This window comes from Akebia trifoliata, chromosome 8, assembly GCF_017979445.1.
Source record: "Akebia trifoliata isolate Shusen 1 chromosome 8, ASM1797944v1, whole genome shotgun sequence".
In the NCBI taxonomy this organism is placed as follows: domain Eukaryota; kingdom Viridiplantae; phylum Streptophyta; class Magnoliopsida; order Ranunculales; family Lardizabalaceae; genus Akebia; species Akebia trifoliata.
The window spans coordinates 2,394,318-2,512,780 of record NC_141382.1 but is presented as its reverse complement, the minus strand read 5'-3'; the positions used below and the strand labels follow the sequence as shown (position 1 = coordinate 2,512,780).

The 118,463-nt window shown below is 34.2% G+C and overlaps 10 protein-coding genes and 1 pseudogene across 18 annotated transcripts; 4 read left to right on the top strand and 7 right to left on the bottom strand.

The window, feature by feature from the left end:
• Positions 1–8,778: 8,778 nt before the first annotated feature.
• On the bottom strand, positions 8,779–16,665 carry LOC147395420 (Sulfite exporter TauE/SafE family protein). Its single transcript, XM_086450509.1, has 12 exons — positions 16,419–16,665; positions 16,160–16,319; positions 15,511–15,711; positions 15,303–15,364; positions 15,156–15,204; positions 14,986–15,041; positions 13,694–13,780; positions 13,542–13,592; positions 13,204–13,443; positions 11,833–11,926; positions 9,934–10,074; positions 8,779–9,083 (listed from the first exon to the last, which is right to left on the bottom strand). Exons 1-12 carry the CDS (start codon positions 16,566–16,568, stop codon positions 9,004–9,006), a joined length of 1,371 nt encoding a protein of 456 aa, XP_086306635.1. The 5' UTR covers positions 16,569–16,665; the 3' UTR covers positions 8,779–9,003.
• Positions 16,666–26,673: 10,008 nt separating this feature from the next.
• LOC147395419 (GDSL esterase/lipase At5g22810-like) lies at positions 26,674–32,418 on the bottom strand. Its single transcript, XM_086451560.1, has 5 exons — positions 32,102–32,418; positions 31,861–31,991; positions 28,516–28,749; positions 27,572–27,827; positions 26,674–27,093 (listed from the first exon to the last, which is right to left on the bottom strand). The coding sequence occupies exons 1-5, from the start codon at positions 32,343–32,345 to the stop codon at positions 26,900–26,902; spliced, it is 1,059 nt and encodes a 352-aa protein (XP_086307686.1). The 5' UTR covers positions 32,346–32,418; the 3' UTR covers positions 26,674–26,899.
• A 4,450-nt stretch (positions 32,419–36,868) lies between these two features.
• Positions 36,869–37,743, top strand: LOC147395418 (CHUP1-like protein). The gene has a single exon (XM_086452484.1). It carries the CDS (start codon positions 36,955–36,957, stop codon positions 37,741–37,743), a length of 789 nt encoding a protein of 262 aa, XP_086308610.1. The 5' UTR covers positions 36,869–36,954.
• Positions 37,744–40,411: 2,668 nt separating this feature from the next.
• On the top strand, positions 40,412–45,607 carry LOC147395417 (FKBP-like peptidyl-prolyl cis-trans isomerase family protein). The gene is made up of 10 exons (XM_086451681.1): positions 40,412–40,656; positions 40,759–40,890; positions 41,720–41,775; positions 41,881–41,936; positions 42,134–42,191; positions 42,810–42,884; positions 43,782–43,871; positions 44,592–44,669; positions 45,201–45,241; positions 45,353–45,607. Exons 1-10 carry the CDS (start codon positions 40,569–40,571, stop codon positions 45,378–45,380), a joined length of 702 nt encoding a protein of 233 aa, XP_086307807.1. The 5' UTR covers positions 40,412–40,568; the 3' UTR covers positions 45,381–45,607.
• An 18,884-nt stretch (positions 45,608–64,491) lies between these two features.
• On the top strand, positions 64,492–72,383 carry LOC147395416 (protein argonaute MEL1-like). Its single transcript, XM_086452031.1, has 22 exons — positions 64,492–65,237; positions 66,776–66,984; positions 67,098–67,247; positions 67,345–67,478; positions 67,655–67,764; positions 67,882–67,982; positions 68,257–68,395; positions 68,481–68,597; positions 68,737–68,847; positions 68,955–69,026; positions 69,428–69,547; positions 69,637–69,808; positions 69,885–70,006; positions 70,111–70,248; positions 70,327–70,469; positions 70,575–70,637; positions 70,743–70,806; positions 70,929–71,064; positions 71,311–71,384; positions 71,483–71,577; positions 71,671–71,702; positions 71,993–72,383. The coding sequence occupies exons 1-22, from the start codon at positions 64,830–64,832 to the stop codon at positions 72,172–72,174; spliced, it is 2,892 nt and encodes a 963-aa protein (XP_086308157.1). The 5' UTR covers positions 64,492–64,829; the 3' UTR covers positions 72,175–72,383.
• A 237-nt stretch (positions 72,384–72,620) lies between these two features.
• Positions 72,621–78,682, bottom strand: LOC147395415 (serine carboxypeptidase-like 51). The gene is made up of 13 exons (XM_086452036.1): positions 78,523–78,682; positions 78,307–78,401; positions 76,592–76,699; positions 76,248–76,488; positions 75,358–75,401; positions 75,193–75,260; positions 75,000–75,105; positions 74,717–74,910; positions 74,515–74,584; positions 74,209–74,259; positions 73,829–73,881; positions 73,577–73,709; positions 72,621–72,861 (listed from the first exon to the last, which is right to left on the bottom strand). Exons 1-13 carry the CDS (start codon positions 78,644–78,646, stop codon positions 72,790–72,792), a joined length of 1,359 nt encoding a protein of 452 aa, XP_086308162.1. The 5' UTR covers positions 78,647–78,682; the 3' UTR covers positions 72,621–72,789.
• A 345-nt stretch (positions 78,683–79,027) lies between these two features.
• Positions 79,028–88,828, top strand: RH1 (RNA helicase 1). Of its 4 annotated transcripts, XM_086452033.1 has the most exons (12): positions 79,029–79,258; positions 79,477–79,610; positions 81,986–82,220; positions 83,254–83,508; positions 83,734–83,888; positions 84,040–84,217; positions 84,554–84,741; positions 85,882–86,086; positions 87,034–87,139; positions 87,434–87,608; positions 87,731–87,923; positions 88,437–88,828. In XM_086452033.1, exons 2-10 carry the CDS (start codon positions 79,498–79,500, stop codon positions 87,544–87,546), a joined length of 1,548 nt encoding a protein of 515 aa, XP_086308159.1. In that variant the 5' UTR covers positions 79,029–79,258; positions 79,477–79,497; the 3' UTR covers positions 87,547–87,608; positions 87,731–87,923; positions 88,437–88,828. The 4 variants fall into 4 exon arrangements, with proteins under 4 accessions (XP_086308161.1, XP_086308159.1, XP_086308160.1 ...); XM_086452035.1 differs by lacking the exons at positions 87,731–87,923; positions 88,437–88,828 and having other exon boundaries at positions 79,028–79,258; positions 85,882–85,918; positions 86,028–86,086; positions 87,434–87,595; XM_086452034.1 differs by lacking the exon at positions 87,731–87,923 and having other exon boundaries at positions 79,486–79,610.
• A 4,868-nt stretch (positions 88,829–93,696) lies between these two features.
• On the bottom strand, positions 93,697–100,970 carry LOC147395413 (origin of replication complex subunit 3-like). Of its 6 annotated transcripts, none has more exons than XM_086450586.1 (4): positions 100,752–100,970; positions 100,444–100,624; positions 97,819–99,530; positions 93,697–96,242 (listed from the first exon to the last, which is right to left on the bottom strand). In XM_086450586.1, the coding sequence occupies exon 4, from the start codon at positions 96,185–96,187 to the stop codon at positions 93,989–93,991; it is 2,199 nt and encodes a 732-aa protein (XP_086306712.1). In that variant the 5' UTR covers positions 96,188–96,242; positions 97,819–99,530; positions 100,444–100,624; positions 100,752–100,970; the 3' UTR covers positions 93,697–93,988. The 6 variants fall into 6 exon arrangements, with proteins under 6 accessions (XP_086306712.1, XP_086306713.1, XP_086306711.1 ...); XM_086450587.1 differs by having other exon boundaries at positions 99,345–99,584; positions 100,752–100,969; XM_086450585.1 differs by having other exon boundaries at positions 99,345–99,530; positions 100,752–100,969.
• A 2,673-nt stretch (positions 100,971–103,643) lies between these two features.
• On the bottom strand, positions 103,644–105,969 carry LOC147395412 (zinc finger protein CO3-like). Its single transcript, XM_086451189.1, has 3 exons — positions 105,604–105,969; positions 104,539–104,712; positions 103,644–104,457 (listed from the first exon to the last, which is right to left on the bottom strand). The coding sequence occupies exons 1-3, from the start codon at positions 105,913–105,915 to the stop codon at positions 104,263–104,265; spliced, it is 681 nt and encodes a 226-aa protein (XP_086307315.1). The 5' UTR covers positions 105,916–105,969; the 3' UTR covers positions 103,644–104,262.
• A 5,336-nt stretch (positions 105,970–111,305) lies between these two features.
• LOC147395411 (chitinase 2-like) lies at positions 111,306–112,489 on the bottom strand. The gene has a single exon (XM_086450959.1). It carries the CDS (start codon positions 112,373–112,375, stop codon positions 111,461–111,463), a length of 915 nt encoding a protein of 304 aa, XP_086307085.1. The 5' UTR covers positions 112,376–112,489; the 3' UTR covers positions 111,306–111,460.
• A 2,026-nt stretch (positions 112,490–114,515) lies between these two features.
• On the bottom strand, positions 114,516–117,808 carry LOC147395410 (chitinase 2 pseudogene; annotated as a pseudogene).
• Positions 117,809–118,463: the final 655 nt, after the last annotated feature.

The window sequence follows — 118,463 nt, the reverse complement described above, 5'->3', positions numbered from 1 at the left end:
GAGGCAAGCCATAAAAAGAACGAAACCTTAGAGGGAACCAGAGTGGACCAAATAACATAAGGAAAAAACTCAACCTCACACAATGGAAGCAAACAATGATAAAATGACTTAACAGAAAACTTCTTGTCCTTAGCCTTGAACCATTCCCTTCTGTCGAGTTCGTTCTCTCTGACTTGGGTCAAATTAAGGAGATCTAGAAGAGATGCAACCTCCGTCAATTCCCAATCATTGAAATTCCTCATAAAACCCAAATCCCAAGAATCTGTGTTCCCGTCCCGGATCAGACATTGCCTTACCGAATTTTTTTTTTTCAAAGAGCAAGCGTACAATGATGGAAATTGGGTAGACAGAGATGAATTCCCGCACCAAATATCCTCCCAAAATCTAACCTTGTCCCCCAAACCAATTTTGAATCTAACCCCCTGATCAAACTTATCTACTCCCTTCATGATACCTCTCCACACGCTGCACCCGTAAGTTCCTCTAGCCTCACCACTATACCAACCAAACCCCTTCTCTCCATATTTTTCCTGGATCACTCTCCTCCACAAATTGTCTCTTTCTTCCCCGAATCTCCAAAGCCACTTACCCAACAAGGCTTTATTCGTTAGTCTTAACCCTCTAATCCCCAGTCCTCCATTCTTCTTTGGAGTGCAAACTAACTTCCAATTCACCAAATGATACTTTCTACCACCAGTGTTACCATTCCACAGAAAATTCTTCATAAGCCTTTCAATCTTAACTTCTACCGATTTAGGTAGAGAGAACAAGGATAAAAAGTAAATTGGGATACTCGTTAACGTGTTTTTGATCAATGTAACCTTACCACCTTTAGAGAGATATTTTGCCTTCCACGTGCTCAATTTCTTCTCCATTTTCTCGATAACCCCCTCCCAAATATTCTTACTACAGTACGGAGCCCCTAAAGGTAACCCTAAGTAGGATGAAGGAAGCGTATCGCTACGGCATCCCAAAATAGCTGCTAAAACTAGAAGGTTCGGCACCTCACAAATCCCAAACAACTTGCTTTTTTGCAGATTGACATGTAAACCTGAAATTGCTTCGAAGCACCCCAACAAAACCCGAAGACTTCTCACTTGATCTCTAATAGGATCTAAGAATACTAAGGTGTTATCTGCGAATTGCAAGTGCGAGATAAGAGGACCCTCATTATTCACTCTAAACCCAGATAACCTTCCCATCTCAACTCCCCTACTAAATAGTTTCCCCAAGGCCTCTGTTACTATAAGGAATAAAAATGGGGATAACGGATCTCCCTGTCTTAACCCCCTAGAGCTCCTAAAATAACCTGCCGGACTGCCATTGACTAAGATAGAAAAGGAAACCGAAGTGACACACTTCATAACCCACCCAATCCACTTAGAACCAAAACCCATTCTGCCCAACATATACTTCAAAAAATCCCAGCTCACATGGTCATAAGCCTTCTGCATATCAATTTTTCCTATTAACCCCGCATTCTTATCTTTCATCCTGGAATCTAAGCATTCATTAGCCATTAACACACCATCCAGAATTTGTCTTCCCTTGAGGAAAACACCTTGTTCTAAGCCAATTAACTTCTTCATCACTACTTTCAATCTGTTTGCCAACACCTTAGAAATTATCTTATAAACCGACCCCACTAAGCTGATAGGCCTGAACTCACTCAACTCTTCTGCCCCTACTCTCTTGGGAATCAAAGCCACAAAGGTACTATTAAGACCATAATCCAAGCAATCTTTATCCTGCAGTTCCCACACCACCTTCATGAAATCTTCGGCTATGATATCCCAACAATGCTTGAAAAACTCCATTGTAAAACCATCTGGCCCCGGAGCTTTGTTCCCACCCATGGATGCAATCACTAATCTCACTTCATCCTCCCCAATCTTCCTTTCCAACCACTCTCTCTCTTCATGGGTTACCGAATTGAACTCGATATTGTCAGGGCGAGGTCTTGTATCCTCTCTTTCCCTATAAAGCTCTTTGTAGTAGCCCACAACACCCTCTCTAATACTCTCTTCTCCTTCCACCATTCTACCATTGATCATCAAGTTGGACATTTGGTTATTCCTTCTTTGGTAATTAGCCACCTTATGAAAAAACTTAGTATTATTATCACCCTCTTTAAGCCACTGAATCCTTGATTTTTGCCGCCAACTTATCTCCTCCATCAAGACCACTCTTTGGAATTCTAACTTAAGCTCCGTTCTCTTTATTCTTTCATCTATCTCAAGCTCCCCCACTTCCTCCTTGAGGTCGAAAATTTCTATTTCCTTGAGTAACACCCCTTTTTTCACTTCTATCCTCCCCACTTCTTCCTTGTTCCACGTCTTCAATTTCTCTTTAAGAAATTTGAGCTTATTCTTGAAGGCAACTCCTGGGTGCCCCAGCCTAGGGCAAACACTCCACCATTCTTTAACTAGATCTGCAAAATTTGGGTGGATAAGCCACATATTCTCAAAACGGAAAGGAATTAGACTAGTACGGCATTGCCCCATCTCAATAACAATAGGAGTATGATCCGAAATGGGGCTAGGAGCTGCCGTTTGAACCACATTACGAAACTTCTCCTCCCAATCCCCGCTCACCAAAAATCTATCCAATCTGGACAACCTAGGGTTAGCTTGATTATTTGACCAAGTAAATCTCCTACCGCGCAGAGGTAAGTCCATTAAAGCAAATCTGTTAATGAAAGCATTGAAGTCCCTCATCCCCTTTGTGCTGCTTTGCCCCCCATTCTTTTCATTGATGAATCTGATAACATTGAAATCTCCACCCAAGACCCAAGGTTTATCCCAATAACCCTCGATGTCTTCCAGTTCTTCCCAAAATTGTTGTCGCTCCCTACTATTAGTTGGACCATAAATCCCTGAAAAAACCCATTGGAACTCCTCATTCACACAGTTACAGATGATGGAGATAGAAAAAGCCCCAATCAGGGTGTCCTGAACATGAATCAGATCCTTATTCCACATCAAAATAATACCACCTGCACTCCCAAGAGCTGGAAGAGCCATCCAACCAATATTTCCTATCCAAAGATCCTTAATCATCTTCTCATCACACACTGAAAGCTTTGACTCTTGAAGAGTGACTAAGCTAGGTCTTTTTGTTTTGATAAACGCTTTTACTGCCGCCCTCTTCATACCATCTCCCAAACCTCTCACATTCCAAGACAAAATTTTGATCGACATAGAAACCTAACTAAGAGCCCCGACCTAAGCCAAGAATCACCTCTACCATTATGCCACCTCACTGGCCAACTTTGGCCTAGAGATCCTCTTCACTGTCTCTATCGACGTCACCACTACCACCTCATTCGATTGACCATCCCTAAAAGTTTGAATTTCCTGACCATCTAAATTTACTATCTCCAATTCCTCTGCCCCTACACCACTTTCCTTGCTAACCTCTTGCATCTCCTCCTCAAGCAATGCCCTATCCTTCAAATCTCCTATAACTACTCTTAGGATAAGCGAGCAATCCTTATCTTCTGTTTCAGGAATTATTCCAAATTCCTCCGCCATATTCAATGCTTGACTCACCAACCATTCAACTGTTTCCATCTCTGTTTGTACTATCAATTTCTCCACCTGAATCGAGTTTGGGTCCTCCAAATCTCTATCAGCCCAATGTCCATCGAAATACCCTCCTGTCTGTACCAAATCAGTAACCTCTTCCTGAACCTGAGTTAAGGGAACCGCCGACGAAGAATGACAGAGGGCATCTGTCCTAGTCTCTCTATCAAAAACCTCATTCTGAGACAACTCACTGATCTTGGGGGAATGGATCAAGCTTAACGGATTTTGAAACCTGTTAACCGAAACAGAAAAACTACAAGAAAACAAAACAGAGCCCAGACCGACAGCTAACACAGAATTGTTCAGAAAAGGGAGAACAACAAAATCGGAGGGAATCAGGGAGTAGTTTGGAATACCTTCTCTCGAAAAAAATCCTCGACTAACCTGCCACCAACCGAAGCTGCTTGAGTGCCCTGAATCAAACGACAACCCCTGAGAATCCCCAGAAATATTGCGCCATTTACCCGAGTTCTTAACGGCTGGGTTACCGGATCCTATCAGTTTTATCAATTCCAAGTCATCGTCTTCTGCTAAAAACCTCTCCTCTGAATTGTCTTCCGATTCTGTTCGAGATTTCAATGTCTTCCAACATCCACTTGGACTGCCTCCCTGCGACTCCCCTCTTTCTCCCCCCATTCTTTCGACGAAGCTACCTCTGATCCGTATTTTACTCAAACGAGCTGCAACTTCGCTCACCCTTCCTCCTGGGACAATGGATTCACTTGCTTCAATCTCACTCCCATCTACTTCTTTCTGATATGTCGCCCCACCTGCTCCCTCAAGCCCCTTCAATTTCTCCATCTCCCTCCTTTTGTTCCCAATATCTGTAGCTTCCTTTTGAACCTCGCTTACTATAGTCAGAAGCTGAGAGAAGCTCGATTTCATCTCCTCTATGGACTGTTTTATACTGGACAGTGCGTTTGGATAACAACACCTCATATACCTCCCACGGGCCTGTTTAAACTTCAGCCCAATTTTCTTCCGGATCTCCATTGGGCCTACTCGATTCTTGACATTTCTAATCTTCGACTTGGGCTTTCTACCTGGGTCTGAAAGCTGCCTCGAGCCCGTCTTTTTCTCATCTCTAAATTGGGCCGGTTCCTGCTGGGCTTCTCGAACCTCCGATCTTTTAGGCCCTCCACCAAGACTATGGGCCCCTGAAGCACATAAGCCCGGCCCGATTAAATTTGGCCCGCTTCTCTCTACCATCCCGTTCTGCCGCAGCCACCTAGTATACTCTAGGTTGGTAGCTGCTTTAGCTAACAGCTTCCCCGTACACTTGTTATTAAAAGCCCCTCCATGTGGCTTAGTTTTGAGTTTGCATTTGACACGAATTTTGCTTCTGACATTAATTTTAAATTTACGCCGGTTTGATTGCTTGTCATACACGTCTCTTCCCTTCAAGTGTGATAAATCCCGATCTAAATCGATATCACCAGGCATCTTCTTCTCCAATTGAATTTCCCCTCCCTCTGTCTGTAGACCAGCCTCCTCCATTGTAGAGTCTCTCACTGTACTGATTATTTCTGCAGCTCCTTTCCCCAGATCCTCTACAGAGTTCCTCCTTACTATTTCATCCCCTACCACCTCGATTCGTACCATATACCGAAACCCATCCACCCAAATAAACAATCTTCGAGGCGTCTTCCACTGAGACCAACCCACCCTAAGCCTTGCTCTATCCAACTTCGCACAATGAAGGGTAATCGGATCCACCTCCCTGAGACCACCCAGCTGAGCTCCAATCTTTCTAAACACCTGATTCTTCCATAAATGGAAAGGTAACCCACTGACACTAACCCAGCACCCTTCCTCCCTCCGTTCTGATTTGATAATGTTGCAATCTGCGAACCATGGACGAAGAGTGTACATATTCTTCCCTACTACAACTGATCTATTTTTATTCACCCTCAGGAAAGCTTCTCTACTACCCAACATCAGAATCTTAGAGGTTGGCATCCAATCTAGCAATTTGAATCCCATGCATACTGAATAGGATAGCTTCATTTCTTCCAAGAACCCCTCCCAGTCCGCCTCAATTACTTTTGTACTACAAATAAACGACCATCTCCACTTCCCAAACAATAGGCCATTATTATGAGCTTGTTGAACTTGTTTGGTCACCTGAGTGTAACTCATCTTTTCACCTGATATTTCTGGAACCTCTGCTGCTGGTTTCACGGTAGACGGTTTATCTACTATCTCCGCCCACGACAAAGCCTTCCTTCCTTCCTCTAACCGTACCTTCATCTTCTCGTCCGGACTCATTATTGTTTTGAATGCGACGCTGACTACCCCCCAGCCATTCCCTCCTATACCTGCTGGGAACACCACCCCTCGTGACCGGAATCTCACCGAAAACTGTTGTAGCTTCAGAAATCTACCAAACGAATTATGCTCTTCCTGAATCAGAAATATTCGTCCCTCCTTCGAAAACTTGGCTCTAAAGATTGTCGCTGAAGTTCTCGCTTTGTCAAGTTGATTAGCTACCCATTCCGCTTCCTCACCTAAAAGTTGAAGGCTCGATTCGAACCTACTGTCCTTCTCCTTTACCTCAACACCTCTTTTTCGATGTATCCAAGCTTCTTTTATCTCGAATAGTTTCCGTTCAACCTGTACCACTTGGGTTACCATTGTAACAAAGATGCACGAAACAGAATTACAATCCACTTCATTTCATTCTGTAAGGACCCTTTCTCTTTTCTTTGAATGCTATGAGAATTAGAGTAATTGGTTGTTAATATGATATCAGAATGGTAGGTTTGTATATGTCATGAGTTCAAATCTTTCCACCCTTACGGGTGAGGGAGGAGCGTTGTGAGTATATATTTTCCTTCACTCTTGGATGTAACATACCCTAATTTAACAATAAATGATGACTTGGTTGTTTGGTGATTCCCGAGTTGAAGTGAGTCTTGAAGATTCTCATTTTGTAGTTGATTATAAAATATAATAATTTCAATTTCTATTAAAAATAATTTAAAATGGTAGATAGTCTAATATTTTATATTTATAGAATAAAACACAACTATAGGACCTATTTTATTGCTTCCTTTCACCCCCTCTAACTTCATTATATTTTTCTCTTTTATTCCTCAAACCCACTTTATTGATTTTCGTCTTTTATGCTTTAATTTGAAAAATGTTAATAATACTTTCAACTTCAATTTTTCTTATTTTTACTCCGTTAATCTTAAAGAAGACACTTGTGCCATAGGTACAGACAAACTCTTGTTTTCGTATAAGTCACAATCCAGAACAATGTCCCATTTCTAAATCAAAAAATAGTGTTTAAGTAAAACTTTTTGATTGAAGATTAAATACATTGGATTGCGAACAACATAGAAAACAATTTGTTGAGGTGTCTGATGTGTTTTAAATTCCAATCAAAACGTGCCACGTAGACACCGTTCCTATTTTATAGGAATAAGACACCATTCTAGATCCTAATCTTTTTCCTATATGTTCAAATATATAAAACATCCATACCTACCTCAAATGTACGATAACCCAATGTTTTATATCGTTCATTTAGTTCGATTTCATTAAATAGTGCAAGGATATCACTCTGCACCATTTCAATTGGTCTCTCAGCAAAAATAAATTATTTTAAAGAAAAGAAAAGAAAAGAAAAGAAGTAAAAGACATCATTTCAAGACAACTACACTAATGTCCCGATCTCTCATTTCTTTGTCCTTGCTTCTTGGATGGATCATTTGATCTCGAACAATACAACCCCACATTGGGATAAGGGGTAATAAAAATACAAATAAAACCACTTTTCTCAATAAAAGCAATAATTTTTTATTTTATTTTATGTTCTTAATCTTTTAAGCTTCCACTCACATCAAGAAACAATGTTTGATGATAAATATAGATGGAGTAGAGGACCAACCAATCCTATCTAATGTTGGCAATCTTGTCATCAACCCCATGGACCATTGTCCCAGATGTGATGGTCATTGTCTGATCCTCCATTGTCGTAGATCACGAAAAATAAAAATAATCATTGAGACCGACAATATCATACTACGATTTTTCAATGTATTATACACATTTGAGAATAATTTCCAGCCCCATCTTCATAATTTTTTCATTGTAGCAATCTCAAGTCCACATACCATTAACCGAAAACTATCAGGAAAATATTGTATGTTTTATTTGAGGCATTTTATCAAAGCTTCAACATTCGTTCCAAAAATTCACATTTTTTAAGGTATTTAATCTTAAGAAAGATGAATTATATTAATATTTCCATTTCATACATTATTGGAGCAAAATATTACTTTAAAGGTATTTTTATCTCTTTTTACAAGAGAGAGTGAAACCCTTATTTAAAATAGATGACCCAATATGCTGATTAATCATTTTGAGAAGGAAAAAAAACTTAAAAACCCAAGTTCTCTCATAGTAATTACATATAATAAGGGAGTTGTAATTATCTGACGCCCCCTTCACAGAATCGTAGATCCTTTGCTTCGAGATACACTAGTAAAAAGATTTATGGTTCTGTAAACTACCATGTTAGGAAGCATATAAAAAAGAGCGTCAGATTATCATAAGTCCTAATTATTTATTAACAAAAACAATTGAAATCCATTTCAATTAAAACTTAAGGAATATTAGGACTTGAATTCCACGTCTACGAAAATATGAAAAAGTGAATTAGCTTTTAGCATAGTTTTAAAACTTGTTGAGTCAACTCAGACATAAAATTCTATGGAACCAGCTAGTCCAATCAACTTAGCAAATCATCAAGTCAACTCGGTTGTCTCAGCACAAAAATGCACCTCATCAAGACAGAGAACTCAATCGGCCGAGTTATTTGGCTATACATATTATTTTTATGAAGAACTAAAATTAAATATTTATTTATTTTAAAATATCTAAATTATTTTTTAAATATTTATAAATTTAACATATTTTCGTTTCACTCGATAAGGATAATTAGTTAGGACATGGTTCTCAAGACCCGAAGAACATGAATGAAGATAGTAAAAGCAAATATTTCAATAATAGAGGAAGAAGATTCATTTAGCTTACCCAAATCTTTGGGATAAGGCTTTGAAGGCGATGGTTAAACTATCACACATTGCTAGTCCATGGACCTAAACCCAATCCCAAGCATGCATTGGGCTTAGCCCATGCTGATATCAAAATGGGCCTAATTACACCCCCGAGATTGCCAAAAAAAAAACAAAATGTTGTAGGTAAGTGTTAACAAGTAATTAACAAAAACCCACACATTAATAATTCACCAATAATGAAGAATTTCCAAGACATTTATTTATTTTTTAATTTATAGCAATATAGGTTGGGTTGGTCAATTAGTTATTGACCATTCCATCCTTCTCTTTACAGCTTTTTCCACAAATTGACCTCTTTCTCACAAACTTTGTTGCATCTGTTTTTCTCTTCAGCTACTGCAGATGTTTAGAAACCCCATGTTCTCATTTTTACGTATCATGTCCATGCTCGTTTCGATCCCAACGACACCTTAAAAGGAAATTTAAATTTATATCCATTAGTCTAATTTGAAAATACAAACAACGATAGAGTTGAATGAAGAAATATGTTTCATGCTGTCTGTCTTAATATTTGAGACAAGAGTACAAGACCTAAATAATTATCATAATAATTTTAGGTTAAATTTGAGATATTCCTCAAGATATAACCCACTTGACTTCGGTATTGAATGCAGGATTAACAAGAATGACTGAATCGCCCATTTAGAACTAGACAAGGCTTTTTTTTTTTTTTTTGGGGGGGGGGGGGGGGGGGTGAGCGAAGGTTGGCATGTAATTATGCCAACTTATAGGGGGGTTTAAAGTGCAATTTACCCTTTTTTTCCTTTTGGGGTGGAGGGATCGGGGATTTTTTGGCAAGAAGTGGAAAATGGAGGGCATTGCGGTCATTTTAAGTATTCTCTTGTGGAAAACTGAAGCCAAAGGTATGCTATCAGTTTGAAAATATGGGTGTGGTGAGGGGGTATCTTATTTTCACCAAAACATATAGGCTATTTTTACCTCAAAATTAGGCATAAAATTTTAGTGGAATAATCAAATCCATGCAAATTAGTTAGAGATGTGATAATGTGACTACCCCATGTGGCACACTCAATCGACTCTCTTGACGTAATAAGTATGGGAACTGTAGATATGTATGTCTCGGGAGACACTTTTTTTTTGGGGAAGTGCAGTTTTGTATCCCAAGGCATACAGATCTACGGTTCCTAAACTAAACTTTTCATGTCAGGAGAGTCGATTGAGTGTGCCATGTAGGGTAGTCAGATTATCATGATTCAATTAGGTAGATTTGAATTTGTTTAGAGAATGAGCATATTTACCCATTGTTAAGGCGCTAGCGAAGATGACTGCAGAGAGGATGAAGATGATGATGGAAGCTCTCTTTAACACTGCAACCAATTTCCTTATGAAGAATTGTCCCCAGAATCCAGCCATTATTGACACTGCTATAAGATACAAAGCTGAAAAAAAAAAAAAAAAACAAGAAACAACATATTAGTTTAAGTTTAATCTAACTTTGAATATGTATTTGGCCTAACTCGATCCAATCACGTATTTTATTTAAGTTTTAATTATGATTTTAGATTTTGAGATCAGGATCAATACACATTGATCAGGATTACCCACTCAAACTGATTGACCATTATTCATAATAAATCTATTTATATATTTTGAAGGAAATAATTGGTTCACCTTGATATAATCAGATTATAGAATATGAACAAACATTTAATATCTAAAATATTAAAATATATTAAAATGTCATTATCTTTTTCACCAAAAGAAAAAGAAAAAAGTAAGGATATTATTAACAATAAAAAAATATTAGAGGATGTTAATGTCCCAATAAAACATTATATATATGTATGGGGAGCGGTTCGGCAGCCCCTTATGGTGCCACACATGGTGCCAAGCATTTTTTGTAAATTACTTTTGATGGGGTTACAAGTTTTGGAATAGGCTGATTTTTTGAAACTTCTAACCCAAGTTTACAAGTTGAAGAATCGTGAACCATCCAATTTTTATAAATCACTTTTGATGAGATTAGAATTTTTAGAGTAGGCTGATTTTTGGTGAGGATGATCTCCTCATCATAAAGATCATCCTCACAAAAAATCAGCTCATTCCAAAGCTTGTAACCCATGTTTTGAAAAATGTGTGGCACCATAATGGGGCTGCTGAACCACTCCCATATATATATATATATATATATGTATATATTGATTTGGGGTCAAATAGAAATCTAAATGCTATAAATCTATTCTACTAAATAAGAAATTAGAATCAAACCAATATGCCTATAGAATCAAACCAACCCAAATTGAACTAAAGTAAGTTTGATTCGATTTCATGAGTTGTCAATAGTCTATAAACCTTCTTAGAAGTAAAATAATTTTAATTAAACATATATAATGGGTGGTGTTCGGAGACCTTAAAGAGAGTCAAATATTATGTCAAACAATTTTCAATGTATGAGTTAGAGGTTTTAGAATAAACTGATTTTTTGTGAGGATGATCCCTATGATAAAAACATGATCCTCACCAAAAATCAGTTCATTCCAAAACTTCTAACCTTAATTTACAGGTAAAAGAATCGTGAACCTTTCGATTTTTATAAACCACTTTCGATAAGGTTAGAAATTTCAAAAATGACTGATTTTTAATGAGGATGATCCCTTTATCATAAGGATTACCCTCACAAAAATTCAGACCATTTTAAAACTTCTAACCCATATTTTGAAAAATGTTTGACTCTTTTTAGGGCCTCCAAACGCCACCCATTTATAATAAATCATCAAATTATATATAACAAAAATCATTATCTATGTCCTAACTCTTAAAATAATTTATTATAAATTAATATTTAAAATAATTCTCGGATAGAACTGAATCAAGTTGCACACTTAATTGACAGCCCATACTATCTATGAGTATGAATTAGTTTCTGACGAAGTTAAAGGAGCACGTGAAATTTAAGCCCTTAAACCATATAGGCACGTGACACTCTGAATCAAATCTAAAATCAGAATTCTTAAAAGATCAGACGACAAGAGTTGTTCTGAGTCCAGGGAAAAAGACAAAAAAAAAAAAAAACAGTCGATAGAACGTGTGGATCGGACCTCCATGACAATAATTGATGGATCAAATAGTATTATATGATTTTGGATGATTAAATAAATAAAATTAAGAAAAAATAGAGGTGGAGAAGTGGGACCTACCATAGGGTATGGGGAACCTCTTGAGGAAGTAGAACTCCACCACAGACAGGGATGATGAAAACATCATCACAAACGTTGCTGTAGCACTTGCAACCTATCATCACGTAAACACCAAAACCATAACGTTTCATCAATTATTAATATTCAATAACTAAAATCAACTCCATTTTTTATATTTCATAATGGAGGATGTCAACCTTATTATGGACCATCATTTTGGACATCGTTGGAGTTGTTTGCACTCCAATCACGTATGTATTTTAAAATGGAGATTCATATATTTTATTTTATTTTATTTTAAATTCAAACCAAATTAAATATCCTACCCAACTATCTGAAATTTTTGGAGCCATCATCCAATTTGGAGTTTGAATACTTGAAATTCATCTAAACAAATATTAAGCCATTATCAAAAGATTAAAAATATACTTATAAAAATAGTTTGAAAGTTACCATTTCATTAATAATATGTATCAAGTTTGTCATTTGGATCAATTAGTCCAAATGACACCTCACTTGTCTTGGCTCTCCATCAAAGGTTGGGATTCCAAGGAAAAATGCATACTAATCTCTAGAAGATCAATATTAATATCTAAGAAATTTATATTTTTTTTATTTTCCTAATCATCTATTTGAAGGAGAACATCAAAATATCCTTAAATTTGTGTTCTATATGATTATATCCTAAAATTTGTGTGGGAATTCGGGGGGTGTGTGATCCCAAGGGCTAGTCTCGTTCCAAAAGGGCATAGTGAAAGAATCGTGATTTTCTAATGCCCCCATACACTCATAGGTGTGGCATGGGCTAGAATCTCAGATATTTTTATGTGGTATACACAATTGTACATCTTCATAAATATGTGCAATTGTGTATCTCGAAACGAAAGATTTATGATTCTGACACATGCCACATCAGCACATCAGAGAGTGTATGGTAACTTATGTCAGAGAGGGGCCTTAAAAAATGATTATTCAAAAAATAATATCTTTATGTGAGCTGATATCACATGGCCAATGATCCATATAGTGGTCCTTCGGTCACTGCAATCCGATCTCATCCATGTGAAGACATGAGAGCACGTGGCAAGCATAAAACACAATCAACCCACGTGCCAGCATGTATTCTGTGGGTCCATACTGAAAACATAAATACGTGAAAATTTTCTATATTTGTGTGAGACAGCAAATAGAGAAGAATCCAGTGCTCCCAAATTTGCATTGGGATTCACGGGAACATAATTTTCTGTTATTTTAAGTGGGCCCAATACCATATGCTTACGTGGGACAACTGCGTCCTCACTAGACTCTATTCCGTGCGATGACGTTGGACACCGATTGTTCAATGGATGTAAATTTTCTCGAATATCATACCTGTGGGATAACTCCAAGCTCGAGTAGAAGTGGGCCCAAAATGAATCCACCACCAGAGCCCAATAGGCCCCCAACTGTACCTCCTAATACGCCACAGAGAGCACAGAAAGTAATGTGGAGTACGGTCCACTCGATTGTCGCCTCACACACTGATTCAGTGTTCCCACACGTCCTCCTCCTCTTGCTCTCCCTAAACAGCTTCACAGCTTCGTATCCAAACACAGCAAACGCGATTGGGAACTAAAACAAAAAAACAAAGATCTGTGTGATTATGACGTGGACCCCATAAATCAAAATCAAAATCAATCTGGAACGTTCATCAACAAATCCCACTCTACCTGTAAGATGTTGAGTACCCAATACCATTCACTGCAAAGCTCTGTATCATTCTGCAAAAGAAAAACAAAATCTAAAAAGGTAAGATGAAGTCGGACAGATTTTCTTCTTGGTTAAAAGAAAGAAAGAGGAGATTTGACTTGAGTTGACTTGCCTTGACTATCTGAAGTAGTAGAAAAGAAACCCATACGATCATTAGCACCAAAATTCTTTTCCATCTCAGGTTGAAACGTAATATTTGCTGAAAATAAAGTGTAAATAAAGTTAAAAAATTGGGGTCGGGATTAAATTTCTCAAACTATATAAATAAAGACATTTTTGTACACAAAGCCAATTAGTCAAGAGTGTAAGACCTTTTACTTTGGGCATTTAGTGAAAGTCCCTTGACTATTGACTCTGAATTTGATGCCAGTGAGCTACATTAAACAACCACCAATTCTTCATAAAAATAGTACAAGCAGAAAAAAAATCTGGTCTCACCTCACAACGATATCGAGTTGACTCATTTGAGTCATCCTATTTTAACCTTCGAGATCGATGACTTGATTGAGTCATTTATGCAACCTTATACCATTAATTCGAGCTTTTAACCTAATTTTTTCTCAATGTTACAACATTAGGCCACCCCCATCAACTTTATACATTAGAGGAGACATCAATCACAGATGATTGTATAATCTTGTTCATGAACAATATTGAGATGACTAATCCAAGTAGTCTTATTGTCTTAGATGAAGCGAGTCGTCTCGTTAAAATCATGCTCATCAACTCATGAGTTAATACACATTGATATTTTGTTACCTCGTCGGACAAGGTGTCTTTTCAAGGGGTCCTGTATTAGAATAGTTTAGAACAATTTATTGTGTTTTTTTATTTTTTATAGAACAAGTTGTTGGTTGGTGTGGTCATTGGTGGCGGCAAAGTACAAATGTCTAATTCAACCATAGGCAAGTGTTGCAAGAAATTACTTGTAGAGTAAAGTATATTGTAGAAAAATATTAAATCAATTATAATTTCTAAAGAATAATGATGAATGCACACGATAAATCATATGTGGCTCAAGTAATAAGGGCACAAAATCGTAAATCTTTTCCTTGTGTATCTCAACAAAAAAAAAAATTCTATGATTCTATGCCCTTGTCACGTACAAACCATCCACGTGCATTCTTCACAACTCATTTTAAATTTTTTATGGTCATATACCCAAGTACCCAAATTCATAATTTTTTATTTATTTATGAAAATGGTTATTTGATGTAATGGGGCACAAAATAACCATTTTTGTAAAATAAATAATTGGGAATATTACAATTTACATAAATATTAAAAGAATATGACTGATTAATTAATTTTTGCAAGCCGTTTTAGTAAAACATCCTAATATTAAAATCTCCAAAATTAATAGTCAAATAAAAATAAGATTAAGAAGAAGGTGGGGTTACTTACTAATCTGGATTTCTCTTCTCTAGATACCAATGGTTCATACTCCGAATCGATAAGAACTGCAAACATAGAGCAAATCAAATCTCTTTATAAACCCAGAGATAAAAAATTCAATTTTTTATTTTATTTTATGAATCATGGATTTTTTTTTTTTTTTTTTTTCAGGATCTTACGTTCACCATGAGAGTTCAATGGAGCTTGTTTTTGTGCTTCTGCCTCTATCTGCAAAATTGATTCAAGAAACAATAAAAAGAGCTAGTTTAGATTAGAGTGTTTAATACTTTAATGTAATCTAACAATTTTTTCTTTGTGGAACATACATTGAAAATGGTCTCCTGCTTCCACATCTCAATCCCCTTGAAGAATGATCTCGATGAGGTCCCTGATTAGATTTTAAAAAAATGGGTCTTAATGTCTAATTAAAATCTTGAGAAATTATTCCAATCAGGATAAAAATTGATCAAAACTAAACGAAACGAAATTTTGAACCATGAGAAATAGTATTAAAAAGAATAGTAATAAACTAACCCAAGAAAAGAATTATAATGAGAACAGTGATGAGCCAGTAAGGGAAGACAACACTAAGTGTGACACCAATTGTGATCCCAAGCATTAGCATGGGTTGGAAGAGAAGGGCGAGATCGTAATCGATGATGGGTACATCTTTTGTTGGATGGGTTACCCTTAGATTATACCAAACCGACGACGCTGATGCACCCATAATCATACCTGCAATATCACCACCACAACACATTCCCATCTTAATTAGTAATTGGTCCAATTTCCAATTTAGTCTCTCTTTTTTTCCCTTTAAAACTTCCCTATTATGAACATGGGTTTCTTTTTTTAACTATAAATTAAAGTGGTCATTAGGTTTATTAATAAAAAAAGAGAATAAATGAATTGGATTCATAGTGTTTCTTATTGTATAAGTAAGACTTACGGAATCTAAAAAGGCACAAAGATGATTTGAAATAATTAGAAAAAATAGCCTTTTAGAGAAGATATGCCTTTATATAAAAAATAAAGTTGAAAAACTAAAACGTGATAGATATTGACCATCTTAATTTTAAAAAATCAATTTGAATAAATGGGTATCTTGTGATTTTATAATTTTGGATCTCACAATAACATCTAGACTTAATCATTAAAAATAAAAGAAGAACAGTTGGATTACATTTAGAGAGAGCAGCAGCAGACTTGGTATCAAAGCCAACAATCAAATTCAACATGGGAACAAAAATCCCTCCACCACCAACACCACCAACTGTCCCAAAAGCAGAACCCAGAAATCCAATCAAAGTTGCTAAAACACTCCTCCAATTAAACTCCAATTCCTGAACCCAAAAAAAAAAAATCAATATTTAATTATCTCCTTATTCATTAAAGTAAAAATAAAAAATAAAAAAGATTTATATAGAGAAACTAAGACATACCGGCCAAACTCTAACACTACCATGAAAGTTATTGATGTGGGCAAGCCTAGATCCATGTGGAGATTCTTTTGAGTTTGTGAGGAAGAAAGTTGATAGAACAGCAAAAGAGAAACCTGAAAGCAAATACAGAACCAACCCTTTTGTTCCCATGCCTTCTTCTGCTAAACCCAATGCCCAACTTAGTTGAACCACAAAATCCAATCTCTCTCTGTGAAACTCTCTTGTAGATTAAATAGGGAGAGAGAGAGATGGGAAGATTCAGAGAAGGTGAAGCGTTGATTGTCGTTTATTAAACAATGATTGAGACGGAACATGTGTTTGAGAGAGAAATCAGAGAGACAATCCAATTTGAGAAGGTTTGTGACACGTGTCAACATCTGCTAGAGATTAGGCAAATTAATAGCCGACTTTGATTCGTGAGTCACCTAAATTATCCAACTCCAAGGAGTACCACTGAACCTTCTTTCTTGCCAATTTCCATTCATAACTATTTAAACTAACGGTTTAGATGAGAGGAAAAATAAAGACTAATCATTTTAAGAGAATCTCTATGAATATTATTTAATCTCAACCGTTCGTTCTTTGGATGGAGAACCAAACATGTTTTTCTTGCCATAATTATTGCTTGGCTGTTATAGAAAGTAAAAAATTTCCTATTAGAGACAAAAAGGTGGGGCCCATTAGCCAGGTAGTCCATTGTACACTGATGTAGTAGGCGGCATGTATCGTCCTTGTATTCTGACCATAGGTTTGTTCCATGATTGAGAGTCAAATATGTTCTAACCTAATTCAAAGAGAGCTGATAGTACCACACCTACTTTTATTAAATCAAACCAATCAATGAAGTTAAATAGGGTGTTTAGTAATGTGTGGAAAACTAATATTTTTAACTGTCATGGTGCCGGAGTAACATTTAAATTGACATCGTTTGGGACATTGGTGTGCACAGGTACAATAGAAGCTTCTCCACAACCTAAAAAATGTCCATATTCGATGGTCCAAGACCATCGAATTTCATAAAATTTGATAGACTAAGGAGTCAAATTGATGCCAAATTTTTCATTGTCAATTTTTTTTTTTTTTTATAGGATAAAACCGTCAAATTAATAGAGGATAAGAGAAATTTGATGACTCTAAGTTGTCGAACCTGAGGAACATCAATAATTTTGATGGTCTAAGGTTGTTAAAATTCGATTTTTTAAATTTGTAGCCTTGGCCTGTTGAATTTTCTTCCCGAATTTTTCAATTTTCATGTAGTACTCATTCGTATCTTGAGAAAAAGAATCTATAGTTCTATAGACACATCCACGTCAACAATGTCTTAAATGATGTCAATTTCAATGTTACTTCAGTATTTTCTTATTTTTAAATCATATATTCATTTTGCGTTGTTATTGTCGTCGTCGTCGTTGTTGTTTTTCTTCTTCTACTACTATTCTAAAGTCTTTAGAGAAGGAATTAGTCTACAAGTGGAATTAATGAAGCATAATATTCATTATATCACATGGTTATTGGCTTGTCAATCATCAATCGTTGGACTTGGGTGGACAATCCTTTCTTGACTTCAACTTAATTAATCTCTCGGACTAATTTCTTCAAAGTTCAATCATCAATAACCAATTTCTCTCGATAATAATGGGAGGATTTGTGTATGAAAATGTTTATGTGAACTAGACAAATAATATCTTTGTACAAGTATTTTATTCAATTATATATAGTGATTTTATTTATTCAAATAAGAAAATCGATGTTCCTTAAAAACGTGTATTTTGTTCTTCAGGGAAATATTATTCAAAAACTAAAGATAAACATTTCTTCTTTTTTTAAATTATAAATGGAGTGTATGCATACATGGTTTGGTGTGTTATTCATAATCCCTTATAGTGTCATAAACAAAAGTTGGTGCGCTAATATAAATTCCAACCCCCCCAACACAACAAACATTCCATGGAGGCGTTCGTAATAGCTAACATTTTTCACCAAACAAAATGATTGTATCTTTGAATAGGGCTATCCTGACTAATATGACAAGGCTGTCGGTTCTGAGAATGCCACGTGTGAGGAAAATTGGCTATAGGCGGCTGCCCAACGTGCTGTTATCGCCTATAGTTCATGATTTTACCTTCACGGGTGTACTCAAAAGCCTTAGCAAGGTTTTGGACCTTAGTGATATGGTCAAGTTAGATTATTTCTAAATAGAAAAGAAAGTTTGGAATCAAGTTATATTGACAAGGATGGATAACTATGAGATGGAACTGTGAACGCCAATACAGATGGCTTTAACTTAAAAACAACACATAACTATGAGATGGAACTGTGAACGCCAATACAGATGGCTTTAACTTAAAAACAACACAACTTGATCTTTGAAGGAAACCAATGGGAGAACTAATTAATTATTTTAAATGAAAACTTTATTTGTACTTTAATTTATGCCTTTGATTAAAGGAAAAAAAAAAAAAAACATACAAATTGTAAACACTTTTCTTTCTAAACAAAAAGGGTGTGATCGAACCGCCAATTATTTGACTAACACAATTTGTCTCATATGAGTTGGAAATTTTGAAATGGGCTAATTTTTTATTTTCCTGTAAGGGAGATCTCTATGATGAAAAGATAAATCTCACAAAAATTTAATTCATTCTGAAACTTTTAATCTCGTAAAAAATGATTTATAAATAAATGGATGATTCCACGATTCTTAAACTTGTAAATTAGGATTAGAAGTCTCAGAATAACTGATTTTTTATGCGGATGATCTCCTCACTATAAAGATCATTCTCACAAAAAGTTATGCCATCTCGAAACTTCTAACCCATATAAGACAAAACACGTTTGACAAATAATTGACGATCAAACATGACCCTTCTAAAAATTAAAAATACTTGTTTAAAATTTAGTCCAACCTAGGTTCATTTATCAATTTGTTTGCTTTAGTTTAAATGGTATACATTTATTATCATCATCCAAGAATTTTTCTAATCTCAAATAAGGTTTGTTTAATGCAAATAATTATGAAAGAAATGGGAGGAGGAATGTGCGATTCGATTTATTATCATCGTAAAAGGATCTTTCTAACCTCAAATAAGGTTTGTTTAGTGCAAACAATTATGAAAGAAATGGGAGGAAAAAATATATATATTTATATTTGTCTTGCTCATTTTCTTCTTGACATATATACATAATGTTCAAGACTCTTATAAGATGTAAATGATAATGACGTAAGGGCCTAACGTCCGTGTGCTATATAATTTCCAACTTATCCTTTTGGGCTAATTATTTATCTTAAAATATACTCTTTGGCTTATCCTAACTCCTACTAAATTAAAAGTCTAGAAATCCCAATCAAAATATTTTCTTATATCCAAAACTCAACTTTAATGTTAAATTTCTCGTCGCTTAGTGTGACTATTAGTTGGGATAGATATTCCCCAACAGAAGTATCCTTGGACTGGGGAGTGGGGACCAACCATTGGCATGGGTTCCTTTAAAATTAAAATGTACTGTTCATCATGTTGTTTGGTCATATATGGCTAAGTAAATTATTGGTGTTATCTTTGTTCATCTGATCTCCAAATATTGCTTCAAAAGAAGAGAAGAGTAAGGGTGCCATATAAACGGACGTGCACTTCACGTGATTGATATGACAAGTGCACAGAATCATAGATATTTCCTTCAAGATACAAGGAAAAAAATCTACGACTCTGTGCACTTAGCATGTCAACCTCATCAGTGTTAACGCGTCACTTTATAAATAGTTTATTGTGAAATCTTTTGAAAATTTTAAAAAATGAGAAGATATTTCGTTAACGCCTCACTTTATAATTAGTCTATTGTGAAATCTTTTGAAAATTTTAAAGAGTGAGAAGACATTTCATTTAGGATTTTTTTGATAATTGGGGAATTGCCCAACAAGAATTTCTGAAACTTGAAGGAACTACTTGAAAAATAAAAAAATAAAAATTTAAGATATTTAAAGACTTTAAACTTTGAAGGAATTATTTATAAATTAAAATTTTATAGATCTTTACTGAACTTTGCCCGCACAAAATTTTGTAAACTTTGAAGGACTAATAGTATCTGAATAGGTTTGATAAGGAATTATCGAATGAATACATTTCTTTAAGGGGATGAGTGCTTTTTGAGAAGCGAGTGTGAGTCTACTTGTTATATTTTTGCTCACCTCTCTTTGTGCAACAATTTGCCTTGAATGAAGTAACATGTCAAGGTACGTAATATTTTCAAAAGAATGAGGATCAAGTAAGGTGTTTTGTTCCTTTAGAATAAGAACGATATCTACATGGCACATTTTGATTGGATTTTAAAACACATTAGTCTACTAATTAATCAAGTTGTTTATTATGCATAAAGCATGCAACCCCATGTGTTTAGTCTCAAATTAAAACATGGCATGTGGGCACCTTATGTTGCTGTAGGAACGTGACAGCATTCTAGATCAGGATTCTTTTCAAAAGGCCCTAGGTGTGGGTTATATTTTTAAACTTGATTAAAATTAACCCATTTTAGGCTTCCATCGATACCCCTACTCATGCTTGAACATGAGTGGCAATCTTTATTGAAACTTAATAGATTTTGATTTTGTTTGAAGGATTCTCCAAGTAAAATTTGCTAACTTGTCTTTTTTATCAGTTCTATTGAGGTCTTATTCCACAAGTAGACTTATGATAATCCTCGAAACCAACTGTCTAATTAAATTTATTAGGTCTACGTGTATCCAATCTTAATGACAACAAATAAATTAAACCAACCAACTTGTCGAGGTTGTTTTAATAAAGAGGCCTGCTATTTGCACCTCATTTTTTACTTATTACAATTCAATTAAAATAAACAAAACATAAGTCAATGGATGAAAAAAAGCAAAAATTGGGGTGCCAGTAGAAGAGCTTTGATTTTTTATGCTAAACTTTTATTGTTTGGGTTTATGATTTTATATTAGACTAATCATAATTGTTAAACAATTGAAATTGTTTCAATGAGTGTTCTACTGTTTTGTAATGTCAAGATTATAATTTGAGCCAAACCTTTGTAATGTTTGAACTTGAAGAGTGTGTTTTAATCTTTAATTGGAGTGTAACAAATAATTTTTTAAATCGGGTGTAATAAGTAAAATTTGGGGTGTCAATAGTAGCTCTCTTAATAAAATAAGGTACCCCGATATTATTTATTTAAAAGGTCCAATCTGAATGACAAATTGACAATATAAATAAACAAATAGATAAATTAATTGTGAGGGTTTAAGGTTGTTTTAATAAAATAGAGGAAACTGTTGTTATTTTACTAAAAAGGTCCTATCAGAATTTATAACTAAATCATGAAGGTGGTCCTTATCCCTTCCATCTAATGAACTCAGGCACGCGTACGTACCAATAAGTCTTCTGTTTGTCGTCCACGCGCGCGATACGTCCTTTTACTGATCTTCTTCTTTACGATAAGTGTTTGTCTGACCCCCTAAAGTTTGGAAAACTAAGAATGCCCTCACATTTCTAATTAACATTTACAATTGTCGATTCAGAGTACTCCACGGGGCACACTCAACCGACTCTCCTGACGTGACAAGTTCAGAACCGTGGGTATATATGCCTTGGGATACAAAACTTCACTTCCCCATAAAAATTTGTCTCCAGAGGGAGTTGTGTATCTCGGGCATATAGATCCATGATTTTCGAACTTATCGTATTAAGAAAGTCATTTGAGTGTGCCATGTGGGGTACTCAAATTATCTAAACTCCAACATTTTTTTTTTAAATTAAAGTCATTTTGGCTTAAACAAAAAAAATGAGTAATGATAAAAGGACTCTCCCCACATGGCATATTAAGAGAGTCATTTGAGTGTGTCATGTGGGGTACTCAAATTATCTCAACTCTAACAATTTTTTTTTTTTATTAAAGTCATTTTGGCTTAAAGAAAAAAAATCAGTAATGATAAAATGACTCTCCTCGCATGGCATACTCAATTGACTCCTCCCCCCCCCCGCCCCAAACTTTTGTTATATGCGTGAGACTTATAAATTTGCACTCCTCGTAATACACAATTGCACATCCTCATAAAAAGTGCACTTGTGTTTTTCAAGGAGTATAGATCTACGATTCTAGCACATGTCACGTCAGAGGGGGTTAATTGAGTATGTCACGTGGGGAGTCATTTTATCACGATTCAAAAAAAAATTACAATCCGACACCCTTACAACTAGTTGTCGAGGTTAGTTTTTTTTTTTTCGGGTGTGTGTCACGAAATTATATAAACTAATAGGTGTCATGTACAAAGGCACTTGCGTTAATTGTTTTCAGGGTTTTTGCATGATTAAATTTTTCATAAATTCTTTAAGAAATTATCTCAAACAAATAAACAATTTTATAATATGTTTTATCATTAAACATATTTTATTTTAAAAATAACATATTAAAAGGATTTTTTTAATTTTAGAAAATAACTAACTCGGGTGATTTTGACATACCCCCCTACCTTTTGATGAATATTAGGGATACCCCACCCCCACTCCCCCACATATTTATTTTGAAATTAACATATTAAAAGGATTTTTTAGTTTTAAAAAATAATTAACTAAGGGTGATTTTGACATACCCCTACATTTTAATGAATATTAGGGATACCCCCCACCCCACCCCCACATATTTTATTTTGAAAATAACATATTAAAAGGATTTTTTTTTTAATTTTAGAAAATAATTTAACTCATGGGTGATTTTGACATACCCCCCCTACCTTTTGATGAATTTTAGGGATATCCCCCCCATATGTTAATTTGAAAATAACATATTAAAAGGATTTTTTTTAATTTTAGAAAATAATTAACTCGGGGGTGATTTTGGCATACCCGCTTACCTTCTGATGAATATTAGGGATACCCTCCCCCCTCTCCCTTACACACACATTTTCAAATTAATGACTTAGATCCCTTGACTGTTGTCCTTAACGAGAAACCAATAAGGAATTGTCAAAAGACTAAAATACCATTGCAATTAAAATTCAATAAAACAATCAAAATCTCTAATATCAAAATTAGTATGGGACGTCAGATTTAGAGTGTAAGATTGAAAGTCTTGAGTTTTCTATTTCAAAAAGCCTCTTATCATTTTCAACCTCTCATTTTGATAAATACTAAAATCCTAGAGAAAATCGATCATAATTCATTTATTCTTTTCATGAATCACACAATATAGAAGAAGTAGCAAAGGTAATTTCAAAATCATGGTTGTAAATCTCAAGTTTTTGCATATTTTTTTATAAAATAAAAAAATATTACTTTACACCTGAGATTTTAATTTAAGATTTGAAAGTTAATTACCCATTCCTTTTTTAGGACTTTTTAAAATTATTTATTAAATCTGATACAACTATGAAATTGTAGCCTGCAAAGGACGTTAACCAAAGAAAAGTTTGGAGAAGATAAATATGTTATGAAAAACACTTTCCTTACTGAGTTAGTAAGGAAATTTCCTAACCCCATCGTCTTGTGATAACCAAAAACATGAGTCGATGCCACATGGTTGCACATAACAAAATTCTAAGATATTTGAAAAGTAATTTTTTTTTTTTTTTTAAGAGCTTATTTTTCACTATAAATTTTAATTTTAAATTTGGAAGGTCGGTAGCAATGTATTTTCAACACCATTGATCAATTCAAAAAGATCGATTTTTTACTTAGTTTTTTTTAATCAAAGTTTTTCCATGAAATCTAGAGTGTTGTGGTGTTGGAATTAGGGCTGTCAACGGATAGGTATCCGATCGGATATTGCTATATCCGAATTCGAATCCGAAAAAAAAGAATGATATCCGAATTCGAATTCGAATCCGATCGGATAGCACTAACAAATATTTGAATCCGAACTTGAAAATTATATCGGATATCCGATAATATCCGATCCGACAAAAATCCTACAAATGGGATTTTCTTCTTTGTGTGAGAGTAAAATAGGGTTTTACTGTGTTTGAGAGAGAGAGAGAGAGAGATAGAGGAAATACCCTTGGATGCTAGTCGGTCGGAGAAGACGACGGTAATGGAGCTCGCACAAGTCGAGAAGATGGGTTTTACCGAGAGAGAGAGAGAGAGAGAGAGAGAGAGAGAGAGAGAGTATGTACCTGGATGACGCCGGCCGGAGAAGACGGTGGGTTATGGAGCTCGCAGCCTCGCACAGGCCATACCCTCCATTACCGACTGATTCTGCATTTCAGATGGAGGTTGGGGAGAAGATGACTTTATAAGTTAAGTTTTGTTATGAAACAGAAATACAAATCACCATGTATATATGTGTTAAAGTTTTGTTGTAAAACATAAACACACGATATACATATTCTTATCGGAGCGGATATTATCGAATCGGATATCGCAATATCCGAATTCGTATCCGAAACTCATTCGAATGTTAAATTGACATCCGAATCCGAATTCGATATCCGAAATTTTCGGATAATATCCGATTTTTCGAATTCGAATTCGAATTTGGATTCGGATTTCGACTATCCATTGACACCCCTAGTTGGAATGCCAATGTGGTGATTCACATGGACCCAACAACCTTTGATAAGATTTGAAATCTTACTAGGTAGTCACATTAACCTACACTATCATCTTTATATTTTAATTGTATTTCTATTCAAACAAAAACTTAGTTTCTGTTTAAAAAAATTGCTACTGTGGTAGCCTGGCATAGGATGGTTGTATGCCGATTAGCTCAGTTGAAAGGGTAATTATAAAAGCAACCCCCAAATTAATAAGGACCCCACACCATAGTTAAATTGTTTTATCTTATATGGATTAAAAATTTTGGAATGAACTGATTTTTGGTTTTCAAGAAGTATAAAAGATATTTGACTTGGGATACCCATTTCTCACTTTTATTTTATTTTTTTACACCACAGATTTATTATTTGATTTGGGATATTGGCGCCTATAAGTATAAAAAAAAAAAAAAAAAAAAAAAAATTGGTGTGGCAATATAAATTATTGATTCAAACTTTAGTTGTTTTTTAGTCCAATGATTTATTTTGATAGTCCAACCATCTTGTCCTTGTTGTACAACGTTTTCTTTTAGTTTTGGATGGCTAATGATGATTTATCAATATAATATAAGGTAAAAGTCAGATTAGAAGTCTTGTTTATATTAAAATTATTGTAAGAAACGTTTTCATTGTGCTTCATTTTCTTCTTAATCTGCTAATAAAATTTTATTAATTTTCTTATAGAATTATTTCAAGAACATGTTTTTAGGTTGGAGATAGCTGTCTTCTTCTCCATTATTTGTGGCTAATAATTTCCTAGGGTTCAACACAAGATTTTAGATAATCAAACATGTCTTTTTCTTTAGGGGAATCCTTAGATATCAATGTCATTTGGAAATCTTAGGGAATATCCTCCTACAATTTGCCCCAAAAAAAAAAAAAAAAAAAATTTTGATAAATGCCCATAATAATTATGATGAAAAGGAAATCTTTAAATAATATATTTAATTTGGAATCACAAATCTGAATCAAAGAACTGGCCCAGATGCAGATGGGGAACACATCAGTACTATAAGAAGTATTTATTGAATTTTGTAGATAAAGTACCCATGATGTTGGCTTGGTTTTAATGAATCTTCCTCCATTATTGGAAAACTCCAAGGCTTTCCACATAAACACAGTTACATCCACCACCCAAAACGTCCCCACAACAAACAGATTGTTATCATACTTGTGATCGGTTTTGGATTAATCTAATAAGAATTGAATCAGATTTTCGCTGGATCAATTATTATTTTTTGGATAAGAATATTGGGGATTTGATAACGATTGGATCAGGAACTAATAAGATCAAATCCAATTTATTGATATATAAAGAACAATGTTTTGATATATAACGTTTGTCCTATATGACTTAAAAGTGCCAGATTGGAATGATTTTCATGAGGAGGATCTCCTCACCATAAAGATCACCCTCACGAAATTTTGTCTCCCGACATTTACCTAACTTTGTCAATCGAACCGGACCTATATATAACATATAGATAAATTTCAAATATTTAAATATAATAAATATGTAATATAATAATTGAAACATGATTGATTGAAAAGAACTCTTTTCGGATTGAAATGGATCGATTCCAAATGGTAATCAAGTCCAAGAAGGATTTTTTTTACTCTTAAAATTTTGAAATCTTTTGATTTTATTGATAAGAAATTTGAAAAATTGGTGTGACAATAATATATTTATATTTAATTTCTTGAAAGTGATAATGACATTGAGATCTTAGTAGTTCTTATTCATAAAAGTACCAAAGTATATTAAAGTCTACAAAATAGAAAGTCGCTAAAGCCTAAGCGACCCTCAAACATTATTACATGATGAAGCAACCTAATTAGCTCTCAACCACCAAAACCTTTCTATATATTTCTGCTCTATCTATATTAGATAAAACAATAGTGGGAGGTAGAGAGATGATCTAGTGTGATAGGGTGTTGCTTAAGAGATGAGTGAGATGCCCTGGATAAGAAGATCATCAGATAAGACCTTGTTTGTGGCCTCGGTTGGATGGAATCCGTCCCAAAACACGTACTCTGTAGCATTGTTGCATGTCCCTACTGACCTGGAATTGCAAAGTATCGATGTCTCGAGTATCCCTATACCACAACATGCCCTCCTTGACTCGAAAAACCCTATATCACATTATCAATTCTCCAAAATAAATATCATCATTTGCCTTAAACTTGTAAAAGATCATCATTTGATCATTCAAATGATGAAGAAGTATACACTAATAAGTTTCGTCTCGTTCATGGATGAGACAACTTGTCTTGGAGGAAATAAACCATTTAACTCGTTATACAATTATTTATTTATATATTTTATAAAAATAATTATAATTAATTTTTTTATAAAATAAAGTAGGCTAGAAGATGTTTAATCATAAAATCGTATTTTATTTGTATAATATATATTTAAATTTAAAAAAAAAATTATTTTAATTAAAATATAAAAAATCTTAGTTGATTTGGATGAATTTTACTGACTCGTCCAAGATTTTCAAAATATTGTCCAAGTCCTCTTGTTTGTCTAATAAGATTTTGCACATGTGACATGCCTTGTTTATCTGTCTCGTTCATGGACGATACCAAGATTTAAAACCATGCTTACCACTATCTGAAGGCTTGGTGATGAGGTCATAAAGAGGCTGGTAGATGTCGAAGACAACCAATTTAAGGTCAGGACGTTCACTTTGCAAGCTTTGAGCTGTGTCATTTAGTTTGTTGTTGAATGACACGGTGTCTTGGTTTAATCTTCCCACACATTGGTTGCTTCCGGCACCAAACAGGGTGATGGCAGCCGGCAAGCATCCAAGTGGTGGCAACGACGTCACCCCGATCCTCCTCGCTCCCAACCCATATAGATTCTGTCGATCAAAAATTTTTGTCTCAAGGTTAATCATATGAGAAACTAGTACTTAGGCCACTTCATACCAAGACATTCTGATTTTGTCTGGAATCGCAATAAAAAGAATTAAAAGTCCAGCTAACTTGATTAACTTAGTCAAGTTTCAAGGTTCTGTTTGGATACAAAGTAGAAAGTAGAAAGTAGAAAGCAACTGTCAAAGAAAGAAATTTTTTAGGAAGTATAAAGTTTTTAATTTTTATTTTTTAAATTAAGATTTTTTTTAAAATCTTTTTTAAAGTAAGAAACTTTATAAAATTCCCATGTAAGTGCACTTCTTTCGAATTCTGAAAATGGTAAAATACATAGGATTGTCAACTTTGCCCCAGTGTGGCAAGGCCATTATGGCCTGTAGGGACATGAATCGGTTTTGGATTGGCGAGTTGGACCCCTTGGGTGCCAAAAATTTTGGTAAATCAGCCCATTTTTGTTTTTGATTGGTGAACCTGTTTTCGATGAGTTCATCAACTCGGTGTTGACAAGTTTTGAACCAGGTCTGTGATCACCCAAAGACTTTACCAACTAAGCTAGTTGGAGCCTGACGTTTTTTTTTTTCTACTTTCTTCTTTTTTTTACTATTATTATTGTAGTATAAAGTAACAATACAGTCTACAAAGAGTATTAATGGTGTAGTAGAGGAGAGAGGAGACCTGGATTAAATCAGAGAAGGATTGCATGAGAACGTCTGAGAACCTATCAGGTGTATAGGCTCTGTTGAGAATAGGATTGATGTAATAGTTCTGAATAAAGTCACTGCTCCCAGCACCAACTAAGTAAATTGAACCTGATATTATTGATGAAGCATTGGTTTGCCCTGCAATATTGTTCAACTTTGTTTGGTACTCCTTGAAGTACTGTAGCTGTCGTTTCAATGAAATAGCACCCTATACGTATAACCAACATCATAAAATCCAATCAAATTAAATTTTCATAATCTATAATGAAATTCTTCCAATAATAAGATGACAAATTAAGTAAATTTATTATAATCAGAAAATAACGACGTATCTTGGTATGAAGTATTTTAATATCTTACGAGACATAATAACTTTGTGATAAATTATCAGAATGAACATTATGATATTTCTTTTGAAAGTTAAGACTAAATTATTAATTTCAATAAGCATCTCGAAAATAGGTAGTCTTCGGGGGGGTCAATTTCAATCCAAACATGAAATTTACTATTTTATAATATTAAATTCGACAGATCTTAGTGTCAAATTTACCTATTTTATCACATAGAATTTGTAATTTTTATTCTACTATTTTAACCGATTTCTAGGATTTTGAAAGTGGGAGTGGATCTCCTTTTGCGTGTTTTCCCTATAGTAGCTTGTAGCACATTTTCCATAGCCGATAGATCGCCACGTTAAAATAAAATAACAACTCAATCCTCTGAACAACATGGCCAAGTTCAAATCCACAATAAATAAATAATTCAAAAAACAAAATTTGTTTTTGTATGATGAAAGCTTTGAAAATGGACAACCACTTAACTCTGAAATTTAAACAATTGAATTTTGTTGTCTCATCGATTTGGCAAGCCATCAACCGTCGTAAAAGGCTATAGGAAGCCACAAGAAAAAGCTCTCGAAAGGATCATTCCCTCCCAAAGTCTGATTCAGATAGGAATATCTTATTTAATTTACATTTTTTTAACTCTTGAGTCAAGATAATATGACTCGTCAGGTGGCATACTCAAATGACTATGACGTGATAAGTTTGTAGGGGCGGAGTCAGGATTTTCTTATAGTGGGGGCAAATTATAGTTAATTGTATAGTGAAGATAAATGGTTTTAGGGAGAAATTAAGAGGTTTTTAGTTAGAAATTGAAGAAAATGATATTTAGGTCATTTCCAATTAACATTTGAGGTCCTAGTCAAGAAGCAATGTCATCAACAAAAAATTGAAGAGGTGAGGGAGTGGGGACAAATGGGACATGTAATTTGTTGAAAATATAAGGGTGTCTCAAAGTTCTATGGGGACAAATGAGGCATGTTATTTATATTTTCAAATAAAAGTTTAGCCTCACATTGAGGCTCCCATCAAACAGACGGTTAAGATGATATAGGTTTTCAAGAAAAATGTACCCCTAGAAAAAAAAAATTTGTATTGGTTCCTAGGCGATTAGTATTGATTTTTAAGAAATATTCGTTATTCATCTTATCTCAATTGTTTGTTTGAGGGAGGAGTTGGAATTTAGCATTTTGAAAAATAATAAAATGAAAAATGAAAGTGATGTAATTGTCCATAGGTGGATTTGTGGCTTATAATCCAAGACATTAAATGTATTTTTGAATGTGTGGTTCAATTCGAATTATCCAACTAATTAAAAAAGTATTCTGGTGAAGTTTATAAAACATTAATAAGATAAAGAAAGTGGTAGAGCCACGATTTTCCTATAGTGGGGGCAAATTATGGTTAGTTGTATGATGAAGATGGATGATTTTAGGGAGAAATTAAGAGGTTTTTAGTTAGAAGTTGAAGAAAATAATATTTGGATCATTTCCAATTAATATTTGACAAGTTTCTGTCAAGAAACAATGTCATCAACAAAAAATTGAAGAGGTGCGGGAGTGGAGACAAATGGAGCATGTAATTAGTTGAAATTATAAGGGTGTCTCAAAATTCTGTGGGGGCAAATGGGGAGAGAGGTGAGGGAGTGGGACAAATGGGGCATGTAATTAGTTGAAAATATTGGGGTGTCTCAAAGTTCTATGGGGGTAATTGCCCCCACCAGCTCCTTACTAGCTTCGCCCCTATAAGTTCAGGTACCGTAGATCTAAACACCTTGGGATACACAATTGTACTTCCCCATAAAAAAGTGTATCCCTAAACACACATATCTACAGTTTGTCCACATCATGGAGTCATTTGAGTATGCTCCCCGGATTTGTCCACATCATGGAATCATTTGAGTATGCCACCTTGCAACTCATTTTATCAGGACTCTTAACACTTTGGTAAGTTCTAAAACTCAACTTCAATGTCCATAAAGTCAATGACATATAAACATGAGTCAAATAAAAATATATTAAATTTATAAATATTTAACATATGGTTTCATCATTATAAATAATGAGAAATTATCAAAAAAGACCAAATTTATATTAATTATCTAAAAATATATATTGAATTTTTAAAGAATTTACTAAAACCTTAGACAGTCTAGCGTTTAAGTAACTTACTAGACAGACCATCATTTTAATTACATTGCATTTTACATGAAAACACCAAAAAAAATGTCCCCTCTACCTATTAAGTCTGTTAGGCATTTTCTTCATTCAAATTCATAAAATAACATAAAATGTTGAATTGTCGAGTTTGAGTCAGGGTTGCAACCTGGGCGGGTTGGAATGTATATCCCCAGCTTTGAGCCCAAGTTCATTAGCCTAAGTTCAACCTAAGCTTGAGTTTCTAAACTTGGGTTAGCTTGAGTTTTATTATTTTGGACGGCTTGGGCAGGTTGAGTTCGTTGAATAAATCTAATTTTATTTTGATTAGCAAATATACAATTGATATAAAGAAAAAATTTATATCTTAAATAAGAAATAATTAACAAAATTCTTAAAAAAATAACAACAACAAAAATATATAATTCGTATAAAATATTTATATGTTATTATATTGCCTCGGATTCGGGTTGAGCTCAACCCGAATTAAGGTCGAGTTATTCTAACTCTGGCTCAACTCATGTTCTACATAACTCGACCTAGGCTTGCCCGTTAATCAGGTTGAGTCCGAGTCTATCTCGGGCCAGCCCACCCAAGTTGCAGACCTCAGTTGGACTGTCTAACGAGTTACATAAACGCTGGACAGTCCACTGTCCACCAATTTAAGTTGTTTTGTCGCATGAATTCAAAGTTGTATCATAAGGAATAAGAAAGTGATCTCCTTCATTTATCCAGGCTTAAATTGCATCAAAATCTATAATAAATTTCTGCGTGTGTGTGTGTGTGTGTGTGAGAGAGAGAGAGAGAGAGAGTTTTACTTACATATAGTTGTGCAGTTCTTTCGTAATAACCAGAACCAGCTGAGGCAAAGTTGGCACCAATCAAGAGATTATCCCCTTTGGCTTCATCACCAAGATAAGCAGGTGGGTATGAGCTGAACCCAAGGTTCTCAGCTGTTCTCCATTAAACAACACAAACCCATTAATTAGAGAACACATGTATGCATGGAGATGTAACCAAATAGAAGGAAAAAAAATGAGTTTTTTTTAAAAGATTTTAGTACCAGTGAAGTCTGCAGCTATCTTTCCATTGCAGAATCTCCCTGTTGGAGTATGTGTAACAAAATCTCTCCCATAAGGAGGGAAGTTCGCCTTGACAGTAGTAATGAGTTTGTTGTTGTTGCCAACGTCAAGAACTGAGTCTCCAAAGATGATAAGTCCAGGTACAAGAGGCTGCCCATTTGCCACATAGAAGAAGATTATAACAAGAAGAAGAAAAGTACCCAAGAGAGCTCTTGAAAAACCCATTGTGTGTTTGTGTGTTTTTTATCGCAAGTCACTTGGCTTTGTTTGGGTTGAGGCTAAGAGGGGTATTTAAGGAGACCAACAGTGTAAATGTCATTTATAGTTTATGAAAATTAATAGAAGGTAATTTAGGTAAAAAAACACACATATTTTTAAAGTTTTTTATTGTATCAAATCCAATTTGACAAATCTTATCTGATGGTTAGGTTCTTGAAACAATAAAGGTGGCTAGCATTGCAAGCTAATTTCAGCTAAGAAAACATGTTTGGCACATCTTTAAGTAACTGATTTCTCACCTTTAGTTTAACAGAAAGTGTTGTTACATTTGTCTCAGTTTGAGAGTTTTGTTTTGTTTTTCCGTTTTTTTGGGTCGTGATGATCAGGGTTTTAGTTCATGTAAGACACTCTAAAGAGGGAGAGAAAAGGTGGTGGTTTTAACTTTTTAATAGCAACTCACGTTTTATTTAATGTGACCCTTCTAAGATACTCTCCTTATCTAAACTGAATCTGAGGTCAACTTAAATGATGGTCTATATTAGAAAAGCTCAGGTACATTCACAAATACAGGAAAAATCAACCTGTCTCATACAGGCCCACCTCAAATTCCCTTATGAGAAAATCGATCGATATCATGATCATATATAATTTTCTTCTTTTAGAAGTTTTTAATTGATTTCCAAAAAATTGGGATCGTTCAAACAGCTTTGAATTACCCAATTGGGATAGATTATAGGTGATATCATGGTTTTAAAATTTGTTTTGACATCTCGTCTCATCTGTGAACAAGACCAAATCGTCTAGGACAAGTTTTCCAATACGTTTGAGACATCTCGTTATTGTCCATACGTCTTGTTGTTGGGCGATATTGAGACGACTCAGGCGATACGTCTCGGTCTCAAACAAGTTTTGAAACCATGGGTGATATGGCAAATTAAGGGCTCCTTCCCAGAGTCACTAGTGAGAAAAACAAGTCTGGCAATTGTAAGCATGAGGTATATCTTCATTAGCCTTTCAATTAATTATTGTGGTGGGGAGAAATGGAAAACTATCCGGGATATCGATGGTGATAAGGCCATTTACCCATAACTAAGCCTTTTTCATTTTTTATTTTTCTTTTCAAAACATGTTATTGGGAGATTATTGAGGATGATTTTGTATTGTTGGTAAAAGATTTTTAAGAGAAAGATTATCTGGAAAACTGTTTGAATACTGCCTTGAGGAAGGGGGAGGGGTGGTTTATAAGGTCTTATATGAAATGTTAGCTTCAAGAATTAAATTGATATGGTTATTCCTACTGCGATTGGTCATGAGCATAGGATTTTTGCCAAAAATAGAGACCTGAAGGGAGTTTTGATAGCTAATGAATACATTACTTCTAAGGTCTATTTAGATATATTACATGTAGTTTTGTAAACTAGATTTGAAAAAAGACGATTTTTTAATTTATATCTAGCATTGAACAAATCTTTGCAGTGCTCTGACCGATAAGCAATTGATGCCCGTAGGTCATGAGTTCGATACCCAGTATGAGCATTAATTCCCGAGGGATCACCCACGAGGGTGCACCCTCACTTACCTGGTGCATGTGATATGCGGGTGTTACATGTGCCCTGGGATTAGTCCTTGGACAAGATCAAGGTCTATTGACTGGGCAAAGCACAGATACAGGCCCGGTCCACTGTCTACAGGAATACCCGTTTATCAAAATAAAAAAATAGATCAGAAGACCAATAAAGTTTTCCAGTAGTTCTAGAGAATTAAGATAAGGTGATCCCCTATTCTCCTTCCTTTTTTACATAATAATTGAATCCCAAAAAAACCCGACTCAAGGGCAAAAGAGAAGGAGTGATTTGTCAAGTTTTGTTGTCAGGTGCTCAATGATATTTGGTCTCCAATTTGGTGACCATACCTTGTGTTACGGAAGCATATTCTCACATTCATATATTAGTTTCCTTGGGTGCCTCCTTAGTCTGTTATATGTAGTCTGTAGCCTTGCCATGAACCTCACTAAAAATAAGGTTTATGGGCTGGTTCCATATCGAATAATGAATTTATTTTTATGGGTAAAGGACTTGAACCCATGACCTCAAAGTTGCTTCGCAATGTGCCAAACCAACTGAGCTATGGGTCTAAGCCCCCCAATAATGAATCCATTGTCTGCGCATGCTTTGGGTCGTGAGGTGGGACAATTTACTTCAAGCTATCTCCGGTTAACTCTAGATATTAAGTATCAAAATAAAGCCATTTGGGATTTCTAATAAAAACATTTAGTAGTTATTTAGGATCGTGGAAGTTCGTATTCTTATTCTTATTTTTAGAATCAAATTAACTTTGATTAAAAGTATTCTATCGATTCAAAATATTTTCTTTGTTTATTTTCTATTCAGGAGTATATATCAAAAATAAATTGACAAATTAATCTATGACTTCCTATGGAACAACAAGGACATATTAAGGTACATTTGATAGGCTGGAAGATTGTTTGATCCTCTTAAGGCCCTAAAAAGAATAATGGATTGGGTATATTCATTACTTTCATATATGAATATTTTGTTCAATAAATGGTTATGGAGAGATTTTGGTTAATTTCGGACGTTATAACCTGTGGAGTATGATTCAGGCTAAATAAGATAGTGGAACTTTAGTTTGGGAGAGTGGATTTGTAAGATCATTTCATGGATGTAGTGCTTAGAAGATCGTATAGTTTGAGTTTTCTAAACGGAAAACGAGAGGGAAGATAAAGGTAATAAGATTCGATTTTGGCAAGGTTCTTGTCATGGTGATTTCCCTACCCTCCATCTGCTACAATTTTATGGACCGATTCGTGTTGACGATCAGGTGCATGGGTGGATTTATAGTGGGGGCACTTGCCCCCACAATTTGTTTTAAAAATTACATTGTCCTCTTGATAATTTGATATATTTTGAGTTTGCCCCCTTGTTGCCCTTTTGAAATTTTTGGCAGTTGCCTTCACCCCAACTGATGACAATGTACCTTGACTTAGGTCTTCTCTATAGAATAGTGAGAAAAAACCTTAAATGTCCTTTTCTTCAACCTCTAACAAAAATCCTTGAATTTTCCCATAAAATCCAGTCATCTTCATGTTCTTCAACCTTATGGGGCCTCTTTTGACAGGGGAATCCTAGTTCCACCCTTAAATAGGTGGTCCATTGTATTATCTCTGTCTTAAGCTGGCTCATGTGGTCTCGTTTTTTCCTTTTTGTTTTCTTTACCTTTTCGAGTTTTTTTTTTTTTTTCTTTAAATTTGAATTTGCTTTATTGTCTTTCTATATAAAAGAAGACTACATTAGTCTTCCGTCGAACGGATTTATCTAAATTTTTCGTGGTGCACACATTTTGAAAAGAAGATGATTTAAAAAAGGATCAAGATCCAAAATGATGTCTATGTGGCACATTTTGATTAGACGATAAAACATACCGGGCACCTAAACATGTCATTTTCTACATAGCACCTAGAACAATGTATTTTTTTCTCGAACCAAAAAGTGCCATGTAGACACCATTTATTGCTTAGGAACAAGACACCGTTTTGGATCATGACTCATTAAAAAAAATGGATTCTTGAACATTGGATCAGGATAAAAGATCTTTTATGAGCTATAATATTCAATCCTCAACAATGAATTAATTTGATAGATTCAATATTGTTATTCATGATATTTATCATATATCATCATATGATATTAAGAAAACATTGCAATTGAAACAAGATAATAAATCGAAAAACAAACACTAGATGCAATCACACAAAGACTTTACGTGATTCCCTCAAGATTGACGTACCTCCACGGATCACACCGATTCTATTGTGAAGAGAAAACTCGCAGTTACAGATTACTTCCTTTCACCAAAAACGAGAGATACAAATACCCCAATAAACCTAACTATGGTTATACATAATATTTGTGATTACAAAAATACCTTTGGGAATTCATTCGGTGCGAAGGTGTGGCTTGACTTACTGTACGTCCTTGTTGACCAGTACTATCAGGCTCCACAAACCACAACAATCATACAATGCAGTTCATCCCATTGAAATTACAGGAAAAAATTATTTATCATCTTTATGGGATTAAACCTGCACCTCAAATACTATTTGAAATAATAACTTGAGGCTTTACTGACCTAACCAATTTATAGTTTCTTAATTCATTTTTCCATAACCCATACATGTAGATTTTAAATTCGCAACAGCCCATTTTTGTTTTACTAATTTGGATAGAAAACTTGAGCTTCAGGCCTTCAGCCCAACTTTCCATGAGGCTTTACTCACTTAAAACTAATATTTATATTAAATTTCCAAAACAGTCTTATTTAAAATTATTAGTTATTTTAAGGAGAAGGGAAAACTTGAGACTTCACCTCAACACCTCACGTGTGGGATTTGAAAAGTTGTTACAAGAACAACAAAGAATCAGATTCCCAACGTTATGAGGAGAATGAAAAGAACTATAAGTCATCAAAAAGCAAAATACCACTTTTTCTAGGCAAAGGAAATCCAAAGAAAGAGACAATCAAAGATCTTAAATTCATCTCAACTGTATATTGATGAGTTATTGATCATCAAAATCAATATAAAAAAATTCAAAATATGGAAGGTAGTGGGAAAAAATCAGAAATGGTGAAGCCCATCCTTCTAAAAGCTGGTATCCCTTTAGCTATTTCTTTAGCTGGTTTCATATACTCTATGATCATAAGTAGAAGAAAATTAGATATCAATAGTTCATCACATGAAACTTATTCTCAAGAAGAATCTAGAGATCAAGAGGGCCTTCATGGCCCCGATTCAAATACCCATGTCATGGATTCCTTAGTTAGCTTGAAAAATCGAGATAAATTTGAATTGGAAGAAGAGATTTTAGGCCTAAAGTGCATGATCAGTGCTCTTCAAGATAGGGAGCAGGAGTTCAAGACGAGATTTCTTCGATTTCGTGACTTGAAAGCGCGGGAGTTGGTTCTCATGGAGTATCAGAATATGTTGGTATTGGAAATTGCTCATGTCGAATTCTTGGGTACGATGGTTGAGTCCATGGAAGAGGACAAGAGGAGGTTTGAGGGTATGGTAGTCAAATTCTTGAGAGTTGTTGAACAACTTAAGTTTACGAGATCAGAGAATGGAGTACTTCAAGTGAAGGTAAAGAAGCTTTTGAGAACGACAAGAGAGCGTTCTCATGTTGTTCATCGATGGGCTTTGATGCTGCGAGCTAGAGAAGATGAGATTTTGAGAAGTAAGGAAGAGTTGGAAGAGAAGGAACAAGTGATTAAGGAATTAGAAGATGAGATTATGGAGCTAAAGAGAATTATTGATCAATTGCAAGAAGAGAAGAATGAATTGGTAGAGAAACTAGAGATGGGATTCAAAATTAAAGTTCAACAATAACAATCAAGTTCATAACTTACAAAAAAACAAAAAAAATACAAATCGAGTTCATCCACTGGGGACAAGAGCTAATGAGGGAAGGCAAGGAAGAGCAAACAGAATATGACTTAGATGGTTTGTCAAGGGTCACCGAGAATGGTGTACCTTCTATGACCATAACGACGATGAGCCATAAAAAGGTAAAATTATTTCACAAGCTGAGAAGATGGGTGAAGGGGAATAAGGATCAGCTTTCGGATGGAGCAGTGGAACATATCGATGCAAGGAAGTCGTGTTTCAGTGCATAAGTATAAATGGTACATTGAACTAAATTAAGATTAAATCCCATATGTAATTCCTTTTTCAACAAATAAATAAATAAAAACAATTGGAATTTTACGAAAGATTCAAGTAAAATAGATAAAATTGTTCAGTTTTATATGAATTTGATATGTTTGGGCGTCGATGAAGATTTTATAATCAATATTATAATTTCATGAGATATGCCCCATAGTCCCAAATCACACAAATTCACCAGTAATAAACAAGAGCAGAAGTATCTCAATAGTACTCTCAAGGAGGCAAAGTAAAAGAACTTGGTATGAAGAAAATTTACTGACAAGAAAGAACAAATTAGACCCTTATTAAGGGTTAAGGATAGCTTCCAATATTTGGAAGAGATTGTTAGAATCAGCAAGATTGCTATCTTGGTTTCTTTACTCTATGACATTTCTTTTTTCTATACTTCTAAAGGACAAGTTTTCTTTCGATGATCCGAGTACCCATTTGAACTATATGGTTCAATATATGAATTTCATTAGCCAAGATATTTCAATGCTTTAATTCTGTTTAGTTTATTCATGAAATCAAGTGTCTAAACCCACCTTTTTGATCTTCTTCCGTCACTTTTCTTCTTGTGTCATATTCATTTTGGGTGTGTTGCTTCACCAATTTACATAATTTAAATTCAAATTCAGATGAAATAACAAACAAGGGGGAAGAAAAAAATACATCGGTTATAATATTTTTGTCACGGCCTCGTCGGTGCTTCATTGTCTTGACGTGAAAAGGATTGTGAAGACCAAGAGGTCAAAGTGGAGCCGTTGCTTGGCAAGGTGAAATGACAAGGAGGAGTGTGATTAGTCTCACATCAAACAAGAGAACGTTTAGATCCTAGTCTATAGAAACAAATCAAAATCTACATAATACATGTTTTAAAGTCGTGCAGACTTCAGCCCAAAGCAGATAATATTACATTATTGTAAGCTTGGGATGTTATAATTTTAATACACACGAGTGAAAAATGAAAAATGTAAATCACATACAACATAACATTAGAAGCCCCAATGAATCTAATAGATTTGATATAGTCCATTCAATGAAATTACATAAATTCAGGAATGTGTCTTAGTTAAGATTAACTAATGAGGGAAGTGTTCAAAACCTAAAATATGGATTTAAATTTTCCCATTGAGTTCATGCAAATAGTTATGATCCATCATAAATTGGATGGTTGATAGTGATCCCATGTCTTTGATCTCTTACCCAAAGCAGCCTTTTTAACATCTTTTGGTGGGCTTGACTTGTCTCTATGTATGTGTGCTAATATTTTTTGAGATATTATATTACCAATCCATACTTCAAAAGACCGGTCTATTGGAGAGAGGGAGAATTATAAATGTAAGAGGGTCATGGGATTTAATTGGGATATGACACAGTCAAGAGTGGCAGAAAATATACACTCAAAACTCTCTCTCATCCATAAGGGTGGAAAGAATCGAACCCATGACCTACACAAACCTAGTGCTTTGATACCTTGTTAGTCGACCAACTACTCGAAAAGATCGATATGTTGAAGATAGGAAAAACTATGAATATAAGCGGGTCACAAGACTTACTAGGGTATGACACACCCAAGAGTGGAGGAAAATATATGCCACTCTAAAAGAGCTCACCTTATTCTATCTGAGAGATTCTACTTGCACACGAATTTGTAATTACAACACACTAATCCTTCTAACATTATATATGGTTTGATGTGTTTATAAGTAAAAGTTGGAGCGTTAATCGGAGCTCTCTTCTTTTTTGTCTTTTGCAGAGTGGGAAAATTTTAAAACAAAGTAATGGAACGGAGACCTTCTGAAATAGGGTAATTTGGAGGTATCCTCTTCCTTCTTTTTTTTTTTTTTTTTTTTTTTTTTGAAAATATACTTCTTGAGTTTCAAATTGATGCATGCCCCCTTGATTTCCGTCTTGCACGAGAGACTAATGTAAGTGACCAAAACACCCACATCTTCAACCTCATGATAAAAATCCTTGATTTTTTTCTTTTAATTTCCAAAATCCATTGCGTTTGACAACTACGATAAATTTTGTTGAAAACCTCTTCAAGCTTCTTTTCATCATCTTGGCACAAAAAAAAATGTGATTTTTTCTAACAAAATTTTATCTTGTTCTTGATGTTTTTAATAGTTCAAAGAGAAGGAGATAGAAGACAAAGCCATTCAGTAACTTTGTGTTTACCGCTCGATAAAGATCAATGTCAAGGTATGTCATCATTCTATTAAAATAGGGAGGTATTTCTAATTTTCACAAAAATCTAGAGGGATTCTTCAAATATTCAAAATTATCTGACCTTTTAAATGATAAATATTGTCAAGCTGTAGAACCTTTAAAACTAAAAATCGCAGTTGAAGTTTGGAACTTTGGAAATGTGGATGAGATAGGAAATGTTATCCATTTGTTTCTCAAGTCTCTAACCAACTAAACTAACAAAACCATTTCTCTTTCCCCACCTTCTTCTTCTTCTTCTTCTTCTTGTAACTGTCACTCCAACTGACAAATCCATGGAACTCTCTCTCCTCCCTTACCAGCAACAACACCAACTCTCCTCATCCTTCCATGAGTCTCTCTGCGTCTTCACTCCAACCATAAGTACACACACTCACCATCCAAATCCTTCTCTGCTTCTCATTTTCTTCTTTCTTTCTTTTGGGTTTTCTTTGATCCAATCTATAAACTTATTTGAATCCACAGGAAAGAGACCCACCAATCGAAACTCATTAATGGTGCCCTGTAGATGCTCCTCTAATGTTCCACCAACAACCCCTGCTCCACCTCTGCATTCTCAAGGAAGGAGGGCATTCATGGGTTTTTGTCTTACAGCAGGTCAAACTCTTTGATCCGTTTTATCTCTTTTGATAGATACCCATTTAATCTGAATGACTTAATTAGGTTTGGGTTTGATTATATCTTGCAAATCTCTAAAAATTACATTTTGGGTTAAATTTGAGGTTTACTCCACTTGACCCAATTTGATTAGTTATTCGGATTAGTCCATCTTCCTCGATAGATTCCAATTTCCATCTCTGGAAGATTGATGGGGTTTTGGCAATAGTGGGGTTTATATTCATTGTAGTGGTGTTTAACAGAGAAGCTTCAGAAGTATTGGTAGTTTTAATGTTTTATTTAGTTCCCAAAATATGGGGTTAGAATCAATTAGTGTAGTTATCAAGGCTGAATTCAAGGATTTGGGTAGCCTAATTCCTCAGTTAAATCAAATCAAATTTGATCTAGCAGGTTTTTGGAGTGAGACTATATCTAGTGGTGGATGGTGGGTTCCCTTCATGTGTGTCATGTTCATTCCATGGTGCCCAGTATAGGCGTTTATTATCTAACTGATTTGTAGATCAGTATAGTTTTGCATGTTGTTTTAATTACTCTGATCCATGGTTTTAAAACTTGTTTTGACGTCTTGTGTCGTCCAAGAACGACACCAAGTTGACTTGGACAAGTTTTTCGATACGTTTGAGTCATCTCGTTCAACAATGAGAAGAATGAACCATGGTTTTAAATCTCGTTTGATTCGTTTGACTTGTCTATCTCTCTCGTTGGTGGATGATACTGATATGTATCGGACAAGTCATCTTGATCTCGGATGAGATTTAAAACCATGCTCTGATCTTCTGCTGACATTTTAAATTTTACTGCAAATCAGCCGCTGGTGTTTACATTTGCGACGTAGCTGGGGCTGTAAGCACAAGTCGAAGAGCTGTAAGATTTTTTTTATTTTTCAATGAATTTTCTTTACTTCATCGTTGGCATTTCAATTCAATAATTTCCTCTTTATTTTATGACATTTTTTTTAATAATTTGCAGCTTAGATCGGCAAAGATACCTGAGAGTGAATTCACAACCCTTCCTAATGGTTTGAAGTTAGTAAAACACCATAACTCGCTATATACTGTCTAGGGTATCGATGTGTATGCGAACATGACTACTCTTATTGCTTATAACCATCCTTTTAACATATTGCTTAGTTTACTATTCTCTCTATAAGTATGGAAGCATTCTTAAACAGCGAGCCTTCTAAAGGATATCTTTGTTCTGATGGTGGTATCATCTAAATCAGGTATTATGATTTGAAGGTTGGAGGTGGCCTCAAAGCTGTGAAAGGATCACGTGTTGCAGTACGGTTGTGGCCCAGTTAAATTTCAACTGTATCGTTCTAAATTATCATTGATAATATTGGTGCTTAAGATTTATGATTTATGACATAGGGTGCAGTACAACTTTTTTTTTTTTTTTTTGCTTATCGTGGGTATCCTCACACTTCGGGTGAGACTAATCCCACGGTCACACACACCGACCCCTCGGAAAGTCCTACATGCAACTGGTTGAGTCGAGGGTCAACCAGACCCTGGAGGGTGGCCCCAAGGAAGTCATTGCTTTGTGGGATTTTGAACACTTGACCTACCCTTCCTGAGGAGGCAGTACAACTTATATGACTTAAAACCACGATGCTTCTGTCCTGTCAATAGTAGTCTACACTTGTGTTTGCTTCTGTTTAAATTGTATCATGCATGTTCCATGAAATCTCTGGTCACCACTAGAGTGGTAATGCGGGATGAGAGTTGATGTGATTTTGAATAGAGAAACTTTTTCTTCTTGGACATAGAAGTGTTAATTCCAGTGTAAATGCATCTTGAATGTGTTTTTCATGAAGAAAACATTGTTTGAAAATCCAGAAAAAACATTATTTCTCTCTTAGAGTTAACGGATATGTAACGTTATTTGCATTGTTGTAGGTTCATTATGTTGCCAAGTGGAAGGGGGTAACTTTTATGACCAGTAGACAAGGACTTGGAGTCAGTGGTGGAACGGTAAGTCCGAATCAAGGCACTTTCATGCATCCTAGGTTCTTTACATTCTGCTGTGTCTAGAGCCACGTCTTCCGTTTACATTCTATTGAGTCTTCCTCTCGCTATTTTAAAACCTTCAACTTGAATATTTGTTCTAATTGGGGCTGTTATCAGCCTTTGTTGAACATGTCCAAACCCATCTCAGTTGATTCTCTTAGTTTATCTTGTACTGGAGCTACTCCTACATTTTCCTGAATGTGTTCAATTCTAATTTTAGCTTTCCTAGTCTTCTCAATATCCTCATCTCTGCTACACTCAACTAATTAACATGATGCTTCTTGACTTCCCGCCTATTCTGCAATACACCATATTATTCTCATTAAGATTAGGATGACAACCTTCAACTTGTAGTGAGATACATCAACTATAATAACATGTATCTCATGCATCTTAATACTATTCATCGTATTCTCTAACAAGGATATGGAACTATTCTGCAGCCTCACACATGGTCTCACAAGCATGATCTCGTTGTGTTGTATCTTCCTTGAGTGCCATGTATGTGAAGCTGATTTTTGTCTGTTCTCTTGTTTTCTCTGTGCATATAGTCACCCTTATTTGTGTGGTTGCGATCCTTGAATTCAATCCTGATGAGCTGGTTAATTGTTGAAATTATTTTCCAATACAATCAGAGTTAAACCACACAAACATGGACCCCTTACCCATTACCATGTCTTTTTTGGACTTTAGAAGTATCTTGGTTGATTTTGAATAATCCAAGTATCATAGGTGCAATGTGCTTTAGTGCTGTAGGATCTTTGACGTTGTTGTGGTTTTGATTTTGTAGATAAAATATTTTTTTGCCAAGAAGATCCTCTTCTTTTTTTACGTTTATGTGATTGGTCTGTTCCTCTGCAGCCTTATGGATTTGATGTGGGTCAATCTGAGAAAGGTTCCGTGCTTAAAGGATTAGATCTGGGTGTTCAAGGAATGCGGGTGGGAGGCCAGGTGAGACTGCTATCTAGCATGAAATTTCACTATTTCATGAGTATCTAATAAACATTATTAGCATTGATTATGGGTTTAATCTTTTGCAAATTAAATAAGACCAAGGTCCTACATTTACCCTTTAAACCTTGGTACATATATTCTCATTCCAATATCCAATCTCAAGTTATTTGCTCTCCCAAAACTTAATAACTGTAAAAGAAAAGAAATTTTGCAAGTCCTAAAGGTCTCAAGTCATTGTATATAACCATATCATGTGCAAGACATCATCCAGTAAAACCTTTATGTGTCTGTTTGCTTTTACACTTTTATTTGATTGTTCCAAGTTAGCAGAGACTACTAAGACGGTTTAAAGTTTCGAACATTTACAAATGTTTCATATGAAACATTTTAGTTTAGGCTTAAAATCAGAACGAGATATTGACCACAAAACATTCAATGTTTCGGATTGTCTCAGAATGTTTTGGTCAAGATTGTCTTGGTTTTACTCCCAACTGAAGCATTGCCTTGAGATGAGATTTTAAACCTTTGATTAAGACCATAGGTGGTTTGAAAACATGTCTACTACATTGAGCTAACTTTGATGGCTTCTATAAGATCAATTGATTTCTTTCAATCCATGAAGAGGTCTTATAATATGTAAAGTGGGAGCTTGCATGGATAGTTGTCAAGTAACTTGTTGGTACACTTTATCTAGTCTGTAATATGATACTTCCACAGAGATTGCTGATAGTTCCTCCTGAGCTAGCTTATGGAAGTAAAGGAGTCCAGGAGATTCCTCCAAATGCAACAATTGAGGTAACATGTTTATTTACTCAATTTTATTGGAGATTTTCTTGTTGAAGTTGCCAAGTTCATTTATAATTTATGGTTTGAGATTGTGACTGTAATCCTTGTGTCTAAATTACATCCAAGAGAAGAGCTAAAAACCGATGAAAAGATAATATGATGGGTATAGAAGAAAATAAGGGACTTTTTAAGGAAGAACTTAGTCAATGAAGAGAGTAAAACGGGTTTCCTGGAATTCTTAATATTTGAAAAATGCCTCCACCCCATCCAAGAAGATCTAGAAAGGTTAAGCAGAAACTGATACAATCTGATTTTTGGTTTCTTGGATAATTGATGAGTCAATAACCAAATTAACAACATTGTCAAAAATTCTCTCCTTTTAGTATACAATGGCTGAATTGATCATTGTCTCAACCAGATTTTCCAAACTAAATAAAGCTCACATTTACTATCAGATTTTCAGTTATATTCCTTTTTTCCGGGTTTTTTCTTTTGTTTTTTATTTATTTATTTTAAACTTGATTTTCCATGGATGTGCAGTTGGATGTAGAACTACTGGCTATCAAGCAGAGCCCATTTGGGTATGTATGAATGTTGTGCAGTAAATTCAGTTATTAACGGCCTTTGTTTCTAATAGCATCTTCATGTATATCTTTAGGAGTTAATGAGATTTCAATTGTTACTTTGTTCAGGACTTCTGTAAAGCTTGTCGAAGGATGATGGGGTTATCTTTTCTTTCTGCTCCTCAACCACTGTAGGATGCGCATTTTATGTGTCTTGGTTTGTTAATGTGGACAAGGTATGGCTCGTGGCCTATGTAGATTTACTTTTGTTGCGGACCCTCATCTGTTCTACATTTAAGTTGTAAACTCGGATGAGAGTTTTCAAAATTAAAGGATAACATTTATCATAGTAATTAGTGGTAAGTTCCACTATTTTTTAGCTTATATTGCTCCTAGATCTCTCTCATTTCATATTTGCTTCACTACATATTTATGGAAATGTGGTTTGAATTTAGAGCTTAAATGTCGCAGAGATGGGGATGTTGAGATGGATGAGTGGAAAAACTAATTCAAAATTAGAAATGAGCACGTTCGTTAAAATGTAGGGGTAGCCCTAGTAGATGTTTTGTAAGTTAAATATTATAGAAGTGCAAGAGGAAAAAAAGAAAGAAAGAAACGTGTCGACACAAGATGTCCCTTGATAGAATTGAATGGAGGAACAAGATTCGTTTCGTTTGATGTTATTTATGCATATATAGGAACAATTTGGTGCAAGTGAATTTTGCAGTAGTACTTCTGAACAACAGAAATTCGTTTTGAAATGTCAATTCACGAAAGTGCTTAACATAAAATGGTGCATCGGGCTGAAACATCAATTAGAAATAATGTTTTATGAGATTAACCACTTATAACTGTATTTTATTGAGTAAAGACATAGAGTATTTGATGCAAGACCGTCTAGGAAAATTGGTTAACTTGATTTATGTTGCAAAAAAATGCTACCAAACAATATGAAACTTGTAGAGAAAGGGAAAAGAGCGAGAAAACCCCTAAAAACATTATAAGATTCTTAGAAATCACTTCTAAGATTTGGGAATCACTCACTAAGGTTATTTAGACAATCATAATTCAGATTTTATTCATTAGCTTCAAAAAAGAGAACAAAAGATATTATTTATAAGGTCCTATAGGCAGGGCGTCCAAACTTAACAGGGGAAATTACATATTTTTCTTTGACTACTAAAGTGATTAATAAAGGTCAAAAAAGTCTCGTAACTCCCTAACGATTTGACCAAATGCCTTCAAACATTTAAAAATATAAAATAAGACTTAAAAAACATAAAATAATTATTGGACCAACTAAAATGTAAAAAATCAAAATACCATAGACTGCTATAGACAAAAGAAAAAAGACATCACAAGACCCATTTGTTGTAACATACTAAAAGTGATAGTTTTTATTCATATATTGTGTCGCGCAGGCCAAGCCAGGGCTTGGGCTTGGGTTTGGGTCTTACTGGAGGATCTCTTTACTCAAAGTTTCATTGACTTTTTAATTTAATCCTAGCCCTGTGGTGTTAGATTGCTAATGTGGTACCATTTGAGCTCTCAAACCGTTAGATCTAAGTTTCGGTTTCGTTTCTTTAAGGCGCTCCAGACCATTGGAGAAGGTTCTCCAACATTCAGAAATGGGTCATTTAAGACCCACACGTTTTACATTAATCCAATAGACTGTTGGGCTCTTTTAGACCGTTGGCCCAGTGTTTATAAGAGAAGTTGTACCCTAATGTTTGTCATACATAGAAAATAAGTTTTTGGTCTCTTTCTTCCTATTTTCTCTTCTGCTCTACACAGTGTTGTCTTCCATTAAAAGAAAAAAATTGTTGCTTGTACTACTCTTGATTTGATCGAGTTCAACATTGATCTACTACTTTCGAGTGCACGGTTAGCAGAGAGAGTGATTGTTGAATCTTGAAAATCAAATGCTTGAGACTGACTGCACTATGGATTCATTTATGAGAGGACGAACTTGATTTTAAGGACAACAACTTCTCCATGCTTCAATCATCGATAAATTCTTCCAATTTTACCTACTTATACATTTTGCTACTACTTAGGTACTATTTGTTTCAACAACATAGAATCAAAACACAACCAAATATTCAATACTATCTTCATGCTAGATCAAGGTTTGCTTATTAGTTTTCTTATAACTAAAATAAGTCTTCAAAGGTTGTTTAGGATTCTCATCAATATCTCTTAGAATCAAGATGTGAGATCAATGAGTACAAATATTAAACCTCTTTGTAAACATGATGGATCCACAGTTCCACGCAATAGTGACAAAAATAGGTGATTCTTTAAAGGAAAAAAAAATCGTGATTAAATCACGATCTCGTAATTGTTGATTAAATAAATAAAAAATTCAAAACATCACCAATTTTTTGAAAAATTGCTGGTTTTTCAAAAAGAATTATGATTTAAGCGATGATTTTTCAAGAAAAAAAAATACTAATTATCTTTATTTTTTAGTGTTGATTTATTTCAAACTCCACCCATGCTCCAAGCAATTAGCAGTGTAACTCATGTGGACTTAGACCCATAGCTCAGTTGGTTTGACACATTGGTGGGTTCAAGTCTAGTTTACCCCTCAAAAAAAAATTGGAACCGCTCATATGAACATGATTAGTGGGTTTCACCATGAATTAAATATAGTTAAGAACAAAATCCAGTATTGATATATTTAATTTCATAATTTGATGGATTATTTATAAATTAAGGTATCTCAAAAATTGACGTTTTGATGCATTATTTTCTTTTAATTTTTAAAAGAATTGGACCCATAATTCTTCCTAAGAGTTTTATGGAAACAAATATTTGGTGGGAACTTTATTTTTTTTAATACAGAGTTATTTTATTTCCCTAATGTATAGGCTAGTAGTAGACAAGTTTCTTTTTTCTTTTTTTCTTTTTTTTTTTTAAATATAAACCTTTTAAAAATAGTAAAAAAATAATTTGATTAAAATTGTTCGACTATACTTGGAATATATAATAAGAATCTTCTAAAACAAATTGGACTCAAAATACCTTAAAATTCTGATTAAAAGGGTATAAGAAATAAGATTGTAAATATGATCTTTAATTTTTTAAATATCCTTTTAGGTGAGATTAAAACAAAAAATTCAGAATGTATAATAATAATAATAATAAATAGGACTCCTCTATCCTCCTCACAATGAATATTTACATCAAATATCAAATATGGATATTCTTTAAAAGGTCACTTCTTGTCTCATTCAGCCGCCTCAAAGTAAATATTTGTCACCAAAGAAAGAAGTAGAACTATAATCTCATGATGACATACTCCTTTCCATCATTACTGTCCCATCACTTACCTAGTTACTAATGATCGTGTACTCCAAGGAGTTCTATATAACTTCCTTTCTCGTTCTTCTATTTTCACTGGAGAGGTAAAGAGAAAAATAATGTATTTTTGGTTGGAATCATCAAATAGGCAAAAATTATTCAGAAATTTGATAAGAATCGTGATAAGCTGATTACTCCACGTGGCATACTCATTGGATTATTTGACGTGACAAGTTTAGGAACCATAGATCTGTGCTCCTTGGGATATACGATTCCTTTGAGATACACTTTTTTTATGGGGAAGTGCAGTCGCATATCCTGAAGAGTGCAGATCTACGATTCTTGAACTTGTCACATGGGGTAGTCAAGTTATCACAATTCATTTCATAAACCTAGATCTTTGAAAAAAAGAAAGAAAAAAATATTACATAATGGACCTGATATTTGGATTCCTTTCTCAATGACCTAATCTTACAATAATAAAAAATTTGAATCATAAAAAATAGCAACTTCACAACTTTATTTTTAAGTTACATATATTTTTCAACAGGATAACAATTCATTCCAATAATTTGTGACTCATATGATAACAAAAAATGATATACTCATTCACTCACCATCTCCTCTCAACTATGAGCGGAGCCAATATTTTGCCTATGTGGGAGCAGCGAAGAGTATAAAATTTTGTTGTGGGGACAACCATAAGTTCAAAAAAAAAAGTTGCGAAGGCAACTAAAAGTAAAAAAATAAATAAATAAAAATCGTAAGGGGTAATAGTGGTAATTTTTGTATTCGTCGTTAAAATCTTATGCAAATAGCTTACTAATCCATAGACTTTAAAAATTCTTGTGAGGCAAGTGCCCCCACTGTAAATATGCCCCTAGTTTCAACTGTCATTTTGAAAAGTCAAATCCAAAGTATGCGTCTCCAACCTACTATCCATTTCACTCTCTAAAATGGAGAGAGTAAGATTTTCATTATCCATTTTGGCTACTAAGTTTGGACTCTCCATCCTCTATGACTGTTATTTTGAAGTCATTCTGGATTTGATGGGTCTTCAATGCACTAATCGTCTTCATCTTCATTTTGGTTGAATTAAAAAATATTAAAATAATTATATATAATAAATAGAGTGCGTGCCCCTTAGATATCCAACTGACTATCCATAGTAGAATGACTAGCCTTTATAACTAGTCATTTTGAATATTTCCCTTAGAATTATTCTAAAATTGTAATGGTATTATTGAAAAATAGAAAGAAAGGAAAAGCCAATAAAGTTAGAGGAATATTATTGAAAAATGAGACATGAGAAAAAAGAATAAAATTGGAGGAGTATTACTCAGAAGGAGGTAGAAAAAAAATAGGACACAAAGTTAAAAGTTATTCTTGGAAAGGGATGAAAAAAAAGACAATATAGTTAAAATTATTCATCAAGATTAGGGATGGCAATGGGTTCGGTGAAGTGTATATGTGTATCATTAACTCTACGTCCAGATATACATATATGATTTGTTTCCCAATTTTGCTAAGGATATCCATATATGATTATTTATCCAAATTTTAAAAGGATATTTGTATCTTACTTATATACAAATTTCAAGTGGATATTCGAGTCAGACATATATACCTCATTGTGAAGACGATGGAACAACCTTAATTTTGGATCATACATATATCTATTTATGAATTTACTATATTAAACTCGGGTAAACGAATATTCAAATCAAATATGATGCATTTCCATATCCAACCCTAAAAAGTTTTAGATAAAATAATTACGAATAATTTTACCTAAATTCTGGTCGGATAAAAAAATTATACCCATACCAAAAAAATTTGGGTTGGATGAGTCAAATAAAATAAATATTATTCAACCCATTACCAATCCTAATCAAGATGCGTGTAATATTGAATATCCATGAACTTTTGAGAAGACAATTGTTGTTTTTATTATATAGATTATTTTAAATGCATATTACTTATGGGTCTCTTAACTCTTTGTAATCGAAAATAAGATTGACCCAAAATGCATGATTAATAATAATATTGAATGATCAAGCTTTTCTTAAATCGAATTTTTTTTTAAATTCATAGTAATTGAATCCTTTCACTTTGATCATTTCAATCATCCACGATTAAAACTATCTTGGCTCCTTGCCAATAGCTAGACCACAGTCCACATTTGGAAACCACATTGAACCAATTTATTCTATGGTTTAAACATACCCCTCCATTTTTATTTTGAATATATGAGATACACTTGTGTTTTCAAAATAATAAATGACCTCGGCCTACTTCGGAAGACTAATGTAAAACAACATAAATTCCCTCATCTTCAACTTCTATAAAAGTCCTTGATTTTTCCTTCTTTCAATATCTTAAGGTACTTTAAATTTATTGTTTTCAACATTCTCTTGATTTGAAAACTCTTTATAAATTATTTTTTTTTCAAATTTCAATCACCTTTACTTTCACCATTGAAGGAGATTGACTCAAAATTGAAGATGAGGTTAATTTTTTTTTTAATCCATGATTGGTTTTGTGAAGAAATATCTAGAATTTTGACTTAAAGTTAAAGAGATGGCACTTCGATACTTTTTTTTAAGAACCGTGCTTGAGTGACCTCAAGATGGAACCTCATGTCACACTTCTTGAGGTGAAAGTGGATAGGAACCAATAGATGCTTTTTCACTTGTATCTCGATGTAAAGCACCTATGGTTTTTCATACATTTTAACATCAAGAAGTGCGATATGAGATTTCAATTTGAGGTTACTTCAACATTATTCTTTTTTTATTAGTCTCTCGAAGAAGAATAAGCTCAAGGGGTATATAAAATATTCACTAAAAGGTCAAGGGGGCATCTCTAAATCATCCATACTTTTTTCATACAAAAGTAAGGGAGAACGAGTTTGGCTAACTTGCTTTAGCTTTCCGAAAGGAGAGAATGTACAATGAGGGTTAAAGTTATTCTTTTATTCCCTACTTAATTCTCCATCAACGGCTTTTGATTATAAAATGAAATAATATACGAATCAGGAAAAAGCAGGTACGTAAGCAATTGTTGCCAGCAGTTGTCTTCGCATAATGACGTGTCCAATTTTCATTGGTTGGCGGTTCATGATCTCGATTCATAACAGTTGGAATGGCAAGAAGGCGTTGCTTCGTCTCCGTTTTTATTTTGAGAGTTGCTATTGCCACATCAACTTTTACTAATGCCACACCAATTCCTATGTAATTACCCAAATAATTGCACAGTGACATTAGTAAAAGTTGGTGCGGCAATAGTAACTCTCTTCATTTTAAAGTAAAAACGTTGATTTAATAAAGCCTGTTGAGTTACTTTTTAAACATTTTTATTTTGCTTTCCTCTTTCCCTTTCCAAACATAAGAAAAATGACTCAGACCACCACTAGGACCACAACTAAATTACTCACTCAATTTGTATTATGTGTTTGGATTGATGTTATAAATCCAACCTACTACAAGAAAAAAAAAATAATGTTATTAAATTTGTTATGATTGTAGATGTAAATACATGTATGTATGGGGTGGGGGGATAATTTCGACACATATATACTTGATACATTTTACCTCAAGATTGAGTTAGAACAAGAGAGATCGAGCATGAAAACTTAGGAGTTCGAATGGTTACCTAGCATGATAATATAGAAAGCTCGAGAGCTCGATCAGGGGAAGTAGGAATGTCTAGGGAACGTTTGGACCTCTCGAGCATCTCAGGGCTCCGATTTTTTAGGATAGTTGCACACCATACACAATTAGGGCACCAATGACGGTGATTATCAATGACTAAATCTCAGGAATAATATTGTTGTAAGCAAAACATCATTTTGCGAACGAATTGTGATTTTTTTAAAACAATATCTTTTTACTTGGGTGTCAACTAATTTTTGGTGCAAGCACCCCCATCGTGTATTCATCAAATAGATTAAGGCAACATTTAGCAGAATTTGAATCTCGAGAAAGGAGATGAATTCTTTTGCGTCCGCAATATTATGCATATGAGTTAGCCTATCATCATTCTTTATCTGTACTCCAACTAGTCAATCCATCGTGTTCTTACTTTTGACAACATTGCAAATAGGCATGGGATTCATCTCATACCCCTACATGAAGTAATGATTTGGAATTATGATGGAGCATACTTTATGACCAAATTATCACTTGATCCATGTTTAATAGTGAAATTGACACCAAAAGCTTGGTCAAAATTTTTTTTTTTTTTTTTTGCCAATTGTTGTGTCATTGTCATTTTCATTTCGTGGGGCCCATTCATACCTAAAAATAAGAAAAGGAAGAAAAAAGAAGAAGACTATGCTGATTCAGGTCCCACCCAACTAACAACTATGTCTTTGGCACACAACATCACGTAGAGAGAGGAAATCAATCCACCTAGACATGTTGGTCAGGACAGGAACTTGTAACTATTTGCCCTAACCAACATGACGAGGCTAGTTGACTCATTTGAGAATAATTAGTCAGTGTTTTACTACAATCTGGTTGAAATAAAAAATATTTCATTTAATTTTATTCTAAAATAGAATAAAACTGTGGATCATCATCTTATTCATAATTTTAAAACTTGAAAATTTGTGATTCAACTTGAACAAGTTAAATAAAAGTATATTAATTTTATAAATATTAAAATAATGATGCAATGCTCCATAGAGCTAACTCAAACGAGTTGACTTAACATTTTGCAAAGGTTTTTATTTAAAACAATGATTTCCGACACCCCTCCTCTAACGTACTCCCCCATCAAAGAATCGTAAATCATTTGTCTTGAGATACTCAAAATCATAAATCTTTTTCTTAGGTGTCCCCAGACAAAAGATCTACGATTTTGTGATGAGAGCGTAAGGGGGTGTATGTCAAAGGGGGTAGTCAGATTATTACGATTCTTTTACTTGTGAGTTGGTTCCATCGACTTAATGGAGGAGTCAATTTAAAATTTCCGAGTCGACTCAAACAATTTTGAGAAATTTAATCTCATACAGTCATTTGAGATTTTTCGATTTATGCAGAGGTTCGTCCACGCCAATTACTTTAGTTGGCCCAAAGAAAACGCGTCTACGTCGTCACCGTGTCTACAATCTCCGAGGAATGGTGGGACCAACTACAAGTCCTTGTCCGCCGTTTAAATTTATTAACATTAGAGGGTACTATTGTAATTTCGTAAGGACAATAACTCTCGAATCCCGACTCGAATATTGACATTGTCCTAACAAAGAAAAGCAGACCACTGCTACACCTAGAGATTTGCTAGAAAAACTCAATTATCCATATCCAACGGTCTGTACCTAGAGAGACAATTACTGTTAAATAGAAAAAATAAATAAAAAATCATGATCTGTAAAGAATATACATTGTAGAAAATAAAATAAAATATTCTAAAATAAAATTATTACTCTTTATGACAAATGTGCTTATACGATGGAGCTTGAAAAAGCTTGAGACAGAGTTTCTCGTATGAAACGAAGGTGTAAAGGCATTTACTTCCTTCTTCCTTAATACTAAGGCTGAGCATCTCCTATAAAACAATAGAAATAAAAACAATTGTTGCGCATCTATTCCTTCTTCCTTAAGAAACTTTTCGATTGTTAAAGTTAACAAATATAAAATTATTTATTTCTTAGATCTTTTTATTTAGATTCGTGATAATATGACTCGTCAAGTGGCACACTCAATCAATTTTTTAACGTGACAAGTTCGTGGATCTATATGCCTTAGTATACGATTGCACTTCCCCATAAATAAGTGTATCCTAAGACTAGAGATCTATGATTCTCAATCTTGTCCACTTCAGGGAGTCGATTGAGTATGCCACCAGGTGAGTCAGTATTGGGACTCTTTTATTTATTAAAAGCTTCAATAAAAGAATTGGTTGGACCAGGATAGATCTAAATTGATCCATCATTATACTTTTGAGTTTTGTTAATGTGTGACCTAAGGACATGTTAAAGTGCAATAAATATACCAAGAAAATTGAATTTTGAATAAAAAATGCCTTAAAAAAATATGTTTTTATCAAAATATCCCGAGATGCTTATTCTCAAAGTATTTATTACACTTTATTGTGTACCCTTAGGACACAAGTTAACCGGAAAAAAAACCATTGTTTTTTCATTAACTCGATATTTTTCATTAGAATAATTATTTTTTGATGCCCCCCTTTGATACACACCCCCTAACGTGGTATGTGCTAGAACCATAGATTCTTTTCTCGGGATACACAACTACACATATTTATGGGGATGTACAATTGTGTATCCCAAGAGAAAAATCTATGGTTATAGCCTATGCCACGTCATGGGGCGTATGTAACGTGTGTCAGAGAATCACGATTCTTTTCATTATGTTTTTCAGGTGGTCTTGCAAATCTAAACAATTTCAAATGAGTTTTATTGTCGTAAATTTTTTTAAAGCAGTCAAAGATGCTTATTCTCGAGGCGTATTTATTGCACTTTAACGTGTACTCTTAGGGCATAAGTATTTATTGCACTTTTTTTTTTCAAGTCGTTCTTGCAAATCTAAACCATTTCAAATGAATTTTATCGTCGAAGTTTTTTTTTTTAAGCAGGCAAACCGCTTCAAAATTTTGAAGGAACCCACTCCATTGGATTACACGTGTCATTTCTAATAAGGTATTCTAAATTTGTGTGGAAATGTAAGGGCATGAAATAAATTCAAAACGCCACATGTCTTGTAGCAATGAGGGTTCCTTTAAAAATTTTAAGCAGCTTGCCCACTCTGAAGTCGAACTCTTTATCATCTACTGAAGATATTCCTAAACTTCTTCAAATGTGTTCATTTGTGATTTTATTGATCTTTAAACTTACAATCTCAATGACAACCAATGGAGTTTATCATGCAAATAAACGACTACGTACCCTAACTCTTAGGGTCAATATTGTTATAGTAGATTTGTTTTTACAAGATTGTTCCTTTACACCTTAGACCTTAATCATATTTAATATACATTGAAACATGCAAAAGATTAAATCAAAACATGATTAAATTTATAAATTGTGAGTGGTTGTATCAATCAACTTAGCTAAATTTGTGAGTGTTGATCTTATTATATGGGTCAAAACATGTTGAGCATACTTCACGTTAACACTAACCCTTACTTGCCAAGCAAAAAAAAATGTATATCATACATCGGTTGGTCAACTATGGTAATGTTCATCGCACTATATCTTTCTTGAAATCATGATATCTTGTAAATATCGGACTCAAGATATATCATGATTTTAGCTATCTTTAAATTGACCTACAACACCGTTTGAGCAATTTATAGGATTGAGTTCAAGTAATTTTCCGATTAAAGACTTAAAAGTTATGACTGAATAATCTTATTTTATGAAATTTTAAACAAATTTTGAGGATATTTGGGTCTCTATTGCCTTTTTTTATTTTTCAATCAAGTCAAGTCTCTTTACTTATTTGTCTTCACTTATATATTGAGGTGCCAATATGATGTAGGACATCTACAATTCTAGTTCGTGTCTTAAGTAATTTTTAAATCTAGTAGGATTTATTTACATTTTCTATTTTTATAAGTATTTTTAGTTTTAATTCTAGTAAGATCCATAATTGCTTTAAGAGTATTATTTCTTGTAAGTTTTTACTTTGTTTAATTTTTATTTTTATTTAAATTCTTTTATATTCTTTATGTTATAATTATAAGTGTCCAAATTGAATTATAATAGATTCAAAAAGTAGCTGTTATATCATATATAGATTAAAAATATATTTTTTTAGTATTTTCAAATATTTTTAAACAACTCAATACATAACAATTCATTAAATAAATTTTGAATTTAATTATTCCTTTTTAGTTTTCTGATTTTTTCTTCTTTTCCAAGCTTGAATCTATTGATTCAAATTGGTTATATGTGTTCCATTGAACACAATCTTTCAATTTATTTCGAATCTATTGATTTTTTTGCTACGTCACAGTATATCTATTTTACCAACAACGTTATATCCCCTACTTTATAAAGAACACATAATAACTATTTTTGCATTGTGTGTTTCTTTGTGACAATGAAACGCATACACGCTACTAATTTGGGTGGTAGTATGGGAAGATGGGCGAAATCCCCAACATTAAATTTACTATTATCATTTTATTTTTGTTAGATAATAACTTGTCCAAATAGTTATACTCCTCATTTAATCTTTATTATTTTTGAAAGGGAATGCATGTACTTACCTTTTCAAGTTTAGACGTGTGACGAAAGTAGTAGAGTCCCCCAATTTCACCATATTTCACCGATAAGGTTTTAAAACAATTCAATACACAACAATTCATCAAATAAATTTTAATTTTAATTTTAATTATTTCTCGTTGTATTCAAATTGGTTTTATGTGTTCCATTGAATACAATCTCTTAATTTCTTTTGAGTATATTGATTCTTCTGTTATGTCATAGTATATCTATTGCACCAACAACGTTATTTCTCCCATATTTTATAAAGAATGAATAATAATAACTACTTTATTGTGTATTTTTTTTATTGATAATATATTACACGTTACTAATTTGGGTGATAGAACGTGGAGAGGGGAGAAATCCCCGACATTTCACTTACTAATGTTGTTTTATTTTTGTTGGATAATAACATATTCAGCTAGTTATGTACCTCATTTAACCTTTATTAGTTTTTGAAAGGGAATTCGTGCACTTATTTTTTGAGTTTTAAACATGTGATGAGAGTGGTAGAGTCCCCAAATTTCATCTTATTTCACCAACAAAATTTATAAACAACTCAATACACAATAATTTATTAAATAAATTTTAAACCTTAAATCCTAAACAACTCAATACACAACAATTCATTAAATAAATTTTAAATTTAATTATTTATTATTATTATTTTATCTTCTTTTCCAAATTTGGATTTATTGATTCAAATTGGTTTTGTGTATTCCATTAAACACAACCTCTCAATTAATTTCTTTCAAATTTATTGACTCTTTTGCTACGTCTTAGTATATCTATTGTACCCCCTATTTTATAAATAATAAATAATAATTACTATTTTATTATGTGTTTCTTATTGATAATGTAATGTACGCACGTTACTAATTTGGGTGATAGTACGTAGAGAGGGATGGAATCCTTAATATTTCATTTACTATTATTATATTATTTTTGTTATATAATAGCGTGTCCAGCAGTTATGCACCTCATTTAATCTTTATTGTTTTTTGAAGGGAATGCATGCACTTATTTTTTTTTCGAGTTTTAGACATATAACGAGAATGGTAGAGTCCCTAATTTTATATTATTTCACCAGTAAGGTTTTTAAATAACTCAATACACAATAATTCATTAAATAAATTTGAAACCTTAAACCCTAAACAACTCAATACACAACAATTCGTTAAATACATTTTAAATTTAATTATTCCTCTTTTAGTTATTTGATTTTCTCTTATTTTTCAAGTTTGGGATATATTGATTAAAATTGGTTTTATGTGTTCCATTGAATAAAATCTCTCAATTAATTTTTTTTTAAATCTATTTGTTCTTCTTCTATATTATAATATCTATTGCATTCACAATGTTACTTTCCCCTTATTTTATAAAAAAACAAATAATAAGTACTTCATTGTGTGTTTCTTTGTGACAAGGGAATGCATGTACATTACTAATTTTAATGATCATACGTGGAGAGGGACTTAATCCTCAATATTTCATTTATTATTGTCGTATTATTTTTGTCGGATAATAACGTGTCTAAACTGTCATGCATCTCATTTAATATTTATTGTGACGAGAGTGGTATAGTCCTCCAATTTCACCTTATTTCATTGGTACAATTCCTAAATAATTCAATACACAATAATTCATTAAATAAAATTTTAATTTAATTATTCATCTTTTTTTTTTTCTCTTATTTTTCAAGCTTGAATCTATTGATTGAAACTGATTTTGTATTTTCCATTGAACACAACCTCTTAATTTCTTTTGAATCTATTGATTATTTTGTTATATCACAGTATATATATTGCAACAACAACGTTATTTTCCCCTAATTTTATAATGAATAAATAATAATTACTATTTTATTGTGTATTTTTTTGTGAGAATGTAATGTATGCATGTTACTAGGGGTGTCAATGGATAGCCGAAATCCGAATCCGAATTCGAATTCGAATTCGAAAAATCGGATATTATCCAAAATTTTCGGATATCGGATTCGGATTCGGATGTCATTTAAACATTCGAATGAGTTTCGGATACGAATTCGGATATTGCGATATCCGAATTCGATAATATCCGCTCCGATAACAATACACATATTATGTATTTATGTTTTACAACGAAACTTTATATATGTAAATACACAGTGTTAAGTATTGCTGTCATACAACAAAACTTAATTTTAACACTTTATCTTCTCAAACCCGCCAGCACCAAAACACAGACGGTAATGGAGGTTTCCGTTTCGATCGAAAACGAGGGCGTTACTCCGGCCGGAAATGAGGGCATTACTCCGGCCGAAAACTCTCTCTCTCTCTCTCCCTCCGATCTGAACCAATCGAAGTAATTTTTTGAAGGAAATACGTGGGTTCCAACTTTCAACTGTGCGAACTCCGACACATCTACTCCGGCCGGCGAGGATCCAGGTACATATTCTCTCTCTCTCTCTCTCTCTCCGACCTGAACTCGCCGGAGTAATTTTTCAGATGTAATCTATGGTTTTCGACTGTGCGAACTCCGATCGGATCGGATATCCGATATATTTTTCGGATTCGAATTCGAATGTTTATTAAGGATATCCGATCGGATTCGAATTCGAATTCGGATAGTAGTATATTTTTTCGGATTCAAATTCGGATATAGCAATATCCGATCGGATACCTATCCGTTGACAGCCCTACATGTTACTAAGTTGGGTAATAGCCCGTGGAGAAGGACGGAATCCCCAACATTTAACTTACTATTGTCGTATTATTTTTGTTAGATAAAATACGTCCAGACAGTTATGCAATTCATTTAACCTTTATTATTTTTTGAAGTGATTGAATGCACTTACTGTTTTGAATTTTAAACATGTGACGAGAATGGTAAAATCCCCCAATTTTACCTTATTTCACCGGTAAGATTTTTAAATAACTTAATACACAAAAATTCATTAAATAAAATTGTAACCCTAAACAAATCAATACATAATAATTCATTAAATAAATTTTAAATTTAATTATTTCTTTTTGATTTTTTTGATTTTCCTTTTTTATTCAAGCTTGAATCTATTGATTCAAACTAGTTTTGTGTGTTCCATTAAGCAAAATCTCTTAATTAATTTCTTTCGAATCTATTCATTTTTCTTCTACGTCACAGTATATCTATTGCACCCACAATGTTATTTTATTGTATTTTATAATGAACAAATAATAATTACTATTTTAATGTGTATGTTTTAATTTAAGTGATAATACGTGAAAAGGGCAAAATCCCGATATTTCACTTATTATCGTAGTATTATTTTTGTTAGATAATAATGTGTCAAGACAGTTATGCATCTCATTTAATCTTTATTATTTTTGAAAATGAATGCATGCACTTGTTTTTTCGAGTTTTTGATATGTGACAAAAGTGGTATAATCCGTCAATTTCATCTTTACTTTACCAGTAAGGTTTTTAAACAACTCAATACACAACAATTTATTAAATAAATTTAAACCTTAAACCATAAATAACTCAATACACAATAATTTATTAAAATTTTAAACCTTAAATCATAAACAACTCAATACACAAAAATTTATTAAATAAGTTTTAAATTGAATTAGTCTTCTTCTATTTTTTTAATTCCCTTATTTTCCTTGCTTGAATCTATTGATTGAAATTGATTTGATGTGTTCCACTGAATACAATCTCTCAATTAATTTATTTCAAATCTATTGATTTTTCTACTACATCATAGTATATCTATTGCACCACAATGTTATTTTTTCCCTATTTTATAAATAATAAACAATAATTACTACTTTATTGTGTGTTTCTTTGTGACAATGGAATGTAATCACATTACTAATTTGGGTGATAGTACGTGAAGAAGGCGGAATCCCAACATATCACTTACTATTGTCCTATTATTTTTGTTGGATAATAACGTGTCCAAACAGTTATACACTTCATTTAATTTTTATTATTTTTGGAATGGAATGCATACATTTATTTTTTTGAGTTTTAGAAATGTGACAAGAGTGACAGAGTCTCCCAATTTCATATTATTTTACCAGTAAGATTTTTAAATAAGTTAATACACAATAATTCATTAAATAACTTTTTGATTTTTTTTTCATGTTTGAATTTATTGATTCAAACTGATTTTGTGTGTTCCATTGAAAACAATCTCTCAATTAATTTCTTTCAAATCTATTAATTCTTCTACTTCGTAACAGTATATCTATTGTACTCATAACATTATTTCCTCATATTTTATAGATAATAAATAATAATTACTTCTTCATCGTGTATTTTATTTGTGATAATGGAATGCATGCACTTTATTTGAATATTAGTACGTGAAGAAATGAGCGAAATCCCCAATATTTCATTTACTATTATCGTATTATTTTTGTTGAATAATAATGTGTTCAGACAGTTATGCACCTTGTTTAACCTTTAGTGTTTTTGGAAGGGAATGCATATACTTACTTTTTCGAGTTTTAGACATGTGATGAGAATGGTAGCCTCCCAATTCCATCTTATTTCATTTTGAAGATTTCTAAACAATTTAATACACAATAATTCATTAAATAGTTTTTAAATTTAATTATTCCTCTTTATTTTTTTTTATTTTCTCTTTTTTTCCAAGTTGGATTCAAACTACTTTTGTATGTTCCATTGAACACAATTTCTCAATTTCTTTCGAATTTATTGATTTTTTTTACTACGTCACATTATATCTATTGCACCCACAATGTTATTTCCCTCCTAATTCCATCTTATTTCATTTTGAAGATTTCTAAACAATTTAATACACAATAATTCATTAAATAGTTTTTAAATTTAATTATTCCTCTTTATTTTTTTTATTTTCTCTTTTTTTCCAAGTTGGATTCAAACTACTTTTGTATGTTCCATTGAACATAATTTCTCAATTTCTTTCGAATTTATTGATTTTTTTTACTACGTCACATTATATCTATTGCACCCACAATGTTATTTCCCTCCTATTTTATAAAGAACAAATAATAATTATTTATTCATTATGTGTTTCTTTGTGATAATGGAATGCATGCACGTTATTAATTTGGGTGATAGTATGTAGAGAGGAGCGAAATTCCCAACATTACATTTGCTATTGTTGTTTTATTTCTTTTGAACACTAATGTATCCAAACACTTATGCACTTCGTTTTACCTTTATTGATTTTGGAAGGGAATGCAAGCTCTTCAAATCTTAAATATGTGGCGGGAATGGTAGGGTCCCCCAATTTCACCTTGTTTCACCAGTTGCATTGGAAAAAAAAAATTCAAATGAGCTTCAACTACAACAATGAAATTGCAAACATTCCCACCTATTTCATATGAACAATGAGAGGGAAAATATATAAAAAGTATTTGATTTGATTTTTGAGTTAGATGATTCATATATTATTTTTTAATACATAAAATTCTTAATAGATTAAAGTTGTAAACCAAGTAGTCAAGTGTTAATGAGAATAATGTGTAGTAGTATACACTCCATTTCATGCTCGTTGGACTTGCCAAATTGTGTATCCATTGTATCTTATTTTTTATAGTAAGCAATGTTTTTTTTGGAATTCTTGTTAGTATTCCCTGAGCTAATCCTAAGCAACTTGAGATCATTCTTCACTTAAAAAACTATTTTATGAGTAGAAAAAATCAATTAGGAACAAAACACACTTTATAATTCCATTTTTTTTAAATGACGACAGCACTCCTACCCCTATTTTACGACATGAATATTTTTGAAACCTTTGAAGTAGAAAAAATCACACTTAAGAACAATTTTAGCAGCTTCATGATTGCTTGTGCTCATCAGTTGGTCTATGAGGAGGCAAGAACATGCATTGACAATATTGTCCAAGCACAAGACTGCACATCTGTGCTTTTGCATGTGCTCGAACCTAACCCTAATATTGTTTTTTCCCTTTTTAGGGCTCCCAATCGCCACCACTACTTCTTGAATGATTTAAACTCTATTGCAATACTTTTAAAATACCCCTAGGACTAACACATCATTTAATCAACCTAGATATATTAGAGGAACAAATCTAAGGGATACAAAAATCTAAAGAAAACCAATAGTTTAGATTCACGAAAAATACACTCGAGCTTTATCTCTTTTTAAATTATAACTAAGAGTAATGATTTTCTGACGCTTCTTGACGTGACATGTACTAAAACCATATATTATTTCATCGGGATACATAACAACACACACACACACACACACACATATATATATATATATATATATATATATATATATATATGGGGATGCACAATTGTGTACCTTGAGGGAAACAATCTATGGTTCTAACCCATGCCACATCAGGGGATGTGCGGCTTCAAAAATCCTGACTCTGTAATTCAATACACATTCAACTCATAATAAAATATGGATCATCTTTGACCTGGTTGGATAAACACCGGACTAAATCCAATGGCATATGAATGAATCTACAAAATAGGTAACTTTCAACAATTAAGGAAACTATACTAACCACCACATTAATGAAAGAAAAATCATCAATTTAGGAAATTTTTATTTGAATACATCTTACCTTACCATCCATGTAATGTAACAGGCTGGATGACACATAAATGTCATGATCTCAAATTACAAACAAAATCATCATCAAAATATGTGTTAGAGCAATCTTAGGAAATCTATTTATATAATAAAGAGTCATGATATTTTGTCTTAAATTTTTTCACTTGTTTTGTACTTGATCGACATGGCAAGTGGACATAACTATATATATATATTTCTTCGAGATACACAAAGTAAAAGATCTATGATTTTGTACACTTGCCACATTGATTGAGTGAAATTTTTTGAGTTCAATTATCATTAGTCTTTAATAAAACACAATGGTTCCCAATGTTGTCAAATTGGCACGCATCTTGAGAAATATTTTATCCTTTATTTATTTTATTATCCTTATTTTCAAAAATACATATTCAACTTTATTGTATTTCTTCTTATGTGCAATTTTCAATGAAACCCTTTCAACTTTATTCTTTTTCCTCCTCCCCTTCTTTCAATGATACTCATACCTTTATTATCTTTACTCATTTTTTTCAATAATACCCATATAACTTTATTATTTTTCTATTTTACCCTCTCAACCTCAAAGAGCTATTTCAATGTGTTAATATTATATAAAAAAAACATGTCAAAATCTCAATCTCAATATACAAAATTTTTAACAGTTCGATAATGTATTGGAAAATGTCTTAACCTCACGTAGTGATAGGTTAAGGAGTAATTGGTCTGCTAGTCAATGTACTAAAAAAAATATCGTGATCAAGTGCTAAAGATTATCCCAATTCTTGACCATATACAAATCTCAAAATATCACATTCTAACCTAGATTAAATTTATATTTTATGCGCATAGTATTATAATCACTAATTCATGCATTTTTAAAATATAATATATGTTATCTCATCACTGGATTTCATATTTATATTGTTGGGATTTTGTAATTGTTTTGAGCTCTTTTTTAAGAGTCAAGAGATCGAAACCCTAATCGGAAAAAAAAAAAAATTGAACATTAACAAGGAGAAAAAAAAATGAATTATATGTGCAAAATTTCAGTTAAAAAGGGAAAAGTAGCGTACTACCTACATCCCGATGTTTTACATCGTGTAATAGTTTCTCGTTTGGTCACTCTTCCCACGTACCCTTTCTGCCGTACCGAACGAAATCATGAAGATTGCGTCCCAACGTGGGAAGTGGATATCACACGATATACGAGGGTGTTTTGGAAATTTTACATGGAATAAGAGGGTAGAAATGTCTTTAAAGAGGGTAAAAACGTCTTTAACTAGACGAACACTTCCCGCCCACTTCGTTGAGACGTTTTGTTCCCCTCACTTTCCTTAAATCAACTTCTTCTGTTCTTCCCATTTAAAAGGCATCTCCCCGTCCTCTCTTTAACTCTCTTTCTCTATTTCTTTCCCGTCACCTTATTCGCATTTCTGTGTCAGTCTCCTTTTCCATCTCTTTCTCTATCTACATTTTTACAGCGTTTGTGTATCAGTTTTCCGATCGTGTAAGATGTCTCGTCGTGGAGGTGGCCGAGGGAAACCCACACCACCCATGGAATCATCGACTCCCGTCGGCGGAGGAAGAGGAGGCGGTGGGAGAGGGCGAGGAAGAGGTGGTGGCGCCGCCAGGTCACCGGTTCCTCCAACGGTTTCTTCGCCAGCGGTTCCTCCAACGGTTTCCACGCCACCTGTGACAGAAGTCGGATCATCTTCATCGTCGGCGGCTGAATCTCTCAGTCATGAAGTTCAACAGAAACTGACTATTCAGGCACCGTCGCTAGTGGTGAATCCACCGGCTTCTTCCAAGGCCCTCAAGTTTCCGGCGAGACCAGGCCTTGGTACGGTCGGAATGAAGTGCGCCGTCAGGGCAAATCACTTCCTTGTGAAGCTTGAAGAGAAAGACCTGCATCACTACGATGTGAGATTTTCTCTCTATAAAACTAATCTGATCTTTGTGAATTTTTTTTTTCTTTTTTTGTTTAATTGGTAAATGTAGTTGATATTTTTACTGTAAATATACTCAAATCAGTCAGATTCGTAGATCTATTATTACTGTTTGTGTTTTTCATGTTTGATATCTGATTCTGTCGATTTTTGGCTTTTAATCTAGATTCTATAATCGATTTTGTTTCTATTGTTTACTTGTACATGTTTTCTTCTCCGATCGTAAACGCCGCTTATTTTATTGTCTCTGGTTTACTTCTCTAAGCAGAAATGAATTCTTACTGAGTTTTAGTGAGTTTTACTGAGTTTCCTTTCCGATCAGTTTTTTTTTACTCTACACACTTCCTTCTCTGCATGTATCTCTGTTTGTTCTATCTCCCGTTTGTTAGATCGTTTTTTTCTTCTTCTTTGCTTCTATTTTCTTGGATTATTTTTCTGATATTCGTTTGATTCTCTGTTTTTTTTTTTTTTTTTTGCTTTTACTTGGATCATTTTTCTTATATTCGTTAGATTCTCTCTCTGCATGTTCCGAGAGATCACAGTTTTTTTGTTTTTGTTTGAAGTATTCTGTATATCTGATTGTGTTTTCTTGATGTCCGTATCTGCTGAGTGGTCTATCCAATTTGAAAGGGTTACTTTAAGTTTCAATTGCATTCCGGCAATCTGTTTTTTGATATTTTGTTCTCCTCTTGAAATGGGGGTTTGGGTTGTTTATGTTTGATGAGTTGAGTTCTTATTTGTTTCTCTTCTAAATGTCGTCTTTGGTTTAACCTATCTGCTTTGTTCTAATTTTTCATTATTTCAGTGAGAAACATGAAGTATTCCTGGTACTACATTGTACATATTAGTACCTATATGTACATCACAATGGTTGGCGGTCCTGCTTATTTGTACACTCGGATTGCTAGATCCCAAGTGGAAGATCTCCCGGACCAAAAATCAATTTAAACCGATGATCCAACTAATCTGAAAACTGATTTCTCTAGGGTCTTGCCCCTACATTTTCTTCATAGTAAAAATACTACAGTTAGTTTAATAGGATTATCCTGTGAAATCGAATTTTGGTATAAAAGGTCATACTGGGACTACACTTTGTTTTAATTTATATCTCTCTCAACTCACTTTAATTTCTTGGTTTTTTTTTTTTTTTTTGGTTTTAAATTCTTTGAACCCTTGATGATCCATTTGTTTGTGTTTTTTTCGTTCTTTGATAAGTTATTTTTATTAGCCTGCCTAGTCCTCTGTTTTTTCTTTGGTATATGTAGTATCAAATGCTTTTCTCTTAGGTAATGAGATTTGTCTCTGTATGTTCTTGCTGTAGAATTGATCTAATAGGATAAGTTACTGTTTTCTTTATTTTTAAATTTTTGGTAGTAGAAATCAAATTGGGCATTGCTTTCTTGACCTGATATCTCTGTGTTCTTAAGGTAATGATGTATGTATTATTATCTTGGGGTTTCATTGTGCAAAAAGTATTCCTGACTCGAATTGTAACTGGTTTGAAATCTGTAGGTTTCTATCAATCCCGAAGTGATATCTAGAGGTGTTAACAGGGCTGTGATGAAGCAGCTTGTTGATGAGTATGGTCAGTCCCATTTGGGGAAGAAAAAACCTGTTTTTGATGGTAGAAAAAGCCTTTACACTGCGGGTGCTTTGCCGTTTAGCTCGAAAGAGTTTGTTATCAAGTTAAAGGACAAGGATGAAACAAGTGGTTCAGCAAGGTTTGTTTATGACTTTGGATTTTAGTTATTTGCCTAACTGTAACATAAACTCTTTCATTTTCTCTATCTATAGTAACCTGTCTTACAAGTTTATCTTTGTTGGTCGATCACAGAAAGGAGCGAGAATTTAGGGTAGCAATTAAGTTTGCTGCCAGGGCTGATCTCCAGCACTTGCTACAATTTTTACGTGGGAGACAGATGGATTCACCTCAAGAGACCATACAGGTTCTTGATGTGGTTTTGAGGGAACTGCCCTCCAACAAGTATATCATCTGTCCCTTTAAAAATGCTCACGAGTGTTAGTATGTGATTATATACTTATTGGTTCATTTACTAATTGATTCCATTTGTTGTTCAAAGATACTCTGTTGTGGGAAGGTCTTTTTTCTCACCCAATTTGGGGCAGAGGCGTGAAATAGGTGATGGTTTGGAATGTTGGAGAGGGTATTATCAGAGTCTTCGCCCCACTCAGATGGGAATGTCTCTAAATATAGGTATAATTTCTTCCGAAGCATAACTATCTTTTTTCTTCTTCATTTTCATAATATATGTTTTTGGTTTGATTAAAGATTCTGTACATTTTATATGTTTTGTCACTGTATTCAAACTGGCTTGTTTTCCTCTTGTTTTAGATACGAAGTTGCTTAAACATGTAGTTTACATTTTGTAGATGTGTCTGCCACATCCTTCTATGAGCCTACAAATGTGGTAGAGTATGTCGCCAAATTTCTAAATCTTAGAGATGTTTCAAGGCAGCTATCCGATTCTGATCGTGCCAAGGTATTTTACAGATGCCCTTAAACTGTCAATTTCTTTTTCCTGCTCTTTTAATTAATTGTGGTCTTCTTTCTGTATTGAAAAGTTGTGTTGTTTTTCTTTTCTGATATTTATTGCCAGGTGAGGAAGGCCTTAAAAGGAGTTAGGGTTCAGGTAGAATATGGAAACAAAAAACGACACAAAATTTCAGCAATTACAGTTCAGCCAACAAGCAAGTTGATGTAATCTTCCCTCAAATTCTGCTCTCTTTTTATTTATTTATTTATATTTATTGTGTTAATATTTTTATAAGTAAGCATGTAAATGTGGGTGTTGAACCTAAGCTCAAGTCACCCACAGACTTTGTCCACGTAAAACTATGCTGCCATCTTCAATTTTGTTCCCATTATTGACTTGCATCTTATCAAGAGCTCTTTCCTTTGCAACTTTTTGTGTATTGGATTGATTGGGTTTGATTCTGTGCTCACTGGGCAATTATATTGGTTCTTCTCTTAGGTTTCCGGTTGATGATCAAGGGAAAACAATGTCAGTTGTTCAGTATTACCTGGATAGGTACAAGATTAGGCTTCAGTATTCCTCTCTGCCATCTCTTCAAGCTGGAAGCGAATCTAGACCAGTATATTTACCTATGGAGGTTCGTTTATTTCCTTTTCTTCTCAGTTGCTTTACATGGTTTGTGTTCATTTGAGTTTTAATTTTGGATGACAATGTTTTGACAGGTTTGTACAATTGTCGAAGGGCAGCGATATGCCAGAAAATTGAATGAGAAGCAGGTCACTGCCCTTCTAAGGGAAACTTGTCAGCGTCCTCATGAAAGACAGCATAGTATTGAAGGGGTCCGAGCACTCTACACTTCTAGTTTTCTTTCATAATTGAATTGATATGTCCTAGATCTCTTTTAAATCTTTTAAAATCTTCTATTCCTGCATTTGTACATTAATATTTATTCTGATTATACTTCTATTGTGATTGCAGATGGTCACCCGTAACAAGTATAATGATGACCCATATGCAAAGGAATTCGGTATCAATGTTACGAATAATCTTACCACCATTCCAGGCGCTAGAGTTTTGCCACCGCCAATGGTAATTATATAAATGTATAATGGTAATTATATACTTATATAATGGTAATTATAGGGTGCAACACATTTCACAATACTTACCCTCAAACTTTCACTTTGTTTTGTCAGCTGAAGTATCATGATACTGGCCGTGAGGTTAAAATTCAACCACGTGTGGGACAATGGAACATGATTAACACGGTAAACAAGCTTATCCTTTCTTTATATTAAGTGCATCAGAATTTTTGCCATTTGTTTGGGACTCAATATGTCATGGATAGTCTATTTTATAAGAACAATTTACGAATTTTCTTTTGCTCTAATGATCTTGTACCCAATTCTTCCATTTTACACTAGGAAGGGCACCCACTTTTAATTCTAATTCTAGTTTCCTTAAAAACCTATATCAAAGAATACATGTTTATCTTTATATATCTTGCTATACATTTGACTATATTGTGGCGGTATGAACTATCATTCATTATGTAGCACCTATGAGTCGTAACAATCTGGATATTTTTTAATGCCAAATGTATTCCTTTATAGCTCTTGGTTCTGAAGTCTTTTTGCTGCTACATAACTGGATCTGTGAACATGTGCAGAAAATGGTTAATGGTGGTACAGTGGATTTCTGGACATGCCTCAACTTCTCGAGGTTGAACCAAGATGCTGTTCAGCGTTTCTGTCAAGAGTTGGTTGGAATGTGTGCCAGTAAAGGAATGGTTTGGATTTCTTTCTTATCTTTTTTCCCATATGTGATTGCACGCCAAACAGCTTTTGAAACTTTTTTTAATTCTATCTATCTTGTCAGGTATTCAATCCAAGACCATTACTCCCTATTCGATCTGCTCGGCCAGATCAAATTGAACCTGCTCTTGTTGATGTTCACACATACTCCAATTCGCAACTTGCGAGCTCTGGTGTTAGAGGAAAACAGCTTCAGCTGCTCATCATTATTTTGCCTGATGCCAGTGGTTCATATGGTGAGTCAAATACTAGGATTCTTCATGGATAGTGATCAATTAGTTTCTATTTTAAATATGCTTATCTTCCTCACAGGAAAAATTAAAAGAATATGTGAAACGGAGTTAGGAATTGTTTCGCAGTGTTGTCAGCCTAGACAAGCCAGCAAATTAAACAAACAATATCTGGAAAACGTGTCCTTAAAAATCAATGTGAAGGTTTGTCCCTCCCCCAATTAATTTTTTTTAAAAATCTTTATTTGGGTTGAAAGTTGGAACTTCGAACATTCATATTTTGGTATTCTTTGCGATTATCTGACTAGGTTGGCGGACGAAACACAGTATTGTTTGATGCACTCCTAAGAAAAATTCCTATTGTGTCTGAAGCACCTACTATTATCTTTGGTGCTGATGTGACTCATCCACAGCCAGGAGAAGATTCTAGTCCTTCTATTGCAGCTGTAAGTGTTGCACCCCCTCCATTTATTTGAATTTGTTTTAATCCACTTTCACATATTAATAGTTGATTTTCATTATAGGTGGTTGCCTCAATGGACTGGCCTGAGATAACAAAATATAGGGGCCTGGTATCTGCGCAACCCCACCGGCAAGAAATGATTCAGGATCTTTATAAAGTAGTTCAGGATCCCGAGAGAGGTCTTGTCCATAGCGGGATGATAAGGTTATAAATTAAATATAACCCTTATAAAGCAAGGGTTGTAGTAGTAATATTTCTCATCTATTTCTCATATTTTTCTCATTTTCTTTTGTTATTTTTGTGTTCTAGGGAGCTCTTAATCGCATTCAAGAGATCAACTGGACACAAGCCTCATAGAATCATATTTTATAGGTAAATTTTTTATAATTAAATACTGCAGTATGAGTTGCCCGTACAACTCATCTTAGTTCTTTGCCCAGTTTAGGACTTGATAATATTTTCCTGATTTTTTTTCAGAGATGGTGTTAGTGAAGGACAATTCAATCAGGTTCTATTGTACGAGTTGGATGCTATTAACAAGGTAGTAAGGTTTTTAGATCATGTATTTCAGACTAATTGCTTTTACCTTTAAATGCAGCTTATTACTATGGTTATTTAAATCTATTTGTTACTTCTATTATAACCAATGTGTTCCTTGTACAGGCTTGTGCTTCTTTGGAAGAAGGATATCTACCTCCTATTACCTTCGTAGTCGTGCAGAAGAGGCACCACACACGGCTATTTGCTGCTGATCATGGCAATCGTAATCTGACAGACAGGAGCGGGAATGTCTTAGCAGGTATTAAATTTTAGGGTATTTTAGAAACACCATCCTGTAAAATTGGTGATATTAGGTTTACACCCTTGCAAAATGCAAGATTAGGTTTACCCATGGCTATTTTGCTAATGCCACTCCAATTCATAAGTAAACCACTAAAGAATTAGCACGCACTTGGGGTGGCATTAGCAAAAGTTCGCTTGCATGGCATTACCATCTCTCTCTCTCTGGTAGAAATTCACTGTTGTATGTTCTCATTGTTGTCAGGAACCGTTGTGGACACAATGATATGCCACCCTTCAGAGTTCGATTTTTATCTATGTAGTCATGCTGGAATTCAGGTAATAACTGCTGACATATTTTTTTCCTTTTGTCTTATGATGCTGTTTATATCCTGTTGGTCTTATCTTCGATCATCTTTCTCATTTTATATATGCAGGGCACTAGCAGGCCCACACACTATCATGTTCTTTGGGATCAAAATAATTTCACCGCTGACATCTTACAGTTGCTAACCAACAATTTGTGCTACACGTAATTCCTTCTCTTATTATCTGCTTGGTTTTCAGTATTGTGTTTTTTTAATGCTTTAATCGAGATCTTTAACCATTTTACAATTTGTTTCAGGTATGCGAGGTGCACCCGTTCTGTTTCAATAGGTTTGGGTTTCAGTAATCTCCTCTTTTTTATTTATAGATATATATTTTTTTGATAAATTGAAGGGAAAATAAAATGAAGGAAAGGTCGAGATGACCCCCCCAAAAGCAGGAAGAACGAAAAACAACAAACAAAAACAGAGAAGAAAACTAGGCAACTAAAATGTTACGAATGTTCTCCCAACGGACCAAAAACCACTCTTCTAGTTATATTTATTTTTCAATTTAATTTATGAAACTTCATTGGTTTTCAAATTACTGTTGACAGAAGAGTTGGTTTCTTCTTTTCGCAGTACCTCCGGCATACTATGCACATTTGGCTGCATTTAGAGCACGATACTACATCGAAGGTGACACATCAGATGGTGGATCTTCAAGAGCAGGTCAAGGTGGGTCCACTCGCGCAAGAACCTCAGTAGTACGCACACTTCCTCAGATCAAGGATTGTGTGAAAGATGTAATGTTTTACTGTTAAGTTTTAAGTGCGAGAACTGGTCTCACCGACTTCCTTTTGTTTGCTGGTTATTCCTGTCTCTCATGTTTCTTGTTTTAAAAGGTTAATACTGTACATCCTATGGTGTATCTTGTTGGGGGCCTCTAGAGTTTGAAAAACCCAAAGAACAATTCACAATATATCCTTTTGAGGCTTTTGGAAATAAAGCCTAAACGAACTTACTTTTTATATTTTTCTAATGTGTTTGTTGTGCGTCTATTTATTTATTTATTTTAATTTGGTAATGTAGACAGATAACCCTCGCCGTTTGTGCATGTTTGTCACCTCCCCCCAACCCAAAAAAAAAAAAAAATACAGATCCAGATACCTTAAGTTCTCATTTTTTTAATTGTATTTTATTTAACTTCCTGTATATTCGTCAATGTTTATTCATTTGGATCCTCTCTTTATAGTACCATTGGAAAAGGTTGAGAAATCCTTAAGGTTTACATGTTTGTTGTTTGCTTTACCAGTTCAGTTACAAAAGCCATGCAATGCCTCACTAATTTCTCCTTGAAGCTTTCTTACTTTTAACATGAAATAAAATTTAAAGAAAAAATTTATTGGAGACACCTTGGTTTTATTCCTTCTATCCCCCTAAGAGGTATTTGGTGATTGGGTGATGTTTCCCACCATCTCCAAAGAAACACATGGCTGATCAACAGGTACCTGAGAAAATTATTTCCAATAAAATAAATTAAATGAGTTTTTACTCAAATTAGGACATTATTACCAATAAAATACGAGAGGGGGGGGGGGGGGGGGGGGGGGAGTAAATGTACATCATGGTGGAAATTTTTGACAATTATAGATGTTCTTCATCGAGATATAAGTGAGTTCTTGATGAAAGCATATATGGTTCTGACACATTCACGTCAGAAATGTCCATCACGATGTACATTTTAATGTTACTTCAACGTTGTCCATTAAATAAATTAAATGAGTTTTTACTCAAATTAGGAGGAAGTGAAGGTAGTACTATATAATGACATTTTTTTTTCCCTTAGACAATAATAGTTTTCCATAAAATAATGTATTTTTAATGAAAGTAATAGTAAATATATAAAATTGAAAAAAATACAATAATTTAATAATAGAAATTATTGTAAAGTTCTTAGGTCAAAATTATCTTAAAGAATAAAAATAAAACCAATTTTTTAAGAGACACACTCTGAATTGTATCTTTTAACACATTAATCAAAATGGTATTTTAATTGAAATTCAATGAATTTAATAAACTATAGTCTGATTTACTTTTTGAGAAATTTATGTTCTGAAAAATCATTTAAAGTGCAGTATTAAAATCGATGTCCGATGATACTAGATGGTGTGATGAGTGATTATACTGACGATCACAACAACAATGGGACGATGATTGACTTACAAAATGACCTGCTCCGAGAATCCAATAGAAGTATAAATTCTTATATGACTTCACAAACCCTCTTGTAATTGAATGATCTCCACAGTAAAGAGGGGTTCTATCCAAGCTCAAGAACTTACTCAGCCCTTCCCACCTAGAAATTTGAATTATTTAGTTACTAATGAAGTAAAAAATAAATGCTAATTATTCTCATATTTTATGGAGAAAATTGATGTAATGAAATAAACATTTATGAGAACAAAGAGTTGGTACTTCAGTTTGTCAACCCATGCTTCTGCTCCTATGGTTGAACATATTAGATCAAGCTGTGTGAAGATTCATAAACAAGAAACAATTTTAGTAGTAGTTGATAGTAAAAGAAGAATTAGCAAGAAAATCTTAAGATGCATTCTACATCGTTTGATCTTGATAAGATAATCGTCTAGTATCACTCAAAATTATGAACAAATTGCTTGTTATTATACTCATGTTGAAATCGATACCGTAACAAAAAAAAACCCTATAACCGATACATGAGCAATTTCTTCAATTTTTTCCTATTTGCATAAAAAAATCAAGGAATATTCTAAACTTTGTATTCGCTCATTGTATTTGTGTTTCTACAAATTAGTGAAAACCCGAGGAATCCATACCTGTCCGTTGTATATGGTTACGTTTATCCCTTTGGCTAAGAGCTCATCTACCTGAAAAAAAATATTATAGTTGTGAATGTTAGCTTGCACATCTTGACGTGAAAGTGTGTAGGAACCATAGATGCTTTTCACCGAGAAATGAATCAAAAAAAGCATCTATGGTTCCTACATACTTTCATGTCATAATGTGCAATATGAGGTACACTCTTAACGCTCCAACACGACTCATGTATGAATTATGGTAATCTCATCTTCATGTAGTATTTAGATTATTAATGCAAGTGAAAGCTAATCATATAAATTTACCTCTTTGATCCTTGGTTTCATAAAATCACCTCTCATAGATTGGAAAACAAGATCATTCCCCACTTCCCATCTGCATCACCACACCATAACACATACTCCAACTTCAATTCTGAAAAATCAATTAGAAAGAAGTAGAAATTCGCAACGTACATTTGTTCTTGTGTGTGAGTGTGTGTCTGTTGTTTTAGTATGAAAAACTCACTTTACGTCATTGGGAATAATCTTTAGCTTCTCTCGAATGATGCCATTCATCAAGGTTTGAAGATCGCCATTAGTTGATGAAGACTTAGCGTTGAGATATCTTGAGTACATCTCCATTGTTGTTCCCCTCAATGCATTCACAGTTTTTGTAGCGACCGGGTCATTTCGCATGTCCAACATGAAGTTATAGAAGTCCTGTGATACCCAAAAAGATTGAATTTCCGTTACAAATTAAGCTAATTTTAGGCATAAAGACGGATAGAAAGATCGTTAAAGAGAGGTACCACATTGTTACTACTGCTCATTATCACACTTTCGAGACTTAGCCAAGATGCTGTCGCCTCTTCAAACTTTCCCTCCGCAATTTGTTGCTTAATTTGTTGAGCTAGACTGATTTTATGAAATGGGTTTATTAGATAAATCAAATTTTGTTCTACTTTGTTCGATTTTTGTTAATGAAGAAGGTCGATTTCATACCTATTTGATTCATTAAGGCCACTATTCTCAATTCGTGATACCGATTTAAGAAGAGGTCCCCATGATAACTGCATTTTTGACAAATCTGAAGTTATATATTTACAAAAAAAAAAAAAAAAAAAAAAAGAATTTTATATGCCAATTGATTGAGTAGAGACTACAAACCACAAAATCTTCTCCAGAGATCCAGCTATCTCCTAAAGCCACCCCTGTATTTTTCATAGCAGATCAATAAAACATAATTAGCTGGCTAGTATTCGAAATTCGAGTTAGTAGAAGTGATTCACGAGAAATTAATTAATTTTACGTATCGTTCTACCTAGAAACTCGATACAGCATAGCATTTGCATTCACATTTCTTTAAACAATGTTATGGTCAATAAAACATAATCTAGTATGTAGAAGCTATTTTTCCCCGAAAATCGTGCATCTTTTGAATCCTAAAAAACAATTCCTGAGTATTATCCCCAAGCAATTAATGCCACAATCTCAATTCTTGTAGAAGTGATTCCATAGAAGTACTTTTACTAAAATCACAAGAAATACCGGAATGCATCATAAGCTTCCATATAAGGCTTTAATGGGATAATCTTTTCAAGAGATACTATTGGCACTCCAACTTTTACTTATTACACCCCAATTTAAAATAAAGACCAGAAGTAAATATTGGAGAATAAGTCAAAGTTGGGGTGCTAATAGAAGTTCACTCATTTTTGTTTTACTTAGATTTCTATTTTGAGTTTAAGATTTTATATGAGCCTAATCGTAATTGTAAACAACTAAGAAAATTATTTGAATGCTTGTTATGATATTTTGAACCAAACCTTGGTTATGTTTGAATGATGTATTTTAATATTTAACTGGGATGTGATAAATAATTTACAAAATTTGGGTGCAATAAGTAAAAATTGGTGCCAATAGCAGTTTTTTATTTTTATTTTAAGTTACTCCTAATGGGTCTATTAACTTTCAAGTGAACCCAAAATGAATTTTTCACAAACTTAAAAATTTATTTAACCTTTTTATGATTAACATGGGAAAAAATGATTGATTACCTCCAAGTTTAAGCTTCAATTCTTGAGCTTCGATTGCTTTTAGAGCTGATAATGCAGCAGTAACGGCAAATTTTCCTCCATAAGATTCGGCTACGACATACAAAGGACTTCGTTGGAGGGTCTCGTTCCCATTAAATAACTCCTTCAACAATGTAGTTAAATCATTTGCTGCATCTTCATCACTTTTAACCATCAGAGTTGTATCCTCCACATAACTATATCCTGTTCCAACTGGACTATCCTACATACATTAATACAAAAATAAATAAATAAATAAAATAAAATCAGTTTTGTTTATAATCGAATGAATTAAAGTATCGAAGATAGAAAATATATAGATCTACCACAAACAAGAGGTCAGCTTTATGAAGCCAAGTCGAATTTCGGGGCTTTAGATTCTTGTCTAGTGGTCCTATCTCAAGAAAATTTCCAAGCCCAACTCCAGAAGCTCCCTACAAACTCAACCAATTCAAATTTAGATGGGGTGATAAAAATAGGAACAATTATATTCTCACACCAATATTTCATTGTAACACACTAATTTATTTGATTTTTATAAAAAGCAAGAATTTGCCTGTGCTGGTACTTGGGGTTAGAGGGGAATTATTGAAAAAGGGTGAAGGAGAGGAAATATAATAAAATTGCAGAGGAAAAGAGGAAAGGCAATAAAGTGGGCTAAAGGAACACAGGCATCTTCTTTGATTTTATAGAGGTAAAAAATGAAAGAAAATAAAATTATGAGAAGTTATTGAAAAAAATGGGTAAAAGAAGAAATATAATAAAATTAGAGGGAAATTATTAAAAAAAGGGGAAAGAGAGGAGAGTAAAAACAATATAGATGAAGGAGGTGAAAATGAAAGGAATAAAGTGGGATAGTGTAGACCCCACTACTATAGTCGGAGGGAACGTTTATCCACTATAAAGTTGTAACTAGGTTGGGACCCGTAGTTGTGTTTTCTTATATATAATATAAATGAAAAAATTACCGATTCAACCATATTTTTTTTGAGTTGTTATTTTCTGACGCCTCCTCTGACACACCCCCCTTGACGTGGCATGGGCTCGAATCATATCTTTTTTCCCATGGGGATGTCTAGTTGTGTATCCTGAGGAAAATCTATGGTTCTAACACTTGCCACTTCAGGGGTTATATGAGGGTGTGTAGTACAGGGGTGTTAGAAAATTATTATTCATTTTTTTATTTTATTTTATATATTTATGAAAAAGTCATATATCAAAATTTAAATATTTTTTATTTATGAAAATGATTATCTAATGTATGAAATTTGATAATTTGTTGAATTTAGCTTTATGCCCTTGAATTGAATGTTGATTTTCGCAAGACAGGTAAATGAGTAACAAATGTGATTAGACAATGTAAAAGTAAATAATCAAGAAGTTTTATACATGGTTAAAAATCTCGTTTCGATCCTATGTTTTGGTTTTTTTTTTTTCTTTCCAATAATTGAAACAACACCAAAATATTACAAGACATTATCGAAATAATCAAAACATTCCACACATTAATTTTAGGTTTTAAAAAAAAGTATTTTAAAGAAGATTCTGGTCAAAGGGCATACAATCATTTTGAAAACACTAGGTGTCTCAAATATTTATTATAATGGAGGAGTTTTATTTTACTAGATCCGTTTTTCAGAGGAGACCAAGGTAAAAAAATTCCATCCTTTCTTTAAAAAATTAAGGGAAGACACACAAAAGAACAAGAAGAAAAAGGAGGAGACAGTTTGAAGCTTGAATGTCGAGGCAAATCCAACGTGACTCCGGCATCTCAAGGTAACTCTCTCTCTATTTGGTCCCTAGTTACATAGAAAATGGTTGTAGTAGAGAATTAATGATGTGATGTGTCATTATTAAAAAACTAAAAGGTTATCACCACCCCAATCAAAAAACATTTAACTCTAAGACTTCCATTGATCACTAAATTCACTATTTAACAAATATCAGATACAAAGAGAAACACATATTCCAAGAGATGAGTACGATTTTTCTGATTTTTTGTGTAATAATTAAAAAAATGATAAGGATTTGAACTACTCACAGGTCCACCTTGAAGCCATAGAAGTGTAGGCCAAGGTTTGCTCGGATCTTCAACTCTATATGGACTTCTATAAACCCACCAAAACATGTGGGCTTCTACATTAAACCAAACTCAAAAAATAAATCCATCAGAAATGAATCTAAATTGTACCACAATTATAAAAAAGATTAAACCAAAATGAATTTTTTTTTTTTTTATATAAATTTTTTGACATACTTGGTCGAACTTCGACGTATCCCCATTGTTCGGATCCATCTTCGGTACGTACTGCCAAGACAAAATGTCCATGAAAGAGAGGAAGAAGAGCCAGTAGGGAGAGAAGAAAATAAAATTTCTTCATTTTTGTTGTGAGAAGAGAACACGATTTGAAGTGGAACCTTAAAAGAGGAGATTTAAATAAATAAAGAAATTAGAAACATTGCATGGGAAGCTTCACTGTTTCTTCTGTTTGTAACTGAAAACCACTGACACAAAAACAAGGAAAAAAAACAAACAATATCATTAGTTTCATTGATGATAATAGCAAGGATTGGCAACCACAAGAGTGAGAAAAACAAATTGTTCGAGACTCCACACCAAATGGGTCGGGCGTCTGAGATACATTTTACCTGAAATCCGAACGAGAATCGACCCAAAAATGGATTTAAAACCCGAACCAAACCCAAAATCCACTAGAATGAAACTGAATCCGAACCCAAGGACTACGTGAACCCGAAGAGAATCCCAAATTCTCAAATGAAAACCCCAAACTCTCTCTCGAGTCTCGTCTGCTAAAACCCTATTCTTCATTGTTTTTCACCATTGAAGTTTCTTCAACTGCTATCTCTCAAATCACAAAGAAACCCTTACTTACTTCCTCTCATTGCACCTTTTCTCCAATCTTTGTAAGCGAAGTAAGTCTGAATTGTTTGAGGGAACTCAGTCATCACTTACACATCCCAATCTCGATCGGGTAACCGTTCAAATCCCTAATTTTCCAACTTTAGGATGATTTTAACTTGAAATTTGTACTTTTTTCTCTCTCAAGTCTCATGTGGACTTTGAAAGAAAATGGTAGACAAGAACTTGGATTTTTGGTTCTTCTTCCTACTCTCTTTTGTTCTTTAATGGGTTTCATCTAAATCTTCCGAAAAAAAAAAGATTTTTTTATTTCTTATTTTTTACTTGTAGAGAAAGCAGGTTGGGAGGGAGATGGATGGTAAGAAGCAGAAGAGTGTGCCCGTTCTGCCATGGATGAGAAGCCCAGTCGACGTTAGTCTCATGGAAGAATGCCCACTCAATCTTCTTCCATGTATCGATCCCAGGTCATTTATTTGTTTATTATGCTTTTGTGCTATATATTCTTAAAGATTTCAACTTTCCCTGCATATGGAATCTCTGTTATGATTGTTACCCATACATCTCAGTATTTGGTGTTAAAAATCTCCATTTAATGATGTTTTAGGTCAATTTTTGTACTGGAATTTAATTCTACTCATTTGCATTTTTTTTTTCCTCAATAAACCTTGTTGTCTTGTGTTGTGTAAACCATTTTTTTTTTATTGTTCAAGGATCTTTATTAATAACATAGTCAAGAAAACCATGAAGCAAAGTACAAACAAGAGGAAAAGAAAAACAAGAAACAAAGCGAAGCCAAGAACAAACTATAAATCACAAATCACAAACTACAAATCAATACTACACACCTAATCCAACTTGGCTATGAAGTCTTCAAAGAAGACCCCCTTTGACTCATTGAAAATCTCGCTCCACTAGAAGATAGACCCTAAGATAGAAAAGATAATATTTTGGACTGAGGATTCCTTCCCTTCAAAAGTCCTAAGGTTCTTTTCCTTCCAAATCTCTCAGCAAAAAGCAAAAGGGGTAAACTTTTTTGATCAATACCTATCACTGCTTTCCAGTTAAAAATCAAGAAGTTTTTGTTGAGTTGCAACTGGGCGAGGAGGAGGGTAGGCCAGGCTCAGTTGGTAGAGTCCTCAGCCCAAGCTCAACTCAACCCGAGCATCTAGCCTGAGCTAATTAACTCAAGCTCAGCTCGAGCTTAAGCTTCTACACTTGGCTTTAGCTTGGGTTAGCCCGAGCTAGGTAGTTTTGACGTTTGAGAGAGTTGGGCTCGTTGAACAAGCCTAATTTTGTTTTGATTGGTAAAGAAATTTTATATCTTAAACAAGAAATATGACGTCACCAATGTATGCAGCATCAACCCTAGCAGTATATTTCAATAATATCCACAAGCCAAATAAACACAAAACCAACACTAACCATACATACGTAGAGTCATCATGGCCTCCACCAAATATCCATAAGCCAGAATAGACAAAATATATAATTTATTAAAAAATTATATTATTGTATAGCCACGGTTTCCAGTTGAGCTGGGTTGCCCGAGCCCTCAACCTGAATGAAGGTTGTGTTGAGTTATTTCAACCCTGAGTCACTCAATTCGTGGTCTACACAACTAAGGCTTTTCCATCAATCGGGATGAGCTTGAGCCAGCCCACCCAAGTTGCAGCCCTGTTATTTTGTGCCTTTTCTTCGATAAATGACCTGTTTGAACTTTGAATTGCCATTATTTATTCATTTTTTTCCCAACTGGTTTGAACTTTGAATAGCCTTTCCTTGCTGCATTTTGAATACTAATTCTCACCTTCTTTTGTTAAATCTCATCCATGTAAAGTGTTCTATTTTAATTTTTCTGATAATTTGCAGACTTCTTTTAGTAGCTATATGAATAATTAAGATGTGTTTTTTTTTTGTCCAGCTTACTTGACGATATCAATGTTCCTATAATTATTTAATCTGATTCTATTTTCATTGGGTAATTCAATGTCACATGCTCACACAGACTAGAACTTACGTTCTCAATATCTAGCAGACAAACTTATTTTCAGTTCTAATCCTTTGTATGTAAATCTTATAAGGTCAGACATTCCTCTATTGAAACATAATTAAGTTAATTCACTTGTTTATATATTTTTTTAATTATCTTAATTCGATAAGATTTCAACTAAACTAAGTAAAATCTTTAGCAACTACAATATATTGTACACAAGTTTCTTAGATCATATCTCTTCACTTGGAAAACATATAGTATTGTTTCAATCATCCGACAAAATTTCTCAAACCAACAATCAGTACCAAAACCTAAAATCAGAAAAAATTTCAAACTAGAATCAAACCCCCAAAACAAGATTTTCTTACTTTGAGTTTGAAACTTATAAAATATCTGTTTTATTTTTTCCATATTGTATGCGTCAATTACATATATTAGAATTCATATCTTTTGATTTATTTTGGTGCTATACGGAAGTACCAACATGGCATGTTTGTTGGGGTACTTGTGCCGAACATCTTGTGTCTATATTTGGATGAGATACGCTCTTCTAACTTCAATGGTTATAGGTAATGTATATCATATATGCTCATATAATCTCTCTGAGTATTAATATCAAAGTGCACTTAATTTTTCTCTTTCTTATAGGGGTTAGTAATCCAAGTCAAGCATGAAAGCTTCCCTTCGTATTTAAGTCTTCAAAACATTTTTTAATCATGTGTGATATTTAAAAGAAAACCATGGCATGGACTTTATTCTCTTTTTCATCTTAGCCAGCAACATAAATGTTCCAATATTTTAGGCCTGTGTTTCTTTTGATGCTTAATCATCTACATATTTGTTTAGATTGGAGGAGGCTTTGCGGAATATGGGTGTTAGTTCACTCTTTCCGGTTCAGGTTGCAGTATGGCAAGAGACAATTGGACCTGGAGCTTTTCAACGAGACCTTTGTATAAATTCACCGACAGGAAGTGGAAAAACTCTAGCTTATGCTTTGCCTATAGTGCAAATGCTTTCGACTCGTACAGTAAAATGCTTACGTGCTTTAGTTGTGCTGCCTACTCGTGATTTGGCTTTGCAGGTTTGTCTTGAACTCTTGTTGCAGACAGTCATACATGTTCCTCACACCTGTACTCCTTTTCATTGCGATTCTACTTAAAGAAGTTCTATGCTTTTCCATACAACCTCAATTTTTCTCACCCTGCAAGGATTCCTTTTCCCAGGGAGTGTGAGAGAATATTTACCCTTTTTTTATTAGTATAGACTGCTTGATAAATTATTTCATTTTGCTTTTTGTTGGGTATGCATGAGAACCTCTACGGTAGTTTCTTTAGGTTAGAGCAAATTAATTTTTGTATCTCCATCACAATGGAAGTTGATTTATTATCTCACGAGTTACAGATCCATTGCAAACTTAGGGGGATTGTTAGAAGCTGCCTGCTACTTACTTTAGTGAGGGGTTGTTAGAAGTCCTCACACTCGAATGGGTAACCAAACTGGATGTATAAAATTAAGATAGCTGCTATTGGCACCCCACTTTTACTTTGTACACCCCAATTAAAAACAAAGAAATTAAGTGAATGGTTGAGAATAAGTAAAAGTTGGGGTGCCAATAGAAGCTCTCTCATTTGTTTTTGCTAGAGTTCTAGTTTTTGGGTTTAGGATCTTATATGAGCCTAATCATAATTGTTAACAACTACTGAAATTGTTTGAATGAGTGTTATAATATTTTGTGATGTTGAGATTATAATTTGAGCCAAACCTTTGCAATGTTTGAGGAGTGTGTTTTAATCTTTAATTGGGGTCTGATAAATAATTTAAGAAATTGGGGTGTAATAAGTAAAAGTTGAGGTGCCAATAGCAGCTCTAAAAAATAATTGCCAATGGATTTTTAGTGGACTGTAGTTTGGTGCAAAGGTGTTCGTGGGGATGACAAGGCGTAACTGTTCTTGCTATTTGTCTCTTGAATCTTGTGACTGGAAAGAACTAAAATATATATATATATATATATATATATATATATATATATATATATGCTTCATTGAAGCTTTACTGGTTTTTGATTCCTTTGAAACAAGACTCTTTTTTTTTTTTCTTTCTCCGTGTTGGTTCAGGTTAAGGAAGTCTTTGCTGCTATTGCACCTGCAGTTGGCTTATCTGTTGGTTTGGCAGTTGGTCAAACTTCGATTGCAGATGAGATCTCAGAGCTTATTAAGAGACCTAAACTTGAGGCAGGTGTTTGTTATGACCCAGAAGATCTTAGGGTGGAGTTACAAAGCTCAGTGGATATTTTAGTGGCAACCCCGGGAAGGCTGATAGACCATATTAACACTACAAAGGGTTTTACTCTCGAGCATCTTTGTTATCTTGTAAGTAGCAGATTAGGTTACTTGAGATGTCTATGCATATTATGTTGAACTGAGTTGTACTCTCCCCTTTTTATCTGCTTCTTCAGTTTTTTCTATTTAGATGGTTTATGAGCATGTCAAGGTCCTTGGGATGACTGTATGGGTCAAGACTCGAGAGAAATATTTTTGTGGTTTCAGTTATTGAGTGGAAAAGCTGCAGTGAATTTACACATTTGAGATTCTCAGGTAGTCGATGAAACAGATAGATTACTTAGAGAGGCATATCAGTCCTGGCTCCCTACTGTGCTTCAATTGACTCGCTCAAATGAAGAAGGCTTGTTTTCCCATACTAGAACTTTTCCTCACTCTATTATCGGTTCCTTAAGAACCAAAAGGAAATCGTAAGTCATATCTGTTCTCATTATTATATTCTTTTAATGCTCTGGAATGTTGTAAATATTCTGCAAAAGATCTAGTAGCCAGATTGTTTAACACCTGATGTTATTAAATGCTTAGCTCCATTTAATGATAATTTGTATCTTTCCATTGCAGTGGCGTTGAAAGAGGGTTTAAAGATAGAACTGACCCAAGGCTTGCAAAGATGATTCTATCTGCTACTCTGACCCATGATCCTAGCAAGCTTTCTCAGCTTGATCTGCATCATCCTTTGCTCTTGACAACTGGGTCCCAGCGTTATCAACTACCTGACAAGTTAGAATCCTACACACTGGTAGGTCCTGCTTGTTGCTCATAACTAATGCAATAAAGACACTCCATTGTCTAAGAACTTCCTGTGTCAAGAGACCTTGCCAAGTAAATTAGACATGGACTTGTGTGTCAGTATGCAACATGGATGCAAAGTGTCATATACTAATGTTGACAAACCTGATGTGCTGAGATGGCCACACAGAGTGCAGTTTGTTGCATATGTTGAGGGATACACTTCTACATGAAATATTTAAAAAAAAAAAACTGGTTGTCCTTGTATGTTGTGGTTGGGATTACGTCTTCATTCCCTGATAACTAACCCCACATTGAGATTTTGCAAATTTTGGTTTCTCTACAGATTTGCAAATCAAAGCTTAAACCTCTGTACTTGGTTGCACTTCTACAAGATTTAGTAGGGGAGAAGTGCATTGTTTTCACATCATCCGTGGAGTCAACCCACAGGCTCAGCACCTTATTAAATTCTTTTGGTGGGTTGCCATTTAAGATCAAGGAATATTCAGGTCTTCAACGTCAATCTGTTCGAAGGTAATTTGTGGAGAAATCTGAAGTATGAGCTGTTTTTTCACAATTATGGTTGCTTATAATCCATGACTTAGACTCCTCATTTACTGTTTTGCACCTAGAAGTTGTTCTGTATCTGATTACCAAATCTGCCTGATTGTCAAAGGTTGAGTTGTGGCCTCAGAATTTTCCTAGGTGGTTCGACCTATGTTTCCCTTATCTTGATTTCTAAATACTCAAACCATTGACTATCAAAATGAGTACATTTTTTTTATTACAATGTAAAGTGTTTCGACCTATGTTTCCCTTACTATAAATCTTGATTTCTAAATACTCAAACCATTGACAATCAAAACAAGTACATTTTTTGAAATTTTTTTTATAATGTAAAGATTTATTAAGAAGAGAATAAGGAGGTCGAGCATACCAGCCTAATACAGATTTCAAGAAGACAAGCCACAACTTACTCTTATCTTTATACGCCAGGTACCGCCTAAACGTAGGATCTTCCAAAAGACACCTTGGCTTGAACACTTAAGAGAGTTTACACCAAAAGAACTAAAATGTAAGATGGAAAATCTAAGATGCTCATTTAAACCTCTTGTAGTGAGTGTTCCATTCGAAGTTTTTGTTGGTTCTTTCCTTATGAGCCCCAAGACACAAAAAGCCTTCACAGTTAACCTATAAAAAACGGTGTCAATGATCATAAAATCTCCTTCTCTCTCTCTCTAGTAAAGGTCGCAATCTGTTATCTCTGAAACAAGGATAATATGGATTTGGGAAAACAACAAAAGGTGTGGAATATGAATAAAAAATGCACCCAATATTCCTGAACAAATTTAGTTGGCAAATGATTAGCAGATTCACCACTTGACTTACATTACACAAAAAAGTTGACTTTGATAATATCTTGGGCAATAATATCTTGGGCAATGATACGGTCCATTGTTAAAGCCCCAATACAAGGAATCGACCATAAAAATATGGTACCTTAGATTGGATGGTACTGCTAATAAGGTTAACAATAAACTGAATTTGCCACCTCGGTGTGGTGGTAAAGTCTGTGTAAGCACTGTGAATCATACTATTTTGATGGTATCAATGTAGTAGATGCTAGTATACTACAGTTGTGAATTGTACTGAAAATTAGCTTTTATATTGCAGCAAGACACTGAAGGCATTTCGGGAAGGGGAAATACAGGTACTTGTTGCTTCAGATGCTATGACTCGTGGGATGGATGTTGAAGGGGTGAGGATTGTCATTAATTATGACTTGCCTCCCTATATTAAGACATATGTTCATCGAGCAGGCCGAACTGCAAGGGCTGGGCAGAGTGGACGTTGCTTCACCTTGCTTCAGAGACATGAGGTATGGATGCTTTCTGATTTCCTCTCACTTATGGTCTAGGTGAGGACAGTCCATGCCTATTGGTTGACCAAAATTCCCCCCATGAACGAGTCCAAACAATCGATTGACTTGTTCTAGATGTTAGCCGCATTTTCTTTGCATTGATCAAAGAGTCCAGGTCGTGTACACCCTGAGTGGAGAATTGAAACCCTCCTTCCATGCCTTAATACATGCCACTTAAGCCACAATCCAAGGAAATTATGAAAAGGAGATATTTTAGGCTTTATTTTCTAAGATTGTGGCGTACATGGCATGTATTGAGGTGTGGGTGGAGGGTTTCAATCCTCTACCCTGGGTGTATAGGATCCGGACTCTTGGTCAAATCATCTGTTCAGGTTATTTTGTGTATGGAAAGTTTCCTAAGTGGAACCTGTCAATAGTGGGTCTTAACCAAACCCAGGTGATCATATGAAGTATGGATTGTATGCCACTGATAGACCATCCGTATGGTCTATGTTAGGGTTTACATTTCTTATAAACAAATACCCTTTCGTATTTTTAACTCTTTTATTTCCAGAAAAATGGGAAAAAAAGAGAAAACAAGATAGAGACTTGTCAAGAATGAGTCTTTGGAAAGAGCGCAACAACAGGGTATTTCATAGCAAGGAGAGCTCGGTCCACATAGTGACTTTAGAGATTATTGGGCTTCTGTTCCTTTGGTCTAAGATGAACAAAGCGTTTGAGGGAGTGCGCTTTCAAGATTTCTTATTTAATTGGGATTCCATTTGTGATAGCTAGTGCCAATCCTTGTATTTGTTCTTTGTTTTTGTTTTCTTTCTTTCTTTGTTGGTTCTTGTGTGTAGGTTGGGGGCTAACTCAGCCTCCCCTTTTTCTTCCCTTCATTTATATAATCTTATACTTATCAAAAAAAAATTGTGTACATGCTTTTTACCTTTTTCTTTTTTCAGGTTAAACGCTTCAAGAATCTATTACAGAAAGCAGATAATGACTCTTGCAGTATTCACTCTTTACCTGCGGATTCAATTGAATCACTTCGCCCACTTTATACTTCAGGTAATTTATCACCCTTTGTTTGCATATATAAGTTACCTATTTGGATTATAGGTATGACCTATGTTCTAATTGCATTGAACCCATTGTCATCTTTGCTGACCACTAACCACTTTCTTGCCTTGCAAAAAAAGAGGGGGGGGGGGGGGACCCACCTTTTAATGGGTCTCACTATGCAGTATGTGAACCTCCTGTCCTGAGATGCCATCGACTCCTAGACCACATTACATTTTCTCAAAGATGAATCAATTAGATTTTTATCTACCGTACAGATCATAACTTTTTATATTTTACCAGCATTGGAGAAACTGAAGGAGAGTGTGGAATCAGAGGCATCAAAACGACGTTCTATTAGTTTCAAGACCTCAAGTGGGGTCAAAAGGAAGGAAATCAGTGCTCGAAAGGAATAGATAAATTTTCGAGGGTGGAAGTCCTACCTTCAACACAGTTTTGTTCTTGCTATGTATAATTGGTGAGTTAGAGCACTTCACGCTTGTTAAAACCATTTTATTTGTCACTTTTAATCTGGACCGTCAGAAATAATTTCAGTCACGATTCCATTTTGTTGAGACTATAGTAGTCACCCTTTTGTAGCAAATTTTGATTGGTGAGAGTTTGCGTCGAGCAGTTCATTAATCACTTAAGCTTTGGTAACTGGCCAAAGAACACTTAACACAGTGGGAAATTGTCAGTGTTTTGGGATCACGGACTTGTGTTGAAAAGTCCACCTAATGGAAACGACCCTCCTAGTCGCCGTCTTTCTATCTGGTTTACTAAGTTTTACTAGGTATGTCTTATATTCTGCTTTTGGGCAACCCGCTCTACCTATGTTACCCAATTTGTTGCTACTAGTCTAAACCATGAACCGGTATGAAGCGAACTAGTTCGCGGTACGGTTTGTAAAATCAAGTGAACCATGAACCCACTGAATTTTGTTCTGGTTCGGCGAATGTGAGTGGAGATGGTGAAAGCAGATATGAACTCACACTTGATAATGCCAGAATCGGCTTTGGGTAGAGTGGAATGGAGGAATAGGATTTGTGTGATAATAAGGTCTTGTTCTTGTATTTGAGCAGGAAATTTGTTGTTATTGGATATTATCTAAAACCTATGTTCAAATTGATGATTATTAACTTGATTTCCGTGGGATATTTGGCTTGATCAAAAACAAGTTTTATATTCTAAAGATTTGAAAAAGAGCTTGACCTTCATATCCATTCCCCATCTCTCATCTCTATGTTATATATATTGTTACTTTGTAAGTAATAGCTCATGTATTTCTGGTTTTTGTTGTCTGCAGGGAAATGAATATTTATACGAAATATATCTGCATCAAGATCACCCATTTTCTTTCAAGCATTAGCCCAAGGATTCTTTTCGCAGAGTTAACATTATTGATTGGCATAGCTGCCTAGGTAAAGATCTCTCAATTTTAAAAAAAGAAAAGAAAAACTGTTTATGGGCTATTGTCAACCTGGTTGTTTTGATGGGAGATGTTGGGTTCCAGGCTTCCAACACTGCTGTTAATAGCCTACTAAGTAACTTTGATTTTGTGTCAGTGTGTGTGTGTGAATATCTTCACAGATTATACCCAAAAAAGTCTGGTTGGTCTTGCAATCCAATGGCTCTCTGGTCTTGAAATAGGGTTTATTTTCAAAATTCATTCAAAATACAAATCAAATTTACTGGAAACACAGCCATGAAAGCAAAAGTAGATATTGTTGAAAGAGTGGAACAGACTCTTTCCACTTCAACTCCCATTTTGTGGTGTTCCCATTTGCATCAAAAAAACAAAACAGAGTTATTAGATTTTTTTTTTTTTTTTAAAAATTTCTATGCATCCAATGAGAGAGATTTACGTGGAGCACCACATTCGTTTGGAAATTGGAGGCAGTCGACTTAGCACCCTACATATAAACGCTGTACAAGATTCACATGGAGGGGTCGACTCTACCCCGCTTAAATATGGCATTACTTGTAGCTGTAATGGTATTACGGTGTCGATCTTGACGCATCGGCATGGCTGGCCCAGGGCCAGAAGAACAGTAGGGGAATGGTTCTGATGAAGCTGGCACATAAAAAGCTATCAAGAAAACCACCACCATTACAAATAAATGATGATAACTCAATACAATCACAACCATGATTTTAAAACTCGTTTTGACATCTCATCTCATCCATGAATGAGAACTAGTTTTCTCGGACGACACTTGAGTCATCTTGTTCAACAATGAGAAAAATGAACTATGATTTTAAATCTCATTGTCTATCCATCTCACTGGTGGACGATTCTGAGATGTATCGGATGAGTTGTCTCGGTCTCTAACGAGATTTAAATCATGATCACAACCTAAGAAACTTTAACTTATGATGCTTGGAGATGGTTAGGTAGTGGGTTTTTATATACGAGAATCGCTATTGGCACCCCAACCTTTACTAATTAATTTGAAAAAAAAGAAAGATACGTGAATGATTTAGAATAAGCAGAGAAGAGTAATGATTTTCTGACACCTCCCTTTGACATCAGCTCCCGTACACCTCCCGATGTGACATGAACTAGAACCCTATTTTTTTCTTGGGATACATAGCTGCATATATTTATGGGGATGTGCAGTTGTGTATCCCAAGGAAAAATCAGTGGTTCTAACCCATGCCACATCAGGGAGTATATGTGAGGGAGGGAGTGTATGTGAGGGGACGTCAGAAAATCATGACTAAGAAAAAAATTGGAGTGCCAATATCAGCTCTCATGTATATTCTTTAATTGGGGTGTGATAAATAATTTAAGAAATTGGAGTGCCAATGGCAGCTCTGTTTTATGTTTTTAGGGTTGTAACATGCAACTTTCATGATGATGTTTTAATATGGTCAGCAAATATTGCATGACATCGGCGTCGTGAAGTCACTCAATCATTATTTTATTCCTAAATTTTCTCTTCACCAACCAATCAGGTGAGTACGAATTTGCTGTCAAGGCCTAAGTGATGAACCAATGGCTCTATACTAAAGTACGTCCTCCAAAGTTAAGTACTTTCTAGCACATTATCAAATTGGGTTCTTATCGGGTTAGGACATGATTGATCAAAATCCAATCCGATATAACAGAATCTAAAACATTGATCCAGACTAAATGCTATTGGATTGGATTTAGATCATTCGTGTCCCAATCCGATAAGGACCCAATTTGATAATATGCTATGAAGTATATAGGTTATAGGAAAAATTACTGAACGGACCTTGGTGGAGGGAATTTTTTCTAAATAACTCCTAAGTTTTGAGCGATTTCTTAGTAATCCATTTAATAAATTTTTTTTTTCGTAATAGTCCTTTGATCTCATCTCACGTTATAATGTCTTTGAAATATCCAAACTACCCTTTTCTCATCTTCTTCACTTAGATTTTTCAATAGTGATTGCAATTATTTCAGATGATCTTTGATCAAGAATAACGACTGAAGAAAAATATTCTCTTAATTTCAAACATTTATACTTTTTTTTTTCCAATGATTTATAGAAGAAATTTTTTTTCGAAATTTGACTGTTAAATCATCAAGAAAAAGCAATCTTGATTTACAGTCAAGTGGGTAACCTACTCTTGTCTTTTGCAAGGGGGTGAATCTTATATCACCAATTTAGCAGGGGGGTGTTTCTAAAATACCCTATAATTTACTCGGCCTTTAAGGAATAAATTAAATGCTGGGTAAGAATCTCCTTCAATAAAAATCTGGGTTTCCATAAGTTAATTCAGTCATCTTCTTGTTATCTGAGGTGCTTGGAGGGATATTTTTTTGGGTGAAAATTGTGATTTACATGCAGGCTAAAATTTCAGATATGAAGTCACTTGAGAGGATATTTGAGCTTGTTGCATGGGTAATGTTCTTCAATGTTGTATAGGAACTTATTTGGAAAGGTCTTAGAAATAAATTTTTATTTCTCTTCAACTTTATTTGATAATCACTATGGTTTAGGTGGTTACCATTTACAATGGTTACTTTGTACCATATGATATTACCATATTTTATGTGTACTTGAGGGACCATGATTTCAGCAACTACCATCAGAAATTAAAATGAGAGAGAAAGAGAGAGAGAGAGAGTTAGATGTAGATATGAACTGTGAAACATTAAAAAAAGAAATTACAATTACATGAAAAATGTATTTTCCATCCCATTTGGCATGCCTACTCAAGCATCATACCCTAAAAAACCAAAGAAAACAAATAAATAAAAATGGAAAAAGTCTTAGTCCTAACTAGACTTATCAAGCATCCAAACATGAATTTACTCAAATAAAGGTGATGGCCATTGATATATTGTATCATAAATGATGATAGGGCTAGTAACGGTGTGTATCGAGTCACTCCATACAAGTGAGGCCTTTGTAAATGGGATCGTGTCAAGTGGCTTACCCTTAACCACCACCTTGAATGATTTCTTCTCGTGAACCCCATTAAGACTAATGCTGAAGCGACCTCAAGATTGTACCTTATATCACACTTTCTCGAACTGGAAATATGTAACCTACATACTTCCACATCAGGAAAATGTGATATGTGATACAATCTTGAGGTCACTTCAGCATGACTCAAACCTAAAATGTGAGTAATTTAGTAGTGTATGAGTTAGAGATTCACCAGTGATCATGATGGCAGACTTGATTGCAGCTGGGGACCAATTAGGATGGAAGGTCTTGACGTAGGCAACGGCCACAGAGCCATGAAGGCAAGCCATGGATGTTCCTGATATTACGTTATAATCTGAATATCGATCATCACCATTTGCCTCAGTTATGGATCCTAGTCCAGTCCAAGCGGCTACTATATCCACCCCAGGCGCTGCTAATAATTGAAATTAACAATCAACTCTCTAATCTTGTGCTTACTTTGAGGCTCTTAGGTTTAATAAGATTGAAAACTTATTAATTAAAAAAGTGTGTAGAACTCAAATAATGGGAATGTTTTAATTATTAAAACATTAGAAATTAGAGAACCATGAAAAACAGAAAATTAAAATTAAAAAGCTATCTATATTATGGATTTTTTTATACATTTTTTGCATTAAAAATCCATCTTAAATTGACAATAATATTATATAGTCAAGTTTCTAACTAGGCAAGGTACATCTTTGAGATCAATCGAGCACATTGACTAGATGATTTGACAAGTTGATTCCATTGAGTTTAAAAGACGATTCACCTCAAATCTGATGGATGGAATCAATAAGTCAACTCAACCAATAATAAAAATTGAAATAGAGAGAGAGAGAGAGAGAACTTACGTTGAGGATGTTCTTGCTTAGTATGTTTGGTCCTCGAGATGAGTAGGAGGCTATGAATGGTGCAGGCATGTTGACTGCATATGACTTCTCTATAATCACCATAGGGTTTCTGCATTGTATCCATGTCACTCAGTATCTTTCATGAACAAGCAAGATTTACAATGCAAATAGTCCTCCACATTGATACAAGTAGTATGTTTTGATCTCCTTTCCAAAATTTCCTTGAATTGTGGCTTACGTGGCATGTATTGAGGAGTGGAAGGAGGATTGTAAGAAAAATCTTGGGGGACATTTTTTTCACTGCATTGATGTGATAGCCATAGATGCGTTTTCTCGAGATATGAGTAAAAGCATCTACACACCTCGACATCATAAATGTGAGAATCAAAGTAAATCCCAATGTCACCCCAACATTACTCAGATTTCAATCCTCCACTCTCGGTGATCTTGTTTTCCCCCAATATCTCAAATGCTTGTAAAAATTTACTATCTATATCATATTTCGTCATGTTATTGGGTAACCAATATGAAAAACCTTAAACCTTGACTTTATAAAATGTTAAAAAAGTAAAGCCCATTTCATTTGAATGCCAATACTGCAATGGCTCTTACTTCGGTTTTATGATTTTTGATTTTGTATCATCATCATCATCATCTTGACATAGATGTGCACAAGAGTTGGCTCTAGTTCTGATGGAAAAACACATATTGTTAAAGAAAAGCTTAAAATTCAAGTAAAACTAACAACACTCTAACATGAATAAAGAAATATTGGGTTTTAAACAGTTTTTGAGTGGCTGCATTATTAAAATTCAAGTAAAACAAAAGTATCCTTTCTTCATGTAAGCATCGTGTAGTAATTGCTATATACAAAGTTATCCAAAACATTTCTCTTCTTATCTCTCTCATACTCATCCATATAATTAATTGAAGAGCTTCTGCAGCCACGCCAACTTTTACTAACAGCACCCAAATATGTGTTATTCCTATGGTGATTTACATATGAATTGGGGTGCTGTTAGCAAAAGTTGGTGTGGCAATAGAATCTCTCTTGAGTAATTTATTTTAATTCATCTTTAACAACAAGAAGCAGCCACCCAAGCTTCCACTGCTTGTCAAGCTCACAGGATTTAGAAACACATTTAAGACCCATACACAAACTATCATCACTAGTTAATCTCAATGAGACCTTGTGCCCCTTTCTTCAGAAGGCTGGTATGCATCAAGAAACAAGGCTAATCAAAATACGTATCCCAACCCCTCTTTTTTTTTTACAAAAAAATAATGAACAAAGAACATTTTCTTCCATCGATGCTGCTTAAGATATATATCTTTAAACATTGTATATATGTTAAAAGCACACAAAAACATATAATCAACTAGCATAGAAAGAAATGCATGACTTGCCAAACTCTTGAAAGTATTTCTTTGGATTGTCTTTCTTAAAATTGACAAATGCCATTTACACATCCTGGATTTCAATCTGACACGTTTTGGAGTATAATTAAACACAATATCCCACAGCATCTCAGTGCTTGCCATTCCAATTGTTTGCTCCTCTAGGAAGACTCCACTAGTTACAGTCCAAAGGCAACTCTTTGAACATAATCAGGACGCCTCTTACTTGGCATACGAAGAAGCCCCGTAATCTGGAGCTCAGTAACTGCCTTACAGAACCGTGCTTGAACTGAAGCTTCATTTACGTCTTCAGACTCGCTTGTATCTTTTCTTTTTTTAGATGATGGTGACTGAATCTTGCGTTTGCCTTTAATACTTGGACGGAGGACTGATTTAAAAGATTCAAACCAATCGTGGAGGTTGATTAGATCACCATGTTCTTGAGCTAATGTATACATAATAGAGGTATCATGCATCGATGGTAAGATGTTTCCACTCTTGGTACAACAACCACAACGGAGATAGTTGTGAGACTTGAGAAGATCAACTTGAATCGTTCTCCTTGGATCTCCAATTAAAGCAGCTTGTAGTACATCAACATGCTTGAAACAGAAAATTTCATGGAAGGGTGCACATTCGATGGGCTTTATATAATCCCTAACCATACGTTCCAACAACATAGCCACTTTCACATTCACTGTTCTTGTGTCCTTTTCGATATTCAACCGGCCTCGAGATATGGGTTTCTTGGGTGTGCCTGTCCCATCACCCCTTAAACCATTGTTTTCAACCTCACATTTCAAAATGGAGTGCAACTCATTCACTTCACTATGGATCTCAGCAATTTCTTTGGTATGTTTTCTCCAAAACTGAAGCAATTGACGCAGTGATGCCGTTGAAAGATCACTTAGCTTTCGTACAACCTGACAAATGAGACCTCCCTTGCGATCTGCTGAGTAAGGTTTTGCCAGATGTTTCCCTACTCCCAAGTGATGTTTAGAAGAAGCCCTTGAGTTGCATAAAGATGGATCAAGTGCTTCACAAAAAATGTCAAATAGTTGCATTTTATGAAACTTTGATGCTTCGTATAAGCACAAGAACACAGAACTCCAGTCCTTCCTCAATTCCTTTATTTCAGATAAACCAAGCACCAAACTCTCACCAGTTATAGTAGTTTTATCCCTACTTTCACAAGATGGAAGATCAAAAGCATACTTGAGCATTGTTTCAGGAAACAATGTACATTTTTCAACCCAGAAACTCTTACTATCTTCTTCAAGTAAGCCTTTGCATAAGAAACTTAGAGGCTCCATTAAGAAATGCTTAGCACATGCAATCTTTAAAGCCCTAATGAAAGATGTGACAGTTCCATCCTGTCTTATAAAGTAGTTTCTCAAGAAAACCGCCACCTTGTAGCTAATACCAAATCCTGCACAAGGTTTTAGAAGAATGGCAACAATGATAGAATCCAATCTCTCAGATGGAGATCCCAAAGTGAACTTACAAAGGTGCAAGCATTGAAGAGCATTGGACGGAAGCACATTTCTTGGAGCATCAATAGTTGTTGCAACTCCCATTACTAAGATGATTGGAATCTTAACAACCCACTCCCTCAACATCAAAATGAACTCAGAAAAGACGGATCCACAGCATCGCTCCATATCTTCGATGATCACAACCAAAGGATTATCATAGTTTTCTGGTTCACTATACCATGATGCTAGGATAGATATATCTGCTGCATCCAGGCTAACCATAACTAGTTGTCGTAATAGACTATTAAGACAACCACCAATCCCATTCTTGGCTGAAAAGTCAAGTGATGAAAGATTAACCACATGGCATCCATGAGACTTCAAATGCAAGCCAAGCTCTTTGAATGTAAGCAAATCATCGACAAACTCTACATTTTTGGTGAACACCAGACCCGTAAAAATCTGCTTGCAAGTGATATCAGTTACAAGAGGGTATGAGCAATTTACTTCAAGAAAGCTAGGTGTACCAGTTGATCTAATAGCAGAAAAGGATTTGCGCACCCATTCATGTATCTCATTGAATACATTGATGTTAATGTCCCTCAAAACTTCATTGATAGTTATCTCGATTTTTGACCAGACAAGATCAAAAGCTTCAATTCGCAACTGTTCATAGTGATGATCAATGTTTTCTTCAACTCGCTCGATGTCCTTGGATATTCGGGCAGATTTAGGTGATGCTGGAGATAAATCTATCTTTCTGATTGTTTTGGATCTTGAAGGTTTCACATCTGATTTTCGAGGCAATGCCTTGTGAAGAACAAAGAAAGGCTGAAGACTGCTTTCACCATCTTTGGAGATTGAAGGTGGAGAGGAAGAACCAGGAGTTGTAGATGGTGCCATGGATGCTATTGGGAACAAACTAGTTGAGAGATCTTGTGAGATGCTTATCTATGTCCTGCACAGGTAGAATTGGCGGTTACGTATCTAAGCATCTTTCTTATACAAGGCCAAGTAATAGGTTTGAAACATGGATACAGACCAAATGATCGAGGTTCTTGTTCATTCTTATATTGATTTATTGGTTTTTTATCACAGAATACAAAGGCTTTAACCAACACAAGCACACAAAAAACTGTTTCTATAGACACGCACACATTTCTAAGTGTCTTTCTTTCACACATTACATATCTAAGTCTCTTTCCACACATGCAAGACCATCAATCCAATCTGTTTATAATTGTAATTGCCATATGCAACAGTCATATACACTGGATGGCAGAATCCAGTTAGTTTGATAAATGTTTTATCTAGACAAATAAGACAATAACCCATTAAGGATTTCTGGAATGGCAATCTAAAACTCTTCTCTGAGCAGCCACCTCATCTCTTACTATTTGGAGGGCTGATGTGACACCTCCATCTGCAACTCAGCTCCAACAATGCAACACCTCCATTCTTCCAGGCTTCTAGAGGACCAGTCTAGAGAACACTTTCTGTACAAGAATTTTAAGTTCGAATCCAAAAGTTTTCTCAAGATGCACAATCCAAGTTCAAAATAATTTTACTCATCAGAAAAACTAAAATTACAAAATTTTACATATTTTTATGTTTTCTGTTCTTAAGTTTCCAATTTTTGTTTTCTGTTTAATCATGTTTATTAAAACAGCCAAAGAAAAGTAAAGAGACAAGAAGCAACATCAGAAACCCTAGAAACACAATTCCATCAATTACTATAGAATTTTGAACTTCAAAAAATCGAAACAAAAGCAATATAATGTTTTTTTCTCAAAAGCATTCATCTTCAACTTTCACCATTAAAACCTATTCAACCTTCAAACTAATCAACTAATAAAAGATTAGATTGTGTAGAAAATCAAAGGGTTTTTACAAAGAAGATTTAAATCTACTAACATAAACTAAAAAAAGATGACCTAAATGTAAATGCCATCATCTTCAACCTGTAAGAAAAACCCTCCTTTTTTCCCCAACACCAATCACCTTCAAACTTCAACCCTTGAGCTTGTCTTTAAAACCAGATCTCCAACCTTAATGATCTATCTACTTCAACCTTATCAAGGGTTTTACTGACCAAAAATAGAAAAGAAAGGGTTTCCTCACTGAGGGTCGAAGATGAGAGAGAGAGAGGAAATACCTGCTTTATAATATATTTATTATCAATATATAATTATTATTTTATCATTTTAGATCAGAATTTTATTTTCTCCGTTCTTCAAATTTTTTTATCCTCCATTCTTCAATTTTCCAGTTTTGTTCTGATTAATCTTATTTATTAAAGCAGCAAAAGAAAAGTAAAGAGACGAAAAGCAACACCAAAAACCCTAAAAACGCGATTCCATCAAATATTATAGAAATCTAAACTTCAAAAAATCAAAACGAAAGCAATCGAATCTCTTCTTAACGATTGCAATAAAAGTAATCAAAGATTAAAACAGATACTTTGCTCAAATCCACAGAGATTAGCACTAATAAGAAACCAAAATCGAATGAGTAAATGTTAAGTAGCTCATTACCTGCATAAAACTTAGGGTTTGGAAAGAAAAACCCCAAAAGAATTGTCGAAAGCTTCCGAATCTCTGCTTTTTGAGTTAAGTAGCGAAAGATTGATGGTGTGTTTGATAACCGTTAGTTCACCATGAGAGTTGGACTTTCGAAAGTGGAACTCTCAAAAGTTAAACTCTTGAAAGTTGGGAGTGAGAGTCAATTATAACTTCAGTGTTTGGTTGCACATGAGAGTTATCAAAAATTTCAACTTCAGTGTTTGGTTGCTTATGAGTGTTGTAAAAAACTCCAATTTCAATGTTTGATTTGCCAACATAATAAAATTGCAAAGTAAATATATTAAAAAAGCTACTATTGACACGTCAACTTTTACTAGTAACACACTAATTAGTAGAGAATCCAAAATGTCAAGAAACAAAAAAGAAATATTTCCTACTGTAAGTAGAAATTGGGATGAATGAGTACTTTAGATAAATAAGACCACATGAATGCACTGCATCATTATGATTCAAACAAAACCCAAAAAACACAATAAGTGCCCTGTTATTGTACTTGAAAACACCAAAAGTGGAGCAAATAGTGATCGTATATGTATTGAAAATTCTCTTACTTATGAATCATCCTTATATATACAAAGTTCAGAAACTCAATATACTTTAAAAAAAAAACCAGACACATTGATAACAAGCAACCATTGCCTAGAACCATGATTGAATATTCAAATTGAAGGAAGTAAAGTAATTATATTAGCAGCACAAATTAAAACTATTTGTGCACATATCCAATTGTCTATTTCAAGCAACTTGTTCCCTAGAAAGCCTTTGAATTTCAAAAGCTTCAAGCATTTAACACTTAAATGCTCTCATTGTCAACCAACCATGCATGACTCCTGGTTTATTAGAACAAATCATTGTTACATAAAATACAATTAGTAAGCATTTATATTACAGAATAAACATGTTGCGAATATTGAAAATGAATCAAACCCTCAGTACAAGACATGTAACCTAAAAATTCCTCAATCGTAATCATTGATTCCCAAAAATTCCTAAATTGATTCGCTACAAGTTGGACGAGCATAGTGATGAGAAACACTATTTTTATGGGTAAGTGGGTGTTGGTATGGGTTGACTTGATTAATAAAAATCCAATTCAAATGCAAATACGTAAATGCGATTCAAGCAACTCGATTCAACCACCACAATCACACAAGCTAGAACCCAATTCACCTACAAATACATAAACCCTAACCCTAAACCCACCAAATAGATCAGGTAAAGCATGGTAAAGTAAGGCGAATAATACGAAAATTGAAACATAGAAATTCAATTCAACTAGAGAGGGCTGGCAAGTATGGACTTTAGTGATTCTCTATGATTCTAAGGTGTCACCATAAACGACTAGACTTGTATTATTTGTAAGAGTTTTAATGCCCATTAACGGCGGACAAGAAGAGAAGTTGATGCAAGTTAATTGCTAGGGTTTTTTATGAATATCGAACCAACTGAGAGAGAGAAATAACATAGAGAGAGCTTACAGGTTGAAATGGGTTTCATGATGATGACGATGAAGGAGCTTGAAGGGCGAGAGGACTTTGTCTTTGTCAATCTGCGATCTTCGCGATAGAGAGTTCTCAACTTTCACCCTAGGACCCCTCTTTTTAGAAGAAAGTGAAAGTTGGCGAGTTGGAAAATTAGGGTATTTCTATTTTGAAATATCGAATCTACAACAACAAAAAATTTAGAGTAAATTTGTTTAGGATTTCGTGCCAACGTATCTGCAACAAAGAAAATTTTGGAGGAGTTTTATTCAGGATTTTGTGCCACCGTAATTGGGACTTGTCCCTTGACCTCAGTCTATTCTTCTTTACTATGGTCTAACGAGATAAGAAGGTAGAGTAGAATTACGGGTGCTACTTTGTTCAGGTTGGTTCAGTTTAGGGCCAAATCAGAACCGAACCGACCAAGGTCGGTTCCATTATATGGGAACCAGAACTGAACCAAACCAAACCGACCTTAATTCGGTTTGGTTCCATGGGTTGCCAAAAAACTTCTTAAAAAAATGTTTTTACAAACTTGATCCTCAAAACTTACCTTAACAATTTCACAAATTGAATAAAATAGCTCATAATAATAAAATAAGAACTTTAAACAAAACCAAATAAAAACCCATTATGTTCATTTAACAATCTTAATAACTTCAAAAATTCAATAAAATAGTTCATAAATAATAAAATATGAACAAAAATATATATTTAATCATCTTAATAATTACAAATATTAAACAAAATAGCTCATAAATAATAAAATAGGAACTTAATATTGAAAAAATAACCCCATAAAATAAATTAATCAATCTTAACAATTTAAAAAAATCAAGTAAAATAATTCTTAAATAATAAAACATGAACTAAAATTGGGAAAATAAAACCAAAGGTTACTAATGCAAGTTATGGAATCATGGAACACGGATTGCTATTCTAAATGGGATTATTTTGATACAGATACTTTGATGACTAGAAATCCCCAAATTTCTTTATAGCTCAAACATGTCTAAACTAAACAAAAACAGTCTTATAAGACAAATCAAAATGTATTAAAGAAAAAGGAAATATTTCAAGGTTCACTTTAAATTACTCTATTTCTTTCTAACATCAGTTGGAGCTCTAACGCTAGGGAAGAAAACCCCTGTCCCTCCAGATTCCTTCACAAAACCACCTTTGTAAGATCCATTTAAATAAAAAGGAAAAAAGCGGTTTTGACCCTGGTTTTGCGGCCTCTGCAGAACCATAAATCTTGGTTGTACAAAGCTCTCAACCTGCAAACAACAAAGCGAAAAAAAGAAACCCATTTCTCCATTACAGCTGAAAAGGGAAAGTTCTAAATAAAACAACCCAAAAATAGAAATCAAACAAAACCGTTTCGGTTTTCTTGTTTAACTTTACCTGAGTATGAACCGGTTTAACCAGAGGAAACTAATAAACCGGCCTCGGTCCGACAACAAAACTTCCACGCCCAGCAACGTAAACATGGTGAAAACCACCACCATCATCTAAGTTTGGAGGGAAGTCCGCCATTAAAGAGAACTATAGAGAGAGAGAGAGAGAGGAGAGGAGGTAAAGAAGGAGAGAAGGGTTTTACACAAATCTTATATTTTATTTGGATTCCAAAAGTGACCCAAATTTTCACTTTTATCACTCCTCCAATATGAGAAAATGATCTGTGCATCTAATTCGAATCTCTTAAATGCCCTTTTTTCTTTAGGTCTAAACTTGATAAAAGCAAGATTATTTTGGTCAAAACCAATAAAATTGTAACAAATAACCCTATATTCACATGGCTAGTTATCAAAACTAATAAATATCTTTTTTTTATTATCTTATATATATATATATATATATATATATATATATATATATTTTTTGTAAGTTTTTAAATTATAAATAAATCCTTTTGAAACATGCTCATAGAATCGTATGGCATACCATCTTCTAAGTTAATTAAAAAGAAATAATTTTCTTACTAATATGGTAATTTTACAAATATTACTGAGGATCATTGAGCTCAAATGGATTATCAAATTGGTAATCCAACACCAAAACCCTCTAGATTTCATGAAAAAACTCATAACAAAAAAAAAAAAAAAATCAATTATTTCATTTTTTTGTCTTGATCCAAGATTTTTGAAAATGGATGGCTATTGAACTCCCACCAAAACACTCTCATATTTAAAATTAAGATTTAATGGCTAAATATAAACTTTTTAAAGCTTTTTTACCCTAAAAATAAAGTTCAAATTTTTTATTGTCTTCATCCCTGGATCATGTTTTTGATGCCAAAAGGTGACATTGTAAGATTTGAAATCTTACTAAGTAAAGTTAGACTTAATAAAAAAAAATCTAAAAAGAAAAAAATTATAACAATTTGAATAAATTAAAGAGTTTAAACAGATTTTTCATGGTGTACTCAAACAAATGGAAAAGGATTTGTTGGTTCATCATTTGCTTGAATTATTAATTATTATTAGAATGAGATAAATAAATAAAAAAATTCATTGGTGATTCCTATCCAATGAATAATGAATTATAGTGTTTTTGACTTGAAAATTAGTTTTGAAAAGTAACAGAAAAGTGTTTATAAAAAGCCATTATTAATAAAGGCCCGATGAATAATTTTCTAGCAATCAAACATGTCCTTAATATAATCAAAGTCCTTTTGGTAAAAGACTAGAAAATTGCAACTACACCTCCCTGAAATCACATTGTTTAGTTTTCAAAATGAATAAGAATCGAATCAAGTGTCTCGTTCCTAACTTAGGTCAGGTGGCACCCCATTTTATGCCATGTGGCATTTTTGGTGACCCACTAACGAAATGGATATGTGGTCCATCCTTTGGTGACTGGTGATGTGCATCCATTGTTAATAGCATTATTTTTAAGAATGACCTCTAACCGTTGGATTTCATTTTTTTTTTTCAAGAGATTCGATTTAGTAGATAAATTATCAAACACTATGATTTTTTGGCACGTAGGTTCACCAAGAGATGGATCACATATCCATATGGTTAGTGAGTCCCAAAAAATGGCATTTGCTATAAAATGGAACGCTACTTGACCTTGGTTAGGGATGGGACACCTAACTGGATCCCTACCCTTTCAAAATGATAAAGATGTCCGTTAGGAGTTGTGCCACAATGATCTCGAGATGGGACCTTATATTGCACATCTTGATGTGAGAGTGTATGATGTGAAGTCTAATCCTAAGCTCACTTTAGCATTATTCATCCATTAATCTTCAAAATCACCTTTAATTAATGAGTTGTGTTGAAGTGGCCTCACGATTGATCTTATTTGGCACTTTCATGGCAAGAGTGCACAAAACCATAGATGCTTTTCATTGTATCTCGATGAGAAACATTTATAGTTCGTACACACCTCCACATAAGGAAAGTGTAAAATGAGATAAATCTTTGAGGTCACTTCAGTGCTATTCTAAATTAATTTTAGATACTTGTTAGTTTGCACTTGCCACATTCTAGTATAAGATTAATTAAAAAATAATCTAAAAATCTTTGAATTTTTACTCAAAGTTAATTAAGATGATGTTGATGGTTATAATGATCACGGTAATGGTGATTATGATAATAGTGATGATGATGTTAATGAAACTATTGTATATGGTAACCGCATGCACCATAGAGATCATCAAATAAAGATCAAGAGAAATAAGAAATTATTTTTGGGATCTTTCCGAATTAGTTCCTACACAAGTTTAAGGATCTCATCATTTCCATAAAATGAGAAGAGATCATCTAAAGAAAATCATTACCCTTACAACAAGCTAAAATATTCTTATAAGTGAGTTCATACATTTGAAAATTTCCAGGGGTGAATTATCATTTCATGACTTGAATTTGATGAATTTAGTTCATTTTAATTACCAAAATGTGAATAGTAATGAATTTGGAGGTTTTAAAGTGACTATTTGGCAGGTTTAAAGTGACTATCTCGCTAAAAATAGCGAGACCTACGAGATAGTTATTTTAAATCTGCAAAATTATCATTTTAAAAAGCACTTGATAAACATAAATTACAATTTATGGGGATTAAAGAATACCTTGTTTTTAGAGATTAAGGCGAGGGACTAGGCTCAAGATTCCCTAAATGATAAGAATAATACTGAAGTGACCTCAAGATTGGACTTGGCATCACACACCCTGACATGAAAGTGTATGAGAACCATAAATGCTTTTCCTCCATATACACGTGAAAAAGCATCTATGGTTCATATCCACTTTCACGACAAGATGTACGATATGAGATCCAATCTTGAGGTCGGTCCAACAAGACTCAAATGGTAATTATGTTTGGGAGTCTGCCTATTAAAAGACTTCTCTTTAAAATGAGGGGCACTTCATACTCAGAAAATTATTTAAAAAAGAAAAAAGAAAAATAAAATTCCCAGCAAGAATGATTAAGATCATGCCATCGTTGACAAATGTCTAGGAATTCAATTATTCCTCGATACATCTAAAATACAAGCCTTCCAACCTTTGAAAAATGGGTCAAGAATAGTATACACAACGCAACAATCAAAATTCTTGTCTGGGGCAAAGGGAATGACCCTATTAAAATCAAATATATTACCTCCACATGCACCTACTAATCGTACGCCATTGACATATGTTCTTCTCAATCTTTTGAATAATATGGGAGTGACTTTAAAATTCACATTGATTCATTGCTGAGATGGATGTGTGTACGGAACCATAGATGCTTTTCACTTGTAACTCGAGTGCGATCAAAGAAGAAATTGAAGATTGGTTGCTCTCATGATGGAATTGCAGCTATGCCCTACATTTTAATATTTTTTCTTTTGGTGCGTCTTTATTCTTGTTTGGCATTAAATATAGAATATTTTGGTGTGGTCATATAAATTATCATATTTAATCATTTGTTATTGGGTGGGGTTAACAGAGGAGATTGATAGAGAGAAGGCATCAAGTAAATTGATCCAAGCATCATCGTCATCATCTTCACCCATCTGCCTCATCCATTGAGCTTGTTGAGATCTCTCATTTATTTCTTCATTCCTCACAAACCTTCCTCTAATTCGGGTTCGACTATCAGCCAATTTCTTCCTACATTCATACTGCATCATCAACACAAGTTATATGTAAATTACATGTAAAAAATCAAAATCAAAATCAAAATATGAGTAATTTGTCCCTACCATGATCTTCTTATTGAAATTCCTCCGCTTTCTCTTGCTTCTATATCTCTCGATTCTTTCTTTTCGTTCTTCTGCACTATAATGGCCGACTCTAATCGTGCCGTAAATGTTACACTTCTCACGTAACAATGATTGGTCCTTCAATCCACGACCATCTTGCACCAAATTAATTGTCTAATAATAATATAAAAAAATTTTTATCATTCAAAATAAATAAATAAACATGGGATGAGATATTTGCCAAGATGATTTTTTAGGCTAATGATAAAATGACTCGAGTATTTGTAATCATTTGACATGGCAAGTGCATAGAACCTTAGACTTTTTTCCTTGTGTATCCCCAAAAAAGAGATCTATGATAAATCGGGTACAATTCGACTATGACTTTTAGAGTCAAAAAATAAAAATGAATAATGCTAGTTATAATGACATCAGGGGCTGGAACCTCATACCGCACTTCTTGATGTGAAAGTGTTTGAGAACCATGGATGCTTTTCATATACACTTTCATGTCAAGAAGTGCGATATGAGGTTCTAACTTGAGGTCACTTCAGCACGATTCTATAAAAATTGTCTTGTTTACTCAAAGAATAATGATTTTCTAAGTAGAAAGTCTTCACTCCGTAAATGCTTAACTGGCGTGGCACAGATACCGAACCATAGATCTTTTTTCCTCGTGACACACAGCGGAACATTCCCATAAATGTGTGCAGTTACTTATCCCGAGGAAAAAGATCTAAGATTCCATGTCCATGCCACATCAGCCGAGTGAAGACTTTCTAATTAAGAAATCAGCACCCTCACTCGAAACTTGGTCAAGTTGAGTCTACTCCTTATGGCATCTGATTATGTTTTTGGGTGCCATAAGATGAGCTCAACAACCCTTAACAAGATTTGAAATCTTACTAAGTTAGTAAGACTAGACTTAGTCTTAAAATTGCGGTTATTTGTAAGTCAATAGGGTGACATGTGGCATACGAAGAACGCATGAAGTTGGATAGCTACCCAACACCCAGAAATAAAGTATGAAGAAATAACCCAAGAAATTGTTTCGGCAGTTAGCACCTGTAACTCAGAAACGCTAACGGCCCGTCTCATCGGGTTGATGGTCCCCAACTCAAAAATCTTGAGACCGGATTCATGGAGATACGGAAAATTGGGATGATTAAACTCGTTTACGTAAAGCGAGTTATAACTCGTGCTCCTCTGAATTAAACTCGGCCCTGGGACGTAACAACTTGGAGATCCATAACTGCTGCTACCGTTGCTGCTGCTCTCACCAATCTCTGATTTCAGCGCCGCGAGAGCTTCCCCAGCTGAGTCGAACTCGTTTGGGCCGATGAAATCGGGGACAAATGGATCGCCGTATTCGTACATGGGACTTGAATGTTGGGAGGTGTTTTTGGCTTTGCCCACAGCGGCAGAACCCTCAGCTTTTTAAAGTACGTGGAAAGCTGGACTCGCACGTGAACCATGACGTCATCTTTGAGTGAACGTTGACTATATGACAATGATTTCAACGGTTACACGTTTCGAAGGTCCAGTTGCTTCTCTAACAGTTAAAATAACGGTAACGGAGTGACTTTATGTTAATGTGGCCTGTGGTCGTCTGTTCATATTTATATATTTAGATATATCCTCCTTGTTATGCTGATATTTGACAGGCCCCTCTAATTGTTCTAATCCATGACATGCCCCTGGATATTCTCCCATAGAGTATAGACTATAAAGTATTGACTTGTGAAAGAAAATTACCTAAATACCATCATTTTCAACCTTTTAGTGCAAACACCCTTGATTTTTCGTCTTAAATCTAGTCATCTTAACTCTATTTCAACTATGATGGTGAATTATTTCTATTCTACTCAACCTTATCTTCAATCCATCCTTGCAATCTCATTTTATAGGCTCTTGTAGAAAATCTTTGATTTTTCTAAGCATAATCCATTGTCATCTATTTCTCCACAAATCATATCTTTCTCTTAAGGATTGAAGTTTATAAATTCTTCTAAGTTATTTTCACTCCATTAAGAAGACTAATGTCAAGGGGGCATGTCATCCGTGCAAAATGTCCAAGGGTATCTTAAATATTCATCAAAATGTTGATGGGTACCCAAAAAAAATAAAAAAGTACAAATATTGAAGATGACATATTTTAAGGAGAAAAATCTAGGATTTTTAGAGGTAAAAAATGAATGCATTTAAGTCATCCCTAGTAGCATAGATGGGGATGTTGAGATTGATGAATGAAAAGATTAGTAAAGATAAAATGAATGCATCTTGACAATATAGGAACAAATTCAATAGATAATAAAAAGTATAAAAAAAATTCAATGTAGATGGCATGGGCACATTCAACAAATTCCAATTAACACCCAACTTTCTAGGAATATACAAGTGAAGATTCTAAAAAGTTGAAAGAAAAGTCCAAAAGTAAGTGAATTGAGATTATGAAAATCGATAAGAACATACTTTTAATAACACAAGGTATTATTGTGAAGATATAATAAGACTTTAATGATGATGATGATGAGGGAAGAAGAGGAGAAGGGTATGTAATTAATTTTGGAACACATGGGGGTCTCTCAAATATTCACCAAAATGTGGAGGGGTGTGTCTAACTCACACTTAGTGCCCTGTCCTTACATGTCTAAATCACATTACTTGCAATGGGTTGATAACTTATAACTCTCATACTAGTTGACCTATCAATGAGAATAAAAGGGATAATAATGTAGATTGTGTGGTTTGTGAGACCACTTGAATGAGAAACATCACAAGATTTGACTCAGAGATGGGTACCTTCTAATGTTAGGCAAAGCTTCAGTTAAAGGTATATATAGTTGAATCAAGATAACACGACTCCCCCACATGGCATACTCAATGACTCCTTTTGATGTGACATGTGCTAGAATTGTAGATTTATATTTCTCGGGATACACAATTATACTTTTTATAGGGATGTGCATTTGTGTATCTCAAGGAGTACACATCTATGATTCTCGCATGTCACATTAGGAGAGTCAATTAAGTATGTCATGTGAGGAGTCATTTTATCCTTGCTCTATATAGTTTTAGAAAGAATTGTGATAGTCTGACCACTCGTGGCACACTCAATCGATTCTCCTAATATGACAAGTTGTAGATCTGTACTTCTCAAGATACCCAACTACACTTCCCTAGAAGAAAGTGTATCCCAAGGAAATTGTGTATCCTGAGGCATACAAATCTACAACTCTTGAACTTGTCATGTCAGGAGAGTTGATTGAGTTTGTCACGTAGGTTCGTCAGATTATCATGACTCTTCTGGAAAAGTAGATTCCTCTTGTATCAAGTTGGAGTCAAAAGCTAAAAAAATTGATATACACTAAGGAAAATGTATCTAAATTCAAGAGCATGGTTCAAAACTTGAGTTAAAAAAGAAATATTGTGCTGTTGACTATAGAAGATTTAGTGGTAGTCAAATCAGATTGATGTTTAAGTTAGGAGAAAATCTCTTCAAGAGATATTAGTGAGTATAAGATCTTGACTTTCTAATGTCTGCCACGTGTCATTTTAATGTACTCAATCATGGTCAATTTCAACCAATGGGCTTTTATGTATCAATTCCTAGAACTAAGACAGGGTTTTTTTATTCACCCCCTAATTATTGGGTTGAAATCTATGCTACCTAATTTGTGGTTCACTCGGTTCGAATTTGGGACTGCAGTTCGAATTTTGGTTTGCAATTCATGGTTCGTCAATCGAGAATGAACCCGATTCGTAGGGGTAGACAGAGATGAGAACATTTGAAGGTTGGAGTGATGAGCAAGGGTAAAAAAGAGGTAAAGTTGGTAAATTTTGGGGAGAAAAATAAAGATTTTTTATATTTAGAAGTTGAAGATGAGGATATTTGATCATTTTTCATTAATTTATTCACAAAGACCAGGGTCAAAGGGGCTTATAATCAATTTTAACTTTTAGTGGAATATCTCAATTTTATTAACATGTGGAGGGGTGAAAAACAATTAAGTAAAATGATGTAATTCAACCAGGTTCAATGCACTTGACGAACACAGAGCAAGTCGTACTTCGAATTGGTTCGGTTGGAACCAATTCGTGGTTCAAGATCTCATTAGCGAATTAAGTAACCCAGGATGAAATTGCAACACACCTGACTATTTTCATTTATTTGTGTCCTCTCCTTTGACTTGAGTCAATATCATAATGCATAATGTAATTCTATGATGACAGTAAACCTGTTTTAAAAATGTGATTTTGAATATGCGACATTCTTATTGGTTCACGTGTATTAAAACATCTCTACATAGATAAAAATAAGGGTATTTTTTTTTTACGAATTTGGATTCCTTTGATACACATGGATCAATGAGAATGTGGGATCTCCAAAAACAAATTCTATTTTTAATGGGATCACTAACCAGATTATCCCGATTTATCCTAGAGGATATATGTATCATTGGGATACATATTTTATCCCAAGAATTGGATTATGTGTTTTGTTAATTTTTTTTTTTAACAAAATGGGTTGGATCGTTGCAATAAGAAATCCAAAGGTCGAGATAAATCCTTTGATTTAGTGTATTAATGATTGGGATTATGTATTTTTTCACGAATCGTTTTTCATGAATAAATACAAAGCACATTAGAAAGTATAATTTGAGTTCAATCCTTTCATACATCAAATGACACTCCTTTCGGCCCATCATCGTTGTCCCACCTTTAGATTATACAGAATATATCAATCTGATTTGTGATTTTTAACCATGAAGCTTCAATATCTTTTCTCTCACGGGCCTTATGTAGATTAGTTATAAGTTAACGATGAAAATATAATTGAAAAATGATTTTCTAACTGGAAAATTTTTACTCTGTCAATGCTCGACTGACGTGGTATGAACACAGAAACATAGATCTTGTTTCTCGGGATGCACAACTACACATCTTTTATAAGAATGTACATTTGTGTATCCTGAGGAACATGATCTATAGTTCCATGTCTATGCCACGTCAATCGAGTAATGATGGAGTGAAGATTTTCTAGTTAAAAAATAAGCACTCAAATATATTTGAATGAATCACCAATAAGATAAAAAGGTTGATTGGGTCTTTGCAACTTACCAATATTATATTATGTGGGACATATGAGCCTATCTTACTAGCCGACCTACTCTTAAAGGATTGGCTCTATGTGCCCAAGTGAACCCTTTTGAATTAGTGGTCAAAATCAAATTATAAAGAGGAATTGTTCACTTGAAATAAGTCAGCTTTGATTGGACGTTAATAGTAGTCAGAAACAACTTAAAACATCAAATGTATAGTTAAGGCCTAAAATGGGTCGACCTTTGGTGATTAAAATCGAATTTAATTATTTTGAATCTTTGGAGTAGATCCGAATAAAAAAAATGGATCGAACATGGTCTAGTGTTTCTTAAACAGACTTAGTTATGGGTTGTATACAAATGTATCCCTAGATTTGTTCGGATCTGAATATATATATTGATTTCAAAAGTATATAAAAGGGTTTATTATTTGCAATTTGTATGCTATATAGTTAGATCTTAATTTTAATTAGTATAATTCAATTATTTGCAATTTGTAATTCCCGGGTTGTTTTTAACACTGCTATAAGGGTAACTAATAGGAACGGTAGGTTGGACGCAAAAATCTACGACGCGTCTTGAGATTTGAAATGTGTCTTTGATCTTCATCTCACCACGATTTGAATTCTTTAAGTATCAGAGGTATACGTGATAAAGTACTTTGACACTCAAGTTACTCAAAATTCAAAATTGTAGGAGGAATTCTAGGTTGTTAACTTGCTTTCCTCTCTTACTTCATGTTTTTACTCAATTTGTAAGATTTTTCTTTTTCTAAAAATGATCGAGTTGGTGACAATTTCCCTTAATTTCACCCCCACTCATGCCTAAGTCTTACACACTTCATAACTCTCGCGTAGTGGTGACGGTACCCTGAAATGGCCAAGAACATCCAATAATTCCACAATTGCCTTAGTGACTAGTCCAAGGGTCGTTGTGTTCCGAGCATAAGTGACCTCATTGTTCACCTCTGGGATGTGGATTAAGGAGTCCAATATCAGACTCAGTCTGCATCTACTCCCATTTGAAGACAATTCCAGAATTCTGATCTTCCAACTAGTATCTTGAGGTAGCACATTTATTCCATTTTTTTCTATTCCTCCCGAGTTCTTGGAGTGTTATAATTATTTGCCTTGGAACTTTTGATCTCAAGTACAAAAATGGACCGAGTAATGTGTCCTAAGAGGCATCAGTGAAAAGGAAAATTAAGAAATACCATACGTTGGATGCGTTCGATTGCTTAGAAAATATTTTCTCGATTTCTCGAGAAGTCATTTTCTCAGTTCTGTGGATGTTGAAATTAGAGAGCAACTATTATCTCTTCCAATAGTGCTCCAAAAAATGTGGAACATACGAGGTAGATGGCACATAATCAAGAACACAAAATGCGGACACGAGACTATTGTTTGGATTAAAGCTAATTTGCTCATAGTTGGTTATTACTTCGGTCTTAATTTCAGGGATAGATAGACACAAATAGATGATCTTTGTGACACACAGGAATTGTGCTCTCTCCTAAAATGTTTCGAGGCAGTCTCGGGTCTCCGTGTGAATTTTAGTGATCCCTGTTTGTTCCTCTTGGACAAACAACAATATTTGTATAAAATTGACACCATTGGGACGGTCTGGCAATTGGGCGGTGCCCATAAATCTAGGTGATTATGCTACATGAACACTCGGAGTTGGTTTTATTCTTATAGTGAAGAAGATGAACCCTAAGTTTTACAAGAACACTTACCCATTAACATATAATCTCCTGTAAACACGAAACACATGAACCCCACACATGAAAGAAAGTGAAACATTTACAATGAACATTAGTACTAGTTGCTTGCCAACATCGCTTGTGATTGCTTCTCATAACGAAAACCTTCACCTTTGGAATCATCTGCAGACCAAATGAAGATACCATGAAGTTTTCCCTGACTCCTTAGCCTAGCACAAGCCGTAAAGAAGCCATTATTTGGAGACAACCCACCACTCCCATCACTAATGAAGCTAGCTAAGATCTTACCCCCTCGGTAATTAGAGCTTTGGGCATCAAAATATGTTATAAACTGAGACACACTAGTCCCCTGATCATAAGCATAGAATTGGAAGTTAACGAAGTCTATAAGATGCCCGTATTTCCTCCACAAGGCTTGGTAATGGCTCTGTACTTGGTCATCATCGAAGGGAGCTATAGAAGCAAAGGAGATGACACCATTACGTTTAAGGGTCGTTAAAAGCTGTCCGATGCACTCCGCAAATGTATTGGGATCAGTTTGAAAGTGCTCGTAATCGATGTCGATGCCATCCAAATTGTACTGCTTTATGATCTTTGTGAGTGAAGAAACAGCATTTTGAACCCACGAATTTATCGAAGAAGGGTTGAAGTAAGCGTAGCCTCCCCCAACACTATCACCTCCCAAGCTTAAAGCTACCTTGACATTTGAGTGTTTAGTCTTAATGGAAGAAACTTGAGATGGGCTAAGGTTGTCGGAGTCCCAAAAGATGTTAAAGTTTCCGTCGGTAGGGGAGGGAGAAGATGAGGTGGTGTAGTCGATGGCGAAGGAGAGGATGAAATGGAAATCGACATTGGAGTTGATGGGTACGTCAGAGAATTTGACATTGTTGAACTCTGCTCCAATGTACTCTCTGAAGAGCTTTGAGTTTGTTGGGGCTGCTTGGATTGATAAAAGAGGGATGAGGAGAGTATGAAGAATGAGAAGGGAAATTAGAAACTTTGAGGAATCCATGGTTGTGGTAGAAGGGTAGATTTGTTTTGAAGGCTTGACTTAAATTGGTTCTGAAATATGCATTTATAGACTTTTCTGCTTTGGCTCTATCAGGATAAGTTAGATGGTTGTGTGCCGTTTCAGTAGTTGGTGTTCTTGGGGACCCTTGTTATATCTTATGGATGACCACAGTTTTAAATATATAATAATAATAATAATAATAATAATAAAATTGGGGTATTTTCAAGTATAACAACCCCCCTCCCCCTCCCCCTCCCCCTCCCCTCTAATAATAATAATAATAAAAAAAAAATTGGGGTATTTTCAAGTATACTCCATTTTCAAATAGATCCACTATAAGATCAAATTACCAAAATACCCTCACCTTCAATTTATGGGGAAAATCCCTTGATTCCTAATCTCTCCCAAAAGAAGATCTTGTCGTGTTTATGCCTTGATTTTTGTTGGAGAAAGGGAATGTACATCAAGCCAGTGTTTTTCGCGGATCCAAATTTGCTTTGAATTGATGGGCTTTAGGGGGCGTATTCCTGACCTAAATTTTGGGGTAATTTTTTTTACCCAATTTCGTAATTGTCTTCCCTAGGGTCCAATATGATATTGAAAATCTACTGTTATTTAAGTAAGGATTATAATCATTCTCATACTTGATGAAATGTATTCTACTCGTATCTAGGACTAGGGGTCTGCATTCAAAAATCCCATTGTCATTCACCTCTTCAATGTATCCAAACCCTGATTTTTCTTTCCCAAAACCCATCGTCATTCTTCAACCTCTCAGAAAAATCCTACCTTGTTCTTGAGATTGAAGGAGAGAGAATCTTAAAGTTGACAATGATGGTAAATTATTTTATCTAGAGTTTGAACTTGAAGAGGTTGGTAACAATGGACTGTTGGGAAAATAAAATCAAGGTACTCCCGGGTGAGGGTATTTTGGTCATTCTGTTTGTTTAGGTTTGAGGTAAGAGCATTTTAGTCATTTTATTAGTCTATAATGGAAGATCAAAGTCAAGGGATATAGTTTTAAAACCAAGGGGGTATCTCTAATTTTCACCAAAACCTAGATGAGTAACTCAAAATAACACATTTTCTCTAGGACAACATTTTTGGGGACCTGCATGTAGTTTTGTTTTAGTGTCCAATTATATGTTTCACTTCTTGTTGATTTTGACTCCATATTGTCCATAAGATCATACAGTGCTTCAAAGATCTCACCAATCATTTGATTCGAATAATCCAACTGATAGGATCAGCGGATAAGATTGGAAGGGTAGCTATGCATGCATAATTATTGCTGTATTTGCACTACATTGTAGTATCAGGTTTTGTTTTGATTGTGTTCTTAACGTGGCTTTGATAGTTATAAATTAAAAAAATAAAAATAAACTATAAATTAATAAAAGATCATAGTCGTAGTTGATATGGAACGGTGTTCCTTAGTTGTTTGTCCGGGCAGGCCAGGTCAATTGATTCCCATCCTTTTGACCAATCAAGTATCTTTAATGGGTTTTTTATTTTTTATTTTTTATATTTAAATTAATGAGAGTGAATGTGCCATGTGGATACAATCCTATCCGCCGAATTGATTGACCCGCGTGTCCCAAATCTTTTAGGCCTGCCAATGGATCGGATCAGACTCTAAATCCAATCCAAAAACTTCGGATTTGGTTCGAGGTTTAAGGTAAGAATCTTATTTATTCATATATCAGATCGATTCTAGATCAATCGTGTCACAATCCGATAAAATGTGAGGAAATCAAATGGAATTGTATTTTATATTTTGTTTAAAACTAAGAAGTTCATTTATATTTTGCATATCGAATCTTATTCGATCCAATGCACCCGGTATGATACTTATTGGATCCATTCTCTGATTCATACCCAACTTGATCAAATTATGGCTTATAATTCCGTGCCGATCAACCCCTCTTAGTACTTAATTTTATTTTATAAATTTAGATTTTGGAACCCATCGCGTAAAAATGAAGACGAAGAAGAAGAAACACTAGATTGCAATTTTTTTTTCTTTAAATTTTGAAACAGAATTATTCTTGGATTACACACGCTTGATTCAGATTCCATGGCTACTTGGCCAATTCAGATTATTAATTTACAAACACAATGTATCCTCTTCTTGATACCATCAAACCAAAGCTAACAAGTCTTGAGATTTCTTCTCATACTTAAACCCAAACTTCTTAGACTCATCAGCACACCAAACAAATATACCTCCAAGCTTTCCTCCCCTCATAAGCTCATTACAAGCTTCAAAGAAGCCTTCATTAGGACCTAAACCACCATCACCATTACTAATGAAGCTCGCCAATATCTGACCTCCCCGATAATTTGAAGCTTGTTCTTCGAAAAATCGTACAAACTGCGAGACACTAATCCCCTTTTCATAAGCGTAGAATTGGAAGTTGATGTAATCTATGGCATGCCCATATTTCTTCCACAATGCTAAGTAATGGCTCTGAACGGGCCCATCGTCGTAAGGAGCGATTGAAGCAAAAGATATGGTCCCATTTTTCTTTAAAGCCACTATAAGCTGTCCGATGCACTCGGCGAATGTGTTGGGATCTGATCTAAAATGCTCATAGTCCACATCTATACCATCTATATTATACTCTTCGATCATACTAGTTAGCGAAGAAACAGCGTTATTAACCCAAGAATGGATAGATTTTGGTGCGAAATAGGCTTTTCCATCACCAACACTGTCTCCCCCTAAGCTTACAGCGATCTTGACGTTCTTGTGCTGACCTTTTATGGATGAAATCTCTTTCGAACCGAGATGGTCGGTCATCCAAAAGACGTTGAACATACCATTGGTGGGTGATGGGGAGTCATCATTGGTATAGTCGATGGCGAAGGCGAGGATGAAGTGAAATTCAATGTCAGAGTTAATGGGCACGTCGGATAGCTTGATTGAATTGGATTCCGCCCCGATATACTCTCTAAAGAGGTTGGAATTCGCAGCTATGTGAAACAAAACAAAAAAACAAATACATGAAGATGTAGACTACCCTTTGTGGGGGCATATATGAACAAACTTGAACTAGATAGAATTAATAAGAGGAACAAATAGAAGATGGTTACAAAAAAATTCAAAAATTACATAACATAATATGAAAAATTATTTACAAAAATGGGAGTACATCTTTTTTCATAAATAGCTATTTTTACATATATAGGTAAAGCGGCAAATTAGGTTTTTTTTTTTTAATTTAATTTAATTTAATTTTAAAGTGGTGAAGTCCAACATTGGTCCTAATCAAAGTGTAACCTTTGATCCGTGTATCCATTTGACTATTGTTATATAATATTTTGGGGTAGTTCAGGAAGATCTTTTAATATGTGCTAATGTATTTCGGATTTCTATCAATAGTTTTTATATGTATGTAAGTGTGTATAAATCCATTTTTTTAAATAATTATTTTTATACCTGTCTATATTTGTCATAATGTCCGTACTCATTTTCATTAAACACCCCACAAATCTATATAATAAAACATAACTGAGTTGGTAGAGTTGTGTGTGACACAAAACCTTAATTTACGTGGGATTTATTTTGACCATTTTATTATTTTTTTTCTTTATCTCCTCAACTTTATTTTTATTCCTATAAGTTTATTATATTTTTCCTCTTAATCCTTTTAATATATTTTATTATTTTACATCTTCTACCATTTTAATCTCAAGATTCTTTAATAATACTCTTCCAACTTTATTTTTTCACTTTTAAACCCTTAACTCTCTTATTAAGGTATACTTTTGTAGGACTCATTTCATTTCTTTTACAGTTCACCCCTATAATTTTATTATATTTTCTCTTTTATCCCTTCAATTTTAATTTTTTTAATAATACCTCAAACCCAATTAGACTTGACCCTGCCACCATCTACTTCAATTTTATGTTTTTTGCTTTTACCCCCTTAACCCGAGAGAGGGTGCCCGTGTTGTAGGTACAAGTGAACTCTAGTATTCTATATGGAATAAGACTTTGATGATGATAATTGTACTTCATACTTTTGGGATTGAGGTATGTATAAATTGTAGTATTTCAAAGAGTTTGACTAATCTTACTAAGTTAGTGAGGAAAAAGGCTTATTAAAACTTTTTTCCTCACTATCTTAGTAAGAAAAGGGTCTCTATTTCAAAACTTAGAAACTTGACTCAAATGGAAGTGAGGCCAAGTTTGGCTACACCAACAAGGTCGTTAGGATAAGAGATAAAATGCAGATTTCCTAGAGATCAGTTCTAATGTTCTAGAAAATATTACCCATTTACTTGGGAATTCATAGCATCCCACGGTCATGTTGATGGAATCCATTTTCCTAAAATTAATTAGTCTTTTAGTGGGCACACCTCAAACATAGGTATGGTTTATATATGGGTTTTGTTAACGTGTGTCCTTGGTGCACACATTAAGGTGCATTAAATACTCTTTGGAAATAAGCATTTGAAGGTATTTTTGGTAAGAATTTTTTATAGGGTTTTGAGGACAATTTTGACATGAAAATCAATTCCCTTGATGTATTTAATGCACTTTAACATGTGGGCACATGTTAATAAAGAATCAAGATCTAGAACGATGTCGAAGTGGTAAGATTTGGTTGGTTTTTAAAACACACTGGCCTCTTAAAAAGCCATGCACACAGCCTTATGGGTTTTATATCCAACCAAAACAGGCCATTTAGACACCGTATGTTGCTATAGGAACAGGGCACCGATCGCAATCACCCTATCTATGACATTGCCCTCTACGTTGTGCTGATGTGGCAATATGCAAGAGCCATATATTTCTTGCCTTGTATCTCAAGAAAAAAATCCATGGTACTCTACACACTGCCATGTCAGCACAGTGTCGGAGGATGTCAATTTAGAATGAGGGGTATTTGTGCTTTTCGAAACCAATTGTATTTCTGTGACATTATCAAGTAGGATATTATTATTATTATTATTATTATTATTATCATTATTATTTAAAACTTCTAGGAAGAATGTATAAAGGGTACTTATCTTCTATAAAAGGTTTTAATTAACATACACAAAAACAATCTATAAAATTTTAGTCAAAAATCCCCTTAAAACCTTAAAAAAACATCATTTCGACTCAGAGACAAGTCACTTCGATTCCTACTTTTTTGGATGGATAAGTTAGACTTGAATCCATGACCTCAAAGTTGCGTTACAATATGTCAAAGTAAGCTATGGGTCTAAGCCCAACTTGATCCCTATTGAGCTCATCGTCGACTCTTCGAGTAGCTAAAGGCAGAGTACTTCGGCCAATTCTACTCAAAACCCTGTTAACTGGGTTAACTCGAGTCCGATTAAAGTGCACTAGGAATGTGGAAAAGTAGAAATTCACTTACCATTGCAAGCTGAGAAAAGGAGAACAAGAAGAGTGGCAGAAATAATATTGTTGGGCTCCATAGTTGGTGATTAGTTATCAAAGTTTGAGTGAAGTTCATAAGTTGGAGCAGATTTATATAATAAGTAGAAGCAAACATCTCTAATTTCGCCATCATACAGTTGGGTTCCCTCGTTATAACAGTTGGAGGTTCCATCAACTTTCTTTAACATATATCATAGTTCTAAAATTTGACGAGTCACCTCGAAACTCGATCAATTATACTGTCCCGATAAAAAATCAAGATGAGTTGGTTCAGCAAGTTCATTCTAACACAAATTCTTAATTTATTATTTATTTTTTATTAGGAAAACGAGATTAGTGACTAGTAATTAATAGGCGAAGTTGGGTTATGAATGAAATTCATTAACTTTGAACTTGCCGAATTACATTTAATAATTGGCGTTCCTTTTAATGTATAATTGCCGAAATATTTTTTGGAAAATTAGAAAATAAGTTGATTTAAATATCATGCTTTTTGTTTTAAAATAAATTGTATTTCAGCTTCTCAAAATCGTAGAAGGTGAAATGAGTCAATTTGGTGGAGTCATCAAGATGGGTCGACTCAGTGAATGTATAGAGACAAAAAGCACATCGTAAGTCCCACATTAGAGGAACATTTTGGGTGGTTAAGGTGAAGGATGGGAATGTAATTATAGTTAATGAAACCTAATTTTA

Bases quoted from the DNA above. Each gene is read 5' to 3' on its own strand.
- LOC147395420 (XM_086450509.1), bottom strand. From the start codon at position 16,568: ATGGGAACAAAAGGGTTGGTTCTGTATTTGCTTTCAGGTTTCTCTTTT. The intron at 15,365-15,510 runs GTTAGTTTATTA...AAATCTAATCAG, and splicing joins CATTATAATTCTTTTCTTGG to GGACCTCATCGAGATCATTC. The intron at 15,205-15,302 runs GTATGTTCCACA...TCAATTTTGCAG, and splicing joins AGCAGGAGACCATTTTCAAT to ATAGAGGCAGAAGCACAAAA.
- LOC147395419 (XM_086451560.1), bottom strand. From the start codon at position 32,345: ATGGGTTTTTCAAGAGCTCTCTTGGGTACTTTTCTTCTTCTTGTTATA. The intron at 28,750-31,860 runs GTAAGTAAAACT...TTATACGTATAG, and splicing joins AAAGAACTGCACAACTATAT to GGTGCTATTTCATTGAAACG. The intron at 27,828-28,515 runs GTCTCCTCTCTC...TTTGATCGACAG, and splicing joins CCTTCTCTGATTTAATCCAG to AATCTATATGGGTTGGGAGC.
- LOC147395418 (XM_086452484.1), top strand. From the start codon at position 36,955: ATGGAAGGTAGTGGGAAAAAATCAGAAATGGTGAAGCCCATCCTTCTA.
- LOC147395417 (XM_086451681.1), top strand. From the start codon at position 40,569: ATGGAACTCTCTCTCCTCCCTTACCAGCAACAACACCAACTCTCCTCA. The intron at 42,192-42,809 runs GTACGGTTGTGG...GCATTGTTGTAG, and splicing joins TGAAAGGATCACGTGTTGCA to GTTCATTATGTTGCCAAGTG. The intron at 43,872-44,591 runs GTGAGACTGCTA...ATACTTCCACAG, and splicing joins GAATGCGGGTGGGAGGCCAG to AGATTGCTGATAGTTCCTCC.
- LOC147395416 (XM_086452031.1), top strand. From the start codon at position 64,830: ATGTCTCGTCGTGGAGGTGGCCGAGGGAAACCCACACCACCCATGGAA. The intron at 68,598-68,736 runs GTCCGAGCACTC...TTGTGATTGCAG, and splicing joins GACAGCATAGTATTGAAGGG to ATGGTCACCCGTAACAAGTA. The intron at 71,578-71,670 runs GTAATTCCTTCT...AATTTGTTTCAG, and splicing joins ACCAACAATTTGTGCTACAC to GTATGCGAGGTGCACCCGTT.
- LOC147395415 (XM_086452036.1), bottom strand. From the start codon at position 78,646: ATGAAGAAATTTTATTTTCTTCTCTCCCTACTGGCTCTTCTTCCTCTC. The intron at 76,700-78,306 runs GTGAGTAGTTCA...TTGAGTTTGTAG, and splicing joins TATGGCTTCAAGGTGGACCT to GGAGCTTCTGGAGTTGGGCT. The intron at 72,862-73,576 runs GTAAGTCAATCA...TAATTTTCTCAG, and splicing joins TTCTCGGAGCAGGTCATTTT to GTACCTGTTGATCAGCCATG.
- RH1 (XM_086452034.1), top strand. From the start codon at position 79,498: ATGGATGGTAAGAAGCAGAAGAGTGTGCCCGTTCTGCCATGGATGAGA. The intron at 84,218-84,553 runs GTAGGTCCTGCT...GTTTCTCTACAG, and splicing joins AGTTAGAATCCTACACACTG to ATTTGCAAATCAAAGCTTAA. The intron at 87,140-87,433 runs GTAATTTATCAC...ATATTTTACCAG, and splicing joins TCGCCCACTTTATACTTCAG to CATTGGAGAAACTGAAGGAG.
- LOC147395413 (XM_086450586.1), bottom strand. From the start codon at position 96,187: ATGGCACCATCTACAACTCCTGGTTCTTCCTCTCCACCTTCAATCTCC.
- LOC147395412 (XM_086451189.1), bottom strand. From the start codon at position 105,915: ATGTACGAATACGGCGATCCATTTGTCCCCGATTTCATCGGCCCAAAC. The intron at 104,713-105,603 runs GTGCTAACTGCC...TATTATTATTAG, and splicing joins TTAGCGTTTCTGAGTTACAG to ACAATTAATTTGGTGCAAGA. The intron at 104,458-104,538 runs GTAGGGACAAAT...TTGATGATGCAG, and splicing joins ATTTCAATAAGAAGATCATG to TATGAATGTAGGAAGAAATT.
- LOC147395411 (XM_086450959.1), bottom strand. From the start codon at position 112,375: ATGGATTCCTCAAAGTTTCTAATTTCCCTTCTCATTCTTCATACTCTC.